The sequence below is a fragment of the Chionomys nivalis genome, chromosome 9, assembly GCF_950005125.1.
Source record: "Chionomys nivalis chromosome 9, mChiNiv1.1, whole genome shotgun sequence".
In the NCBI taxonomy this organism is placed as follows: Eukaryota; Metazoa; Chordata; class Mammalia; order Rodentia; family Cricetidae; genus Chionomys; species Chionomys nivalis.
Window position 1 is genome coordinate 53,461,809 of NC_080094.1, and position 112,805 is coordinate 53,574,613.

The 112,805-nt window shown below is 45.4% G+C and overlaps 4 protein-coding genes and 1 non-coding gene across 9 annotated transcripts; 4 read left to right on the forward strand and 1 right to left on the reverse strand.

Annotated features, from left to right (window-relative positions):
• Positions 1-334: 334 nt before the first annotated feature.
• On the reverse strand, positions 335-21,818 carry Adal (adenosine deaminase like). 4 transcript variants are annotated; one of them, XM_057781680.1, is made up of 11 exons: positions 21,427-21,818; positions 19,895-19,999; positions 19,561-19,691; positions 18,263-18,323; positions 14,205-14,292; positions 11,849-11,930; positions 9,982-10,108; positions 8,141-8,221; positions 6,654-6,792; positions 3,409-3,509; positions 335-2,759 (listed from the first exon to the last, which is right to left on the reverse strand). In XM_057781680.1, exons 2-11 carry the CDS (start codon positions 19,982-19,984, stop codon positions 2,565-2,567), a joined length of 1,095 nt encoding a protein of 364 aa, XP_057637663.1. In that variant the 5' UTR covers positions 19,985-19,999; positions 21,427-21,818; the 3' UTR covers positions 335-2,564. The 4 variants fall into 4 exon arrangements, with proteins under 4 accessions (XP_057637663.1, XP_057637662.1, XP_057637666.1 ...); XM_057781679.1 differs by having other exon boundaries at positions 19,895-20,101; XM_057781683.1 differs by lacking the exon at positions 18,263-18,323 and having other exon boundaries at positions 19,895-20,101.
• Positions 21,710-25,149, forward strand: Lcmt2 (leucine carboxyl methyltransferase 2). The gene has a single exon (XM_057781678.1). It carries the CDS (start codon positions 21,837-21,839, stop codon positions 24,015-24,017), a length of 2,181 nt encoding a protein of 726 aa, XP_057637661.1. The 5' UTR covers positions 21,710-21,836; the 3' UTR covers positions 24,018-25,149.
• Positions 25,150-27,895: 2,746 nt separating this feature from the next.
• Positions 27,896-28,004, forward strand: LOC130882134 (small nucleolar RNA U109). The gene has a single exon (XR_009057773.1). It is a non-coding gene; the product is annotated as a small nucleolar RNA U109 (small nucleolar RNA).
• Positions 28,005-50,611: 22,607 nt separating this feature from the next.
• Positions 50,612-72,216, forward strand: Tgm7 (transglutaminase 7). Its single transcript, XM_057780765.1, has 13 exons — positions 50,612-50,621; positions 57,846-58,028; positions 58,683-58,928; positions 60,560-60,678; positions 63,820-63,948; positions 64,032-64,209; positions 66,429-66,567; positions 66,927-67,030; positions 67,401-67,643; positions 69,146-69,472; positions 69,713-69,873; positions 71,672-71,805; positions 72,057-72,216. The coding sequence occupies exons 1-13, from the start codon at positions 50,612-50,614 to the stop codon at positions 72,214-72,216; spliced, it is 2,133 nt and encodes a 710-aa protein (XP_057636748.1).
• Positions 72,217-79,427: 7,211 nt separating this feature from the next.
• Positions 79,428-112,517, forward strand: Tgm5 (transglutaminase 5). Of its 2 annotated transcripts, XM_057780763.1 has the most exons (13): positions 79,428-79,437; positions 86,052-86,231; positions 86,761-87,006; positions 88,486-88,604; positions 91,899-92,027; positions 92,428-92,605; positions 104,647-104,785; positions 105,405-105,508; positions 105,617-105,856; positions 108,760-109,125; positions 109,625-109,785; positions 111,668-111,801; positions 111,934-112,517. In XM_057780763.1, the coding sequence occupies exons 1-13, from the start codon at positions 79,428-79,430 to the stop codon at positions 112,085-112,087; spliced, it is 2,160 nt and encodes a 719-aa protein (XP_057636746.1). In that variant the 3' UTR covers positions 112,088-112,517. The 2 variants fall into 2 exon arrangements, with proteins under 2 accessions (XP_057636746.1, XP_057636747.1); XM_057780764.1 differs by lacking the exons at positions 79,428-79,437; positions 86,052-86,231; positions 86,761-87,006; positions 88,486-88,604; positions 91,899-92,027 and adding an exon at positions 93,405-93,411 and having other exon boundaries at positions 92,438-92,605.
• The last annotated feature ends 288 nt before the right edge of the window (positions 112,518-112,805 follow it).

Genomic DNA, 112,805 nt, shown 5'->3' on the forward strand with positions numbered 1-112,805 from the left:
CTAAGGGGAGCAAGAGGTTTAGGCCTCTAACCCTTACGTCTATAGCCTTTGTGGAAGAGGCATGCACAGAAATGTGTATTGGTAGAAATGACGTGAACTGCTTTCACCATGTTTCCTTAACACTGTTAACTACTTTCCCATATTTTCTCATTGAATATATTATACACACTAGTTTTGTGTCAATTTTTATTCTGTAACACTTTTTGTTGTTTTTTGAGACAGGGTTTTGCTGTAGCTTTGGAGTCTGCCCTGGAACTAGCTCTGGTAGACCAGGCTGGCCTTGAACTCACAGAAATCCACCTGCCTCTGCCTCCTGAGGGCTGGGATTAAAGGTGTGTGCCACCACTGCTTTATAAAATGACCTACATGGAGGGTGAAGATACAGCTCAGTGGCAAAGTACTTGCCTAGCATGGGCAAGGTCCTGTATTCAATCCCCCAGCACAGTAAAGAAAAGAATGCTGTGGTCTGTGCTGCCCAAGGCCATGTTGATGTCCCAAGTCTGTCCGGCTGCCAGGGACCGCGGTGGTGTCTGCGGTCTGTTACCACCAAAGTCCTTGTAGATGTCCATGATCTGTGCTGACACTGACTACAGGGCGAGGAAGCTGCTTTTGCGTGGAATTGATGACTGCAGACTCAAAGCTGAGAATGAGAGACCTCTTTCCCCCACACTCCAAAAAAGAACCAGTCTAGACAGGAAGCCCCTGAAGAGAACTATAAAATTTGTGATAGGGATTCTGAAGTGTAGCTCTTCACAGCTGGCGGCTTCTGACAGAGGTAGGGTGGGAAAGGACTCGGTTTTCTTTAAGGGGCTGGCCACTGGGAGTTTGATCATGCTCCAGTGAGTAGTACATGGGCAACACAAATTGAACTTGGTATTTTTTTTTCCCTTTTCTTTGGGGGAGGTCAAAAGGGAGGTGGAGTGGACTTAGGAAGACAGGGAGATTAATGGGATCAGGGTACAGTATGTGAAACTCCCAAATAATCAGTAAAAATATGTTGGTGGGAAAATGGTGACATTTTATGGATTTTTTTAAAAATCTGTATAAACCGGGCGGTGGTGGCACACCTTTAATTCCAGCACTTGGGAGGCAGAGGCAGGCGATCTCTGTGAATTTGAGGCCAGCCTGGTCTACAAGAGCTAGTTCCAGGACAGCTAGGACTGTTACACAGGGAAACCCTGTCTCAAAAAAACAAAACAACAACAACAAAAACCCTGTATAAATGGATATAGTTAGAAATGTAAGGTTATAAAACATCTGTGAACTTGAAAGTTCCTCCTTCTACTGTGCACCCTAACAGAAAGACACACAGAAGTCTCACCTTAGTAACTGAATTAAGGGTGCCATCAGGCTTCTCTGTGGTCAGGGAAACAGGCATTCTAAGGAGGAGAGCAAGTCAAGCACTGTCTCAGGGCTTTTAATGCTGTGATAAAACACTATGACCAAAAGCAACGTGAGGAAGAAGGGTTATTTCTTCTTATAATTTGTAGCCCATCGTCCTAGAAAGTGGAGGCAGAAACTGGAACTGGAGCAACGGAAGAGTGCTGCCTACTGGCCTGCTCCTTGTCGCCTGCTCAATTTCCTTTCTTATTCCACCCAGAACCACCTGCCTGGGGTGGTATCACCCTCTGTGGGATGGGCCAACCAACTGATTAAGCACTGATTAGGCCAATCTGGTGGGAGCATTTTCTCAGTTTAGGGTTCTTCTTCCCAAATGACTCTAGCCTGTGTCAAGTTAAAAAACAAACAAAAAAACTAACCAGAACATCTGTTATCTGTTAAAGTTTTCTCTTACCATGCAGAGCCAATCTTAGTTGTCCCTTGTCTTTGGCTAAAGTGGTCGTGGCATATGTGTGTTTATGAAGCCTGTGCCTGTGGGCATGAGGGTATAGGAGATCTAAGAACCCTAGACGCCACAATGCTACTCTTACTAGAAAGATCTTCTCAGCGAGTCCTGGCACTGTAGAAGTCCTGGCAGCTTCCACAATGAAAGCTAAATAGAAGCTGATTTTAAAAGTGAAGCTCCAGCCTTATGTCTTTCTCTTACCTTGAGCCAGCAATTCTTTCCTTTTCTTAAACTGAAGTAATTACTTCAATCCTCTTTATATATTTCTAAAGATATTATAAGAAGGACAAATCCAGATTCTAGCTTTGTCACTACGGGGTCACCTGACAACAAGGCACCCACACGAAGGGCTGTGCTGTGCAATGTGGCCTGGCATCAACTGTCTTAAGAAACAATACCTGAAAGGGTTAGAAGAGGTGGCGAGGGTCTGATTAAAGCTAACAAAACACAGAGGTCTTCCTGAAGACAAACGATCAGTAACGGCAAGAGAGTGCTAACTGAAAAAGAAAGTCACTAGTGGATGAGGGATTTAATGACCCTCCAGTCCTCTAGCAAGCAGCATGGTGGTGAAGCATGCAAGGCCTCAGGGCTCTTACTGATGTCAAAACCCCACATAGACTTGGTCCTGGCTTCAAGGGAAGTAGTGGATAGTTCACTGAGTGGATGCGGCAGTTCTTGGCTACAACATATAGTCGGAAGTAGTTCACCTCACCCCAGCTTAAAAGTGGAACACTTTCGGCTTCAGGTGATTCCACCAACTTCTCAGTTCAGATCTGGTGTTGTCAGAAGCGAAGATGTAGCTGATGGATTCATAAGACAGATCCCACACTTGAGACGGGGTCAAATTAAATGTTTCCGCTGCCAGTTGATATTCTTGAGAAAGGTTTGTCGAAAAGACACCCTTGTCATCAGTCTGCCAATAAACAAGAACAGTTCAACATAAAGAAGTGCCTTGTGAAAACTAACCTTTTTTTTGTTCAGAATCTATTTTCCCATGCTTCTTTCAATAGTCTAAAAAGGAACTTATAAATGCTCATCTGTTTATACTTTAAAAAAGACCAGAGTATTTTAACCCTGGCTGCATATTACAAACAAAGAGCTTTTAAAGCATATCTAAGCCCAGGACTCATTCCAGATTAAAGCAGGGCCTATTGAATGGATACTAGGCACCTGAACTTTTCTTTCTCTCTTTTCTTTCTTTCTGTCTTTCTGTCTGTCTCTCTATCTCTCTCTCTCTCTCTCTCTCTCCCTCCCTCCTTCCTTCCTTCCTTTTTTTTTGAGACAGGTTTCTCTGTGTAACAGTCTTGGCTATCCTAACCTTAAACTCACTTTGTAGACAAGGCTAGCCTATTTTTTTTTTTTTTAAGGTTTCACCAGATACTGCTTTACTGCTTCTGAGAACCAAACCAAACCCCTTATCACCTGAGCCCTTTGCAGCTTCCTCATCCCCCTCTAGCTCCATTGCTGGGCATTTCCTTCAGGAACTCAAGGTAATAAGCAAGATAATAAACATATGACTTCATGTAGCAACTGAGTAGGAGTGAGAATAGAATACTTCTTACACAGATCACAGAAGGATGAGCAATGCTGTACCAGAATCCAAAGTGATGCTGGTCATAAGATGGAACTGTCTGGCTTTTGATGTTTGAGGTCAAACAAAGTTCTAGACGAAAGGGGAAAATCCTTCTATTAAAAGCAAGTAAGTGAACTCATTCAGTAAGCACCAGGAAGACTCTCAGAAAAACTTTGCAAACACTGCTGATTTAATCAGTTTCATTATTCCTCAAAATGTACCGTTTATTACATGTAATAGGAAACTGTAGTTCCCGTTTGGGGTGTAGCTTAGCAGAGGAGTGTCTCATGGGCAAGCCTCTGCACTGTCCTCCACCACTGCATACAAACACAGAGATACGGGGCTGGAGAGATGGCTCGCGGTTAAGAACATGGACTGTTCTTCCGGAGGTCCTGAGTTCAATTCCCAGCAACCACATGGTGGCTCACAACCATCTGTAATGAGATCTGGTGCCCTCTTCTGGGGTGCAGGTATGCACACAGGCAGAACACTGTATACATAATAAATAAATAAATCTAAAAAAAAAAAAAAAAAAAAAAACAAACACAGAGATACTTGTACAGAGTCGCTGTGTCAGCAACTGTACCGGGCAAGGAGTTACTGCTCTCTTCACGGTGATGGGAGGAAGACCACAGCCTGTCACACTCCCTCACAGAGCGTCACATCCACTGCTGTTTGAACACAGGGTCTCACTATGTTTGGCCTGGAACTTATTATGTAGACCAGGATGGCCTTGAACTCACAGAGATCCACCATCCTCTGCCTCCCAAGTGCTGGGATTAAAGAAATGCGCTATCACTCCTAATCTATAACTGATTTTTTTGGGATGTTTTTACAGGAAGAAAATGTCTTTCTTTACGGCTCTACTCTCAGCAAATGGTGTAACAATGACAGCAAAGTAGTCACTCACAGCATATTCACAATCGCGTGTGCAATGGTCAGTCAGGATATAAAAACAGTCACTAACCATATTCACAATTGCGTGTGCAATGGTCACTCAGGATATAAAAACGGTCACTAACCATATTCACAATCGCGTGTGCAATGGTCACTCAGGATATAAAAACAGTCACTAACCATATTCACAATCGCGTGTGCAATGATCAGTCAGGATATAAAAACAGTCACCAACCATATTCACAATTGCGTGTGTAATGGTCAGTCAGGATATAAAAATAGTCACTAACCATATTCACAATCGCATGTGCAATGGTCAATCAGGATATAAAAATAGGTTTACAGCTTCCCTGATTTCTAACATGTCTTAAAATTTTTATTTTATGTGTATGGATGTTTTACCTGTGCTGCTAGTATACTGTTGTGAAATATTAGTTGAAGATGTTTTACATTCATTTATACTGTGGAATATTTGTTTAATGATGTAAAGATATGTTGCATTCTTTTATGTTGCATTTGTTTTACTCTGAAAAGCTGTGTTACTTTGCCTGCCTAAAACACCTGATTGGTCTAATAAAGAGCTAAATGGCCAATAGCAAGGCAGAAGAGAGAAATAGGTGGGGATGACAGGCAGAGAGAATAAAGAGGCGGTAAATCTAGGGAAGAGAGTGTGGAGGAGTGAGGAAAGGAGGAGAGGAGGATGCTGGGGCCAGTCACCTAGCCACAACCCAACCACAGAGTAAGAGGAAAGAAAGATATATAGAATAAAGTAAGGTTAAAAAGCCCAGAGGCAAAATGTAGTTAGAGAATCAGGATAATTTAAGTTAGAAAAGATGGTTAGAAAGAAACAAAGCTGAAGTCAGGCATTCCTAAGTAAGAATAAGTCTCCATTTATTTATTTGGGAGCTGGGTAGCGGGCCCCCAAAGAGTAAACAAACAAAAAGAACTACAGTATGCCCAGAGCCTAAGGAGGGAGGCCAGAAGAGTGTCAGATCCGCTGGAACTGAAGTGAGACACAGTTGTGAGCACCCATATGGTTTCTAGGGATCGCACCCAGGTCCTCTGGAAGAACACCCATTGCTCCTAACTGCTGAGCAATCTCTCTAACCCCACTTCCCTAATTTTTGAGAAAGGTTTTACTGAGTAATCTAGGCCAGTCTCAAACTAGTAATCCTACTGCCTCCGCCTCCCAAAAGGTAGGAATATAGGCCTGTGCCACCAAGTCTGGCTGTAATTCTTTCTTCTTTTTAAGATTTATTTGTTTGTTATGTATATAGTGTTATGCATGCACACAATAAGAGGGCACCAGGTCTCATTACAGATGGTTGAGAGCCAGCATGTGGTTACTGGGAATTAAACTCAGGACCTCTGGAAGAAAAGCCAGTGCTCTTAACTTCTGAGCCATCTCTCCAGCCCTGAAATACTTAATTTTTAAGTAAATGTTACACATCTCCATAACATTAATTTTATTTTTTTAACATCTATTTAGAGAGGGAGAGGGAGAGAGAGAATCAGAGGACCCTGTGAGTCACCCAGACAGAACTCAGGTAGGTCATCATGGTTGGCAGTATACATCTCCATCATTGGACCCATGTGTTAATTTTATTATAATCATCTTCAAAATTCTAAATGATCTTTATTACTTTTATTTGTTTGCTTGCTTATTTTATCTTATTTTATTTTTTTTTCCAAGACAGGATTTCTCTGTGTAGCTTTGGAACCTGTCCTGGAACTAGCTATGTAGACCAGGCTGGCTTCAAACTCACAGAGATCCACTTGCCTCTGCCTCCAGAATACTAGGGATTAAAGGCATACGATATACCACTGTCCAGCCTATGACCTTTATTTATTTATTTGTTTGTTTGTTTATTTATTTATTTGGTTTTTCGAGACAGGGTTTCTCTGTGGTTTTGGAGCCTGTCCTGGAACTAGCTCTTGTAGACCAGGCTGGTCTCGAACTCACAGAGATCCGCCTGCCTCTGCCTCCCGAGTGCTGGGATTAAAGGCGTGCGCCACCACCGCCCGGCGACCTTTATTTCTTAAACAAACAAAACAAAAACAGCAAAAGACTTAGTTCCCAACACTAGGGATTGTAGCAGTCAGTAAAGATGAACACAGCCAGGGTAAGAGACAGACAGAGAGAGAGATCCCTGCCATCATGAAACTTCAAATAAAAGCTAAAACTTTCAGCACGTCAATAAGACCCAGAAAGCATGTACACACTTAATTTGCAAATACCTGCATCTTACTACAGTACTTTCCCACATAAACCTTGTAATCTGGGGCCTGGAGGAAGCAGGGCAAGAGGGTTGTCAGGGCAACATGAAACTGTTTTACCCAGAGGTATCCGGTGTTGCCTCACAAAATCCACATGACCCATGGCGCCTCCCTCGGCGGAGTTGAGGAACGTTCCATGTCCGATTCTGTCAGGAAGCAAATCCAGCAGCATTTGTGTTTCTTTTTTCTTATCTGGAATCTTCAGAAAAGTGATAAGAGGGGATCAATGGCCTCTGCCAGTAACGGAGATATTTTATTCTGCCTTCTGAGTAGCGAACGCCAATGTTTTTAAAAATCAGAATTTCTTAAACCTCCTCAAGCCTCCTCAGCTCTATCAATCTTCTACCGCCTAATAATAATCTCATGAAGTATAAACATAAAGAAGTAAAAACTAGCCAGGCTATGGTGGCATAACCCTTTAATTCCAGCACTCAGAAGGCAAAGGCAGGCTGAGCTCTATGAGTTCAAGTCCAGCCTAGTCTACAGAGTGAGTTCCAGGATAGCCAGGACTATATAGAGAAAACCTGTCATGAAAAATTAAAAAAAAAAAAAAAGTAAAAGCTAAGAAAAATAAATTTCCACAAACAAAACAAACCCCCTTACTTCTGTATGTGTGTGTGTACATGTGTTCACATGTATTAGAAAAAAAGTAGAGAGATATATACACCTAATTTAATACCACCTCTTAGCAGGATTTTACAGCCTTTTCCTTTGATACTATAATCCCTAATACTTGAAATTTCTTCAGGTATAGAAAACTTTCAGTCAAAACAAAATATTTTGAAGACACTGTTCACAATCTGAGGTGGTGGGATAAGGATGAAAATTTAACCACTAGACTGCAAGGCCACACATTCCCCTCCGTGTGCTCGCATTTCTCCTAGATGGACTAGAAGGCAAAGAACCAAAATATTTTTAAATAAACCATTTCATATTCAATGCAGCAAATAAGAAATTAAGATATCTAGCAAGATCTAACCCAAAGCAGAAATAACTGGTCACAATGTAATGGGAACTACAAAAACTTAAAAATAGTAACATTAAAGCAAATCATGCCTTAACATTTTAATTAATATTTAAAAACACTTCTAACTCCCCCTTTTAAAATGTTCTTCTAAACAGCACAGTGACATATGCCTACAACCCTAGCACTTGAGAGGGGGCAGAAGGATCAGAAGTTCAAGGACATCCTCGGCTACAAAGTTAATTCCAGGCCAGTCTGGGTTACATGAGACCCTGTCTCTCAAAAATGAGAGAGAGAGAGAGAGAGAGAGAGAGGGAGGGAGGGAGGGAGGGAGGGAGGGAGGGAGGGAGGGAGGGAGGGAGGGAGGGGAGGAGAAGAGAGAGAGAGAAGAGAGAAAGAAAAAAGAGAGAGAAGAGAGAGAAAAGAAAGAGATAGAGAAAGAGAGAAGGAGAGAAAGAAAAAGAGAAAGAAAACAAAACAAAAATGTTTTCCCCAAAATAAGCCTATTTCTGTAGTTATTTACAAGCAACTTTATTTTTTAAATTATACTCTGCCCTCTCCATTCTATGACAATATTATTTACCTCTGCAAGATGCAAAGCCAACTTCAGACCTGCTCTTTTAGCTTCTAAAAGAGGTTCCAAGAAGTCTTTTGCTTGTCCTATCTTGAAGATAAAAGAAGGGTGCATGAGAATACCAAGCAAACTGAGACATCTGGTGTTCTATCCCAATAAGGGATAAAATGATGGCAGATTGGTTTCATTTGAACCTCTTGCTTATAGCGAGCCTTTAATGTGCTAGACCCTTTAGAGAATACACCATAGAAAGGCTATTCTTGAGTCCAGTACCAGTGAACTCAGGTCAATAAGCAAGTTGTGTATGATAGGCCAAAATTCTTATTTCACATAGATATTTAGTATTATGGGGAACTCATTTGATTTAGGAAGCTATCATGATTAAAAATGACAACAATAGGGCTGGAGAGATGGCTCAGCGGTTAAGAGCATTGCCTGCTCTTCCAAAGGTCCTGAGTTCAATTCCCAGCAACCACATGGTGGCTCATAACCATTTGTAATGAGGTCTGGTGCTCTCTTCTGGCCTTCAGACATACATGCAGACAGAATATTGCATACATAATAAATAAATATTTTTTAAAAAATGACAACAACACACACAAGCACACAAATGTGCAACCACACACGTGTGACACTCTTAACACCCTTATCTATCCATCATACATGATGGAATTAACTTCTGGGCACAAAGCCTGTACTAGTTGTATACTATCTTTAGAAGAATGGACAAGGTGGTCATATCTAATAATATCTATAATTTATTTATATATTTACTTATATCATATAATATATCTATAATGTAATTTTACAGTATTTCTTTCAAGAACCCTTAAGAAATGCTATGCAATACATTTTGCTGATCTAGGCAGAACAGGGCTTCGTTAGGTGTCTGCTGGTATGGGGGCCTTGAGTACCAGCCTCAGGGCTCAGAATGGATGCCTATGGCAGGCGAGGATCTGAGGGTAAAAAAGTTAACTCAAGCACATTATATCTGCATCTGCTTTATTTTTTATGTGATGGGAGAAAGGGGGACGGAGGAGAGGAAGAATAAGGGGAAGAATAAGGAAAAGAAGAAGAATAAGGGACATCTCCATGAGGTTTCTAGTTTTTACAGACATAGTTGGAAAATTCCAAAGATAAAGATACTGATAATATGCATATCAAAATCACAAAAAGGGCAGGTAGAACCTAACAAAACTGTACCCTGGAACAGATGACACCACCCAGGAAAGAGCCAGCATTCAAGGGGAAGTACTGACACCCCAAACCATTAGTTACTCAACGTCCCTGCATCCTGGGTTCACTCATTCTTCTCATCTCACCTCTTTTGTGATAACCAGCTTTGGGGATGCCCAGATTTGTTTGTTAGCAAAGGTGGGGCATGATGCCTTCCTGCTCAGTCCTGTCTTCTATAGAAATTACTATGTGGTCTGTTAGCAGGTAATTCTGGGGCACTGACTCTGTAAATTTGACTGTTAGAACAAAGAGTGAATGTTATCGCTCTAAGGCCTTGTGGTGTGGAGGAATGAAGCAAGGTCAATCCATTGTCCGTGCTGAGGTTACATTTTGAGGTTCTTCAAAATGAGAATGAATCCCATTTTGAAGGGAAGAATCGTGGCTTCACAAGGTTCCCACAGATATGACAGTGACTTTTCCAAAAGACAAGTGTTCCCTCAGCTCTGCAAAATGGGTGCCCCATAAGTTGTCCACTTGTGTATGAATCTGTCAGCTGCACATTTACTGCATGGTCTTGTAGGCTACAACATGCTGGCCCCTAATGTATGATGCTCCAAACTAAGCCTCACCCCACTGACTGATTCTGCAGTGAGAGATAAAATATAATAACTTACAGTAGGGTCTCCACTGAGGTCAAGGCCAAGAACTGTATCCTCAGTAGAGAGGAAGAACTCTTTAGCAAGTTCAACTGTCTCCTTGGCTACCGTTAGGCCACCTCTTCTGTCAATTGCCATCAAATACCTGGAATATAAGATAACACAGTTAATACTAACCTGGCAGGAAGGTCTTATGACAAGAAAATCACAGTTGAAGTCAGGCATGGGTGTATATGTGGCTGTGATCAAAGTGTCTGGAAGGTGGAGGCAGGAAGGTCATGTTGGGCTAAAAAGTCAGTTTAAGGCCAGTCTGGGATGCATGAGACCCATCTCTAAAACAAACAAACAAAACACAACAACAACAAAAACTAAAACAAAAATATTCCACCAATCTAAAATCAACTAAGCCTGGAGAGGGCTACCTATAGTCATATGCCTTTTCCTATGAACTTCGCCGCCTCTCCTTTGACAGTGCTTAGTATAAAACAACTTATAACCACAAAATATCTGAGAATGGATGGAGTTTGAGGCCAGCATGGGCCACAATAGACCATGTCTAGATCTTTTATCAAACAAAATGAAAAAAATAAAATCACCATTTGAAAAACTATGATGCATATAAAAAAGACAATTCTAAATATTGCCATAAAAAGTGGCTGGCTACTTGGAATATAGCTTACTCTGAAAGGCAGTGAGTCTAAACACGACACTGTATACACAGAATGAGACATGAATGTCTAAGTAGTATCAGTATCTAGTCTGTTCCAATTTCCAATAATCTCACCTTTCTGTTTATATCTTTGGGTGTTTTGTTTTTAGTTTTATTCAGGATCTAAATGAAGTCTACGGTTTTTGTCAGGCACTGTATCTTTTATCTCGCATGGTGTGCATGGGTGTGTGCATTATCATTTGTTTTTTTTTTGTTGTTGTTGTTTGTTTTTTTGAGTCAGGGTTTCTCTGTGTAACAGTCCTAGCTGTCTGGAACTTGCTCTTATATACCAGGCTAGCTTCAAAACTCCCAGAGATCCGCCTTCCTCTGCCTCCCAAGTGCTGGGATTAAAGGCATGTGCCACCACTGCCCAGCAGTGTGACCATTTGTAAGGGACGCAAGTACAGGCAGGATATTGGGCATGTGGAGGTCAGAGGGCAATCGGTGTAGGTCCTCAAGCACCTACCTTTTGTCTGAGACAGAGTCTCCCATTGGCCTGGAACATCCCCATGTAGGCCAAAGCTAGCTGAACTGTGAACTTCCAGGGATCTGCCTGTCTTCACCTCCAATCTCACCATCTTCTGGCTTTGTTCAAAGAACTGAATGTAGTAGTAAATCAACGACAAGGACTTGAGCTTCCCTGGACTTACACTCCAGTCAAAGGGCTTGTACACTCCATGACAATACACACTAATGCCAAAGAGGAACATGGTGAGGGGGGACTTGGGGGCCAGGAACATGCCGGACAGACTGGCCGCTCTAAGGAATGACAGCCAAACTGAGAGCTGAATAACGAGAAGGTGGATGTGTAAGGACACGATGGAAGGCAGAAGTGCCAGAGAGTGCAAGGCACTGAGGATAGTCTGAGCCTACTGGAGAGAGACCAAACAGCCAGATCGTGTGGGACTGTGTGGGTGGTTATAGGAAGCCCACTTCAGCACAGCAGCAATGAGAGGCCATACTTGACTTGAGCAAAAATACTAGAATTTAACTGCCAGATGATGAAATTCAGAATTGTATTCTCATCTTAGCGACAGGGTTCTTGATTCTATTTTTTCTATTTTAGGTAAAAATAGATAATAGTTGATTTTTTAAAAAACTCATCACCTTTATGAGACAGTAAAACATCATATTCTGTTTTTTTTAAAGGGTATTATTAATGCACCATCTTCTTACCTAACATCGATATGTAAGTTTTCTTGTTTGCACTGTTTTATGCCTTCAAGTATGGATTCCACGTAAGTCTTCTTTGTCATTCCTGGAAAGAGTGCAGAGCAACATATGTAAAGACATTACCACCTACCTCATCCTTCAGACAGCATCACTCTGTGCTGTGCTAGGGCCTGGCTAAAGGTGAATCATAGCCTTTAGGGAAACTTTTTTAAAAAATATTTTATCTTGTGTGTGCGCATATACACACATGTGTATGAGTACCCAAAGAGGCCAGAAGAGGGCGTCAGACCTCCTGGGGCAGATTACAGATTGTGGTAAACCCACATGATACGGGTATGAGTACCAAACTGGTCCTCTGAAAGAGCAGAAGAGCTCTTAAATGCTGAGCCATCTCTCTGGCCCCAAGGGGAAACTTAAGTATAGCATTCTTTGTCTGTCCATGGACCTGGAGTCTAAACCTAAGACATGTGTGCAAGGCAAATGCTCTACCACTGAGTGGCATTCTTATGCCTGAACGATGTGGCCCAGGCTGCCCCCACTCACGACCCTCACACACCTTCACCTCTTCAGAATTCCTCACCATTACAAGTGCTATCACAACAGGTCACTTCAGCTAACGACTGGACTTCAGCAAAACTGAAAAGACAATGTCTAAAAAGTGAAAAAACCAAAACCAATGTGCTTTATAAAAATGTTCATAAACAAACATGAAAGTAATAAGAAAGAAAATAGAAAACAGACCAAACGACAAGCAATACAAGCCTAACTGAAAATTAATCTTTGTCCTCTTTTTCCACATATGTGCTATGGCATGTTCCTTATACAAAAATAATAACTTTTTAACTTAGAAAACAAGTAATTAGGGCTGGAGAGATGGCTAAGAGGTTAAGAGCACTGGCTATTCTTTCAGAGGTCCTGAGTTCAATTCCCAGCAACCATATGGTGGCTCACAACCATCTATAATGAGATCTGGCGCCCTCTTCTGACCTGCAGGCATACATGCAGACAGAATACTGTATACATAATAAATAAAGAAAAAAAGTAATTAAGAGCCAGTCATGGTGGCGGTACCTTAATCTTGGCATCTGGGGGTCTGAGGTAGAAAGATCTGAAGTTTTAGGGCAGCCTGGTCTACAATGACACTGTTTCAAAATAAACAAATAAATAAATAAAAAGATTTTCTCCTTTAGCAGGATGTTTTTCTTCCACTGGAGGGGAAAAAACAAAAAACAAAACAAAACAAAAAAGCAAACCCCACGTTCCTTTCCTTCAGTCCCGCTCAGGGTGTGCCTCTCATTCATGGCCTCAGAGCTGTCAATCCAAGTTTACAGTGCTCACATCTTCCCTGGGGTGCCTCGTAAGACTGTTCCAGAAAAGTCTCTGTTTTTACTGGTCATCAACACAAAACAGAAGACTCTCCCACATCACAACCTCCCTCTGTCCCTGGGAGTCTGGCCATGTAGGCAAGAGCAGGCAGGGAGTCACTCTTCTCTCACTGCTGCCTTCAGAGTGACACAGGTGGGAGGCACTATGCCTGGCCAGACAGCTCTTATGGAAGTTTCTATGAAATTATTAAACCACATCCAGCTCAACTCTGTCCCCAGAGGGTTGAACACTTTCCAACTTTGTTCTAACCATTCTCTAAGAAGTCAATGAATATCTGACACTTCAGTGACAGAATGGCATTCTATAACCACTTAAGTGACATTATTTCCCAAGTGCAGGAGCAAGAACAGCCTCTATTGGAGACAAGGCAAAGGTGATGTTCTTTGTGTGAATGTGTGTGTGGCTGCAAGTTCAAGAGTGTGTTTGTGTGTATGTGCAAATCTGTGTGGAGGCCAGAGGACAGCCCTAGATATCCTTCTCGGGTGTCATTCACCGTTTTCTGAGGCAGACTCTCACTAGCACAGGGCTTACCTGCAGACTGACTCCATCTGCCCATGGCTGTTAGAAGAGCACTGTGGCCAGCCTTTTATATGGGTTCTGGATCTTGAACTCAGATCCTCATGCTTGCAGAACAAGAACTTTCTAACTAGCTGTCTCCTCACATGCTGTGTCCTTTTCTTGAAGAAAACAAAACCCTAAATGCGATTTCCCCTTCTTTATCAAAGAGTGACCAAGTGGGTTTTCTACTTTTTGTTTAAGAACAACTTAGGAACCATGAGCATCACTGTGGCTCAGGAGTAGGTCACTCGCCTGCAATGTGAGGCACTGGACCTGAAACACCACCACATATATTTTTTAAATGCCATTTTAAGCATCACTAATGTACACAGTGATGGAAGCAAACAGGAACCTTGTGTGATCAGAACCCATAGCCACAGGACAGCACATTCACTCAGAAGGAGTTCAACCCTACCAGTGGCACTGTCTCCTCTGGGTGTGCTCCTCAGCTCCAAGTACTTGACACCATCGTCCGCAAATTCCTTAATGACATCCTTTGTGACCTGGTAATAAAAGCAGTGCACACAGTGTTGGCAGTGCTGGAGGACGGTGTCAAATGCAAGGGCCAAGTGCTTCCATTTAATTTCATTTATTAAATCTGACTGGCAAAGGAAGTAGGGAATCTCTCTCCCAGGTAGTAGGGATGGCCTGCTCTGTCCACCCCTAAGGCAGACCGTGTCAGTTCAGTAGCCGTTCACATGACCCCGTTCCCATGGGAAAACTAAGTCTGCAGATTAGCCATGCTTCTTCCTTTCTTTTCTTTTTTTAATTTTTGAGACAGGTAGTCTAGGTGAGCCTTGAACTCATTTGATTCTCCTGCTTCTGTCTGCCTAGTGGCAAGCCTGGTTTTCTTTCTCCTTGACTTTCTTGTGTTTATAATGGCAGACAAAACAGAGAAACGAGTCAAAGTCATTGGAGTCCCTCAGTGTTTGCATGGCTTTGGGAAATGCAGACAGAGAAGTAAACGGCTCTACTGACGACGATTAGACATTACTCGCGTGTTATCTAAGGTCATGGCTTAGGGTTCTTAGCAAGTTTATGGAAGAATGCCTTGTGTTTTTCACCAAAATCTAGCAGGGCCAACTTTTTCTCTGAGGTACTTGGGAAAATTCCCCTTAGGCAAAGAAAGTGGGTGATAAATAAAGTCAAACTATCTAATATAGTACAAGTCTAACAATCCAAAAATTGCTGAAGGGACATTCTTCCTTTCTGCCATCAATCCTAAGAAACACCAAATTTAGATGGGGAAAGGGGACCAGATTGAAGATCCCACAAATCTGCCCTAGTTGGTCCTTCAGTTGTTAAACTAATCTTAATCTTCTTTGTGTGCACACAAACCTGCAAGGACAGCGTCTTAACAAAAGAACAAGTGTTGGCTGGCTCTGCAGACACCTAACAGGATGGCACTTTGTGAATTCATAGCAATACAATGTCTACACCCACGTTTTTGCCCTCACAAGAGTCAAGAAGAATTTTTTGTTGTTGTTTATTTTTTGTTTTTTTGAGACAGGGCTTCTCTGTGTAGTCCTGGCTTTCATGGAACTTGTTCTACCTCTACCTCCCAAGTGCTAGGTTAAAGGCAGGTGCCACCACCACCCGCCCAAAAAGGAATTTTTAATAATAGAATGGATAGTTCAAGTTCACAATACAGGCTAGAAAATCAGACAGGGCCTGTCCTGCTCAAGGCAACATTATAGCCTTCAAAATCATGTTACTCATAGACAACACAAGATACATTGTTGCCTCACCAGAGTACGAACCTGGAGCTTCCAGCGCTGTTGGCACTGGACCCTCTGGGGACTACTCCCAAGAACACCAACTTGCTGCCACTGCTATAACAAAGTACGGCCTCATCGATGTAGGCTGAGAACTACAACCAGGAAGGGCCAACTAACCCTGTTCCACTGAGACCAATAGAGAAACCAGATGTTGAGAGCCGCTGTGTTAGGGGGCTGGCTCTCTCATCTATTCCCATTCTTGTTCCAGACAGAACACAGTCCAATCAGTTAAATCCTGAACAGGAAAGTATACGGGCTCTGGAAGAGACACTACTCTCACTTCCTGTGTGTGACTTTAGGTAAGCTACATTTCATTTCTCTCTTCTTGCTTTTTTTTGGTGAAGGATGCTGGGAAGAATGCACAGGCACTAAACAAGCAGGGCTCCAGTAAGCTGCAAGCCCAGGCCACTTTTTTTTGTTTGTTTGCTTTGTTTTGTTTTGAGATAAGGTTTCTCTGTGTAGCTTTGGAATCTGTCCTGGAACTGGCTCTGTAGACCAGGCTGGCCTCGAACTCAGACATTCATCTGCCTCTGCCACTCAAATGCTAGGACTAAAGGCATGGGCCATCAGGTCTGGCCTTTGTAGAACCTGACTCTTTCACATCATACATAGGTCATTTTGACTAGAGTTTAAGTGAGCCCTCTGTCTTAGTCAGGGTTTCTATTGCTGTGATAAAACACTGTGACCAAAAGCAACCGGGGAGCTTTCAACTCTCTCCATCACTGACAGAAGTCAGGGCAGGGGCCTGGACGTGGGCAGAAACTGAAGTAGAAGCCATGGAGGGGTGCTGCCCGCTGGCTTACTTCTCAAGGCTTGCTCAGCAGGGGTACATTGTCCAGAGTGCTGAGCCCTGCCATGTGAATCATTAATCAAAAATTGCCCAATCGACTTCCTACAGACCAATCATTATCAACTAAGAGTCCCTCTTTTAGTCAGGTGTGATGGAGCACATCTTTACTCCCAGAACTCAGAAAGCAGAAGCAGGCAGAGCTCTGTGAGGTCAAGGCCAGCCTGGTCTGCACAGTGAGTTCCTGGACTGCCAGGGCTACACAGAGAAACCCTGTCTTGAATAACAAGCAAGTAAGGAACAAATAAGATCCCCTTTCCAGGAATATCTATATGGCTCACTGTCATCACTTGGTGCTCATGCCAGCAGCACTAAACCAAACACACAGAATCTTTATGTCTCATCTGAGAGCTTTCCGCCAACTTTCATTCTGAAACAAGATGATGGTGAAGATAGCATTACTCGACCAATGGTGCAATAAAGCTCATTATTTGCCCTGCAATATCCACAATAAAGTACAACCTGAGTCCTCGTGGTAGACACTACTAGCAATGTTCCGTTATGTGCTGAGCAGCTAATGAGATGACATCCTTTTAAATGCCTAAAATCCCTGTGCATGTCTCCAACACACAGTTTACCCTATTATATAAATCCATCTACTGGCAGGACTCTTTCTCCAATCTCCCATAAGCCCCCAGAAGCAGGGATTCTATCTGTTGTCTCTTCTTATTTGGTATAGTGCTTAGAACATTGTGGGTACACAGTCAACGCTTCCTGAACCAAATTACTAAAGCTAATTCTTCTCTAAAAGGGAATCAACACAATTAGTACACTTATTACAAAAAGAAACTGACTAGTTCAAAGTTTTAATTCTCCAGAACCCAGACTGCATTGTTTTATTTGCCTTTTCTTTCTTCCTTTCCTTCCTTTCTTTCTTTTTTGTACTGTCAAGCAGGTATGGCAGAGATTTCAGGGTCTCTTTTACACTAGGCAAGTCCTCTACAATGAACTACTCATCTATTCGTTTTTCCCTTTTATTTTGTGTGTGAGACAGAAGTAGGAAGGAGGTGTCAGTCTTGCTGTGTAGTCCAGGCTGGCCTTGAATCTGTGATCCTCTTGAGAGCTGAGGTATAAGCATATGTCACATTTTCCTTAATGACCTGGGCATGGTGGTGAACACCTGTAATCCCAGCACTTGAAAATGGAGACAGGAAGATTAGGAGTTAGGAGTGCCAGGATAGCCTCAACTACGGAGAATGTGTGAGGCCAGCCTGGGCTACGTGGGAAAAAAAGCAAAAGCAAAGAGAGAGGAATGAATAGCGTAATCCCATCTAAGGTCGAATATTTCTATTTTTGAAGGTTTATTTTTATTTTATGTGTACAAATGTTTTTCCTGCTTGTATGTCTGTGCACCACGTGTATGTATACAGAGCCACAGGAGCCAGAAAAAGATGTCAGTGAACCTACAGAGGGTTGTGAGGCACAGCATAGGTGCTGGGAATCAAACCTGGGTCCTCTGGAAGAGCAGCCAGTGCTCTTAATCACTGAGCTGTCTCTCTGGCTACCATGTTTCTAATGACATTCCATAAATGGAAGCAGGATCAGGCTTTCCTGTCATTATTATTCCCTACCCAATAGAAGATGCGGAGCTTGGTTCTTTCCCGCATCTTCCTTTTCCTCTTCCTCGTTTCTTTAACAATAACAGACTTCAGGCTAGCTTAGGCCAATGCCTTACAACGATTTTTAAAAGAGTTGTCATTACAAAAAAATTAATCAATGGAAAAAGAAACTGAGAAGGAAAAAAAATAAAACATTTTCATTGGGTCCTAATGAAAGCAAAAGGTCATATGAAATGAGAGACATTCATTGCTTCAAAATTCAACATTCTAAACTCCTTCCGTGTCTCACCATCAGAATATCCTCAGCACTAGTAGTAAGCTGGTGGATAACTTGGAACATCTGGAAACATCTACAAATGAACAAAATGTTTTAATACACTTTAGTCAACAAAAACTTGTTACTCAAGAAAAACTCCCTAAGTGGAATTAATTAGTAAATTTTAGGTTAATAGTAGGTAAATATTTAGATTTACAAAGAACCACAGGATAATCTTTTCAAAAGTTGCAATAATCTAGAAAGTCAACTTAATAGCTAAAAATAAGATATTATTTATTTATATTTTAAAGTATGAAATAATTCCATTCTCTAATCCTCTAGCAAAAGTAAATAGGGAAAAATCCACATTCCATTATTTTCAAATCTAAGAAGCAACTCAATATAGTATAATTTTTTGTTTGTATTTTGTTTTTCAAGACAGGGATTGTCTGTAGCTTTGGAGCTTATCCTGGAACTTGCTCTGTAGACCAGCTGGCCTTGAACTCACAGAAATCCACCTGCCTCTGCCTCCCGAGTGCTGGGATTAAAGTAATGCACCACCATCACCTGGTATCAATATAGTATAATTTCACAAACATAAATTATTTTTTTTTTTAAATATATTTATTTATTTATTATGTGTACAATATTCTGTCTGTGTGTATGTCTGCAGGCCAGAAGAGGGCACCAGACCTCATTCCAGATGGTTGTGAGCCACCATGTGGTTGCTGGGAATTGAACTCAGGACCTTTGGAAGAGCAGGCAATGCTCTTAACCGCTGAGCCATCTCTCCAGCCCCACAAACATAAATTATTACAAATACTATCAGTAGGAGCTGGAGAGATGGCTCAGTAGTTAAGAGCACTGCCTATTCTTCCAAAGGTCCTGAGTTCAATTCCCGGCAACCACATGGTGGCTCACAACCATCTGTAATGAGGTCTGGTGCCCTCTACTGGCCTGCAGGCTTATGTGCAGGCAGAACACTATAAAAAAAATACTATCAGTAGTCTGACAGTCGGAAAAATGTTGTATGTTAGGTTATATTTTCCATGCCAGATGTCTTTTTACTTTTTTATTTTAGGTTTTTCAAGACAGGGTTTCTCTGTGTAACAGCCCTGGCTTTTCTGGAACTTGCTCTGTAGACAAACAGGCTGACCTTGAACTCACAGAGGTCCACCTGCCTCTGCCTCCAGAATGCTGGGATTAAAGGTGTGCGCCATCACTGCCCAGCCAGATATCTATTTATCTAAGTATTAAAATATGATTCTTATCTATTTCGATCTCAAAATACTGAGAAGACAAAGAAATTCCTACAATCTCCCCAAACTTACTCTTCTAAAGTTCTTTTGTTTCCCTTGTCAATCATGGTCATGTGATCATGAACTTTAAGATGTGGCTTCTTGGCTATCAGTTTCTTCATGGTACTGGAACTAATGGAGCCATTCAAGTGGGCATGCAACTCCTAAAACAAGAGAATGCAATCAGTAAAAATGGACCAAGGATCCACTAGATTCCTGGTCCCACACCATGCACTGGTTGTTTGCAGTTTGCCCCTGGCAGACTACTTGATTTCGCTTTACCCTTTCTACAAATTCTACCCACAAAACTTTTGTGGAAAACAACATAAGAGTAGCTGTGCAACAAGAATCTGCTGTTAATTCTTACCACTTTTGGCAATTCCACGTAAAAATCTGTCTTCCGTGGACACTGCTGTTCGTCTGCCTCCATCCTTTTAGGTGGAGGCAAAGATTTCATTCACTCTGACTCTGGCTTGAACGATACAACATAATCAAGTCAGCACTTCTGAGGTCCTGGCCTTCGATGGCTTTACTTACATGTACTTCAGTAAGATTTGCTTATGTTGAATTTCACCTGTATTCACAAATGCAAATCATTTCAGATGTTAACACAGAAACAAAGAAACACCACTGCTATTTTCTTTCACAGACCACCCCTTCCCCGCCCCACTACGCGCGCGCGCGCACACACACACACACACACACACACACACACACACACACGGCTCATCTTAGGGGTTTCTACAGTGGGAAAATGACTAGTAAAGCTATGAACAAAACATAAGAAAAAGTATTAAAACTCCAAGTTAGTCCAAGGTCAGAGCTTCACTTACCTGTTTATTTGTACATGCCTTTAACTTCGTGTTGACTGGGTAATGTCAGGTTAACACACACATGACCTGGACTGTGTTTGAGCCCAGACTGTATTTGGCTCTAGATGGAGGCTCGAACTCACTGTCTCCTGTCCTCTGGGTGGACTAGAGGCCTCCAGTAATAGATCTTGCACTCCCTGAGTCATTCTGTCACAGAAACTGCTCCCCTGAGACCCTAATGAGCTCCTGAGAACCAGAACTCGACATTTTTTCATCAGCTGGTCTCAAACACTCCTCCTCATAGCTGCTACACACCACTGCTCTGAATCAACCATTCTTAAGATCATCCTCATCTCCTTTCCTAATCCAGCCAGGCACAAAATCAATAAATGATAACGTTTCTACACACCTCTGGGAATGCATTCTTACTGGTAACTCCTAGGCATCCAATGCAGGAATTTCATTTTAAATCCCAACTTGAGTTGCTCTCTCTCTCTCTCTCTCTCTCTCTCTCTCTCTCTCTCTCTCTCTCATTTATTTATTCTGTCTGCTTGTATGCCTGCACACCAGAAGAGGGCACCAGATCTCATTATAGATGCTCGTGAGTCACCCGGTGGTTGCTGGGAATTGAACCCAGGACTTCTGGACATCCAGTGCTCTTAACCTGAGTCATCGGCCCAGCCCCCTGAGTTGCTCTATTTAAAAAGGGGGATGGAGGACTCAACATGCCACCAGGAATAATTACATCTCTTTCACAGCTATTTTCAGCAGACATCCTCAACACCACAGAACAATCACAGTATTTTGGAAGTGGTGGAGAGTGCCATTTTATAGCTGAAGAGAGGGTGAATACTTTATTCACTATAGGCCTGGCATAGAGCTGTGAATACATGACAACTAATAGAATGTATGTGTGCAGGGGACTAAATTACCGGGTAATTATCTGTTTGTTTGTTTGTTTCAAATCAGCTTCCATCAGATGGTAATTATCTGTAAAGGTCTCTTTCTTCACTTTCCATCTGGCCTAATTTAAGATTTAAATGACGTCTCCCTTGCAACGAAAACATTCAACAAAGGAGAAACTTACTTCTTTGGGTGGGAGGGCTCAAAACAGGGTTTCTCTGCATAGCCCCAGCTGTCCTAGAACTTGCTCTGTAGACCAGGCTGACCTCGAACTCACAGAGATCCGCCTGCCTCTGCCTCCCGAGTGCTGGGATTACAGGCGTGCGCCACCACCTCCCGGAAAGAAATTATGACTTTCGCGCAAGGAACAATCTATTCTTGCCTGCTAAAGATCCGCGGTGCCGGTCCTTTGCAGGAAGACGGGTCGTCAGCCCCCGATTCGATTAAAAATGTTCTCAAATACGAGGACCTACAGGACTTTTTCCCTTCACGCCGAAATGTCTGTAGAAAAGTGGTGGCCAGCTCCCCACACTCTAGCTGTCATCTGAGCAGAGGACGCTTTCGCGGGAAAACGTAATTCGGAAAAAAAATCAAATGGTCTCTCGCGGTTTTTGGCAAAGCGCGCTCTGCTCGGAAGTGACGCACACCGCACCCGGAAGCGAACGACACCAGCGCGGTGAGTGTTTCGTGTGGAGGACTGCGGAGCGTCTTCGGGTCATGGGCCCGCGAAGCCGCGAGCGCCGGGCGGGAACCGTGCAGAGCACCAACGACAGCAGCGCCCTCAGCAAGCGATCGCTGGCCGCACACGGATACGTGCGCGACGCCTTCGCGGCGCTGCTGGTCCCGGGACCCGTGCGGCGCACGCCGCTGATCCACCGCGGCTATTACGTGCGCGCGCGCGCCGTGCGTCACTGCGTGCGCGCCTTCCTCCAGCGCACTGGATCGCTCCCGGCCCCGACCCGGGCTCAGATTCTGTCTTTGGGTGCAGGTTCCGACTCGCTGTACTTTCGCCTGAAGGCTACGGACCTCCTGGCCCGGACTGCCGTTTGGGAGGTGGACTTCCCGGACGTGTCTCGGAGCAAGGCGGAGAGGATCAGGGAGATCCCGGAGCTGTGCTCGCTGACCGGCCCTTTCCAGCTCGGGGACTCGTCCTCCGCTCTGTGCTTCGAGAGCTCGGACTACCGCATCCTGGGCGCGGACCTGCGTGAGCTCCCGCAGTTAGATGAGGCCCTGGACTGCGCGGGCCTGGACGCCACCGCACCCACGCTGCTCCTGGCCGAGGCGGTGCTCACCTACCTGGAGCCCGTCGAGGCCGCTGCCCTCATCGCCTGGGCCGCGCAGCGTTTTCCCGACGCCCTTTTCGTAATCTATGAGCAGATGAAGCCGCGAGACGCCTTTGGGCAAATCATGCTGCAGCACTTTCGGCGACTGCACTCTCCCCTGCACGGCCTGGAGCTCTTTCCCGACGTGGAGGCCCAGGTACGGCGCTTCCTTCAAGCTGGCTGGACTGCCTGCAGCGCCCTGGACCTGAACGAGTTCTACCGCCGCCTTCTCCCCGCAGACGAGCGTTGGCGGGTCGAGACGCTCGAGCCCTTTGATGAGTTTGAGGAGTGGCATCTGAAGTGTGCCCACTATTTCATCCTGGCAGCATCTAGGGGAGACATGCTATCGGGAACTCCGGTGTTGCCACCCCCAGAGGCATCTTTTTGGGTAGATCCTGCTTTGCCTTCAGGTTTTCTTTCTGCCAGAGCAGTCACTAGTGACCAGCACTTCAGCCTGAAGAGATATGGCCACGCCACTGTCCTCTTGAGCCCTGACATTATTTTCAGTGCAGGAGGCTTTGGAGAAGAAGAGGGACGACACTGCCGAGTGAGCACGTTTCATTTGCTCTGGAGATCCCGTGACTCTGAATGGAAAAGCAGCCAAATAAGTACTTTGGGGACTGGAGGCCAGTGGGATGGACGCCTTTATCACACCATGACAAGGCTTTCAGATACTCAGATTCTGGTTCTTGGAGGGAGACTGTCCCCAGTTACTCCAGCTTCCGGGGCTCTCCAACTGGAATTAAGCAGAAGTGAGGCTGATTGCCCCGAGAGTCAGACTGTAACAGTAACAGAGGCTGCCGTGGAAGAAGGTCCCGTGTTGTCTTGTTGGCGGCATTCAACAACGGAAGTATACCACCGGAATCAAAGATACTTACTTGTGTATGGTGGCCGAAGTGTGGTGGAACCTGTACTAAGTGACTGTCGTTTCCTACATGTAGAGACAATGGCTTGGGTCCCAATCCAAGTAGAAGGAGCAGCCCCCGAGGGTCGGCATTCCCATAGTGCCTGCAGTTGGCAAGGAGGAGCGCTTATCGCCGGAGGTCTTGGGGCTTCTGAAGAGCCATTGAGCTCTGTATTGTTTCTTAGACCAAAGCCCTCTGGATTCCTCTGGGAATCAATAGATATCCAGCCCCCCATTACCCCAAGATACTCTCACACGGCTCATGTATTTCATGGGAAGCTGCTTCTGGTTGGAGGGGTCTGGATTCATTCCTCCTCCGTTCCTGGAGTGACTGTTATTGACTTGACTACAGGGTCGAGCTCTGAGTATCAGCTCGACACGACATCTGTGCCCTGGCCAGTCATGCTGCACAGCCACAGCAGTGTCCTCCTCCCCGAAGAACAGCAGATCCTGCTGACGGGAGGGGGAGGGAACTGCTTTTCCTTCGGCACTTATTTCAACCCCCACACGGTGGCATTAGATCTTTCTTCCTTAAGTACAGGCCAATAAAGACCGACTTTTGATAGGTTCAGGACCCAAGAATGAATATGATTGTAAATATCGCCACATACCCCAACATACACCTTTCTTACCACACTATTGAATGTGAAAACAAGTGTTAAATACCAACAATAAGATGGTACGGAAATCAAACAGTTAAAGGAGTGTCCATGCATCCTAGGGGTCTCAGCTTCACGTGCCCAGTTTATTGGGTTTCTACCGATTTTCAAATCTTAGCCGCTTACAACAACGACAACCCTTAGCCTAAGAAGTTTCTTAGAAGATTGAATATGGATCAGGAATACAGTATTGACCTGTTGCTTTGTCTGTAAAATCGGAAATGAGCACTGTAGTTTAAAGACTTAGTTTGAACACAAGACTGGCTTTAACCATGGAAAGTACGACTTTAAAATCGTGCTTTTCATCACTTTATTTTGCTAATATTTTGCAAGTGGTGATAAACCGGACATTTAATTCCTTAGTCAGTTTTGTACCCGGTATAATGAATGTCCCAGATGTTACTCCGCCTCTCACTGTCAGCCATCACTGTTCTGAGCCTGCAAGCCGCTTAGATTGACAGACGGCATCAGCCAGCTCTCTTCTAGTTTCTGGTTGAGGGGGAGCAGGAAGTGAGCCCCAGTAGTTGTGGCTCTTCCACATTGACACGGTGGTGCTTTCTGTCGCAGTCATAGCTGCTGTCTGTCATCTGCACAGGAAGGCAGACACTGATGCTGCATTGCTTCAGGTCACAGGAATTGTGCCTTTTCCTTAGCCTCTTCAGACCTAGGAGCTGTGTTGGCTCCTTGTCAGAGCCGAGCTGCCTTACCCAGTGTAGTGTACTAGTTACTTTCCTTCCTTTTGCAGTGAAGAAACACCATGAGCAAGGCAGCTTGCAGAAGGAAGGTTTACTTGGGTTTTTTGGTTCCGGAGATAAACGTCCATCCCGGTCTGATGTCTGGATGCAGGGATGCTGAGAAAGCACATCCTCTACCATCAGCGCAGAGCACAACCTGCAGATAGGCCTCAGACAGTCCCCGCTGCCACCTCACCCATCCCACCCCAAGTCCTTTAGCAAAGACGCACCTCATAAACACCCCAAGTAGCGCCACCATCTGGGGACCAAGTGTTCAAATTCATTAGTCTATTGTCATTCAGACCACCACAAGTAGCAATTAGCAACTTGTGACAATCTGAAACCATTAAATATCGGGACTGTAGTATACCTTACGATCTGCAGTCTTTAAACTCCCTTTAGTTATCCCTTAAATGATGGGTAAGTCTGTTTCTATTGGAGAAACTAATGACATTTCTTAAAGTTTGAGACTTAATCTGTCATGTGTGTAACATGAGCTTCATAACTAGGAGGTAGTGTCTTTCTAGAACTGTTATCCATCCTGGATATGGTAGTGTCTTGAGATTCTGTAAGTGTCCAACTTAGTCTTAACTTCTTAGTGAACTCTGGGACATGCAGTCGCTTTTCTCCAATTGTGTTTTGTTGACTTTGCAGATAAAAGGGATGTGAAGGGCAGTTATTGTAAAACTGAGCACGGTTGTAATTTAACATAAACTTTATGCTAAACTAACATGAGACTTTCTAATGGCCCTCTCTGGAAAAGTCTTTGGTTATGGCCAGGCACGAGTCTTGGAATACAGGGCTGCATCTGGCCAGGCTCTCAGAGGTCCAAGTGCTAGATGATTGACAGCAGCGTGATTGGTGCGCTAAGTTTACCATGGCCTGCCTCCAGCTTTCGGGAGCAAGTCAAAGGAGAATGTTATGAAATTAGTGTCCTCAGATGTGCAGGAGATCGTACCAGAGCCCTGGCTATAAACCCACTTCATTCGGCTGGTGTGTCATCATCAATCACTATAAACCCACTTCATTGGGCTGGGGTGTCATCATCAATCACTATAATCTCATTCCTGTGGGTATAAACAGGTACGGGGAGATCAAGAGGATGCCGGTGTGTGCCAGAACCGAAGCAGTGCAGTGGAGCCTAGTCTCCTGAACACTGCCAGGCAGCTCATTATGAGTAATTGGGCTTGGGCTTGTTCCCTCAAGGGAACCAACCTGTGTTTTCTGGAAGTAATTATAAGATTTGGCATGCCTTCCAACGTCAACCCTATTTTTTTTTCAACATGCTTAGCTAAATTATTTATCTCCTAAACTCTTTGTAATTAGCACACTGTGGAGCAGCGCATCTACTACAGTGCCTGGGTATTTCTTTGGTGATCTTTTTCAGACCCTGAAGTCCTCATTTGTTATCCGTGCATTTTGTGGTCACAAACCCAACCCCCAGCATCTCCAGCACATGAGCTTATCCTCAAGCTCATTCCATGAAGAAACCCCAGTTGTAACCAATCTCTCCTTGTATATTTTCTCCTTGTATATTTGTGGAGATTTGATGGATCTGAGAACTAGTTTCTAGGGTGGGTTCCTAATCAGGCATTATCCAGTAATGTCCAGTTTGACATCAAGGCTACAGTAAGCTTGGTGGGTGTGATGGTACACGCCTGTAATCCAGGCAGTTGGGAGATTGAGACGGGTGGATTGTGACAAGTTCTAGACAAGGCAGTTACACACTGAAACCCCAGTCTCAAAACAGACAAACAACAAGTATAAACCTTAGCGTTTTCACAACTCCTTCCCTGGGGGAGATGCGAACAACGTTTTCACCCTCCTCCTAGGGTTCCAATCATAAGTCGAAGTACAAGCCCAAAGACTCCACCTTCGGGCTTACTTACAGAGCACAGGTGACCCAAGGAAATCATCACCTCACTTTCCAGTTAGAGACAGTCTCTTCTCTGTTCGCTGCTGGGTGTGTCAGCCATGAACCTCTGGGGAGTCTTCTGCCTCCGCCTCCCATCCTACTGTCAGGGCCCTGGGACTAGAGCTGTGCACTCCCAGGCCAGGGAGAGTTTTCATCTACTTTGCCCTCTGCACATCTCCCCAAGCCCCAGCCCCAAATCGTTTACAGTCAGCGTCCTTAGCCTGCATCAGGGCTAGACTTCCTGATGTCACTCCTAGCTTTATTTGTTTGTCTGTTTGTGTATGGTGTGTGTGTGTGTGTGTGTGCCCACAGATGGGAGTGCAATAATGTGGGGGCCAGAGAACAACTTGCAACAATCAGTTCTCTCCTACCATGTGGGTTCCAAGGGCAAAATAGGTCATCAGGCTTGGCAGCAAATGCCTTTACCCTCACCTACCACTCCTAGCTTTATGAAGTGGGTCTAATTTCCAGCAGATTCCAGATTCCAGCTGATCCTCAGCCTCCTTTGCTTGACAATGGTCCATGGTTACCCCATGTCCTTTAGAGACTGAATGAGTTAAGTTGGCCACAAACTAATCTGAAACCAGAAACATGCAAATAAAGATGCCCGTGAGCACACGCAGGAGCTTCCCAGAATGCTGTGGTGCTTCACCGGGCATGACCTGCTATGTAACTCAACATAAGTTTAATAGAAGATTTGTCCTTATTTCTATGTGCCAAGTCGTTTGCTACCTAACCGGAAGGTAAAGCTATGAAATAAACCAATAGGAATGGTTTTGAGATATTACACAACACTCTGCTGCTCTCGTTTCTTGGTTTATCCACGTCTTTAGGCTTCCATCAGAGCCGTAATCTTGGATTTATATCTACCACCTCAGAGAAAGCTAGCCAAGATGACCCTTCTTGTTTATAAATAAATTAGAGACTTAATTTATAATAAGAAAGAAATGAGTCAACTCCTTTCTTCCCTCCCTCAAATACCCAATTAAAAAAGTAAAGTCCATCTGGGCAATGGTGGTGCTTCACCTTTGATCCTAGCACTCAGGAGACAGAGGCAGGTGGATCTCTATGAGTTTGAGGCCAGTTTGGTTTACGGAAAGAGTTCCAGGACAACCAAGACTACACAAAGAAACCCTGTCTCTCCATAACATGCTGCATTGATCAAGGAGTTCTCAGGGCTACCAACCTTACAGTAGAGGTTGAGTAGTAGTATATTTCTCCTACATTAAAGGTAAATAAAAATTTTTTTAAAAAAAGAAAGAAACCCTGTCTTGAAAAACCAAAAAAAAAAGGTAGTCTATAACCCAGTTTATAAAATTTACATTTACAAATACAGCTTTTTTGTTACTAGAGCGTAGCCCAATAATTGTGCTAATTTTTTTAAAGATTTATTATTTATTTATTATGTATACAACATTCTGCCTCTATGTATGCCCACACAACAGAAGAGGGCACCAGATCTCATTACAGATGGTTGTGAGCCATCACGTGGTTGCTGGGAATTGAACTCAGGACCTTTGAAAGAGAAAAAAAAAAAAAATTGACCTCTCTTAATCACTGAGCCATCTCTCCAGCTCTGTGCTAAAATTTTAATCACATGAATGGTTATGTGGTTTAGTTAAGCTAAAATCAGTAATGAATTAGTAGTAAATTGTAATGTTTAAAGCAGAGATTATATCTGGGCATGATATATATATAGGGTTTACATGCTATAACCCTAAACTGAGGCAGAAGAATTATAAATTTGAGATCAGTCTGGGAAACTGTGCAGACTTCATTTCAAAACAAAACAATAACAAAGACTCTAGGGCTGGGCATGTAGATCAGTTGGTAGATTGCTTGCCTAGCATGTACAAAGCCTGGATCCTATTTTCAGCACCACGGAAGACCCAGGCATGGTGGCACGCATCCGTAATCCCGGCAATGTAGGCAGTGAAGGTAGAGGCAGATCAGAACTTAAAAGTCAAGCTCTGCTACAGAGTGAATTTGGTCACTATATTTTTTTATTTTCAGGTGGTAATTTCCCCACATTTTCACTCATTTCCCCACATTTCATTTTAAGATAGTGTGCATGTGTATGTATATATGTTTGTGTGGTACGTGCATGCATGTGTATGTGTCTGTGTACAAGTTTGTACACAAGACACAACACATCTGTAGAACGGAGGGGACGACTTGTGGGAGTCAGTTCTTTGTTTTAATTGTGTGGGTCCTGGAGATGCCTTGGGGGCAAGCACATTTATTCAACCGAGTCTTCCTGGAGGCCCTGATCATTTAGATTGTGATTCTCCTCTTTCTTGGAGAAATGACTCTCTTTTTTGTTGTTGTTAGGTTTTCATTCGTTTGTTTAGGCTCCTTTAGGAACCTAAAGCAGGAGGATAGAGAGTTCAGCCCCAGCTTGGACTAGGCTATGTGATCCCTGGTATTCACATGGTAGAGGCTGGGAACCCACTCCCACAGACAGTTGGCCTCCACTTGTGAACTGTGCGTCCATGCCTATTCATGGGCGAGGGATGAAATACAGCTACTCTGGGCAGAAGAGAAGGGAATTACAAACTTGTGCAGCGTGGATGAGCTGGAGTCACTGACAGCCTCAACCAAGCTGGTTTGTGCAGCTTAAAGATCTAACTGAAAAAAACTGAAAACCTCACACTGAGAGCTGAGACCATGGTAGCTGCGAAAGGAGTAGTTTATAATCACGGGGCTTGGAGTCAGACAGACCTGGGTTGGATTCCTACTTGATTCTTGGAGAAATTACTTAATCTCTTTAGTTCACAGTTCCTAACTTTGCCAATGGGACACAATAATAGCACGAATTACAAACTGATGAGAGAATTGTATAAGAGAGTGTGAATACAGTATTCAGTACAATGTGGGGTTAGTCTGCAACCTAGCTCAAGTCCTTTGTTCCCAAAGTGTAATCAGTCAATACAGTACTCAGTGACTGTCTAATATTGTGTTAGGTCTGTGGGGGAAGTATGATCTCTACCCACAAGAACACACGAAGCTCACAAGCTAGCAAAGATCAATGCCCCGAAGTAACAGGAACAGCTGGTATGGACAGATGTTCTTAGAAGAAATCAGAGGTTCAAAAAAATCATTATTGTGTGTATTTGATGTGTATGTGTGTTTGCACGTGTGCATGTGTGTGTTTGATGTGTGTATGTGTGTGTGCGTGCGCGCACACACGTGTGCCACAAGTATGTGGAAGTCAGAAAACAACTTTGGTTCTGGCCTTCCAGTATTAGTTGTGGGGATTGAACTCAGGTCATCAGGCTTGTGCAGCAAGCCCTTTTACCTACTGAATTCATCTTTCCTGCCCAAGATAGAGTCTAATAGAAGCTGCTAAGGACATGAAGATATGGACTAGCACCATAGTTCTGCACAGCCAGTATGTGGCAGGAAACAGAAGTTTCTTAATAAAGGAGAACATCACAAAAGTACTGAAATATCAGGTATGTGGACCAGAAGAGGCCTGGAATCAGGCTAAGGGAAGACACAGAGGGGGATCATAGGCTTTGGTGGAAGAACGAGGGATCCAGTCACAATGTTCACAGAACAAAATGGGATGCCCAAGCCTCAGCAGAAATCAACACAGGACATGCCAGGATCAAACCAGACACGTGATATTCAAGACCAAATAGGAGCCAGAGAACTATATTCCTATGCATGTGAGATTGTGTATGCTCTCTCTATGCTCAAAAGCCATATTAGGAAGACAGCAATGAGTGGAAATGTCTTGAAAGTAAAGAAGTTTGTGAACTAACCAAAGGCACACGGTGACAGACACAAAGGTTACATAGCTAGCAAACAGAGTCCTGGAGCCTGTGTCCTCCATCACCACACCACACTCAGACAGATGCTGGGCAAGGTGAATTCTCAAGAGCTTGGAAAATGCAGGTTAGAAGCCATAGATGTAAGGAGGGAACCATTGTGATCTGGAGACTTCTGTGGTGTGTTAGAAAGGACCGTGCAGGACAGAATGAGGAGAGTCAAAAAAACAGAATAATTTTTTTTTTTTTGATTTTTCGAGACAGGGTTTCTCCGTAGCTTTTGGTTCCTGTCCTGGAACTAGCTCTTCTAGACCAGGCTGGCCTTGAACTCACAGAGATCCGCCTGCCTCTGCCTCCCGAGTGCTGGGATTAAAGGCGTGCGCCACCACCGCCCAGCCAGAATAAAATGTTAAGTAGCAGTGTACGTAACCCAGGCTAAAAGTAACAGCTGAAAGTCGAGCTGTGGCAATGAAGAACAAAGGAAGGAACATATCCCAGGCCCTTGTAATAAGAAAACCATCAAGACTACGCCCAGGACTAAGTGCGTGCTAGCTCCATGCTAGGCACCATCTCACTTGATTATCCCAGCCAGGGTTCTTTTGGTTTGTAATCTTAACTCTGGTATTTTCCCTGTTCTGCATGAGGAAATGCACTGGCATGGAGGTTAAGCATGACCACGTGGCTGCAAGGGAGGAATAACACATCAACTCAGTATGTCTGATAATGGAGTCCAGGGTTTTAACCAGGCTCCTTGACCACAGTGTATCAACAGGAGAGGGTGACTCCTCACTGCTAGGAAGGAGGCTGGAAGGCTCAGAGAGCATGTCAAACATGTGCAATTAGGAAATGGTAATGCTGGCACTGGGCAGATGGCTCAGTGGATAAAGTGCTTGCTTTGCAAGCACTGAGTTCTGAGTTCAAGCTCCAGAAGTCACATCTAAGAAGATGGGTATAGAAGTGTGCCCTCGTCATCCGGGTACTAGGTATGGAGTTGTGCCCTTGTCATTCCAGCACTGGGGGGGGTGTCTTTGGGGTCCACTGGCCAAACAGTCTGGCCTACTTGGCAAGTTCCAGGCTAGTGAGAAACCTTGCCTCAAAAAACAAAAATGTGGTTGACACCGAGGTTGTTCTTTCAGCACCCCCCGCCTCACGATCCCCACACACACGAGAGACAGACATTGCTGTTGACAGAAAGTTAGAAAAGAGAGGTAGTATAAGAGAAAATGACCTTGCAGAAATTAATTTAGCTTGGGATAGTCTGAATACATCAATATAGCATATATAATTTCCAAGAGCTGGGATAGACCTTAATAGTACATGGGAGCTTTTGAAGTCAATGCACAGGAGACAGTAAAATTAATCTTCAATTTTTTTTATAAGCAAGCATTCTTTTTTTTTTTTAAAGATTTTATTTATTTATTATGTATACAACATTCTGCCTCCATGGATGCCTGCAGGCCAGAGGGTGCCAGATCTCATTACAGATGGTTGTGAGCCACCATGTGGTTGCTGGGAATTGAACTCAGGTCCTCCGGAAGAACAGTCACTGCTCTTAACCGCTGAGCCATCTCTCCAGCCCCCAATCTTCAATTTTTTGAAAGATACATTATTTTTGTTAGCTCAAGTTCTCTATTGTGCGATAAGAAAAATCATAGCACACTTTCTCTCCATGATGTCAGAGATCTACCAGATGACCAGGGGATTCGAGAGTCTAAAGCAGAGCAAATGCTGCCAGCTTTCGTGGGAAGGGGCCCTTTGTGAGGCTAGAACTGAGAGGCCTGTGGTTGCTCAGCAGACACCTCCGCTCTCATTCCTCATCTCAAATATAGGGTCAGCAATGCACAGCTCTGTCTCTTCACTGCCACAAATAAACAAGGTGTTTGCTGAGAGGGTCACTGGTGGGAACCGCCTCAGGACAGAAGGTGAACCCCCTAGCCACGGAATGGGGCAATGGTAGGGAAATACAGGCCTGAGGAGCAACCTCTGGAGGCCTCACCAGGGGCTCCTTCTGCAAAAATGAGGAGGGGAGAGCAAAGCCAGGGCAGTGTGAGTCCAAAAAAGATTCATTTCTTCTATGGAGTCGAGTCATCCAGCCTTGGCATGAGTATGTGCCTTGTCTAATTATAACTTGTTACGCCATGTTTGGTTGATGTCCCTAGGAGGATTGCTCTTTTCTGAAGGGAAACAGAAAAATGAATCTGGGGGGAAAGGGAGTCAGGGTAGGGATAGGGAAGGATGGAAGGAGAGGAGAGAGGGGAAACTTTAATCAGGATGTAATATATGAGAGAAGAAAACATAAATGAATTAAAAGTTTTATTTTTTTATTTGTGTGTATGTGTGTCTCTGTGTGCATCCATGTGTGCAGGTTCCCAGAGACTAGAAGAAGATATCAGATCCTCTGGAGCTGGGTATCATTGGCAACTGTGAACCCCCTGATATGGATGCTGGGCACTGAACTTGGGTCCTCTGCAAGAGCAGGAAGCACTCTGAATCTCTGAGCAGCCATTTCTCTAGTCCAACGCATGATTTTTAGATAGTCATAATCACTTGTATTTATTGACTCTGGACCTAGAAGTTGTCTGACTGCTTTTGTGTGACATTTCCTGTAAACCTCACAACACTTTAAAGAGGCACTGTTACCATATCTTCTTTAAAAAAGAGGAAAGTGGGGGCTGGAGAGATGGCTCAGTGGTTAAGAGCATTGCCTGCTCTTCCAAAGGTCCTGAGTTCAATTCCTGGCAACCACATGGTGGCTCACAACCATCTCTAATGAGGTCTGGTGCCCTCTTCTGACCTGCAGACATACACACAGACAGAATATTGTATACATAATAAATAAATATTAAAAAAGGAGGAAAGTGTCAGGTGGTGATTGCACATGCTTTTAATTCCAGCACTGGGAGGCAGAGGTAAGTGGATCTCTGAGCTCAAGGCCAGCCTGGTCTATGGAGTGAGTTCCAGGACATCCAGAACTGTACAGAGGAATCCTGTCTGAAAAAACAGCAGGAGCAGGTGCTAAGGTTTACACAGAAGGTCATTTGTTTGTGAACACAGGTCAATTACAAAGACAGGATTCGAATTCAGGATTGAGAATGCTGCCATCATCCAATAGCAAGACAGCCCCATGGAGCAGGCTTTCATTGGGCCATCAACCAGCTTCCAAGTCATGACACGGAGACCTATTATCAATTATGAACGCTCAGCCTTATCTCATGCTTGTCCCACTAGCTCTTATAACTTAATTTTTAAAAAAGATTCATTAATTATGTACACAGTGTTCTGTCTAAATGTATGCTGCAGGCCAGAAGAGGGCACCAGATCTCATTACAGATGGTTGTGAGCCCCCATGTGGTTGCTGGGAATTGAACTCAGGACCTCTGGAAGAACAATTAGTGCTTTTAACTCTGAGGCATCTCTCCGGCCCTTTATAAGGTAATTTAACTTGTTTCTCTTCATCTATGTTTTGCTTCAGGGCTTTTTTACCCGTACTTCATTCTGTTTACCCTGTTTTTCCTGCTTCCTCCGTATCTGTCTGGCTGTTGGCTGCCTGCCTGGCTCCAGGCATCTCCCTCTCTTTCACTCTCTTTCTCTCTCTTCTCTCTCTACCCTAGATTCCTCCTCCTACTTATTTTCTGTCTGCCAGCCCTTCATATCCCTCCTCCACCTGGCTATTGACCATTCAGTTTTTTATTAGATCAGGTGCCTCAGGCAGACAAAACAACATCTTTACATCGTTAAATGCAGCATAAACAAATGGAACACACCTCTACATGGTTAAAGTGTAATCCACAACAGCTTCTGAGTTGTGGATCCAGCCCAAACACACTAGGTCTTTCTATAAGGGCAGCGGCTGTTACATTTCACAGGCTGGAGGAGTCAAGCAGGCACTCGAGGAGAAGCGCCGCTGGAATGTGCTGCTGGTCAGACTAGCCATACTGGCAGCATCGACCCTGCCCTTGAAAAGCCCAGACTCCTTCAATCCAGCAACCTGAAACCCACTTCTGTTGACTTTGAGAACTAACCTTGCATAACCCTTTATTGCTTCTCCTGCTCTATACAGCCATAAGGTCATGCTACACTAAGATCAAATAATCAAGGCACTGGTTTCTGTTATAACAGTGTCTGTCTCATGGCCATCGGAGAGAACCATTGTTCTTTTGTTCAGAACAGCCACCTAAGGATAAAACTATGGTAGAAATTTGTAGGGTTTCTTGGGGTTGGCGTAACCCTGGGTGCCTTGCCCTTAAAAAATAATGAGGTAGGGTTGGGTGGATAGATGGTTCTGTGCATATATGTGCTCGCTGCCAAGTGTGAGAACCAGAGTTAAGCTCTCCAGACCTAAGAAGATGCTATGTGAACATGGTTCACAATCCCAGTGCTCAGAAGGCAGACAGGGGTTCAACTGAGAGACTCTGCCTCAAGGAATAAAATGGAGGGCCATTAAGGAAGATTCTAGATCACAGTCTCTCCCTTCCATGTGTGTACACACACACACACACACGTACACACACACATCTTCACACATGTGTGCACGTATGCACACACAGAGAGAGACTGAGAGTGAGACTGATGAACTTTAAAGATTTTGAATTGAGAAATGAGTTAGCATGAGAGTTATTCTCATCTGGACATGCCAGATGAGAAATTTTCTATTGTTTTACCAGGCTCCAGACTCCTTGGGCTTCTCTCTTACGTTGATAGCTTCATTTGCTATAGGTCAGAAGTGAAGAACGGGCCCTGGCTTTCAGATCCGGAGGTGACCGTCCACACAGAAGAACTGACATCTGTCTCAGTAGTGAAACTCTGAGAAGCGTTTTACAACTCAAGACAAGAGCATCAGTTTTGGAGGCGTTGAGTAAATTTCCAGCCTGGGACAGAAGCTTTAAGCTTGTTTAATGGCGATAATAGGGTCCAGCACCTGGTTACCACTCGGGCTTGAAGCATTGCTGAAATCGTCCCAGGATGTTCTTAGCACCACATAAATGCCACCCACCATAGTTGTCCGGTTTCCTTTCAGGATGCTGTTGACAAAGTAATGAGATTTCTCATTCCCTTCCCTCTGTCACAAATCTGGACTTTCATGATGGAAAGATGGCTCAACGGTTAAGCACTTGCTGCTCTTCCAGAGTTCGGTTCCTAACATGAGGCTCATAACTGTCCATAACTTTAGCTCCAGGAAGGTTCCCTGACTCACTTGCACTCACATGCCCCCACACATCTACATATAATTAAAAATAATAAAAGCCAATCTTTTAAAATCTCTTGACTTTCTTCCTTTATGGAAGTTCCATTTAACTCATTGATTTGTAATTATTTATGAAGGGTCAGAGGGAAAGAGGGAGGATCAAAACCAGGCCAGGCTGTTTGCAGAAGTTGTGAAGTTCTTTTTCTGCACTCCAGATGACAGGGATAAAGCCATCGCTCACTTGGAGCTCCGGGGAAGTGTTGAAACAGTGGCAGGGCCATGTGGCCCCTTTAAGTGCTGCCCTGGCCTCTTGCCTAGGACAGGGCTTTTGTTAGCCCAGGTCAGCAAACAGCCACACCTTCCCTTAATGATTTTTGCACAGTCTCTTCCGACCAACAGAAACCCCAGCCAGAATAATCATTAACAATGTTGAAAACTGACTCATAATGGTCTCAACCTGATTTCTTGTCAGGCTCTGAATAAACTTTCCATCACCTAGTCTGAACGCTTTTCTTCTGGCTTAAAAGTTGTTCTGGGAGTTGCTTGGGTTCATTCCTCAGGTGAGCCGAACCATCTTCAGACAATAGGCTGGGAATTATCCGACGCTGGTGGAGTCTCAGGGCCTGCGACAAGGATTTAGGACCTGGAGCCGTGGGATGGGAGTCAGGGAAGGAAATTCCACTTGTCTGCCAAGGGAATCAGAAGGAGCTTTGGTCCCAGATAAAAATCACAGAAATACCATGTGCACTATTGTATTTCTTCAGTGAGAGGATATATGTGGCAACCAATAAGATGACCAGAGAGTCATGCGTCTTTTTTCCTATACATCATTTTATTAATTTTTCTTTTCTTATAATCTGAGGATTTCATACATGAATAAACCATATTTGAATAATTTTTATCCTCCTCTCCCCTGTTCAGTTCTTCTTCTGTCCCTTGTCTAAACACCCCTCTGATTTTGTAATCCTTTCTTCTGATTTATTTTTGTCTCATATACACAACTCACTGAGTCTCTTCAGTGTCAATCTTATTTGCATGTATGTGCAGACAACCACTTAGGACTGAGATCACAGCACAACAAACAACAAACAAACAAAATCCTGGTTCTCCCTCTCTCAGCAGTCACCGGCTGCCCAAGGCTCTTTCTCAGGACTGAGGCCTTGTGGAATTTTCCTCCACTCACATCCGGCAGGTGAGCTGGTGTGTTCTCTGCAGGTCTCACGTAGGCAGCCAGATTGTTGCAAGTTCGTGGGAGCAGAATCCTTTGTCCAGAAGACAGGATCATTGCTCAGTGCTGGTCCTCAGTCTTTTAGACTCCCCCCCCATTTCCATGATGTTCTCTGGGCCTTAGATGTGTTACAGATTTCCCACGTGGACCTGGGAGCTCCGGGGTCACTCATCCTCTGCATTTGTAAAGAGTTGTGGATCGCTCTTGTCTCTGCTACAAAGGGAAGCTTCTCTATGAGGGGTGAGAGCTGCACTTAGGGGTACACGCACGAGTACTTCAAAGGCAGCTGGGAGCTATTGCTTTAGTAATGTCATACAGGGAGGTCAGAGAACCATTTCTCTTGGGAAGAAGGGGTAAGACTCTTCAAGGCAGTTGCATGGCAGACAAAAAGACAATATATTCAAGAACCCGGGCCCACCTGTGTGACTGGAGAGAACTCACACAATCCAAGGATAGTGTTTTTCTTAATTTGAAAAATTGGTATGACTTTTTTTTTTTGTCAACTCGACACAAGCTAGGTTCATGTGGGAAGAGGGATCTTCACTTGAGAAAATGTCTCTACCAGGTTGGCTGAAGGCAAGTGTGTAAGGGTATTTTCTTGATTAATGATTAATGTGGGAGAGAGATCAGTCCAGTGTGGGCAGGGCCACCCCTGGGCAAATGGTCCTGGGATATATGAGTAAGGGTGCTGCGCAAGCCATGGAGAGCAAGCTGGTAAGCAGCAGTCCTCCATGGCCTCTGCTTCAGTTTCCACCTCCAGGTCCCACCTTGAGGGCCCGATGGGACTTCCCTTCATGACGGACTAAAGCGGTAAGGCTTTATGTTTATGTTATGTGATTCCATTTGTTTTAGTGTCAAAACCATAAATTCACAGGCAACAGATTAGTGGTTTATTAAGATAAATTTTAGTCAGGTAGTGGTGATGCACACCTTTAATCCCAGCAGTTGGGAGACAGAGACAGGAGTTCTCTGTGAGTTCGAGATCAACCCCAACTAGAGAGTGAGTTTCAGGACAGGCTCCAAAGCTACAGAGAAACCCTGTCTCAAAAAAAAAAAGATAAGTTTTATGTTATGTGTTAGCATAACAAATGTGTCCTCAATCTGGTCACTGCTATGGGCCTATGAGTTCAGTCCCCTGAGACTCCTTGAGGAGCCAGGTAAAACATATTTGAGAATAGTTTTCCTAAAGGAGGTCAGGAGAGTATTTATCAACAAGTCTTGCATGTCAGTGGTTAAGGTTTGTTCATAGGTGTGTGTGTGTCAATTTATTTTACTTTTTTGGGGGGGTTCTTAGGTTGGAACAGGCTCTTCCTATATAGCCCATCCTGACCTTGAATTTTCAATCCCCTTGCCTCCACCTCCGTACAGCAGGGAGTTCAGGAGTGGGCTCTTACACTCCACCAGTATCCTCTCCTTTCTAAGACTGAACTGTGTGAATGCTTAGCAGGCTGGAGTTCTGGAGAAGAGCACGAGATATTCCTGAGGAAAGTGCACCGTCAGGTCACAGCTGTCGTGAGGGCAGGAGAAAGGTCAGACACATCACATCCTCTTCTCCAAATCCTACGGGCACAGATACATAGACTAGGAAGGATGTGGGAAGCAGAGAACAGGAAAGAAGATAAGTGGTTGTCACTCCCTGATGTTCATGTGAGTTCAAGGGCCATTACTTAGCACCTTTTAAAGCAGCTTTGTCTGAAGTCTGTTCTCTTGCCCTTTATCATGATGTCAAGTTGCTCAAATTTTCTTACCTGCAATATACATGTGGTGGTTTGAAAGAAAACAGCCCCCAAAGGGAGTGGCACTATTAGGAGGTGTGGCTTTGCTGGAGTAGGTGGGACCTTGTTGGAGTAAGGGTGTCACTGTGAAGGTGGGCTTAGAGGTTTCATATATGTTCGAGCCATCTAGTGTCTCAGTTCACTTCCTGTTGCTTTTGGATCAGGATGTAGCTCCTTCTCTACTCTCAGAACCTTCTCCAGCACCACATCTGCCTGCCTGCTGCCATGTTCCCCATGATGATAATGGACTGAACCTCTGAAACTGTAAGCAAGCCATCCCATTAAATGCTTTCCTTGTAAGAGTTGCCGTGGACATGGTATCTCTTCACAGCAATAGAAACCCTAACTAAGACACAGCCTAACGTTGAAAACATGGTGTCCTCAAAAACACCTAGCTTTTAAAGCATTTACAACAGAGGTTATTACTGCTTACCCACAATATAGAAGAGTCTGCAGTGGGAAAGAGAAGCCAGAAGTTCAGCCACGAGAAGCTCGCCAATGGAGAGGAAGTTCAGTTGGGAACTCTAGATGAGTTCTTCAGTTTCTCCATTTGGTTTCCGTTTGATAGCCCAAGATGCCACCTTTACTGTATCTCTCAACCAGGACACTCCAGTAATCTCTGCTGAGTGTTGTAAACTCCTGATTATTGACATTTTTACTGTCCATGTGCTGTTTCTATCTATTTACTATTTGTTCTTTAATTTTTTTCTTGCTATATATTCAACAAACTCACTCAAAACCATGATTATCACAGACTGTCGTCTCCACTGTAGAAAACACCACTCAGTTTTCCCTACAGGAAACTTTCTTCTGCTGCATCAAGATGTCTGGGTAATCGACGGCCCCGCTTTGTCTCTATCTGGCAGCTTTCTGCTGCCCCCACTTTTCTCCCAAATCCAGTTTAGAATTGGTTTCCTTTTAAATCTGTTTGCTTTTAATCTCTCCCTCAAGCTAGTTCTAAGGCTCTTGCCCACGAGTCCCTCAGCCCCTGATGGAGTTAACTCTCAGGTTTCTCTACAGTCAGGTACTGAGATGAGATCCTCTGTACAGGGCAGCACACTGTGGCAGAGGCGACCAGCACCTGCTCCATCCTCTAGGGCTTTCTTTAACTCCAGGATCTTTCTGTCTAGCTGGCTACATTGTTGCAAGAGTGAAAGGCTACGAATGTATCTGCAGGCATGATATGACGAAGCTTAACCAAATGGAGAAGATGGCTGAGGGGTTTCTGAAAGAAAATTGTCTCGGCAGTTGACTTTCTGTTGATTTGGCTCTTGTTGGTATAGCATCTTGGAGGCCACCTGGAGTCACGAGGTCATCTGGAGCCATGACAAGACCTTGGGAGATGTAAGTCATAGGAAAACGTTCTGGAACAGGAACAAATTTTGAACTTTTGGTATAGTCAAATGCCAGCCCCTCTTGTTTCCAGAGTCCTTGTATGTGAAAGTCATATATTTGATATTCGCTGCTACTGTTTTGTTTTCTGTTGTATGCACCTGAACTTACTCCCAATCAGTAGAATTGCTGAGCTTAGAAGGCCCTGGAAGACTACTTAGGATCCTGACGCCTTTCTTGCACTGATTTATCTGTGCATTCTCATCTGTAATTCTGTCAAGCTTCCATCATTCCCCTCAATTATCTGCACTTACCTAAAAGTCAGAAGATTGCCCGCTCTTCTGTGTTGACACTAAACCAGAAGTTATCAAGTCAGAAATCCCCAAATCCCTGCCACTGGCCCCTACATCCGGCACTCCCCACCACTTTTCCTCTTACCACACAGAGGAATTGCTTTCCACCCCTCCCTGAGAGGCACCTCTCTCAGGAGGCCTGGATACCCTGCTTCTTATCTTCTTCACAGGTAAAATTCACTAGAATGGTGTATAATTCTATAATTGTTGGCTAACACCACGATCCACACTCCAAAACAGTTGCGTCACCCACTCCCAGGACTCCCCTCACCTTGAGACTGGGCTCCCAGGCTCCTGCTCCATTGTGTGTGTTACCTGGCTGCTCCTTTGGACATTGGAGTTTGAGGTCCGCGGATTATTCCTCCGTTCATTTTTTCCTATCAGCAAGTTGTCATGAGCCACTAGGGAAAGATTCCTCCTTTGGATTCTTTAGGTGCTATCCTTCCTTCAACCAAACTTGAAAGAGTTGTTGATTGGGCTAATTCTTCTTTACATGCCTGAAGTTCTCCTGATATTTATCATCTAGGGAAAAACTCTTTTTTCCTATTTCTTTGGGGAAAATATAGAAGAAATAACAATAAATTGTCTACTGCACCGCATTTTCTCAGAGGCTATTTCTTTTGTTCCAACAAGTGGAATACTTCAGAATTTGAATGAGAAAGTTCTGTCAGAATCGTGCTGACTTGTTCTCACACGTCAGAGATTTAAGACGCTGAAAGACCTGCCCACAAGAAGGACATGGTGCTCAGGTCTAGCGCTATGGCTACAGACCACTTGACCTTCAGCTTTTCTTTGACTTAATCACCTTGTATGAGAAACCCTGAGTGTCTTTTCTTCTATAAAGAGACCCAGTTGACACGGACATTCGGAAAGAAAGAAGAAAAGAGAGAACGAGAAATAGGGAAAGAAAGGAAGGAAAGAAAGGAAGAAAGGAAGGACAGGCGAGCAGGAAGACCCAGGAATTTCATTCACAGAGGGTTGAAACAAAGGCAGGCGGTGGCTAAATCTCTGTGTTCTTTGGTTTCTTTTGATTTTGTAGTTCTGGGGATTGAACCCAGGGCCTCAGATCTGCTAGGCAATTGTTCTATTGCTAAGCTACAATCCAGTACTGAATATTTGTTTTTAGTAGAAAATAAAGGGACAATAAGAAAATCATTTTGTAATGTCTGTTGTTCTTTTGCCATGTGTTGTTTGAGCTCATTAAGAAGCTGACTCTAGAATTGGGGTTTCCTACACCAACATTTAGACCCAAGCATGCTGTCTCCACGGCCCCTTGTCTGGGGATGGGGTGGACCCCTAACTCTGTGACAGGGAGGGAAGAAGAAAAGAAAAACAGACAAGAGTAAAAAACATCATGTCCTTGAAACCAGCTAGAGAATAAACCGTCCAGAAGAGATGACTATTGTTTGTCCTGTGATATAAAAATGCCTACAGTGGGAAAGAGAAGATGGAAATCCACCCACGGAAGGTGTTCATCCAGGCGCTCCAACCTCTAACTGACTGCTTCAACATCCCTGGGCAGTTTCTAGCGGATGTCGCAAGATCTGATTTGATGATGTTATCTCTGTTACTATCTGTCCTTTTGCTTGGAAGTCTCACTGGAGGGGACACTCTGCCTGGGACTCTGTTGATTGGGAACTCCAGCTGGCTGTCATCACAGGGCTTCCCCAGCTGGTTTCTGCTAGGTTTGTAGGCTACGATTTGATGATACGACCTTTCCATGGTTATCTGTTCTCTCCTCTTGACTCAGTCTCAAAAAGATGCTCCCTTTGGGGACCCTCTTTGTCGCTCAAATCTACTGGACGACACAAGTGTGTGATCTGACCCTCTGCTGGCTTCCTTTCCTTGCTGTTTTATTCTTTTATCTTGACTTGTTATTTACTTAGTAAATATACTCATTCACAATGCAAAGTATGACTATCAGAGATCATTCTGAACTATGAAATGTCCCACTGCCTTTTTTTTTTTTCAACTGGTCTCTCTACCTTTTGATGTCCTGAAAATTCCCCTTTGATGATTATTATTTTTTTTTTTAAAGAATGAAAACAAAGTCTGGCAAAAAGAATCAGCGCTTGATTTTGTCTTAATTCATTGTCTTAATTTCCTATGTAGTCCTTAATTCTTTCTATAGCTTTTCTGTCCCACCATCAAACCATCAAAATCTCTTTCACTAGGGTACCAATGGTCTCCATGCCTCAAGCTCATGGATGCATCTTGGATTCTATGACTTGTTTGTTTTGTTGCACTTCATGCCAATAGCATCACTGCTTTCTGAACTGCTCTTCTGTTTCTCTGACTTGGACTAACTTCCCCAGCTTTTCCTCCTGTGTCTGTGGCTTCGCTCAGCCCCCATCGTCTAATCGATGACTTACATACTTGCTCCATTAAAGCTCTGTCCCGGGCAGTCTTCTCACTACACACCCATGCCCTGGTGCTGTCTTTTGACACCAGAGATGACCGGTTTCTTTCACAGAGTCTCCCTCTAAGCACCACGTTCATCAATCCATTAAATGTCTCAGACTAAATCACATATCCTGACCTTAACTCCAACTCCACAAGCCAAAGCAGGGGACCAGGTACCTCAGGACTCATAACTTCTCCCTAATCAGCCATCCAACCAATCACCATGACTTGACAATTTTACTTACAAATGCTTCTAGAATCTCTCACTGAGAATGTCTCTAAAGCTGCCGCCCTGGTCCAAGTCTCCCTGGATTAATTTGGAATCTCCAGAGTATCTCTTCCCCACATTGCTTGCCTTCCCATCCATCCTCCACATTAGTGCCAGGATGATCTTTTTTTTTTTTTTTTTTTTTTTTTTGGTTTTTCGAGACAGGGTTTCTCTGTGGTTTTGGAGCCTGTCCTGGAACTAGCTCTTGTAGACCAGGCTGGTCTCGAACTCACAGAGATCCGCCTGCCTCTGCCTCCCGAGTGCTGGGATTAAAGGCGTGCGCCACCACCGCCCGGCCCAGGATGATCTTTTAAAAACAAACCTCACTTTATGATCCTGCTTAAAACGCTTACTGGGACTGGAGCATTGGCTTGAAGAATAAGAGCCCTGGCTGCTCTTGCAAGGGACCCTGGTTCAGTTCCCAGACCCCCATGACGGCTTATAAACATCCATAACTCCAGCTCCAGAGTATCAGACACCCTCATCTGGTGCTGAAATTCATACTAGTGGGCAACACACACACATAAAATAATATAAACACATCTTTTGAAGTATTTAAAAATCTGTAGGGGTTTCCCATTGCTCTTAGAAAAAAAACCTAAAATGAAATCTGGGGTGTACCTATATCCGTTCAGCTATCTTCCTCTCCCAGGTGCTAACAGGGCCACGGCTTTGTACCCTGGTTTGTTTGTGCATCTGTTTTCTTGGTTACATGAGCATCAATTTCCTATTCTCAGAATCCCCAATCATCTTTCAAAACATTTGCTCCAAGAGGCATCTTATCTCCATCCTCCACCCCCAGAGTTCACTTAGTTTCAAGTCACTCTGTACTTACTCAGTGGGAAGGGAATTAACTGTGAGATACCCATCTCCCTTGGTAGAATGCCAGCTCCCTAAGCAGAGGGATCCCACCTGTTATTTACTGACTCCTTCAGAGCCCAGCCCCTGGGAAGAGTTGATAAAAACAGTGGTTGAATGTATACATGAAAGGCTCTCTGGGGCCTCGTCAGGAACTAGGTCGCTCCAGGAACTCCCAAGCGTAGCAGGGGTTAACCTCTGAGAACAGTGGCGTCACTACTGCTACAAAAGAATCTTTACGATATTTAGTTCTGGGGATATGAGCAGAGGGGTCTCAAACAAGGACACAGTAGTGAGAGCCCCAAGCAGCACTTGACTCTATAGCCCATTGCAGCTCGTAAGTCATCTCTCTTCTCCTGAGGCTGCACACTGCCGTCTTCAATGTTCTGGCTGCGGTTGTCTCTCTCTTTGAGATGTTCTCCAAGGGCATTCGCAAAGACAGAATTCTAGGCAAACCATGTAAACCACGTTTCCCATTCCACGGTCCCAAATACACCTCTCTAACTGGAAGTATCCTTACATGCTTACTTGTATCTGAAGAGCCTGGAACAGCGCCTGGTGCATGACAGGTATGCACTGTTTGCGGAGTCAGTGGACGAAATTCATGGGGAGTAGGAGAATACTTGTCAAGGCAAGCTCATCCGGTTGTTGGTGGCAAAAGAAGGAACTGGGTTCTATCTTAGGATTTAGATGTAAAAACTGGAAAAAAAATTCCTCTACTCTTTCTCCATCGTTTTCAAAGGGCAAAGCAGTACCCTTAGCAGGGTCAACATTTACAATCTCAGTATTGAAAGGATTGAATTTATGATTTACGAGTTGGAGGCCAACCTGGCTACAAAGAGAGTATGCCTTTAAAATCTTCCGGTAGAAGAGACAATAGCAAAGAGGATAATGGGGATGGACCACAGCTATTGTTCTTGGGTTCTTGTAAGTAAAACAAGCTTAAAGACCTAGGGTGGTCCAAACTGACACCAGGGAGGCAAAGACAGGATAGGTATGGGCCTGTACGAGGAAAGAATCTTCTGGAATAGAACCTAAGAGTCAACTACAGGGGAACAGGAGCTCATCTTAGGTAGAGGGTGTGGCTGGTTTCATGTGAATGCTCCTCCTGCTTGCTCTCCAGTCTATATAACTGTAAAGCTCCCAGGATCGTGGACTTGGCTGGGAACCAGCCTACTAGAACCAGCTAACTCATCATTGAAGAGTAGGGTTGAGCTGTTTTGAAAACAAGACGGAGCAGCAAACAAAAGTAAGCAGCTACGGGCCTCTCTGGGACTTCCAGAAGGAACCCTGGGGAATAACTGACTTCTAGCTAGTTCTACAGGAGAAAGATTGGTAGTGTTATAATTCAGATGCACAGAAACTTGGCTCTATTTTGTAGACAGCTCAGCTGGTTTGGGTGAGAACAGCTGAATGAACATATAGAAGCCTGGCGGTCGGAGGGGAAGACAAACTGTATGAATGGAGACTCTTCAGAGCCTGACAGGAAGGACGGTGTTGCTCCAAGAAAGGAAATATGGGTACCTGGGCGCCAGAAATGTGTCTGTGAGGAGCAGGCATCTTAGACCAGCTGGGAGAAGACAAGAGTGATCAGGGAAGGGAATGGCTCGGGAGAGACTCTGAAGCTTAACAGAGATCAGCGAGCTAATGCGAGATAAAATCCAGACTGATGTGGTTAGAGATGCGGTCGGGGTTAGGTAAGGCGGCAGAGCCTGCGGGCTGGGTTACGCTGGACACTGGAGCAGTGCAGTGTTGGGAGCAGGGCTGTTAGTGCACAGGATTGTGTTGAATATGGTATTTTCAATTTCCTGAGAACAATCAATAACAAATAAGGAGGAGACTGGACTCTGGACTACATCAATTCTCCTTGGATAGGAATGTCTTTGAGGGCAGCTAGCAGCAACTCTTGATGTGTGATCTAACAAATATGAATCTCACAACGCAGAGGATCATATATCTTTCTGTTATTCTTTATTTTTATTTATTTATTTACTTATTTGTTTGTTTGTTTGTTTTTCGAGACAGGGTTTCTCTGTGGCTTTGGAGCCTGTCCTGGAACTAGCTCTGTAGACCAGGCTGGTCTCGAACTCACAGAGATCCGCCTGCCTCTGCCTCCCGAGTATTTTTATTTTTTAACTATATATGTGAATAGGGTATGTGCAGTAAGTTTAGGTGCCTGCAGGCATCAGATCTGGAACTGGAGGGACAGGCAGTTGTGAGCCATCTGAACTTGGGTCTTCTGCCAAGCTCAGTATATGCTCTTAACCACCGAGCCATTTCTCCAGTTCCAAATCTGGCCTTTATTCCCAATGGAAGTGCTTAGTGTCCAGATAACACTTCAGGGCTCTGACATTATTTGATGTTGAAAGCAACCCCCTGAACAAGTCATTGGTATCACTTCATTTTGTATGGTAAAGAGAAACTTGGTGAGACTAACATGCTTAAGATCAATTAAGTCCTTTAGCTCAGATAGACAGACCAGAAAAAGATCCTGAACCAGGTTCTCTAACTCACAAACTCCTGCTCCATTCCTCTGGTAACATCACCCTCAAATAGTAGGTTCCACTCAACCAATGGACTTCTATAATAAGATTTACAGAGGTAAGGGATAAATACATTTGGGTTAGTGTGCAGAACTACCGAGGTTGATTGTGAACTTTCTGGATTGGAAGTGACTGGGGACCTTCAAGTGAAGAGACACAGCACAGGTGTCCGGGTGTGGAGCTGGAGAAGGATTTCAGCGTATCTGTGCAAGACAGAGCATGCTGTCTTGTTTTGTGGAAAGTCGAGTGGATTACTTGACCTAGCAGAGAGGAACACTACTAACATCGTGATGGTTCTGTAGTGGAAGGCCCTTTTCATCTGAAAGCTAATTTTTAAAAAACAATCAAATGGGCATTTTTTTAAAAAAGAGTTATTCACTTCTGTGTGTATTATTTTTCCAGACATGCATGTGAATGAACTCAAAGACATGCATGCAGTCAGTACTCAAAGAGGCCAGAAGAGCATACCAGATCAGCTTGGAATTGGAGTTACAGGGGACTGTGAGCCACCATGTGGGTGCTGGGAACAACCCTAGCAAGAAGAGCAGAAGCTCTAACCACTGGGCCACCTCTCCATCCTCCCCCCCCCCCCCCCGCACGTGTTGTCTTACGGGGGAAATGGATAGAGCAAACTGAAAATGACATGAGAAGTTAAAGAGCAGGATTTCAGGGGCTGGGGGTGTGGCTCAGTGGTAGAACACGTACCTAGCATGCATGAGGGTTCAACCTTTAGCACTGAAAACAGAAAACAGGATCTGTACCGCCATGGTTATTGAGCTTAATTTAATTAGTTGATCCCAACTTAATTAAAAAGTAGTTTTCCTATGTAACTGACTATCTAGAGTGCCAGGTAGAGCAGACTGACATGGGAGACACTAGTGCAGGCTGGTGGCCCCTTCTCCTGTCTAAAGGTTGCAAAAGCTGGATTTCCTTCCCCTTCTGCAGGTATAGAGCTCTGACATCTAAACAGAGCAGGAAGATAGCTCTGACTTTGCAGTCTGCGGCTCTCAAGCTTCAGACACCGTCTCTCTTTGCCTACTGAAACACTGGCTGCGTGAAGTGAGTGTTAGTTGCTATGGCCTCTCCTAGGCTGGGTTCAAAACTAGCCCCGGCTGTTAGCACTTTCCTGACCTTGCTCACACTGCACCTCTGGGCTGGAAGGTCTTTCCCACTCCAGGTCTCTTCTCCAAGGTTCTCTCCACCCCTGGCCCAGTGCCACACTACAGTCAGCAGCACCTTCCAGGTGCTCCTCCCAGGACTCCAGCATATTTCCCATCTGCATCCGGCTGAGTCCAGGGTGGTAGGATCTGCGGGCCCTGTAACAGTGGAAATTGAAACATTCGGTCTTATAATGGGACCTCTAGGGTAGAACAAATGGAAATTCTCCAACCAATCCAGACAATGATGCTGCGTTTTCTTTAATTTAGACGCCGAGAAACCTCTTTTCCTCTTTGTCTCAGTGCAAATTTTGTTGTGGTAACTGAACTGCAGAAATTTACAAAAGAGAAAGGTTTATTCAGCTTTCATTTCCAGCAGGGTTGAGGTCTGTGCCTGGTGAGGGTCTTCCTGTGCTGGGCATTAGGCAGAGTCGCGTGGTGGTGCAGAGACTCACATGTTGAAAGAGACACACTCAAACTGAAGAGAGCCATTCAGAGATAACCCATGAGTGCAACTCATTGATTAGGTGACCTCCACGTACATGCACACACACTGTGTGCACACACGATCATGTACACACACATCTAACAATATCTTTACTATGAATTTATAATATTATTACAAAATTATATATAAAAGTTCTATTTTTCTCAAAATATATATTCTTTGTAGTCCTGGAACTCATTCTGTACATCGTGGCTGGTTTTGAACTCACAGAGATCCACCTGCCTCTGCTTCCCAAGTGTTGGGATTAAGGCATGTGTCACCACCAGCACCTGGCTGAAAATATTCTTAAAGTTGGGAGCATCTCTCTCTCTCTCTTTTTTAAAAGACTTATTTTTTTATTTATTATGTATACAGTGTTCTGGCTGCATGTATACCTGAGACCAGAAGAGGGCACCAGATCTCATTACAGATGACTGTGAGTCACCAGATGGTTGCTGGGAATTGAACTCAGGACCTTTGTAAAAGCAGTCAGTGCTTTTAACCACTGAGCCACCTCTCCAGCCCCAGTTGGGAGATCTTAAAGTGGTATATCCCTCAATTCTCAAGACTTGGAAGTTGAGACACAGGGAGTGTGAGTTTGAGGCTAGCCTGGGCTACACAGTGAGTTTCAGAATCCATTTGTACCCCTTCTCCAAGGGAAAAAGAAAAAGATATTCTTGACACCAGTAACTAGTTATTATTTTAAGCCAAAGTAGACCATTTTTGACAAAATAAAGCCTATGGGCACTCAGAAAATACTTGGTAGTGAGAGGTTTTTTAAATTTTTTTGTCTTTGGTTTTTTGAGACAGGGTTTCTGTGTGTAGCTTTGGAGCCTCTCCTGGCAGTCACTCTGTAGACCAGGCTGGCCTTGAACTCACAGAGGTCCACCTGTATCTGGCTCCCGAGTGCTGGGATTAAAGGCGTGTGCCATCATTGCCCGGCTGGTAGTGAATGATTTTAACATGTCTGATTGTGGCTATTCTCTCAATACACTTTACACATTAAAACAGGCAAGGAATGAGCCAGAAAGCTGATTACAATAGGGTGGAGCTTTTCTGTGAGTCACACAGATTAGCCTCTTATACACTTTGGACAGTAATGAGTAAATGTGTGAAGTCTTTGTTTTCTCACAATGCTTGTTCTTTGATCAATTTAAATTACTCCCCAGGAGCGGCTAATGGAGAGTTTGCTTTTTTTAAAACCGTCAGTCTGGTATGTGCATGCAAGCACACACACACGCAGAAATGCATGCACGCACGCACACATGCACATGTACAAGCACACCTACACCACCACACACACATATGCACACACACACAGACCACCTGCCATGGTCTTCTTACCCATTTTCATGCTTGGTTTGAAGTTATTGTTTCCTCTTCTTTTCCTCACTCATTCATCTGATGTGTGGTCGCGTGAACGGGGGGGCCAGTGGGTGCCAGTGGAGGAGGAGGTCAGAGGACAACTTGTGAGAGATGATTATCTTCATGCTTGTGGGTGGGATCTAACTCAGGTTGCGAGGTTTGCCCACAGGGGCTTTACCTACTAAGCTATCTTGATGGCCCCTTATTTACTTGTTTTTAAATTTTCTTAGATTTATTTATGTGGTGCGCATGGGGGACACAGGGTGACCTACAGGAGTTAATCCTATCCTTTTACCACGTGGGTCCTGGGGATTAAACTCAACTCTTACCTCCTGAGCCATCCCATTGACCTAGGCGTCTTAACTAAAGCATTTTAAGTACTGACTGTAGATTTTTCACTCATTGAAATATAAAAAAGAAGATCGTAACTATCGTTGGATATTCTGTTTCTTCTATTCCAACTTTTTAAAATGGGCATATCTGTGTAAACAACTAAAAGACATCATTTTTATATTCTACTCCTATAAGTTAATTATCAGAGACAATTGCTCCCTGTCGCTGGAAATGTCACGAGTTTCACTTTAATCTACTGGGCAATTGGCTGTTTACTGTGCCTTGTTTTTCTTCAGTATGCAAAGTTCAGTCTGAGTCCCTGTGGGCTGCACCATCCCTTTCTGTGACCATCCGTCTTACGTTCCTCGGGCCACTCACTAAGCTTTCCAGTCATTCCTGTCCCAGCACCGACACTAATGGGTGATGCCAGTCTAGAGGGTGCAGAAAGAATGTGATCCTGAGTCCTGGCGTGACAGAAGAGACTGGAGCCTTGCCTTCCATGTCACCTGGCACTCCACAGCTTAACAGAAGGTCCTCAGCAAGCGTTTGAAAGGCTTAAAGCGGGCTTCTTTCCTTAAGCTAGAAGGCACCTGGAACAACGGGAAATTTCAGGGAAGAGATGGGAGGAGGAGGAAGTGGCAGCCACACCCGACTCCATGATGGAAGGACGGGCTCTTAACACTCAGAGAGGCTTCGGGCTTTTAACACTCAGAGAGGCTTCAGGACCAGAACCCTAATGCTGGCCACTTGAAGGGCCTTGACTGACCTCAGGGAGATGGATCCCGGTGAGTATTGGCAATCTCTTGAACTTTTATGAGGTGTTAAGTCTGGGGAGGGAGTAAGCCTGGGAAGGGATGAGTGCAGAGAAGACCGGAGAGACCACACCGGCAGTGGATGGTTCACTGTGTCATCTGTCTCCTTCCTCCTGTTTCTCCACCTGCATTTGGATCTTGGAGCACATATCATACAGTCCTCAATTTTCTTTCCTGAAGCTGTAGACCATCTGGCCTTTAAAACTCAAAGCTGGAATGGCCTTGGGAAGTCCAAGTAGGACATATGGGCATAGTTTATTAATAATAAACATGTTAATCAGCTACCATCTCTTACTGATGGTCATTTATCTTTTAGTATTCATGCTTTCAAACCATGCTGCAGTGGATGCCCCTGTGGGTAGAACTTTGTAGAGATGTTCAGAAGTATTTTATATGCTAAATTTCTAAAACAATAAACGTTGGAGCAAGGGCAATATCCCCTTTATGTGTTGATAGACAGCAGCTGGCTTTAAGTCTGAGCGAGCATATAATCCCACATTCTCTTTATGAGGCATCTAGTTTCCATACGCTCTGAGGTTATTGTTATTTCAAGCATTTTCAATAGGCCGAAGATGAATCTCATTATGGTTTTAGTTAGCATTTTATGATTATGACAAGATGACTCTTTAATATTTATAGCTACTTTTATACATGAGCCAAGAGACTTAATGATTTAACCTGTGCAGCCAACCCAGGAACTGCTTTCTGCTCAATAGTAGCTATGGAAACTACTGGGCTTGGGGAGTAAACAATTAATTAGTCACATAGACAGCCTTAAGCAAAAACATTTCAAGGAGGCAGTAAGGGAAAAAGAGGTGGTCTGAGTCTAGGGAATTGCAGAATATGGATCCTGGGGCTGGTTCTGTATTTTGTTTGTTTGTTTTTGTCTTACTGATCATTTGAGACAGGGTCTTAGTTCAGGCTGACCTCAAATTTACAGTGTATCTAAGGATGAGCTCAAACTCCTGATCTCATTGCTTACACCTCTGAAGTGCTAGGATTTCAGATGCAAACCACCGTCCCCCAGTGGTGCCAGGAACTAAATCTATGGCTTTGTCCATGCTAAGGCAGATGCTCTATCAGCTAAGCCTTATCTGATGCCCCAGCTTCTGCACCCTGTGGTACCTTTGCAGGACGGAATGGAAACGGAGCTGTGGTTTTTCATTGTTGTTTGCCCCCCTTGGGTTCTATAGAGAAGCCTGGTCTAGAGGATGCCTCCCCAGTTCTTCTAGCAGAGCAACTCCTCTTAGGTTTGTCCGTTTCTTTACTCCAAAAACAAAAGCACAAAAAAATGTAGATGGCTGTCCGGAAGGGAAGGACAGGAATTGTTCACCTTCCAGGTGGAGAACTAGGTGCGTTAGTCAAACTATATTTAAATGGCAATAAGTAGGTAGCACCGAGGAAGCCATTTACCCTTACGAATCATCGTTCTACTTATCTGTCACGTGGAGTTGATAATAGCTCATGGGATAGTTTAGGGGTAAACGGAGATAATGCACAGAACACTGGGAGGCCTAACACCTACTATCAACCACAGAGCTACGGACACGGCTGTTGTGTTCTAAAGCAAAGGATTTCAGGAAGGTGGGCGCTGCTCACAGAGCTTAGGATAGGGCTGGGGCTGTCTAGACATGGGCATGGTCCATCTGGAGGACACTGTATGAGAGAGGCAGAGCTCTTTGAGGAACACCTGGGAGGTAAGATGGGAATTGGCTTGACCCACACTTTGGAGGAGTTTGGATTTAAGCTTTTGAGTTATGAGAAATTTTTTTTTTCTCACACTTGAAATATCTACAGAACATTCTGGCAATCTCACCATATAGGAATCATTTCATAAAAGTTTGCAGATTGTGATCTTTCTCATATTTTTTTAAGATTGAAGAATTGAAAAGGGAGGGATGTATGCATCAAAGTCCTCAAATAATAATAATAATAATAATAATAATAATAATAATAATAATGAGTGGGGAAAGAGAGAAAGCCAGCACAAATGCAGCAAAGGCAGAAGAAAGGCACCGGATCCAGCTGGGATTTGATGGCAGGGGCCAATTCTCTCGCTGGCTGTACCACACGTGACTCACCTTTGGTGTCTTTTCATAAAGTGTTACCATCTTGGCAATGAATTCCTCTTCTGGTCCTGATCTTCACCTACACCTGCAGCGGCCCGAGGGAGTCCTGCAAGTCATAGTATTGCAACACGTATTTCTTAGCTGCCATGCCCATAGAGGCCAGTCTCTGGTACCCATGGCTGGTCCCTCGCAGACGCTTCCTATCACCTGTATTTAATTAAGTTCCCATTAGCCTTTGATTGCGATCATTGCAACAGAAATGCCACTGCCTTCTCCACCCTTGGCTTCCCCCCCCTCTGGTCTGAACTAAACGCCACAGCTAAATTAATCTCAAAGTACAGCTTTGGTGAGTCACTCCTGTCCAAAAACCCATCTTTAATCAAAGTAACACTTCCCCAGTACAGAAAAGAAATGTCTGTTTAAAACAAAGGCTTGATAATCCAAAAAACTTGAAGTAATGAAACCTTTCCTATAATTGTCAATACCTTTTGTTTTACTTTTGGCATCTAGAGGATGATTTCTCCTTATTCTTTGATTGTGTGTATGTGTGTGTGTGCGCATTGGTGTGTACATAACACACACATTTGCACTCATGTCTGTGAACGTACAGGCAAGATCTAGTCTGTGATATTGGGTGTTTTTGTTGATCAGTCTTCCCCTAGAATGTTAAGGCAGGCTTACTCACTGCTGACTCAGCTAGCCTGGCTAGCCAGCTTGTTTCAAGGATCCTGTCTCTGAAGGTCTGTGTCTGTGGTATATGATTTTATACTCCCGTTGTTGTATATGAGGCGATCTACTTCCACATGCCTTCAACAAATAGAGTACTGCTAATTATTTCAATATTTTAATAGATCAAATATGGATTTCATTATTGTTTTAGGTTGTATTTAATTGTGATCTGAGTAAGATATTTTTGTTTTGTTTTGCTTTTTTTTTGAGACAGGGTTTCTCTGTGTAGCCCTAGCTATCCTGGAACTCACTCTGAAGACTAAGATGGCCTCAAAACTCAAGAGATCTGCCTGCCTCTGCCTCCCTAGGTGCTGGGATTAAAGGCATGCGCCACCACTGCCCGGCTCTTAATTTTATATAGTCTTAATTTTATAGCCACTTTTATGTTTTGAACTACCGTGACCGCCTTGACTGCCCTTCTGATGCCTCATTCTTGAAGTTCAAGCACACACGCACCCTGTCCATTCAGTAAACATCAGTTAGCACCTGCCCACTGGGGAAGGCAGGAGATGGTGAAGATTAAGGGATAGACTCTGGAGCCAGCCTGCTTAGGCTTGAATTCCAGTTCTGACCAGGACCCTCCTCCGTGTCAGGAACAATACTAACACATCAATACAGAGTATTTGTGAGAATATAAAAGATTTTGGACATGGATGATGGACTGGATTGTAGCAGGAATTCTCTGAAAACAAGCATGATTTTCTAAAATGCTTGGTTCTGGACATGAAGATCCAGGTTCGAGATGACCAAGGTCTCTGCTTTTGTGGCGCTAACTCTAGATGCTATTCAATTCTCTGCAAAAAAACAAAGGTGTTGTGAAGGCAACCCATCATGGGGTGGGGTCTCTTCAGTGGCTAAAGAAAGCCCACGCATGACTGTGATTCTCAAGACCCAAGTGGGGGGATGGAGCCCCGCCTGAGAGCAAGGCTGTCTCAGGTTTTGGTTTCTCTGCGGATTCCTCCTAGGCAGACGACGATTTAAATGTCTCCTCCCACCCCTTTCTAAAGGCTGGTAATATATCCGGATATAATTTCATCCTTTTATGCCCCTGTCATTGAGTTAATCAAGTAAGCGCCAGGCGTCTTGTGTCTGAGGCTCGCCGCTCCTCTTACTAACACCATTACTGCCACTGGGACACATCCAAGTCAGGCCTTGTGGGTGCTGACGTGTTTTCCTAATTGACTCTACTGGATTTCCAGCATTGTTGAGCTTCTTCCTGATTCTCTCAGCTTCCCTTCCTGGCTTCCCTGGAAGCCTTTCCTTTTGTTCTAAGTCATGTCTCCTTGACACGAAAAGCCCTTGGGCGAGCCAACACGTCATTATATTAAGTGGGATGAAAAGAAAGCCCAAGTGTCTGGTGGAGACTGTATCTTTTCACGCACACAGCCTTGGGCTTGAGAGCCGGCAACAGGGCAACATCCCGCCCATCTCTCCTTTGCTTCCCAAACTGGCCTGGGGAAAGGGAGCCAGCTGCGCTCCAGCAGTGTACAGGAAAGTCTGCCTCCGCTCTGCTCTCTCCTGTGCAGCACATGTGAGGGCTCCCCGTGCCCTTCATTCCTCTTCGGGGTACATACGTGAGCTTTCAAGGTGGGCCTCTGGAAGGCACGTTTAGGGTGGAGCACCTTTCCAGCTAACTCAGTGGTCTTGGTGGGACATTTCAGGCCCCTCAAGAATATGAGCTAAACTCAGCTTCCAACAGGATCTAGGTCAGCTGCTTTCAAACTTTTCACTATGACTCATTTACACATAAGTTGTCCTTGCTTTTCTAGAATTCCATGTGTACTTCCTTTAGCCACCCATAAGGCTATACTTTCGGGTTCTGAAGCAGGAGCATGTACCCCCTGTGCACATGCGTGGGTCACCCCCCATCTGCGTCACCAGCGTCTGACGCAGAAGCCCCCAAATGCAGGCACAGGGCGTAGTGTCGACCGTCATCAGTGTCTGACGTGGGCACGTCTTTTCCCCCTTGTGCGCATGTGCTAGGGAGCCTTTAAAAGCTAAACGGGCCATTCCCACGCTCTCTGTACTCCCCCTTCTGTCCACACCGTTTTCACCGAGCTCGTGCACATAATCTTCTTAATAAACTTGTACACGTGGGTTCGTTCGTGTCTCGTGTTCTCTCCTCATTTCTGCCAGACATTTTTACCATGCTTTGTGATATTATCTATCCTGTTTTTCTTCTTTTTAAAAATTTATTTATTTATTAAGTATACAGTATTCTCGGTATTCTGCCTGCATGTATGCCTGCAGGCCAGAAGAGAGCACCAGGTCCCATTACAGATGGTTGTGAGCCACCATGTGATTGCTGGGAACTGAACTCAGGACCTTTGGAAGGGTAGGCAGTGCTCTTAACCACTGAGTCATCTCTCCAGCCCCTATCCCGTTTTTCTTATTGGTCACCTATCTTTTAAAATATATTACATATTATATTTGTGTGTGTCACTTTAATATTAAGCACACATATCAGGGTCAGAGGACAGCTTTTAGGGAGACAGTTTTCTCCCTCCAGTATGTAGGTTCCTGGGATCTTACCTGGATGATCAACAGTCTCGTAAGCCTTTTCATCTTCCTTACAGTTGACTGATAGGTACTTTGAAACCCCATACTAGGTTTCTCCGCTGACGCAGAGGTTTCTCCTCTGACAGCCAAATTGAGCCTAACTAAAAGTAGAGGACCAGGTCTAATTTAAGGGAAGCACTTTTGGGTGATCTGGGGGCGGGGGTGGGGTGGGGAGGGAGTGGGGTTGGGTGGGGTGGGGAATGGAGGGTGATGAGAGGATAAATCACGTGGCAGGTATGTGGACCAAAGCTTAAGTATCCTGTAGCAGCCTTGAGCAGCTCTGGGGGAGGAGCCGCCTCTTGTTGGGCTTTCTGAGAGGGGGTGTGGTTTGGACCGGGAGAGAGGAAGACGGAAGGGGAGCTTCCAGTTAAACATTGACTCCCTAACCTATGCTGCTAAAGTTTCTTCCCAGGGGAAGACATAGCAACATTCACCCCTTCTTCTAAAACTGAAGTCCCAATGGCAAACAGGAAGGGTCCTGACAAAGCGTACTCTGGGGAATCAATGCGTTTATTGGGTTTCCTTACATGGCACAGGGGAGGGGCATTGCAGGGGTCGGGTGTTCCTCCTTGAACGGACTGGACCTGGGAAAGCCTTTACAAACAGGGCCTCGCCCTTGGCTGCGTAAATGGAGCTTGCCGCCAGTCTTCCTTCCCTTAGACCAGGGGGCCGTGTGTAGTGAGGTAGAGGTGCCCAACGGGTGATAAGGAGTGGCTGGAGACCCAGATAAGGGTCATGACCTTCCTCACTGGTCCCGGTGTGTAAACGGTCCACAAAGCCCGCCTGGGGTAATCCTTTCGTCAGCAGGCGCCACTGAATGCCAGTGGATGGTGGTTGTTCAGGCTTAGAGGGTAGCTGCTCACAACCTACTAATAGACTGGACTTGTTAGAGAAAAACCCAATGAATTTTTGTTGATAAATGCAATATGAGCATTGTCAGCAGGAACAGCAAAGCAAATTCAAAGTGAGCTGCATAATGGCTGCTATTTAGAGTAAGTATGAATCAGCAGGCGCTGACTCTGTGCGTGGCGTGGTGCAGAGGTTCTCACACACGCCTCCTTACTGAAGACCCACATAAACCCTATGAAGCAGGAACATGATTGTCTCCCTACTTTTTAGACGAACACACTAATGTCTGGGACTATTAGACGACTTGTTCAAGGTCTCCTAAGCGACTTGCCAAGGTGATGGACCTGGAGCCGAGTCGCTCCAGAAGCTTTATATCCTTGTCTACTGTGCTAGGAGAACCTTACAACCATGTACTAGGTGTGTACCCACAATACCGTCGCATAGACCTGAAACAAAACTGAGAATCAGCACTCGGGAGGCAGAGGCAGGCGGATCTCTGTGAGTTCGAGGCCAGCCTGGTCTACAAGAGCTAGTTCCAGGACAGGAACCAAAAGCTACGGAGAAACCCTGTCTCGAAAATCAAAAAAAAAAAAACAAAACAAAACTGAGAATCAGGAAGTAAGCCCAAGTAATTCCGAGCCCCACTCCCCTACCTGGAATCGGGGACTTGCCTTAGAGCAGGTGACCAGCCTCCAGACAGCTTGACTTCATCCATACACAATTTCAGCGTGTTTTTTTCCTAGACCAGCAGGACGATAGATGAGTGACTTTCCATTCCTGGGATTTGTTTTGCTCTCTGGGACACCAGTCCTCCAGCTCTGATGCCTCTAGGACTGATCGTCTTCCCCATCCCTGGCTAGGAGCTGCTCAGTTGCCCTTGGAGGTTGACATGACATTAGAAGGGAGAGAGACAGAAAGGCTAACGCCAGTCAGGTTTCACAGAAATGATTCCAAGTCTCAGCTGGATAGTGACCTGTCCTCTCTCCCTAAGTGGCAGCCTTGGAGCTCACGTCTGTGGAACGGCAGATCCCCAGGAACAACAAGGACCACCACACTCAGGAGATGGGCTTGACCAAGCTCATCCTGCGCCGTGGCCAGGATTTCAGCTTAACGTTGACTTTCAACCGACCCTTCCAACCCCAGAAGGACCACCTCACCTTTGTGGCTGAGACAGGTGAGTTGGCTCTGCCCTCGGGTTCCTCTGGTTCCCTCAAAACAGAAAGTTAGTAAAGTTTTCCTGGGGGAAGGGCTCTTGCCACCTATCTCTGAGGTGCCCTCTCTTCTCCTCTGGGACCCCGAGGACTCTCACATCGGTACTGTTGGTTCCTATTAACTGTGATCTTTTAGCCACAACAGTCAGCCTATAAGTACACAGGCACAGTCATAAAACTTCACCGACATGACCTCCTTTTAATTCTTATGGAAGACTTTAAGTTGGTACCAGACTCTCATTATACAGATTGGAAATAGAAAAAAATCAGAGGCCCAAAGAACTTAAATGTCAGTAAAGGCCTTAAAGCAAAAGGCTTTAGTGAATGTTGGGAGAAGGTAGGGCATCTGGCAGGCTACAGGGAGTCATATACCACGTTTATTTTACTTTATTTTTATTACTTTTAAATGTGTGTGTGCGCGTGCACGCACATACTGAGAGCCTGGAAGTGGGCATCAGATCCCTGGAGCTGAAGTTACAAGTAATTTTGAGCTGCCTTACTTGAGTTCTGGGAATCAAATTCCAGTATTCACGCTTAACCACTGAGCCATCATGCCTCCAGCCTCATCACATAGAGTTCTGAGCCTTCCCCTGGGGTCTTCTTTCTCTCTTCCTCAGGACCAGAGCCCTCAGAGCTTCTAGGGACCCGAGCCACTTTCTTGCTCACGCAGACCCGGACTGGGAATGTCTGGAGTGCTTCTGACTTCCCTGCTGACAGTAACTCTCTTCAAGTCTCGATTTTCATCCCAGCCAGTGCGGTCATCGGCCACTACACACTGCAGTTGGAGATTTCTCAGGACCAGGGTCCTGGTGTGACTTACCCCCTGGGGAATTTCATCTTGCTTTTCAACCCATGGAGTGCAGGTAGGTCTTGCTCCCAGCTTGTGGTGTTAAGGGGGTGCATTGGGAATGTTCTTTCAGATAGTCATCGCATATCTGTAAGACATATTGCTGTGTGCTGAAACAAAAAAAAAATAACTTCTTCTTTGTGTGTGTGTTCACCTACCGATGTAAAAGTCATCTTGTGGGGTTGGTTCTCTCCTTCCAGCATGTGGGTCCCAGGAATAGACCTTGGGTTACCAGGCTTAGCAGTAAGTGCCTTTACCTACCCAATCTTCTCACCAGTCTTAAATGTTTTTTTTTTCCTTTTGTGAGATGGGGTCTTGTGTTGTCCAAGCTGGTCTTGAATTCATGATCTTCTATCTTAGCCTCCTGAGTATTAGGATTATGGGCATCCACTACTATACTCAGCTGAAAAATTCACTTTTATAAAGTGTTTTGTTTGGTTTTGTTGTTTTGAGATGGGCTCTGATTATGGAGCACTACTGGCCTAGAACTCACTATGTGGACCAGGTTGACTTCAAACTCACAGAGATCCACCTGCCTCTGCCTCCCGAGTGCTGGGATGAAAGTGTGCGGCATCACACCTGGTCCCACAAAAAATTTTTAAAAATGATTTAGTTATTTTTATTTTATGTAACTTGGTATATTGCCTGTATGTTTGTCTGTATGAGGGTATCAGATTCCCAGCCATGTGGCTGCTGGAAATTGCACCCAGGTCCCCTGGAAGAGCAGTCAGTGCTCCCAACCACCGAGCCATCTCTACAACCCCCACAAAGAATTTTTAACGACATGATGAAAATATCCTAGTGATGCTAACTGAGATAATTTAGCAAGTGGAATTCAATTTGAGTCTAACTAATTATGCGTATGCATACAGCAAAAAGACAATGTTGTGGTAGGTATTTCTGAGTAGTGTGTAGAGTGATTTTTTTTCTGTGTTTTCCAAAATAATCTTATAATTTTGTCACAGATATTTTGTCATAGAGTGTGTGGGTTCCCGTGGGTCTGAGAAATGGAGACTCAGAGTCACATTGAGAATGAACTCAGCCTCTGTGCCTGCAGGAGGCTCGGTCTCCGTGAACTGATGGTCCTTGCCTTCATCTCCCAGCATCTTTATTTTTCCTGTATTTACACTTTAGCCAGTAGATTTCCATATCTCAAAACAAACTGGTAGAAGCTTCCGACAATACAATTCCAGGTACCACCGTTTCCCCTGAACCAAGTTTTGCATAGGCTTTGTATCCATGGGAAACTCTCAGTCAAGATTCATATAAAACAACAAAAGTGTTTGTAACTCAAAGGAAGGCGTAAGGTCTTTGTGAAAACTCTGGAGCCAGACCAGGTATAACCCAGCAGGGCTTCATGACTAGTGGAGGTTGCTTGCTATCTCTCTGGCGCCAGGCCACTGGGACATTCTGCCACAAATTTTCATAAGCTATAGTTTTTAATAGCATAGATTTTGTTGCTGGCCTCTGGCGAAGCACGTGGCTGGCTTTCAAGAGGGTCCAGTCTTAATTTCTGTTGTCCTGGTCATCCATTGACTGTCTTCCTGTTTCCAGAAAAACATTGTTACTTTTATGCTGTTTTTAAATTTCCTGCTTATTCTTTGCCTTGTGATTTTCTTTTTCTCTCCATTACCCTTGACTGCTCAGATGATGATGTCTACCTGCCGAGCGAAACACTGCTGCAGGAGTACGTAATGAGTGACTATGGCTTTGTCTACAAGGGTCAAGAAAATTCCATTACCTCCAGGCCTTGGAACTATGGACAGGTAACCCTACCTCCTGGACGTGTGAGCCTGGGATGGGCTCCTTGGGGGCTGTTAGCCAACGAAGGGCACAGTGTGCCCATCCAATGAGAGGGGGAAGCAAAGAAAATATGGCTTTCTTTTCAATGTTTTTGTGCTTTATTAAGAAAAGAGTAGACTGCTCTACAGAGCTAGTTCCAGGACAGGCTCCAAAGCCACAGAGAAACCCTGTCTTTTTTTTTTTTTTAAAAAAAAAAAAGATTTTTATTTATTATGTATATAGGTTTCTTCCTTCATGTATCCTGCAGTACAGAAGAGGACACCAGATCTTATTACAGATGGTTGTGAGCCACCATGTGGTTGCTGGGAATTGAACTCAGGACCTCTGGAAGAGCAGCCAGTGCTCTATTCCTCTGAGCCATCTCTTCAGGCACCGAGAAACCCTGTCTTGAAAAACCAAAAAAAAAAAAAAAAAAAAAAAAAAAAAAGAAAAGAGTAGAAACCGGGTGGTGGTGGCTCGCGCTTTAATCCCAGCACCAGGAGGCAGAGGCAGGTGGATCTCTGTGAGTTCGAGGCCAGCCTGGTCTACAAGAACTAGTTCCAGGACAGGCTCTAAAGCTACAGAGGAACCCTGTCTCGAAAAACAAACAAATAAACAAAACCCTAAAACAAACAAACAAACAAAAGAGTACAGCCTGAGGAAAGTCTGCCCACAACTGTAAGAACCTCCTTTCGTTGACAGAGGCTCCTCATTTTCCCTGGCTGCCCTGACCTGAAATAATTACACAGATACTGTACCTGCTCGGCCTATTAGCTCAGGATTCTTATTAACTAACTCTTACATCTTAAATCAACCCATTTCTATTCATCTGTGTATCACCATGTGACTGTGGCCTATCGGTAAGGTTCTGTCTGGTGTCTGTCTCCTTTGGCGGCTACATGGTGTCTCTCTGACTCTGCCTTCTTTTCCTCTATCTCTGCTTGGAATTCCCACCTTGCTCTGATCTGTGCTGTTGAGGCCCATAGCAGCTTCTTTATTAACTAATGGTAATAATACGCATTCACAGCATACCAAGGGGAATCCCACATCATTTTATGTTCAGTGACCAGCCCTACTAGGGACTAGTTTATGACTAACCTTTCATTCTTCTATAATTTAAAAGCAACAACCCATGTCTCCTATCACTTTACTTGAAAAAAATCGTGTATATGAGCATTTTGCCAGTGTGTATGTCTGTGCACCACGTGTGTGCCTAGCGCCCAAGGAAGCCGGAAGAGGGTGATACATTCCCTGAGTTAGAGGTTGTGAGTTACCATGTGGGTGCTGGAAATCAAACTCAGGTTCCTTGGAAGAGCAGGCAGTACTCCTAACTGTGGGGCCATCTCTCCAGTCTCTCTCCTAATGCTATAATTTTTAAAATTAAATTAATTAATTTTACTTATTCATGTGTGTGCATGTGTATTGGTGCATGCATGCCGTGGCACATACAGGCATGCCAGGGAGTCATTTCCCTCCATCCACCAAGTGACCCTGGAATTAAACTCCTGTCATCCCGTTTTGTGGGAAGCCCTTTCCCCTCTGAACATCATGCCTCTACCAAGCCCACCCTGGTGTGGCTTTTTTTGTTTTTCTTTATGCTTTTTTAGGGCAGGTTCTCACTGACTTGACTTCTCAGGATAGTCTTTAAATTTCCTATGTAGCTCAGACTGGCCTTAAACTTGAAATTCCCCCTGCCTCTGTGCTGCAACAGTACTGGTTTTGTATGAATCACCATGAAAGATACTTTTCATGCCTTGAAACAGTTGGGAAGAATTTTAAAGGAATACTATTTTGAGACTTTTGACAGTTTAAACTTCAGTATCTACAAATAGCACCTCACTGGGAATCAGGCATGCCCCTTCATGAAGCTGGTGTCTAAGGCTTTTCTGCTTAATGGCAGAAGTGAGTTGAGAGAGGGCCTCTGGGCTGCAAGGGCGAGATACCTGCTATTGGCCCTTTACAGAATGGTGTAACCAGTCTCGCTCTAGGCATCTCCATTCCCCATCTCAGCACTGGACTTTTGGGAGGAAATTACAGATAGTGTATGTATCATTTAATCTGAGAACATCACAATATAGTCACAGAGGATAATGATTCTCTCTGAAACAATTAACCACAACTCATGATGGCACTGAAAAAGAGAACAGCAGCTCTCTAGTAATATCAAATATCCAGTAACTGAGTAGCCCCGTTACCGCGTGCAGCGGGTGGGGGTCCGGGGACTTCGGCTGTGGATGGCATCTCCACTCTCAGCCACCAATCATGGCCCATGTGTCCTCTCCCTGTTATTCTAGGGGGTAGGAGATGTTGGGAGCTTTGCTGAGGAAGATCACACTCTCCCGTCCCCCATCGCCTGCAACTTGCGATGTGTTTTGAAACTCAGAGGGAAAATGGTGCACTTGACAGCCAAAGGGGTGACATTTGTCACAAGCACATGTTGTAAGCAAATCTCACGAGCCTACCCTGGCTTTTCCAAAGCCACATTAGCCCTGACTCCAATACCCTCTGCGACCTTCTCCCTCCTCTCAAATGCTGGCGCTATACCATCCATATGGTCTTTTCCTGTTTCTCCAAGTCCAACAGATAGATGATCTAGGTCCTTGGGACCCATCATGTTAAAATACCTCAGGGAAATGTCTCCATGTTCCTCTTTTAAATTTGGGATTTCAAAAACCTTCTCTCTCTCTCTCTCTCTCTCTTTTTTTTTTTTTTTTTTTTTTTGGTTTTTTGAGACAGGGTTTCTCTGTGGCTTTGGAGCCTGTCCTGGAACTAGCTCTTGTAGACCAGGCTGGCCTCGAACTCACAGAGATCCACCTGCCTCTGCCTCCCGAGTGCTGGGATTAAAGGCGTGCGTCACCACCGCCTGGCCTCAAAAACCTTCTCTCCCATTCTCTTAAATCGTTTGCATTTTCTGTCAAGAACTACATAGCTGAGTTTTGTAAAGAGTTCTGATTCCCAACGCATTTCTGACTTGATTTCCATCACTGTAGGGTCTTGTCTTGTGGCTGAACCCCACTGCTCTCCTCTCACAAGCACATCACCCCTGAAAAGCTTGTCATGCCCAAGTTTCTGGACTCCACACATTTTTGCTTTTCTCTGATTTCCCCCTTCAAATGCCTTATAAGTTTGAAGAGGACATCATCGATATCTGCTTTGAGATCCTGAACAAGAGCCTCTACTTTCTGAAGAACCCGTCCAAAGACCACTCGCAGAGGGGCAGCGTGGTGTATGTATGCAGGGTGGTGAGTGCCATGGTAAGAGCCACAGCTTCCCCTGCCCGAGGACAACCCGGGCATCTCCAGGACACCGTGGGAACCTCCCTGTCTGCTCTTTGCAGATCAACAGCAATGACGACAGTGGTGTGCTTCAGGGGAACTGGGGAGAGGATTACTCCCAGGGCATCAGCCCTCTGGAATGGAACGGCAGTGTGGCCATCTTGCGGCAGTGGTCGGCCAGGGGTGGGCAGCCTGTGAAATATGGACAGTGCTGGGTCTTTGCCTGTGTTATGTGCACGGGTGAGTGAGTCTTATCCCCTGACTCTTTCTGGTTCCCCTTCACATCAGGCCATGATAATCCCCACTCTCAGAGTCTGCTGTGGCTCTCGAAGGGCTCAGAGCTTCAGTGGCCCGTGACTAGGAGCTGTGTGCACACATGAGTTCTTAACCTGCACACTGTTAAGTCTCCAGAAGGTGATCTTTGCAGTCACCCCAGAGTTTCTTTGATGAAGAGTGTTAATAGTGGGCACCTGAACTGGGCATGGTGGGGCACACCTCTAATTTGAGAGGTGGAGGCAGTTAGGTCGGGAGTTTCCTTGGTGATATTGGGAATTAGGCTATCCAGCACTAGATGAGATCTTGTCTCAAGAGACAGAAAGACAGACAGACAGACAGACAGACAGAATGGTGGCCATTTGGATAGAGCAACTTGAAGTCCCCACAAAAGGTAGAGCACGTCTTCCCATCTGCTGCAGTGGCCCGAGAGACGGAAGCTGAAGTATAAGTCCACAGTCTTGGATGGCCTTACCTCACAGATAGAGCTCCCCAAGAGACCTGATTTGCAATCAGAGCTTTGCTACCCTGCTGAGTACCCTCAAGGAGAACGGATGCTTAACTCAATGGAGTGCATACTCAGCTGTTTACAGTGCAGTGCCAAATTCTTGGCCCAAGTGTCTGGGAAGCTGAAGAACCGAGGGCACGGAGGTGTTACCTGTCTCCCTCCTGCAAAGTGCTCCTTCTGCTGGGCTGTCTAGTCACACTGCACACTAGGTGTCTGTGAAAGTAACAGGTGGATTCCATTGGAGCAGGGGCTGGGGCATAGGATGAGAACAGGCTTCTGTTTTCGACTCATTGAGGTGAAGCATAGTCCTACAGTTATGTTCAGGGCCCTCAGGTGCAGAGATTTAAATCCGAGTACATAAAATGACCTTGTTCGCTTCCTTATGAGGTGGGGCTGTGGCTACTGTGGCCTCCGGTAGCCCCTGTTCTGCCTTGGCCTGGAAAGTCTCCAGTGGTAGCCAGGTGGGCATGATGGAGATCACCTTGGACCTTCAGATCCTAGGATGAACAGGAAAAGGACTAGATCCATGGCTTGGCCCCTACTCCAAGCCCTTCCATCTTCATAGAGTGTGGTGGCTGACTGGAGACTGTGACTTCTGAGCTGCTTTTGATCACCTGTAGCCCAGGCCTGAGTCCCATGTCCCCCGCAGATGTGTAGAAAGCCTAGGTGCAGTGCTGGAGTAGACAGCTAACTGCCAACCTGTGGCCATTCTGGTGGCTTTTTCAGTGCATCGAGACAGAAGGACTCTTACTCTTTTTACTTTTAAAAACATTGTGACCTTCCCAGCAGCCTCTGTAGACTCTGTCGACCCTGCTAGGAAGAGTAGGTGGGAGAGACCTCTTCTGAACTCACTGGTGGAGGTGAGGACCTAGTCCCAGGACACGCCTGGCTCTTGATTACACCCGACCTTGGGCAGTTAGTTTGTGTGTGTGTGTGTGTGTGTGTGTGTGTGTGTGTGTGTAAGCATGGGATAATGTCTGTTTTGAGTAAATGCGCCTGTGAAATCTTAGCGTTACATACTGTCCTGAGGATCCACAAGAGGGCGCTGCTGGCTTATCAAAGATGGTAAGTGGTTTTTAATCTCTGATGTCTACAATGGAATCTTTCTCTTGTTTTTTTCTTTAGTTGTTAGTATATGTTGCAATGCTGAGGAATGAACTCAGAATCGTGTATGTCCCGGGCAAGCATTTCACCACTGAGCTACATCCCAGCCCTCTAATGTTCTTCTTTCTCTCAACTGTGTCTTTAAGTAGAATGGCAGAATCAGAATTTTAGAACGGAAAACCATCCAGTTTCTTACTTACAAGGAGACTAACCCAGGGAAGTTAAGCCACTTACCTCTGGTCACACACTTTCTCTTTTGAAAATGGCCACACATCCCGCCCCTGCTTTTGGAATTCTCACGCGTTTTAGTGTTTAGTTTCTTTTCTTTTAACCTGGAGAAAAAAAGGCCAGAAATGACAAGCCTATTCTTGTTTTCTTGTTTTAAGTGGCTCACAAATGAGTTCTTCCACTTTATGAATGGATTACCACTGCTGGGCAGGTGGACAGAAGCTTTTCTGGGTGCCGCCCTTTGGGAACAAAAGAATTGCTGAAAAAAAAGTTGCTGAAGGTTAAAGACAATGCATGGAAAGTAATAATTCTGCTTGAAATGACCCTAGTTGTCTCCCCGCTGTAGTAATGAGGTGCTTAGGTGTTCCGACTCGAGTCGTTTCCAATTTCCATTCTGCACACAACACAGACGGGAACTTGACCATCGACACCTACTATGACCGCAGTGCACAGATGCTGCCAACTCAGAAACCAGACAAAATCTGGTAAGAGGTTTTGTCTGCAAGAACTCAGCACTGTCCTGGGTATGGAACAAATTGTGATAGCTGGGACTGAATCAGGCAAGGTCTCTCTATGCAGTCTTGGCTGTCCTGGAACTCTCTATGTAGACAAAGCTGGCCTCCAACTCACAGAGATCTGCCTTTCTTTGCCTCTGAAGTGCTGGGATTAAATGTATGTACCACCCTGGTCAGCTCCTTGATAGCTTTCTTTATTATAATTACTTTCTAATACAAATTAGAGGAAAATAGAATTATAAACGAAGGCATCAAATGCTCTGCATAATGTCTGGTGCCTGAAAAAGGGTCAGGAAAGACAAGCCCTGCCTACTTCCTCCCTTCTGCAGGAACTTCCATGTCTGGAACGAGTGCTGGATGATCCGGAAAGACCTTCCACCAGGGTACAATGGCTGGCAGGTTCTGGACCCCACGCCCCAGCAAACCAGCAGTGGTGCGTGGGGCTCACGTGGCAGGGGCCAGGCTCTCTGGGGGACCAATGAGGATGAGCACCCACATAGCCAGAGAGGTGCAGCAGTTTCTCACTTACCCCCTTTCCAGGACTGTAGTCTAGACAGTGTCAGCTCTCGGGTATAACTTTGCCACTGACAGTGGGGTCCCCTGGAGGAGCAATGAGCTTCTCTGTTCTTCCTGTGAAGTCAGGGAGGTGGCACTGACAACAGCTACACTAATGGGGTGACTTGTGACTGTGAGGGTCAGACAAATCAGCGCACATCGCTGCACTTGGCGAACTGGGGAAGTCCCCAGGTGTGCGGGTGTCATTGCTACCGCCCCTCATCCCGTAATTCCTGCTTCGTCCACAGGGTTGTTCTGCTGTGGTCCGGCCTCTGTGAAAGCCATCAAAGAAGGGGATGTCCACCTTCCCTATGATACCCCTTTTGTGTTTGCGGAGGTGAATGCTGACGAGGTCATTTGGCTTTTTGAGGGTGGCCAGGTCCAGGAAATTCTGGCCCATAATACCAGTTACATCGGGAAGGCCATCAGCACCAAGATGGTAGGGTCAGATGAGCGCCTGGACATCACCACTTCCTACAAGTACCCAGAAGGTGCCTGGGCCTTTGGTTTGCGGGGGAGTGGGTGTCACCCATTGGATGGCCCAGGTTAACACAACACCGCCTCCCCCTTATGACAAACTCCCAGGGGATGATTTTAGGTCCTGGAATAGATTTGCCTAGATTTAACAAATAAGAACATAGGATGTTCAATTAAATTTGAATTCCAGATAAATTAAGACAGACAAATAGATTATTACAAATAAGTCCCAAATGGTACATGTGACATCTTTAGTTTTTTCTATTACATTTATTTACTATGTGTATGTGTGTATATATATGCATGTATGTATGTAGGAACATTGTCCTATAGTGTGTGTGTGTGTGTGTGTGTGTGTCTGAGAACAACTTACAGGAGCTGGCTTTCCCCTTCCCTCACAGGGATATTGAATTCATGTTGTCAAGCCTGACAGCAGATGTCTTTTTCACTAAGCCACTGTGCAGCCCGGTGTGTGACATGTTTCTAATAAAAATAATTCACTACTTATCTAAAATTCAAATTAACTGGGTATAGTTTTTAGTGTACGCATGCTCCAAATGTTGCAAGTAATTTATGAAAAAAGATTATTTGCTCATCTTGAATTCGAATTTAATGGTGGTCCTGCGTTTTATCTATTAACTCTGTCAGGGCCACACGTCTGTCCATCTATGTCCATCGCAGTGGGGGTAGCAGCAAGGGGAGAGATGGATGGACACTCAGGAGGGAGAGGGCTCTGGGCCTGTGGAAGGAAGCAGACATTGCTATCGAGAGCTTTGGTGGACTCTGGCCACCTAAGAACCAAGTCAGGCTCTGATGTGCTGTAGGTGGGTGAACCTGGGCCACCTTCCCTTGCCTCTGTTGCCTTATCAGTGAAATGAGACAACTCTCCTGAAAGGGTTAAATGAGCTAGTGTACAAAACACACTGGGGGCATAGTGAGTGCTTCAGAGGTGTCCACAGTCTGGAGCAATTTTGAGTTTTGAGCCCAGATGTTGAGTTATTCCTAAGGGAAAGAGGTGAAGTTCCATCTAAAAGACTTGAATATGTATTTTAGGAGAGATCATGCAGGCAGGGAAGAGAAGCCTCTGGGTTTGATGATAGTGATGATGATGATGGTGATAGTCATGATGGTGATGAGGGTGGTGATGGTAGTGATAATGGAGATGTTGGTGAGAATCCGGATGGTAACAGTACTGACGGCAAAGAACCACACTGAGTCTTACACTCAGCAGTTACATGACCTAACTTTTCAGCAACCCTGGGCAACCCAGTATCATCCTTGGGTTTCGGTAAGAGAAATGAACACTGAGAGATGAAGAGACTGTGCACTGAGCAGCACCGGCTCCATCTGAGCCATGATACTGCACGCCTCCCTCTGTGTCTCTTCACTGTGTATCACATGGTCAGAGCTTCTGGCTGGCAGCTGAGAGTACAGCCACTTGTCTTCCCAGGAAGGCCATCGGTCCTCTCGGCCCCGCCCCACTGACGCTTTGTTCTGTGTGGGTCTGTTCCGCCAGGATCCTCTGAGGAGCGGTCCGTTTTCATTAAGGCTTCCCGGAAAATGCTGGAACCAAGAAGGGACTCTTCATCCCTCCTGGATCTCCTAGGGTCAGAGGCCTTTAAGGATAAGCCTGTGCAGCTGCAACTCCGCCTGGCTAGGGCACCCATGTGGGGCCAGGACCTGCTGCTCACACTGCATGTCCAGAGGGTGCCCGGCAGAGCCCAAAGTCGGGGCCCCATTGGACTGATGGTCCACTTTTGTGCACAGGCCCTGCTGCATGGGGGCAGCACTCGGGAGCCCTTCTGGAGACACGCGGTGCACTTGAGTGTGGATTTTGAGAAGGGTGAGTCTGTAGCAGGCGTGAGAAGGCACCTTTAGAGAGGGAAGTTTGGGGGCTGTGAACCAGGCTGGCCAGCTCTAGCCAAATCACAGAGGAACCCTCTCCCAGGACACACAGTGTCTTCCCAGCCAGTGCGGTGCTTGGGGCATCATCCTAACATGTCTGACAACAATGACCTCTGAGTGCAGTATTCCTTTATAATCCATCCCTCGGACTCAAGATGATGTCTTTGCCTACATTCAGAGATCCAGTGGCCACTCCTGCTGCCCTACAGCAATTACAGGAGCAAGCTGACAGATGAAAAGCTGATCCACGTGTCTGGCATCGCTGAGGTTGAAGAGACAGGGCGGTTCATTCTGGTCCTGAAAGATTTCTCTCTGGAGCCTCCCCACTTGTCTATTGAGGTGAGGTGTCTGGACAGAGATGGAGACCCAAGGTTCTTAGATGGCCTCCTCATGGGCTTGGAAGGGGGTACCTTATCCTGCCATACATGACGATAGTACAGCATACTACAGTCTCAGAGGCTTTATTCTCGAGCATAGCCAACCGATGGGCGCTGGTGCTCTCCATAAACAAAGGGTGGGGCATGGAGGCATCTCACGGAAGTCACATTTTACAGAGGACGCTGAGGAAGGTACTCTGTCGAGAACAGATGAAGGCATATTACTGTGAAGCTGTATTAAGTAAGGAGATCTCTTCACAAAGGTCGAGATAAAAAGGCAATGATTTGGGATGTTGAGTAGAGAAGACAGATTTAAGACAGACCATATGGTCAAATTCAAAAGGTGACCACTGATAAGATGTGGGAGCCATGGGAAATAGGAACAAGAAATGAATTTCAGACTTCAAGGCCCAGTTCCAGAGAGGTTTGATGGCTGCTACAGAAGAAAAGCATTAAGGAAGCTCCACAGAGGAAGGCACATGTTCTCCCCATCTCCTGTTCACCTGAGTTGTCCTTCCCCGAAGCCTTCTTCCCCACCTTTCCATTCCTCTCCCAAAGACTTTTCCACTGCCTACCCCAAGCCCAGCTCTGTGCCCAGAAGCCTGGCTAACAGCATGCCTGATGCTAGCCAGCAGAACAATGGTTGGATGATTCCATATTGGATCACACATCAGCTGGCACAATTGTGATTTTCACTTGGGCATACTCTCAGGTTGTCAGGCCAGGTGATCCTGGATGCCTTCTGTGTGGGGCAAACGAGTTGCAAGTGTAGACACAAACTTGGTGCTGAGCCAGGAACCTTCTTGTTACCTGAGGAGATCCCGAAACAACATAGCACGTGTCAAGGAGGCTGTGGGTGGTCCCCACGGCTGTAAGACCTGTGTGTGATTAGTGTCCCTGTGCTGGGTTCCAGAGTTATCTTCACCCATTTGACTTTGGTACCCTCTTTGGAGACTTGGTTCTTTTGTTTGAGTTCCAAGTTAGGGTGTGTCCTTCCTCCTCTGGCCAAGCTAGAACATTCTCCCAGTTGTGATCTGGATGGACAGGGCTCGTTTGGGTTCAATGCCCATCACCCAGATGGCAGCGTCCTAGGCTTCAGGGGTAAGGACAGAATCGCTGTCTCCCACTCCAGGCTAGGCTGTGCTACCCTATGACACAAACCTCAAGAGTGAAGCACCGAACACAGATGGGTGGGAAATGAGTATGTCCTGCTGATATCTGAGAAGATACAACAGGATGGGAGAAGGATCCTGGGCTAGGAGCTAAGACCCCTTGGTTAGGTCCTGACTGTCATGAATCCATCATGGCATCTTGGCTTCATCATTCTTCTTTGGTGGAATGGTATCACCGATGGCACATAGGTGGCACACATGACCTTAGTCCTCTGCATGGGTTAGACACTACTAATCAATCATAGCTGACTGGAGTTGTGCTTGGGATACTATTTAACCCGTGGTCAACACTGCTAACTCTCTGGGACCAGTACTCCAATTAAATCCAGCAAGCATCTTCAAACAGACGGTGGGAAGTGAAACTCTATGCCTATTCCTAACAGGTGGCAGCTTGCTAGAGTGTCCTGAGCTTCTAAAGCAGGTCGCCCGCCATATGTGTTACTTTGAGGTAGCCCTGTTTATAGCTGTCTCCACCACTAGGGGCACCTAAGTTCTAAGTAGTCCCTGGTTGTCACGGGAGGAGTTGACTGAGTGGAGTGTGGCAGTGAGGCCAGGGGCCTAGGGCACCTCTCTCTTCTCTCCACACAGGTATTTGAAAGAGCTGAGGTGGGCAAAGCCCTAAACATCTACATTACCCTCACCAACACCCTGATGGTGGCTCTGAATAACTGCACCATGGTTCTGGAGGGAAGCGGCCTCATCAATGGGCAGATAACAAAGGAGTGAGTAGTGCGACCTTTGACCTTTTGCCAATCTTCCTCTGGTGCTGGTCTCTGAGGAGCTGTGCCCCAAGGGACCGCTGGTTCCTTCTCAGTCTCCAGATGTCACCTTCTGGTCCCTACCCCCCTAACCTCAGGAAAGCTGGGAGTTTGGTGGTACAGGGGGGTGCTACTCACTAAGCAAGGTTCCCTGCCCCATTGCCCATCCAAGCAACCAATCCTCCAGGCTCCAACAGGCTGCTTTTGACTTTCAGCCTTGGAACTCTGATGGCCGGACACACCATCCAAATTCATCTGGAGCTCTACCCCATCAAAGCTGGGCCCCACCAGCTACAAGTCCTCATCAGCAGTAGTGAGGTCAAGGAGATCAAAGGTTACAAGGACATCTTCATTGCTGCAGCTCCAGCCTCCTGAGCCTGGCCTTCCTGATGCCCCTTCCCCCTGTACCAGTCTCAACCCCCATTCCCATCCCCAGCGTAGCCTGCTTTCTACTTCTCGAGGTGTTGTCTTTGTTCAACCTCTTCATTGCGGGAAGAAACAATAAAGATGCATTAGCTCCCTCCTGCGCTAAGAAGCCCCTTATTGTTCCTGTTGATCTGACTGCCCACTACGTGGCTGGAGAGGGAGTCCTCTCTGCTCTCCCATCTTCTCTTTCTTCTGTTACGGGCTTCATCCACAAACTAAGTCTGCCAAGATCCTTTCTAATGTCCACTTATATGCCCTTATGTGAGCCTGGAGGCAGAGGTGGGAGAGGGGAGCCTGAGAAGGTATCAAAGGCAGGGCCAATCACCAGCAGCTGCTGGGCAGAATTTCCCTGCTGCTGTCCTGAGAGCTCCCAGCATGGCAGAGAGCCCCTTGTGTGCAGGAAGGTGCTCCGCAAACATGACCATCTTCTATTCCTTCTTGCTACCCTACAACTCCACAGCCTCTTCCTTTTACATCTTTGTTATTTTTAGGACAGAGGGAGTCAGCATTTTGCATTCCCCACTGTAGTTATTAAAATCACCCATGTTTATCCTTGATAATGTGGAAAGAACAGACAAGTAGAAAAGTAGAAACTAAAATCCTTCCCCATCTCAGGGGAGGATCTCTGCTAGCATTTTACAATAGACCTTTCTGGCTCTCTCTAATTCTCCTCTCTCTCTCTCTCTCTCTCTCTCTCTCTCTCTCTCTCTCTCTCTCCACTCTTTGCATGCTATTATCTCCCTAGTAGGCATTTTCATTTCTTTTTTTTTTGGTTTTTTTTTTTTTTTTTTTTTGGTTTTTCGAGACAGGGTTTCTCTGTGGCTTTGGAGCCTGTCCTGGAACTAGCTCTTGTAGACCAGGCTGGTCTCGAACTCACAGAAATCCACCTGCCTCTGCCTCCCAAGTGCTGGGATTAAAGGTGTGCGCCACCACCGCCCGGCAGGCATTTTCATTTCTGAACATCCAGGAATCCGAGCCCTGCCCTCGTTTGCCTCCTCTCACCGACGTCCTCCCCATCCAGTTCCTTTGCTGATTTGCTTGCCTTAGTCATTGTGGTATTTTCTATCTCAGGCTGGCCCCCAGGCCTGTGCCTCCCCAGTCCCGTCCACACCCAACTGCTTGGTGCAAGAGTAGGAGCCTGCATGCCCTGCTCCACCCTTGTGCCAGCTGTACCTGTCCCCAGGAGCATCCCTGGGCATTTCTGTCACCATTTCATGACAGCTGAGTTCATGACGGTTCCTACCCTCTGACTCGTTCAGAAATGTTTTACTTTGCTTCTCTTCCAAATGTCCTCAGTGTGGTTGCTCCTCTCCTGGCGGCATTGCTGATATAGTCAGCCTTCCATCCTGCCATGCGTCCTAGTCATTTCTGTCTTCACGAGCTGCCTCTCAGGTGACTTCCTTCTTCTCACCTAGAAAGTAGCTTTCAAAGTCATACTCCATGGCGTGTTTTGAAGATTTTTTTTTTTGTTTTTCTCTTTTTGTTTGTTTGTTTTTGCAAGCCCTCTGGTTTTTTTTTTTTTTCTTTTTTCTTTTTTTGGATTTTCAAGACAGGGTTTCTCCGTAGCTTTTGGTTCCTGTCCTGGAACTAGCTCTTGTAGACCAGGCTGGCCTCGAACTCAAGCCCTCTGGTTTTGTTTCCTCTCCTTGGTCCCACGAGCTAGATCATCTTGGGTGAGTCATTCCCTAGATCCCAGTAATTGAGGTTCATCCCACTGTGTGGTGTACCCCGAGATTAGAGTCTCCAGAGTTCATCTCCTTACTTCACAGCAACCCAGTGGAGCCAACCAAGGAAGCCAGGCAGGACCCCCGGGGGGAAAGGTGGCAAAAGAAATGCCCAGAGAGTGGAGCAAGGGGTTGGCACATGTCAGGGCAGTAGCACAGCTCTAGACTCTGGTCTTCCTGTCCCTACAAGGTACATAGAGTGTCATACTCGAGACATTTGGACCAAGAGGTTTGGGGTCCATGATACCTGGCAGTGATGTGTCAAACAAACTGAAGTGCTTGCTCTTGATTCCACAGAGAGACCTTAGATGCCCAGGATGTGAAGTGACAATGACAGCACAGGGCACGGTGACGGTCAAATGGGAAAGGGGATTCAGTCGTATTTTGTAAAGTGTGAGGCACCTTCATCCCTTTACTTTCTTGGTGCCTCCATTTCTTAGGGGAGGCAGGGGAGGGGGCAGAAAGCTCCACTTGGATCTTCTGGTTCTGGCAGACCTTTGTGGTGTTTGTGGGACCCTCAGCACCATCTCCCTAGACTGGGGACCAGGGTGTCACACCAGGAGCCACAGACAGGGAGACCAGAACTTTCTTGGGACGTACCAGAGCTTCCTGGCAGAGCTGGAGTCAGCTGCCACATCTCTGTGGGTCTTAGAAAGGTCTGGAGCTTCCCCAGTATCACCCTGCTTGAGCTGGCCTATTCCCTGGCGAGGACAGGTGAGTAATCTACTCAAGTGTCCCTCTCCTAGGTCCAGCCCTGCTTCGGTCCAGATAGGAAAGTAAGATGATGTTCATCGATCTTGCCCAGCTTCTCTGAACAAGGGGCATCCTGTTGTGATCACAGCTACGTCCCTGCCTCCCCATACTTCCCCCACACCCTGTGACTAATGGTCTGCAGGATTCCAATGGAAAGCCAAACCTGTAAGTCGCCTCCTTGGGCTCAGAGCCCAGGTCTTATTCAGACACCAAGGTCCAGGCAGAAGAGTCCCTCTTGGTTTTCTGGTTCCAAATGGGCTTTGTGTTGTAATGGTTCTACTTCCTTCCTTCCTTCCTTCCTTCCTTCCTTCCTTCCTTCCTTCCTTCCTTCCTTCCTTCCTTCTTTCCTTCCTTCCTTCCTTGCTATCTTGTTTTCTTGCTTTCTAGCTTTCTTTCTTTCTTATATTTTTTATTTTTAAAAATTGTATGTGTAAGGGGGTGTTGCCTGCATGTATGTCTGTGTACTGTGTGCGTGCCTAGTGCCTGCAGAGGCCAGAAGAGAGCATCAGCTCTTGGGGAACTGGTGTTACAGAGGGTTGTGAGGCACCATGTGGGTGCTGGGAACCAAACCTGGCTACTCTAGAAGAGCAGCAAGTGCTCCTTAATCGCCCACCTCCCCAGCCTTCCCAGCCTCCCTCTTTTTGTCTTTTGTTGATTTTTTTTTCTTTTTTAGAAGGGCACATAGCAAAATTGATTGAGGAGCAAAGGAGCAGCTCTCTGCAGCAGGGAAGGAGGAGTCTTGGAGAAGAGCTGCTCCGCTTCCACCTCTCTCTCCTGTCTAGTGGCTACCGTACAACAGCCTAGAGTGCCTCCTAACCATGGCCAGTAGCCTGCAGATGCCCTGTCCTCTGTTCCAGGGACTGTAACTGACCAGCAGAAATGAAGATATTCTAAAAAGCACTTGTGCCCCTCCCTTTGGTTATCAGATTTTTGAAACAATGGTTCCAAGGTATTGAACTTTCTCCAGGAATCTTACGCTGGGAGAAAGAAAAGGTAGAATCCTGTCACCAGTCGGTGAGGAAAGAGATTTCACACAGTTCTAACAACCTGCTGGAGAGGCTTGGAGCAGAGACAATGGGACCACGCCTGCCTGGGACTGCTTAGTTATGCATACATACTTACTTTAAGCGTCAACCATCAACCGAGCAAAGCAACAACAATAGACAGCCAAAGTGGAGGGGAAGCGTGGCAGAGCGAGGAGGCAGAGCACAGACTCACCGGTCTCAGCCCTACACAAAGAGCGACTCAGGAATGTTGAAGAAACAGTCTTCCCCAGGGAAGAGCACAGCAATTGGTTATCTAATACCAATCGATGAGTTCTGAAAACATACATGCAAGTTTTGGATACGGCATTAAACATTTAGAGTTACAAAACTCTAGACTTCTGCTGAATTCCAAGGCTAGCCTAGTAGTTCTTTGCGAAGAGTTTTGGGAAAACAAATGTTTTGATTTCCACATCTGTTATATAAGACCAGCAAGAACTCCTGATTCACAGGGGACTGAGAGGTGGCACAACAGTTAAGATCACTTGCTACTATCCCAGAGGACCCAGGTTTAGTTCCCAGCACCCACATGGTGGCTCATAACCAGCTGTAACTCCAGATTCAGGGGACCTGAAACCCTCTTTTGGTCAGCAAAGATGCTTCATACATGTGATACACAGATGTGCCTATAGGCAAAACATTCATGCATATAAAAATGGATATATCTTTGGACTAAACATAGTGGTGTATGTCCTGTCTTTAATTCCAGCTTGGGAGGCAGAGGCAGGAGTATCTCTATGAGTTTGAGGCCAGCCTGGTCTATATAGTAAAGGGTCAGCCAGGGCTAAATAGTGGGGCCTTGTCTCAAGTCAATCAATCAATCAACCAACCAATAAATAAATCAATCTAAAAAAAAACTCCTGATTCATAGAGATGTGAGACTAAGAAGGATAATGCACACAAGAATTTAAAATAATATCTAGCACCAAAAATGGTTGTATTGGTGGTACTAGTGTTTCTATTGTCTACTGTCATGTGATTGACTGGCACTGGTGTTATGATTATGATATGGAGAAGTATTTTGGTTAACAGAGATGACAAGGGAAATAAGCCCCTAACTCCCTGTGTGATAGAGAGTGTTGAGAGGGCTTCCTAGCAGGGTGATGCTCTAACCTGGAGACAAATAGACAGAGAACACTTCAGAAAAAGAGATCATTCAGGAGAGAGAGAGAGAGAGAGAGAGAGAGAGAACACCCACACACAGATGCAAAGGAGTGGTCTCCATCAGTGAACCAAAGGGGTTTGGCATACCTGGGTTCTAGGTGGGAAGAGAAAGATGATTCTCGAAGGCCTTTAGGGTGATGTTGAGAAGTTCGGCTTTTATACACTGTTGGATCCTGAGCGGAGAAACTATGTGCTTGAATTGGCTCTTCAGAAAGATCAATGGTAAGACATAAAGGCCCTGGATGTGGGATAGAGCAAGTTGGGACAAAGGAATATATGGGAAGGGTTAGAGAGTGGAGATAATGTAACTATAATTTCAAAATATGTTGAAAATCAGTAGTGCTGAATTTGAAGAGAAGAGGGTGGGAATTTGGTTAGGAGTTATTTCTAGACAGGCTGGTGTTTCAGGGAAGGTAGAGCTGAGGGACAGAGAGGAAGGGCCAGTTTTAGGTGCTAGTCAGGAATTGAACTGGACTGATGTGCTAAGGAGAAGAGGAGAGATGCCCCCGATTTGACCTTCATTTCCGGAGTGCCGTACCCTCACTCACCAAGACCAGAGACACAGGGAGAAAGGCGGATAAGTTGGGAGGTAGGGGAGAAGGAATCATTTGGGCACACTGGGTGTGGTAAAGTGTCAAAAGGTGGCCAAGAAGAGGGACCTGCAGGCCACAGTTCTGAGGATCACCTAAGTCCATGAGGGGGTTAGTGGAGTGAGAATAGGTGAACCCCCGGGACATCCCTGGAAAGCAACGGCATGGGAGTAAAGGGAGCCTGCAAGTGGCTCTGAGAAGAAAATGACAGACTGGATGGGGTGGTAGATGGATGCGAAGAGAGATGAGAGAGGGGAGGGAGAGCAGGAGAGAGTCAGAGGGTGGAGAGAGGGAGAGGGGAAAGAAAGGAGGGAGAGAGTCAGAGGGTGGAGAGAGGGAGAGGGAAATTTATTAAACAAGAGAGAAGGGCCAGCATGCACACTCAGAATTGCAGAAGGACCCTCAAGATAAGAGCAGGAAAGGGTCCCTGGCCTTCAGAGGGAGTAGATGAGAAGGGTGTCAGGGAGCCTGGGGAGGGAAGTAGGTGGAAGGGGGGCCAAGAGTGGGTGAGGAACAAGGCAGTAGACTGGAGGATTGATGGAACTGTTAGGAAGGGTCAGAGCTGCAGAGTCAATGGGTTAATGGAGTTGAGGATTGGAGGTGAACACAGATGTGTTAGTGTGTTGGGGCACTAGGTGTGCCTTGGTGGTAGGGTGCTGGCTTTGCATGCCCGAGGCCCTGGGTTCATTCCTCAGCACAGCAACAAACCAACAGCCCCAGAGAACTGTATTTGTGCATCTGTACACTATGGAAGCTATCAGAGAGTTGAAACCAAGAGAGAAGAAGATATGAGTTGCTGGGTTCCTTAGAGGACCTAGAAATTGGGGATACAGGAAGAAGTGACTCACATCGGGGGAAGAAAGTGGGTGAATTTCCCAGTCAGTCTTCACACAGGATCCTTCTCCAGTTTTCTCCCTCCCTCCCTCAGCCTGGTCTCTCTTTCTCTCTGGAGAACCTTGGGTATTGCTGGGCAATTGTTCAACCATGAAGCTACATTATCATCTTGCCTTTTTTTTCTTTTCTTTTTCTCTTTCTTTCTTTCTTTTTTTTTTTTTTTTTTGGTTTGTTTTTTGAGATAGGGTTTCTCTGTAGCTTTGGATCCTGCCCTGGAACCAGCTCTTGTAGCCCAGGCTAGCGTCGAACTCACAGAGATCCGCCTGCCTCTGCCTCACGAGTGCTGAGATTAAAGGCGTGCGCCACCTGAAACTGGCATTAAAGACAGTTGTGGATCTCCCATGTAGGTACTGGGACTCAAACCCAGGTCCTTTAGAAGAGTAGCCCCTGTTCTTAACCTCTGGACCTTCTCTCCAGCCCCACATCTGCTCATTTTATTTGAGAATCACTATAGGCCTGGAAGGTCTCACTTAAAACAGTGCCATGGCCAGAAAAATAAAAGTCATATTAAGGATGATCAGTGTAGGTACCATTTGCACTTAAACTCCAGAAAGAGAGGTCTCAAGTGCTAGAACCCACTGAGGCTCTCTTAGTTGTGAGCGATAGTCTGGGACCCCGACAGTCCTTCCTGCAGAAGCACAGTTCCCTCATCCCTGTGGAGGCCCCCATCCGCTCACCAGTTTCTTCTGGCTCCTTTACCACAGCCCTATTGCCTAAGAGCTGTCAACGGCCCAATAGCACAAAGGCCCTGATGGTTCCACAGCCTCCACACCTCCTCTCAGCTGAGCAACACTGCCAAGAAAAACCAGAGGGCAAGTGAGAGAACCAGTTGTGATCTGCCCCGGCAGAGGTGGCAGTGCGGCAGCTGGCCCCACCTCCAGTGTCGAGCCTTGGGATGGAAGGGGAAGCAGGCTCTCCAGGATCTGTTTCCTGAATCTCCAGCCCATCCAGCTGCCTGTGGGGGAGCAGCCCTGGAGCCAGAAGCAACCACCATGGCCCAAGGTAGGGAAATCCCGGGAACGGCTAGAAAATGGGGACAATGAAGACCCAGAGACATCAAGGGCAGGAGGGGGGCTCAGAGGGAGAAAGGAGCAAGTAGAGAGCTGATCTAGGAAGGAAGCCAAGAACCCTCAGGAGCCATTGGTCCCCTGAGGACCAGGAGGCAGGGTGGAGGTGCCATGCTACCATGACTGCCTCCACAATAGGGTGGGATGGGCAGAGCAAGTGATTAGGGCACCGAGATTTCTGTCCTCTGTCACCAGCCAACTTCTTCACACTGGCCAACTTACTTCTCTAGTTTCTGCCTCTCATGCCTGAAAACCAGAAGCGTGTGAACCACAGTCTTGAGGTTCTTTACAGTGTTGAAGTTCTCTGAATCTTCACATCCTCTAACTTCCCAAGTCATCATCGTCATCTTCTGCAGAGAGATGAAACGATTAGATGACACGCCACCTACAAGGACGGGATTTAGCTTGCTCCTCACACATCATATCCCCACCTTTATTTGCTATAAGTAATATAATACGTATTTTACTATTTCCTTAAGTTTTATGTAAAATGTGTATAATTTTTAATTACAAAGGAAGGAAATGAAGATCTAGTTGGACTAAAATCAAGCAATAATTGCAGATAAAACTCTAAGTACCCCAACCTCATCTTGAGTAACCATTGTTTTCAGCCTTTGGTCTAGACATTAGTATTCATAGATTTGCTGAATATAACCAATTGGATCAATATGTGTTGCTATAAATCCAGATCTATAAATACTATCAATCTATAAATATCAACCTAATATTTTTTCACTCACTTCATGTCTTGGAGCTCTCTCCAGGCTAGTAGTGTGTATAGACCTACTTCAATATTTTTCATCTTGTATGGCATTCTACAGTGTATGATTCATTCATCTCGTCCTCTTCTAATGGACATTTAAGTCTTTCCCATTTTACAGATAGACAAGCAATCTTACAGCCAGCATTCTTATGCATGCTTCTGGCTACTCATAAAGGAATGTCTCTCCAGGACAGACATTAAAATCACTTATTTTCTAAGTTCTTCAACCATCCCCTTGCTAGTTCCCTCATTCTCTCCTTACTTCAAGAAAAAACACTCTAACTGAAAATGAATATCCTATTTGAATATAGTTAAGTGAAACACCATTATCTCAAAAAAGGAAATGGCCATGAAAAGGAAAGCTAAGCATGGTGCTTGGTTGCAGAAGCATCCATGTGTCATAGGAAGAGACTGACACAACCCATGGTGTCTCTGGAGGATAGGATATATTTGAAGTGCTTCCTGTCAGGCAGGTGTTGTCCCACCTGTTGGGTAGCCTTAGTCACGCACAGACCTGAGCCAGTCCGTGCTCTCTGCCCAGTCAACTGGTCTCCTAAAGGATGTGCTGCTTCTTTTTGTTTTTTGAGACAGGGTTTCTCTGTGTATCCAGGCTGGTCTTGAACTCACAGAGATCCGCCTGCCTCTGCCTAAGGCAAATGCCACTACCACCCTCCTTTTTTTTTTATTATTAGGAAAAAGTCAAGTTCTTTCTCGAGTGGCAGGGCTGGAATGTCCTTTCTGAACATGAGTGAGAGCCAGCAATGGATAGCAGCTGTTGGGTAGAGAAAGAGCTCCTGATTGGAGTCACAAATCTGAGTTTAACATGAGACAAAATCCTCCATCTATCAGAAGGTCTGTTCTTCATCCCCTAGGTGTAGATGACATGATATTTCATCTCTCCAAGGTTGTGATAAAAGTTAAATAGTATGATCTCAATAAAGTGCTGAGAGAATCTAGAACTTGAAATAAATGCAAGTGATTTTGCATAAGATAGAGAACTCTTCGAATAGCAAACATCTTGCGCTTCTTTAAAAACAATAACAACAGCAGGGCGGTGGTGGCGCACGCCTTTAATCCCAGCACTCGGGAGGCAGAGGCAGGCGGATCTCTGTGAGTTCGAGGCCAGCCTGGTCTAGAAGAGCTAGTTCCAGGACAGGAACCAAAAGCTACGGAGAAACCCTGTCTCGAAAATCAAAAAAAAAAAAAAAACCAATACACAGCTCACTAATGAAAAAGATGTGTTAACAGTAAACAAATAGCCTCAGAAGATAGAAGATAGAAGTAAACAAATAGCCTCAGAAGATAGAAGGTCGAAGATAAAGAGGGGATGGATGTAGTGGCACGTGTCTGTAATACTAGCAAATTGGGAGACTGAGGTACGAAGGAGCATGTGAGTTCCAAGCTAGCCTCATGGGTTTCAGGTGAACCTGCGTGATTGTGATCCTGTGTGACTGTGGTCTGACTCCTTAAAACAAAAGATAAATATTTATTGTTTATACCTTTACACAGTTTATTTGAGTCACATTTATTTCTAGCATTTTATTGAACATAATAAAGGCCATCTATTTAAAGTATACAGTTAGGTGTATTCATACAGTTTTGAAAGCGTCACTACTATCTAGTCCCAAAACACGCTCATCACCTCAAAAACAAGCAGTCAGAGCCAGGTGCAGTGGTGCACACCCTTAATCCCAGCATTCGGGAAGCAGAGACAGGAGCATCCCTGTGAGTTTGAAGCCAGCCTGGTCTACAGAGTGAATTTCAAGACAACTAGGGCTATGTAGCTATGTGAAGAAGAAGAGGAAGAGGAGGAGGAAGAGGAGAAGAAGAAGCATTCAGCATCCTTTCCACCTTTCTCTAGTCCCTGGCAATGCCAAATCTACTTTCAATCTCTATGGACTTGACTATTCTGGATATTTCATAGAAATGGCATCATATAAGATGTGTCCTCTTGCATCTGACTCCTTTTACTAATTTTTCAAGGTCCATTTGTGTTGTAATGTGCTCAGTTTATACAAGTCCATTATTTTTACATGCTACATCTTTTCTGTTCATCAGCTGGTAGGTACTTGTGCCATTTGGACTTTTAAGTTATTTCTGTATAATGTTGTATCAGCATCCCACATATGGGCTTGGTGTGAGTATACACATTCACTGTTTGGTGGTGTACCATAAGCGGTTGAATCCCATGATAACTCTGTGTTCAATATTCTTTAGTGTTCTCCAAAGTGCTGAACCATTTTATAAACTCACCAGCAAGGTCCGAGTGCCCCATAGTGCTGCACCCTACCAACACTTGCTAGTGTCTGTTTTCTTATAGCATCCTCATGGGTGTGAAGAAACAGTTCATGTGTATTTACCTGATGACCTGAGCATCCTTCCATGAGCTTATTGTCTTTTCCTTGTCCTGTTTAGAGAAAGACCTGTTCAAATCCCCATGTTGTGGGAGACATGTCATGATGAGCACGTAGGAGTCATAGGACAGTCTTGTGGGGTTGGTTCTTGCCTTCTACCACACGGGTCCCAGGGAGTGAACTTGGCTTTCAGACTTATGCAACAAGTGCTTTACCTACCTACTACTGAGCCATCTCAGTAGCTCCAGTTACCCAGTTTTTCATTTAGCTCCTTGTTTTTTGTGTTGTAGGGTTAATCCATCCATCCATCTGGTTACAAATACCTTATTAGATATATGATTTACAAATACATCCTCACATTCTTTGGATTATATTTCCATATTCTTCATCATGTTCTTGAAGCAGAAATGCCATTTTGATGAGGCCCAATTTACTTGAGTTTCCCCACTGATTCTACTTCTCCTGTCGTATCTAAGAGACCACTGTCTATTTCAAGATGAGGAATGTGTACCTACCTGTTTTCTTCTGTGTTTTACAGTTTTAGCTCTCATATTCAAATCTTTGATCCATTTTGAGTTAATTTTTGCATATCATGTGAAGTAGGCAACCAACTTCTTTCTTTTTTATTAACTTCTTAGTATTTATTTTACATGTATCTGTACTTTGCCTGCATATTTGTATGTTCACCATTTAAGTGGAATTTTCTTGTTCTGGCTGCCCGTTCCCAAATACCCAGCAGCCACTTCCCAAATTACCACACCAAAGCTTACATTAATTAATCCCTACACTTGGGAGCCAGAGGCAAGAGATGGTAGGAGATGCACTGTAGATGTACCAAATGACGTGTGCAGTTCGGGTTTTGGTCAGTATTGTGTTGAATCTGGAGCCGTTAGAATAGTTGTGTTGTTAATTGTCATTGGAATGATACCATCCTTTAACCCATGAATATGGGACAGCTTCCATTATTTGACTGAATTTCTTTAAGCGATATTTTGTGGTAAGAGTTTTTAATTCTGTTGTGAATGTGTTACTAATTACTTTAGTCTCTTGCTACTATAAATGGAATTACTTTTACATTTTTCTCAGATTATTCATTGTGGTATATGAAAAATACAGTTGGATTTGTATATTGGTATTGCATCCATCCTGACATCTTTTTGTGGTTGTTAATTCTAATTTGAGAGTGTTATTATTCTTATGTCATGTGTGACTAAAGATGACTTTGCTTATTTCCAATCTGAATGGCTTTGATCTCTTTTCCTTGCCAATGGCCCTGGCTAGATCTTCTAGTACACTCTGCCTTTAGTTGCTTGCGAGACAAGCGCGGGCAAGAACACACGTCTTTGTTTTGCTCCTTATCTTAATAGGGAAGCATCCAGTGTCTCACTATTAAACAGGATTAGCTGTGGATTTTTACAGACAGCATCTATCATGATAAGGGACTCCTTAGTCTGTTGAATATTTTTTTTAACATGAAAGGGTGTTAGACTGTGCCAAATGATTTGGTTAATTTATTTTTTTAACCAAAGCACGGCCAAAATAAAGCAGGTAGGTTTCTGTCCTTCTCAACTTACGTCGAGTGTTGGAACTTAGACAAAAAGTAGCTAAGAGCTGGGTGTGGTGGTACATGCCTTGTATCCCAGAACTCCAGAGACTGAGTCTGCAAACAGCCTGAGCTACAGAAAGAGACACAACAAGAAATAACAAAGAATGTCTGGGTTCCTGTGCTGAGGCAGAGAAGAGTAAGACCCGAGGTGAATGCATTGACACAGATGAGCGTGTGAGCAGGACACAAGCGTTAACTGGTCAGTGCTCATGAGCAGTTAAGATTAAGAGTGATTCAGTTCAAGGCTGTAGAGCAGCAGGAGATGGGAAGAAGGGTGGCCAGCTGGGGCCGGTTTCATGAGGGAGGGCAGTCTCGGGGAATGGGTAGGTGTAGCAAGTCTTTCCCTGTACCACCAACTCCCAGATAAGGACATGGAGACTCACTGTTAACTGTGAAAGCTTGGCCTTCGTGTAGGCTTGTCCCATTAGCTCTCATAGCTCAAGCCATTTATTTTAATCTATATTTTTGTCACGTGGCACATTACCTCATTTCTACATCTGGCTGGCGACCCTGCCTTCTTCTTCCCAGAGTTCCCTCTGCCTAGAAGTCCCACCTATACCTCCTGCCTAGCTATCAGTCATTCAGATTTTGTTATGCCAATCACAGCAGTACGTTTTCACAAGTGTACAAAGATCCCACAACAGGTAGACTTTGGCCAAGTAATGAGAGATAATTTGGTTTGTTCTCTGTTGCTCTGATAAATCACTGATCAAAAGCAATTTAGGGGAGGACAGGTTTTGTTTGACTTAGTGAATTATAGTCCTTCCCTGAGGAAAGGCAAGGCAAGACTGCCAGTGAGGCTGGCGCTGAAGCAGAGGCCATGGAGGAGTCTGCTTGCCACCTGGCTTCCCCTGGCTTGCTCAGCCTGCTTTTTTATACCACCTAGGACCGTCTGCCAAGAGATGGTACCATCCATGGTGGACTGGGCCCTTCTGCCTCAATCATCAATCAAGAAAATGCCCCCACAGACATGTCCACAGGCCAATATGATGGAGGCAATTCCTCAATTAAGATTTCCTCTTCCTAGGTATGTCTAGGTTTGTGTCAAGTTGAAAAACTATGACAGGAGTGTTCTGAATTGAGCCTATAGCAGAAACCAAACCTGCAGATGGACTGCCTGGAATAAAGGATGATGCTGGGGTTGGTGGGAAATGAGAATGCTCTCAGAAGTTAACGCTGCATAGGGAGGGCCATATGTCAGTAAATGAGTGTTCTGCGTACCAAGTACCATAGACTGTAGACAGTCACGAAGGATGAGACAAGGAGAGTAGAAAATTATAGGCACTTAGAAAGGAATAATCAGCCAGGCAGTGGCGGTGCATGCCTTTAACCCCAGCACTCGGGAGACAGAGACAGGATCTCTGTGAGTTCAAGGCCACACTAGTCTACAGAGTGAGTTTTAGGACAGCCAGGCTATACGGAGAAACCCTGTCTCAAGAGACTAAGAAAACAAAACAAAAACAGAAATAACTCAAATAAATCAGGATGTATCTGAAGGCAGGCTAGGCTGAAGGGGGCCTCCAACCTGGAGAGATCTGTACAAGAAGACAGTCAGAAAAACCATGTATCTCCAGAAGTGCACAGGGAAGGAGGTGATAGAGGGGAGAGGAAGTAGGGGAGGAAGGAAAGAGGAATGTGGGTGCGTGGTATCTCATCTAATCCTTAAATCAGATTTACGGTGTTACAGACTCCATTCAACCAGCACGGAAACTCAAGTGCAATCGCCAAACTACTTCCTTGAGTTTACACAGCTGGAAAGTGATGAACAAAACTGGACTAGGCTTTACAGCCCTGGTTTTTGTCTGTCTCAGGCTGCCCCTTTACAGGGCTAGAGGTGGCCCTCACAGACCTCCAGAGCTCCCGGAACAACGTGCGCCACCGCACGGAGGAGATCAGTGTTGACCGCCTTATTGTCCGCCGTGGCCAGGCCTTCAGCATCACCCTGTACTTTAAGAACCGGGGCTTCCAACCAGGCATGGACAATATCACCTTTGTGACTGAGACTGGTGAGGAACTGGCCCACAGTATGTGTGTGTGTGGGTATAGGGTATGATGTGTGTGGTAATGTGTAAAGTGGAGCATGTGTGTGTGTGTATGTACATGTGAAGTGGAGCAGTATATGTGTGGTACAAGTATGTATATATGTATGTACATGTGAAGGAAAGTATGTGTGTGTGTGTAATGTGGAGCATGTGTGTATATGTATATGTGAAGGATGAAGGGGAGCAATGTGTGCGCTATATGTGTGTGTATGTGTATGTGAAATAGAGCATGTGTATATTGTGTGGTATGTGTGTATGTATGTATTGTGATATGGAGCATTGCATGTGGATGTATGGTACATATGTGTGTATGCATGTATTGCATGGCACATGTGTATGTATGTGTGATGTAGAGTGGAACATGTGTGTATGTATGCGTGGTACATGTATACATGTATGTGTGAAGTGGAGCATGTGTGTGCATGCATGTTCACTGAGCAGAATCTTAGAGGAATGAAAGACCACCTAAGGAGCCTTACTTATTCTCTCCTAGGACCCTTGCCAGACCTGGCCAAAGGGACACGGGCGGTGTTTAGCCTCACAGGCAGCGGTGGCCCAAGCCCCTGGATTGCTTCCCTGGAGGCCAATAGAGCCACCTCCCTGGACGTGAGCCTGTGCGCTCCTCCCATGGCAGCCGTGGGGCGATACCTCCTGAAAATTCGCATTGACTCCTACCAGGGTCCTGTCACGGCCTACCAGCTCGGGGAGCTCATCCTGCTCTTCAATCCCTGGTGCCCAGGTGAGGCGGGCACCCACTCAGGATTCTTTACTTCTGTCAGTCACTCAGGATCCTTTACTTCTGTCAGAGGTCCCGGCTCAAAGGTTTCCAATCCCTGCTCCCTGGTCACCACAAGTCCTTGAACCCCTTGAAATTAGTACCTGACCTCCAACAACCAAGGTAGAGAGACCTTGGTGTTTATTTACTTATTTGGGATTTTGAAATTATGTCTGAACTTAAATAGAAAACTACCATTAAGTTTAATCATCATTAACATCTACCTTCATGATCTGCTTTTAAGTTAGTCTGGACTTTTTCATTTAAAAAGTAATAGATGCACAGTTTTCAGTCTTTGAGGAAAGAAGCAAACGATAAAAGTGAAAAAGTGAGGGGCAGAGGGAGAAGAGAAGAAGGGGCAGGGAGGGAAAAGTGCTGGACAGCATGAGAGCTGCCGATCACCGAGACGGCATAAGAGCTGCCAATCGCTGAGTTCCATTTTCTCAGTGGAAACCTTACTACTGCTCTGTGTTCTCTTACAGAGTTATCTTATTCTTGAATATGCACCCATTTGTATATAGCTACATGTTGTTGATTCTGTGGCATATATCAGAGTGTGATTTTACACACCGGTCTCCAATTTACATTTCTTTCTGAAATACACACCTGTGCCAGTAGTTGGGAGGCGGAAGCAAGAGGATCACTGTTAGTTTGAGGCCAGACTGGACCACATAGTGAGTTCCATATAGACTTAGCTACTGGATGAGACCTGCATGAGCAGTCACTATAGGAAAAGCTTCAGATTCCTCTAACCATATACAATCTGTTATTAACAGACGTTAGTTCATGCTTTACTCATCACTTAACAATGTGTTTGAACTTTCATGTCCCATGTAGAGGTCCATGAACATCCATAGAGTTTGCCACCTTATGTTAACACTGTACCGAAATCCATGCTGGGGACACCCTGAAGCTGTAAGCCAGTCCTCTCAAACGGCTCCTTGGTCATCTCTACCACAAACACAGTGCTCAGATGAGCAGTTTACAGTCTGGAACTTTGTGCACCACTGGAAAGCCTTAGCTGAGATCCCAAGAGCGAGGATGATAAGGTCACTGCCAACCTCACACTCTGATTTGCTCTTTTGAAACTGGACTAGTTGGGTGAAGCAGAAAGCTCCAACTAGGGAGCTGCTCGACTCTGTGTGCAAATTTTAGAACTGTAATTAAACTTGGCTTGCAAAGCAGCTTCCACTCTGAGCTCATTTCCTCGACTTTAACATGGGCACAAGCACCTGGGTAACTTTATAATAACATATACTCACCATAGGTAAATGTATATTCTTTTACGTCATGTTCATATTGAGCGGTTTTGAGAGTGTGGTGTCCCAAGACTCAGTGCCCTTCAGAAGGAATCTAGGTACTCTCTCCAGATCTTAGATTCTATACAACTGTGGGGCTAGGAATGGCCAGGGTGACTTCTGTTTTGTTTCCTTTGACTCCCAGGGGATGCAGTCTACTTGGAGAGTGAGCCCCAGAGACAGGAGTATGTTATGAACGATTATGGCTTCATCTACCAAGGGAGCAAGAGTTGGATCCGCCCATGTCCCTGGAACTATGGGCAGGTGAGTCCCAGACCATACGAGCCCCAAACTCATATGGAAAGGGAAGCCCAAACTGCTGGTGCTACCTAAAGAGCTTGTGCGAAGCATCTTAGGTTGCTAGGGAAGCAGCCATGGGAAGGAGGAGGGAGTGTTCTCTGCTGGTCACATCTGACTTGAATGGGATTTAAGGGAAAGAGCAGCTAAAGGCAGCCCAGCCACAGATTTGACTGAGGATGGGAGGGGGCACACAGTCACAATGGAAATATTTGCACCTGACATTTTGCGCTTTAAGCTGGGTTTGCAGTGAGGTCTCACCTTACTCTCTCACTTCATCCTGACAACCCCTGGTGCTGAACCTTGACATCAGATCTGTCACACTGACACATACACAGAACGTATGTGCCCCTGGACAGCTCTCCTAGAAACAACGATGTATCTTCCCTGACTCCATGCCAATGCATTTTCATTTGCTTGTTTGTTTTGACAATAGGCTTTTTCTTTATAAGCAATATATAGTTGTCTGAAAAAAGCTTTGCAAAGATGTGTGTGATGGCGCATGCCTGGAGTACCAGTGATTGAGAAGCTGAGGCAAGAGGATTTGAAGTTTGAAGTCAGCCTGGACTACAAAGAAAAACCTTCCGGGAAATAGAGCTGAGATTGCATCTCAGTTGGTAGAATATTTACTTGACATGTACAAAGCTCTGGGTTGGATCCCCAGCGCCACATAAACAGAGCATTTTGGATACCCCTATAATCCCAGAACTCAAAAGGTAGAGGCAGGAGGATCAAAAGTGCAGGGTCATCCTTGGCTACATACACTAGGCTACAGGAGATCCTGGCTGAAAAACAGCCAAACCAAATAAATAAATAAATAAAAAGGATTACAAAACCTTTGCAAAAAGAAAAATTCAGAAAATGGACGCCCAGAACAGGAAGGTTAAACTGTAAGCACTGCTACCAGCTTGATTCCCCTTGTTTTCTACTCGTCGCCTAATGGCCTTGTATGTAAAACATCTAAACTCATTGCAATGCATGAAAACCTTTGTCTATCTGAAAACCTTCCTCTTGGTCAAAGTTTAGCCCCAGAGGGTGCTCCTGGAAGTTCAAGATTAGGAGTGCTGTTGGGAGAGAAGCTTCTCTAAGATGAACTCAGTGTTAGGAGCACTGGGGGAGGGAGAAGATCAGCCTTTGGCCACTCAGAAGAGGCGACATCCAGGACAATATGGGAGTCCTTAGGGAGCCCTGGATCACTTGGATAAAATCTCCTTACCAGGTCTTATCCAAATAGAACTCCAAATGCACATGACCTTTTAGGCTCACTCACGGCCAAGGTAGCTGCAGCCCAGAGAAAATAGAGCAGTCTCAACTGGTTCCAGCTTCTCACTCAGTGTGAGTATTTAGAGGTGTTGTCATCAGTGAGAAGCAGAAGTGGGTGTTGCTGTTCTGGGGGCTCTGGCTCCCTCCCTTTCTGGTACTCCAGTAAGCACATATCATATGACTCTCTGTTCAGTACCGGGCAGAGCTGAGTGTTAGAGATACGGAGAGAAAGGGAGCACTGTCCCCGCGGGACACATAAACAGTGCTTATCATACAGCTGGATTGTGAGCCTGAGAGACAGGGCAGAGAGTTCTGGGAACCCGGAGGAAGGCTCATGGTTTGGCAAGAAATCCCAATGCCTCCTAGGAGATAAGGTGCTGTGTTTGAGCTGCGTTAGTGAAGGCCAAGGGCAGGCATGCGCAAAGATAGACGGGCCAGGAAGTTTCCATTATTGCAGAGACTACAGGGAATTCAGCGTAGCTGGAGCAAAACACCATGGATGGGAGTCTGTCAAGGTGAGAGGCTGGAGAAGCAGAAGGGTCCTGTTGTATGACAGTGTTGATGGGGAGATGAGAACAAGCCTTTGTCTTGTCTCAGACGGGGAACCAAAGTGTAGATACCACCAGAGTCTAACTCAGTAGACCAAGGGGTTACTTATGAGTGATTGATTACTTATAGAAGCAGACATGACTAAAAGACCACAGTATTACCAAAAGTCCACACCAGTATGGGTGACAGCTCACAAAAGCTGGAAACTGGAGCTTGCTGCACAACCTGCAGGTAGCTGGACAGGTTAGAGTCTTTCCAGGTAGCTTTGTTGGTCTGAACCTCTTCCAGGCAGTTTGACTAATCTGTCTCTTTCTAGGCAGTTCAGCTGGTAGAAGAGTATCTATGGGTAGTCCCTATTTCTGATATAGGCTTGGGGAGGGAGGGACCATTGACTAATCTGTCTCTTTCTAGGCAGTTCAGCTGGTAGAAGAGTGTCTATGGGTAGTCCCTATTTCTGATATAGGCTTGGGGAGGGAGGGACCAATGAATCTGCTCAGTTTCAGGGACTTCCTGAAACATTTGAGTGGTTTACTTTCTAAGCTTCTCTTTGGGGTCTAATGTTTCTCTTCCCATTTAACATCCTGTGTGATATCAAGCTTCCTTTTGTGATGGAAGGTTAAGGTTTTAATCTCAGAAGAAACAGCTATACAACAGAGCCAGATCTGAGAGGGATTTGAAGGGCATCTCAAGGAGATTTTGGCCTTGATTCTTTAAGCTATAGGGCCCTTTGAACATTGTAAACTAGAAAGTGACTTCCCTAAATCAAGTAGGCCAGGGAAGTCTAATTCTACTTATTGACAATTGTTCCATGAGAATAAGTGGGTTCATTATATTCATTTGACAGAGATATGTGGAGTCTCTATGTCCCAAGCTCCAACCCAGGGTCGAGTCTTATAAAGAGAACTGGATTGACAGATCGTACACTCAGGCAGGAAAGACAGGCCTCAAATCCACTGTATGACAACCAGAGGGGACACAACCACGGTGGGGGAAAGGGTTCCAGAGCTCACATGTGATTGGTCAGTCCAGAGTCCCACAGCTTTGAGTTTCATGCTGCCAATGATAAGTTGGGTCATTATGTAATTGTGGAGGGAAAGGGAACGTGGCTTTACTAAGAACATCTTAGAGGCCCCAGGATTGTGGAGATGGAAGAGAAAGAGGCAGAAATAGACTTTCCAAAAGTGAGGCAAATTCATTGGGGGGAAAAAAACCTCAGTAGCAACAGTCACTTCAAATGAATATTGAGACATTCAGCTTGCAGGACAAATGTGCCAAGTGGGTTGTGATACCATAGCTTTGAAACCATGCGCCTTCCTGGGAGGCTGCTTCGATTGACAGCTACCTTGCAAATGGATTGTGTTCCACACGCACACTCTGCTGGGGAGCCGAGTGGTATAGGCTGTATATTTCTTTATTTGTCCACACACACCTTTCCCTTATCCCCTGCAGTTTGAAGAGAATGTCATAGACATCTGCCTGGAGCTGCTCGAGAAGAGTCTGAACTTCCAGATTGACCCATCCACAGACTGTGCCCTGCGGGGAAGCCCCGTCTACACTAGCAGAGTTGTGTGCGCCATGGTAAGGTGTCCCTGCAATAGGAGAATGAGGAGTTCAGAAGCAGGGACTCTCTGAGAACAAAACCGTTTTGAATGAGACTGACGGCAGGTTATGGGAAATGAGTTATCTCAACTAAACCCTGAAATAGCTGGTGTGGGCCATTGCCTCTATTAACCCAAATTACATGTTTTGTTTTGGGGGGAAAGCTGAACGTCAATGAGTTTGAGAATGATCTCGTTGCTTCTGGATTTCCAATGTGTTCTTACTCTGCTCAGAGACAAGCTCCTGCTTTGCAGAGCATTGAAATGGAATGGTGGATTGATATGTCTCAGCCTGGTGGTCCTTCCTGTCAGCACCCCCCACATCACGTCCCGGGGAGGGACACGTGTTTCTAATGCTTCCGTACATGGCTTCTCTTCAGATAAACAGCAATGATGACAATGGGGTGCTCAACGGTAACTGGAGTGAGAATTACGTGGACGGTGTCAACCCTGCAGAGTGGACAGGCAGCGTGGCCATCCTCAAGCAGTGGCATGCCATGGGCTGCCAACCGGTGCGCTACGGGCAGTGCTGGGTCTTTGCCGCCGTCATGTGCACAGGTAAGAGACGACCCAGGCCCTAGCGGACGCTAGAGCAGCTGTGTCAGAGCTCTCACAGTTCCCACCAAGGGACGTTTGGAAGACAGTTGTTTCCTGTAGAAAGATCTCGTCACTGACCTCACCAGTCTGAGCTTATACCAGACACTGGTTCTAAAGTAGAAATCACACACATCAAAACTTGCCCTGCCCTCTGACCTCATGCAGCCTAACAACACGTTTCCACAAGAATGAGAGGCTTGAGATGAAACACTAAATGATTATATAGCACAAAAACCAAATTGGGTCATTTCTGGCTTAATGAAGACATGCACACAGACAAAAATGAGCCCCTGACCTTTAGGGCTGGAGTAATAAGGCAACCCAAGTAGAATGACCTCAATTTTGGTGTTGCCATACACTCAGAGGAAATTAGGGGATCTGATTTGGAAAAGGGAGTTAGGGAATGGAAAAGAAATAGAAGGCCATTTTTTAGAAAGGAACTGGAGATCACAGTGACAGAAGAGAAACCTAGAAGAATAAGGTAAAGAAGGAAGATTGTCTTGTGTGTGGCAAGAGGGAAAAGTAGAGATAGAAGGGGAGGAAATTTTAGAAGAAGTTAACATCTGGGCCGGGCGGTGGTGGCGCACGCCTTTAATCCCAACACTCGGGAGGCAGAGGCAGGCGGATCTCTGTGACTTCGAGGCCATCGTGGTCTACAAAGCAGGTCCTAGGGCAGCCAGAGCTAGGGCTGTTAATCAGAGAAACCTTTCTCAAAAGGACAAAAGGAAAAAGAAAAGAAAGAAAGAAAAGAGAGAGAGAGATTGGAGGTGCTGGTGAGGGTGGTGAGCGGAGGCCTCCGCCTTGCCCATGGCCACTCTCTTGTTCTTATCCCCACCCTCGCTCTGCCCACTCTCAGCCTCTTGCTATGCATGCCCATGTCTCTGAGTTGGTCTCAGTCAGTTAGTCATCATTTCTGTCAGCTAGAGAGCTAGGCCAGGTCAGACTTTTACTCACAGGACTCCAGTAGGATGCAGGGAGACCAGAGTTGCCAGTAACTTGGTGTTTACTGAAGGTTTGGGCCTTCTGTGTAGACATTCCCTGGGACAGGCATGCATGCTAAGGCCAGAGAGGCCAATGAATGCAGCACCAGGCCTCAGTCCAAGGGCATGAGGAGATCTTTGTCAACGCTGACAGAGCGTGACAGTATCTTTAGGGTGGGCGGCTGCTGAAGCCCTTTCTTAGTGCCTGCCTCTTCTGCTGCTTCAGATCCTGATCTTCAGTTGGATGCTTTGATGGCCCAGTGATAAGACATAAATAATTCAACAGCTTTGGTGCTAAAAGATGAGGAAATTAGGGTGACGTGGGGGATCTGAATCATCCAGAAGGCAGATGCAAGACAAGGCAGAAAACTGGACAGGGTAACTTAAAACTCCAATCCCAGCACTTAGGATGAGGCAGGAGGATCATTGTGTATTCAAGTTCAGCCTGGGCTGTATAAGGAGTTCTAGGCCGCCCTGGACTACAGATCGAGTGAGTCCGCCACCCCCAACACACACACAAGATGGAAGGGCAGAACGGATCTTGTGTGAGATAAAGGGGGAGCCTTCCAGTGTGGAAAAACTGAGTTCGCGTGCAGAGGGTGAGAGCTGGCTCTGGGAGTGGCTGTCTGGAGTCGGTGATGGAAGAGGTGGAGACAGCGGATGGAGATTAAGCAATGACAGCAGGGCAATTAAAATGTTTGTAAGAATCGTGGCCCTTCGGTGACCTTGAAATACAGAGTTAGGCAATGATCAAATGTGGCCCTCTCCAGCTATAGCCGAATTAGCTTTCCCCCAAAGGGCCACCTTGTCATACATTAGTACATATGCAGTCTGAAGAGACTGTTCCCTCAACAACACACAGTGGAGTCCTGTGCTAGGTGCTGTCTTCCATCTATTCTCTTGGCTACAAAGATGGAAAAGACCTAGTCACTTTTGTTCCTCACCAAAGTGAAAGATAAAGGTTGAGCCAATCTAATTATGCCGACACAGCTACCACTCACATCTTAAACAATTATACCATTATTATTCCATGGTTGTTATAGTGATAACAGGTATTTCCTTTGTGCCAGGCACTGTGTTAAAACCTTGGCAAAGGAGAGTAACAGAGAAGCATGCGGACTCTGGAAGCAGACTCCTTGGGGTTTCTGCAGTCCAAGACCCCCAAAGGTGCCCGAAACTCTGCTAATCCCAAAGCCATCTTTGTATACTGTGTGTTTTCTTATAAATATTTACCAATGGTAAAGTTTAGGCACGGGAAGTCATTGATAATGATAACTAAAATAACTCTGGATGGTTAGAATATTATACTATCATAAAATTTCCAGTACTCTTCCTCTTGAACTTTGGGCAATTATTAAATAAAATGTGGGCTGCTTGAACCTAGCACTGCAGTAGCGCAGCAGGTGATCTGGTAACCTAGAAGTGACTGACAGGCAGGTGGTGTATATAGCATGGACACTCTGTACGGAGGGATGGTTCATGCTGTGGGCAGGACAGCTGAGAACCCATCATATGCTCAAAACAATACAGGATTTCAAACCTTCAAAAAGAAAGGTTTATTTCTGCAGTTTCCATTTAATAATTTTGTTTTGTGACTGACTGGAAGTAACTGGGAATACAGAAATTGAAATAGATATTATTGAATATATATTCACATATGTATTATACATGATATATATATATATATATATATATATATATATATATAATTGAACCATGAGTATAAGTACTAACACTGCTATCAACTCTCTGAGTAACCTGTGCTAAGTCACTTATGACTCAGTTTACCCAGATATGTGGTGCAGAAATTAGTGGTTCTGAGACCTAAGCTTATACTCCATTGATGCTATTTTAGAAATTAGATAATAAGACATTCTCTAAGGAATTATGCAAATTATTGCATGAGAGTCCCAGAAAGGCTTCATGTTTAATCCATTGCATCTATCCTTTCCATTGACCAGTGTTATTTATTTTGTTCCTTTTAGTTTCTGATCTGTGTATATTTGAAGTGCGGAGTATACCATGTACTTAACTATAGTCATGCTCCTTACCACCCCTGTCCTTCCTTCCTGCTGCCCCTTCCTCTTCTCAGACAGTCAGCCTTCTGTTTTCCTGCTGTGTGCTGGTGGGTTTACATATGTGTGTGCTTGTGTGCACTCGCACATGTGAGTGTCTGTGCTGAGCTCAGAGAAAGCTACGATATTTGTCTTCCTGGAGCTAGCTTATTTCCAGTTCTGTCCATTTGCCCCAAAACGCCAGTTCTTTATCTGCCAAGGGTTACTGAAAGGACCGTGGAAGTCCACCACGAACAGTGACTAGCTAGAGAATGTTCAGTCTTAGCTAGGAGTGTCTCGGTTGATCCCCCAAAAGACTTAGGGTTTTTTTTTTCTCCATCTTTTCCATCTGCCAAATGAAATGGAGTGTCCAAGCTCGACTCCCCTTCCAGTGTGCAGGCATGCTAGCAGCTGCCCTTTGCCCAGCAGCCTTTGTGCTTCCCACTCAACACTGGACACCTTGCAATGTTTCCAATTCTCCCCACCACCTGTGAAGTAGACATCACTGCAGCTTGTGACCACACAACTCGTGAATGAGAAAACAAAACTTTCTTTTGTTTAGATTGAGACAGGGTGTCTTTATGTGGCGCTGGCTGTCTTGGAACTTGCTATGGACACCGGGCTGGCCTCGACCTCAAGGAGATATGCCTGTCTCTGCCTCTCAAGTGCTGAGATTAAAAGTGTGCACCACCACGCCAGGCCTAAAAATTCATTTTTAAGCTGGGATGTGGCTCCTCGGTAGAATCTTAGTGTAGCATCTTAGTGTAAGCTTGATTGACAGTACCAAAGAAGAGTATACTCTCCCACCTACAGCCCTCTGCCCAGGGTTGTCTTTCTGACTGTCAAACATGATGACTTTAATTGCCTGTAGAAAGTTTACAAAAGGAGGCTTTGTTTTCCTCAAAGGTAAATATATATAGTGTACAGGGAGTTTTCTTTGGCATCTGTTTGTAGGTAGTTACTTGGTAATTAAAAGAGAAGTTCCTGGCTCTCCCTTCTGAGCTCAGGGCCAGCTCCAGAGAGCTCTAGGGCATTGGATTCTCGCTCAGATTGGAACCTTCAGCCCTTGAGTGGGGTCTGGAAAATAGCCTGGATGCTTTGCACTGTAGTAGGGGACCAGAAGGGACAATGGGGTCCCCCAGAAGCCAAGTGGTTACATGTCTCCATACTATGCCTGCTAGTGGATAGATATGTTTTGTTTTGTGCTGTTATTGTTTTTTGAGACTCACTCTGTAGCCCAGGCATTCCTCGAGCTCCTTCTCCCTCAGCCTCCCAAGTGCTAGGATTACATAGATGTCGCCGTGCTTAGCTCCAGCAGGCTTTCTTTCTGCGGTGACGATGAAATGTCCCAGAATTAAATCACTTAGAGTTTTGCACTACTTGTCCAAATAGCACAAACTCGTGAACTGTACATTTGACAAAAGGTGCTCGGTAGGATCTGAGTTATGCCTTAAGACAGCTGCTTGAGAAAAATCCAAAAAAAAAAAAAAAAATCCAAGCATCCTGGAAATAGCCTTCCCCTCCTTTTCCCATACCCATATGAACTTGGAGTGGACAGGGCAGCAGTGGCACGGGCAGAAAGGCACTGATGTGGAACTGGTCTGTGGAGCTCATCCCTTCCTATAGAAAATGGAGCCCTAAGCCTTGATAGCCTTATTGAGAAGTTGAGTCAGGAACTGATGGGAGACATTTGGGCTGGGTCCTCCCCTCTCCAACCACAGCAACCCTGCCTGTATGTCTTTCATTGACTGGTTTCCACCTTGAGAAGATTTGTAGTAGTGTCTTCTATTTAAAGCTTTTTAAGATGTGCTCTAACTTAATCGTGCATGGATCTCTATGAAGTATCTCATCGTTAATTTTAATACAGCTCGCTTCTATTCTTTCTGCTGAGCTCTGGGTCTCCAAGAAGGAGCCTCATCCAAGGGTCTGATGCTTTATTTTTCCCCAACCTTTCCTTAGATCTCAGTCCAAACTTGCACAATGCCCTGGCTGGACCATTTATCTACCACTATTTTCCATTGATTTACGAGCATGGAGATTGTATGGAATGTTCCTTCATAGGGTTCTTGGTTAACATATGACACCTATTTGGAAAGAGGTCTAGCACACAGCTTTACACCAGCACTAGCTGTCGTAATTGGCATACTGCTTTAAGCTTTGTTTCTTAGGCTCCAGTGGTTTGGCTGAGTCTGGTTTAAAGATCTCTCCACTCTTTTCCCAAACATCAGTCCCATATCCTCTCCATCACTCTCCCCTGTAGTGGGAGCTGCGGGCTGTGTTCCTGCCGCCCCAGCTCCTGGTAGCCTGGTTAGCTTATGCCCCAAAATAACGACACACAAACTGTATTCTTTTAAACACTGCTTGGCCCATTATGTCTAGCCTCTTCTTGGCTAACTCTCATATCCCGATCAACCCATCTCTAATAATCTTACTAGGAAAGATTCAGCATGTCTGACCTGGCGGCTTGCTTCATCGCATCTGCCCCAGAGAGGAGAGCTATCGAGTCTGAGCTCACTTCCTCTTCCTCCCAGCATTCTGTTTACTCCACCCACCTATGTTCTAACCTATGAGGGCCAAGCAGTTTCTTTATTTTTTTTAACCAATGACCTTCCTCCATCATTCTCCAACTTTACACTTCCTCTCTTTCTTGAAATATTTAGGGTTGCAAGTGATCACAACCATCACTTTTCAGTAATATCAAAATTGGTCTGCTTCCATCTAAAAACGACCTGTTACTTCTCTTCTTTTATCCAATAACTCACTTCCATTGAGTACCTACCCTCAAAACAGGGATGTGTTTGACATGTACCTACCCTCAAAACATGGATATGTTTGACATGTACCTACCCACAACACACCAATGTGTTTGACATGTACCTACCTACAACACACGAATGTGTTTGACAAGTACTACCCACAACACACAAATGTGTTTGACATGTACCTACACACAAATGTGTTTGACATGTACCTACCCACAAAACATGAATGTGTTTGACATGTACCTACCCACAACACACGAATGTGTCTGACATGTACCTACCCTCAAAACACGGATGTATCTGACATGTGGCACTGGAATGGGAAATGCTCTCACAAGAGATGTATTATGATCCATGTGCATTTCTTTCTTAAAACATTTTAGATTTTATTTTATGTGTGTGTTGCCTGCATGTGTGTTTGTGCACCGTGAGCATGCCTAGTGCCTGCAGAAGTCTAAAGGGTGTCAGCTTCCTTGGAACTGGAGTTACGATGATTGTGAGCCACTATACGGGTGCTGGGAACTGAACCCAGATCCTATGCAGGAGCAGCAAGTGTTCGTAACCACTGAGCTGTCTTCCCAGACCCCGTCCATGTTCAACTTTTATTCAATATGGTTTTTGTGTCCCATGTTGTATTCTGCTTTAGAAATGCCAGTGGACCTTTTCTTCTATTTCTATTTCCCTTCATTGTGTTCATGTTTTCTCTTTCTTTCTGTTTGCTTCATAGTTTTTAATCCACCCTGGCCATTGAATTTTAGTGTTCAACTGAACGTTGTTTTATCTAATAAAGGTCTTTGCTGTGGTGCACCAATAAGGTTTTGCATATTAATTTGAGCCTTTGGAGGTTTGCTTTTAGCTTTGCTTTGATGGGTCCTGAACAGTCTTTAGGTCTTTAGTTTTAGCTCATGCTACTTGGTCATGACCCTTCTGAGCATGCTCCTAAACACCCTGTGTAATGTGAGGCCTCTATTCTGTTGCTTCTTCTGGCCTTCTGGAACTTTGTTCCCATACTGAAGGGACTCCTCTGCAGAACTTGAGAGAGCTCCCTTCAGCTCTGTTTCTCTTCTGTCCTATGCTACTCTACAAGGTATAGCCCCCTTCTCTTCCCTGAGTTCTTGAGTTCATGTTCTGTTTTCCCATAAATAGTGTCCACATGTGTTTCTTGAACAGCAGATGGATCTTAATGATCATGATTTAGTTTGAAATTGCTCATCTTCCTATCAAAAAATAGAAGTGGGGGCTGGAGAGGTGGCTCAGGTTTAAGAGCACTTGCTGCTCTTGCAGGGTTTCCTTCTTAGCCCCGCATGTCAGGTCATAATCATTTGTAACTCCGGTTCCAGGGGATCCAGAGTGTTCTTCTGACCCCCTTGGGTACCAGGCACACGCATGCCACAATACATACATGCAGGTAAACAGTGACACACATAAAACTTTTTAAAAATTAAGTTCTTAGATATGAAAAAAAAATTATGTGGGAAGCTGGAGCAATGGTGCCAACGTTAAAAATGCTTCCTGTACAGCCCTGAGGACCAGAGCGTGCTTCCCAGTGCCCACATTAGAACCCAGATGTGCCCTGTGTACTGCTGGAACCCCGGATTTGAGCAAGATTAAGAGAGGAGGGTCACTGGGGGCTTGCTAGCTTTCAGTCTCGCTGAGAAAACATGATCTCAGGGGTCAGGGAGAAACCCTACCTCAGAACAGGCAGAGAGTGACAGAAGAGGACACCTGACACCCTTTCTAGCCTCCACATGTGTACAGGTGTGCATATGGTAACACATGAACCTACACCTACACGCATACAGACATACACCACACATTCAAGTAAGTAAACAAGAAAATAGAAAAGTTGGCATTTTGGTAGGGCATGACTCTAATATAAGGCTAGAAGGCTATAGTATTAACATAAAAATTGGATTACATGCCTGTACGTGTAACAGATACCATGAAGAGTTAAACACACTGTAGTCTCAGCTACTCAAGAGGCTAACACAGAAGGATCACTTGAGCCCAGGAGTTGGCAACCAGTCAGGAGACAGACTCGGTGATAACAAAGCAAACAATGAAACAAACAAAAGCCCCAGCTACGCAACAAAATGCCAAAATGTTACCCAAGAGTCTAGTATAAATAAGGAAACAAACATGATTTTCTTCTGTTACCATTATCTGTGGAAGAGAATAGTTGAACCATGACCTTATGATACTGCTGTCTTAAAAGCCAAAGCGTTGCCATCATGGTGTTTATAAAGGACAGTTGACTATATGAGAGGGGGATCTGGGAGTCATATTTTTTTTTTTTGGTTTTTTTTTTTTTTTCGAGACAAAGTTTCTCTGTAGCTTTGGATCCTATCCTGGAACTAGCTCTTGTAGACCAGGCTGGCCTCAAACTCACAGAGATCCGTCTGCCTCTGCCTCCCAAGTGCTGGGATTAAAGGCGTGTGCCACCATCGCCCGGTTGGGAGTCATATTTTTATCATTTGGAAACTGAAAGCATCCAGACAGAAATGAAAAGGTGGCAGAGATTGTCACATTTAAATGTAATCACTTTGACTGCGTAGAAGCGTTGTTTGTAGCTCTCAGTATCAGGCATGGAGTGTGCTCTAATATACTTTGGGAACTCTGAAGTCCCTTCCTAACTAAAACTCTATCTTTGCCCAATTGCCGTTGTCTGAGTATGAAGACATGTGTGCGTATGCACACAAAATAACCACATAGGTCTCTCTTTCATGAGATTCAAACCCCACAAATTTGTCAGTGGAAGAGTCTCCTGAATGTCATGTCAGATTGAGAGTTGCCAGAACTGATAGTCAGTAGACAACCTTGTTCTCAAGCTGAAGGCAATTTATTTAACAGGAAGTGAATGAGTCTGTTCTCTTCCCGGCACTGTGCTAGGAATGAAGAAAGACAAGTGAAGTATCTGATGGAAGCCTCGCTTTGAGGTTACTTGTAATCTGGCCAACGAGATAAGATAAAGATGTCAAATTACAGAGCACTTAATCTAGTGCTAAAGCGTGTAGGTGATTGGAACTGTGTTGACAGAGTAAGTAGGAGGCTAACGTGACCTAGAGCAGTCCGAGAAACTTCAAAGGCGAAGGTACATTGAGATCACAGGTGGCTAGGATGCCCGTCAAGTGGCAAGGGCGGAGCTCGTAGTTAGAGCAAGGAAGGGATTAGAGAACCATGAGCCGAGTCCTGACCCGACTCCTCTTCCTGACCTCACCTCTCCAGCTCGGGTGTGTCGCCTTGCATGTCATGCTCTATGTAAGCAACCCTTCTGGCCAGTGTAGTGGCTCCCAGCTATAATCAGCAGTTAGGAGGCTGAGGCAGGAGAATATCTAGAGGTGAAAGGCCAGCCTGGGTTATAAAGTGAGATTATGCTGAAGCTTAGTGGTAGAACACTTGTGTAGAATGGGTAAATCCCCAGGTTCAATCCCTAGCCCACAGGAAGAGGAAGAAGTCCTTGCCCAGGAGGAGGACAGCCCTGGGTTTGTCTCCAGCGTGACTGGATTTGGTGACAGGTACCTGTGAGCCTAAGGCCAGTCTAAAGAGTCTAAACTAAAATCCGTAGGCAATAAAAGATGCAGACTGAAGTGTGAGCCTTTCTTAGATGACAGCAGCATGCGTGCTAAGCCTTTACAAACATTTGGTATTTAACTCAAGGAGAGGAAGGGAAACTATTTGCGTCCCTCTCTGGCTTCATTCTGTCCTGCTGCAATAATGTAGCCCTCCTCAGTCCTCTCACAGGCCCTGATAAGTCAAGCAAGAGTAGATCAGTATAAATCCACCACTGTGCTCTAGAGCCTGGCGAGTTTGGTGCCCAGGGTCTACACAGCCATTATGACAGTGTGTGCTGAAGTCAGAAATCATTAGAGCAGGCATCATCCACCCATCCACCCATCCATCCATCCACCCATCCATCCATCCATCCATCCATCCATCCATCCATCCATGCAGCAAGTATCCGCACGTTAGGCCTTGCCCTGTGTTATTAATGGCTGTGCAATAGTAAAGATGAGTAACATACTCTTTGCCCTTAGGAAGGCAGACTCATAAACAAACAATTACGAACCACGGGTTAGGGTGGGAAAAGGCCTATCAGGCCACAGCTATCAGGAGTCGGCGCCAGCGCTGACACTTTGAGGGGCCCTGGTCAGAGTGGAAAAGGGAGGAGGCTGCTCTCTGCCTGCTGCCCTGCCTTGGCAAGCTCTCTTGCTGCTGTGAGTGGCATCTGCCTTCCTGACCACACTTTTAGCATAAGTGTGCCCACACAGAGCTCCGTGCTTGCCACATTTCTATCTCATGTTCTTCTCTGAAGGTGTCCTGTGTAACCCCCACCTTCTACACACTTATCGGGACTGCCCACTGCTTGCCCTGGTTTATTTTGGCTGTGTTCAGATATGCCACTTAAGGGAGAATTCAAGACTTCCTTTTGGGCTTCTCTCCTCCCCAAACAAGGTCACCTCCAGGGGTGTCCCCCTTCTCTGACTAGAGAGACATGTGTCAGACTACTAAGGAGCCTAGCCAGGACTGCTGGCTCAGACCTGTAATCTCAGCTACTTCAGAGGCTGAAGCAGGGAGATCACAGGTTCAAGGCTTGCCTGGGCTACAGTGTGAGTTCAAGGTTAACTTAACTTGACACTTGAGTAACTTAACAAGATACTGCCTCAAGATTTAAAACAGAAGCCAGGCTGTAGCTCCTGATAAAATATTCGCCTAACAAAAGCGAGACCCTGAGTTCAGTCTTCAGTACCACAAAACATAAGAAGATTGGGGTTAGGGAGGGAATGGGAACTGGGATTGGTATGTAAAATGAAAAAAGATAGTTTGTTTTTTTAAAAAAATAATAATAAAAAAGAAGGTTTGGGTTGGTGACACATATCCATAAACTCAAGGCTAGCCTGGGCTATGTGATGAGATCCTGTCTAAAGAAAGAAAATGTAAACTAAAAACCATTTTTAAATTAAATATTCAGACTTTAAAAATATTTGTTTTTTTCTTAGTCATTGGCTTCTTAGAGTCAGTCCCAAGGAATAAGAAAGGATTGATCTGCAGATACATCCATTACCATTATTTATAATAGGAAAAATACTGGAAGTCCGCTAAATTTCGGAGAATAAGCACCACTAGAAATATAATATAGAAACGCGGCGGATATAAAATAGCATGGGAGGGTGTGTGAGATGGGAGGAACACTTGATTGTTTGAGCTCAGCTTGCTACCGATGGGTAGGCTTCACTGAACACAAGCCTGGCAGTGAAGCCACAGTTTGAATGAGAGCCTGTGTCTGGCGAGCTGTGTGACTTCTGGTCGAGGTTGCTCATCGTTCTTAGTCTCTGTCATTAGAATAATAATAATAATAATAATAATAATAATAATAATAATAATAATAGCAGATCCTAACCAGAGCTCTCTTGAGAACAGTGGAGCTGAAACAGGCAGCCCAGAGCCTTGCTGCTGGATATTAACAATTACTAGTCTTGAGCTAGGCAGGTCAATACCGCTGGGCACCAGGGGACAGCTGTCCTCGGAGTGAATTAGTGGTGAGCTGGGAGCTGGGATGAGGGGTCCCTCACTTGAAAGAGCACAGAATGGGGGTTGCAGCAGAAAACAAGAAAAGAAGTTAGCTGGCCAAGGAAACGGACATCCCTGGGGAATAAAGACAACATTCTCCCTCTTTCCAGGAATTCTTTTTACCAGGGACACACTCACTTTTCTAAGCTTGTGTCACAAGCTGTCCTCCTTTCCTAGAGAGCTTTCTGACAGAGTATCACCAAGAACAAAGGGAATTCCAAGCTGCAGAAACCTTTGCTTGACGATCCGATGGTCTCAGCAATAATCCAAACAATAGGAAGAAGCAGAATCCCAGTCTTTTGTTTGAAGATGGGAGACTTGAGGCCAGGCCAGCAGTGAGGCTGAGTCAAGTCTCCAAGACTTGCCAACAGAGAGGTGTGGCTGCCCCACCCTGCTGGCACACACAGCAGATAGGACAAGTTGCTAGACTCTCCAGCTCCAGCAAAGCCTGTCAGATCAGCCTAACATAACCTTTGCAACAGTCATCCCATGAGCTAAGGACATGGGAAGAGAGATGGAACTGCCCTCAGTGCAGCGTCCCAGATGGTCCCTGTCTGCTCCTGCAGATTCCAGATGGATGCTTTCGCTAGATCCAGGATCTACAGCACACTACAGGTGCTTTCTCTGTCTTTCTGCAGTGATGAGGTGCCTGGGGATCCCCACCCGTGTGATCACCAACTTTGACTCTGGCCACGACACGGATCGGAACCTGATCATCGATGAGTATTATGATAACACAGGCAGGATTTTGGAGAATATGAAGAAGGATACCGTTTGGTGAGAGACAACCTCTCAGCCTATTTCTTGAGCCACAGATCTGAGCCAAAAGCACAAGCAGGAAATAGGGCAGGACTGTGCTCAGCCTATGCCCCCACATCCTCCTGCTTCCCTGGGCTGAGAGACAGCAGAATAGAAAGCAACTAAGGGTTTAGAATCCTCATATCATCAATGCTGTTAGATGGGAGTTGAGGTCCCCCTTGTCCTCCTTCTTCTCATAGCCTAAGGGTCTGACCACACTTCTGGTCATGACAAAGCTAAGGCTGTCTCTGTGGGACACACACAGAGAGAGACAGACAGAGAGATAGAGATAGAGAGAGAGAGAGACGGAGACAGAGGAAAGGAGCCACGAGGCACCCTGTGAGAGATCCTAGAGGAATTGTAACTTTAGTAAACTGGAAGTCTTCACTGTTCACACAGTCAGCAGAGAGATGCTCTGCAGACAAAGGCTCACAGGAGGAAGATCTGTCCTTCTCCCCCCCCCAAGACACCTAAGCCCTGCGAGTCTGTCTTTCTGAAGCCAGTTTACCTGCTTATCCTTGTCGGTCTAGAAAGGAAGCAAGCAGGATAGCCCCGTCTTAGGTGTATTTAACACCGACTCCCCTGGCCTCTTCCTTAGGAATTTCCACGTGTGGAATGAGTGCTGGATGGCACGGAAGGACCTGCCTCCTGGATACGGAGGCTGGCAAGTGCTGGATGCGACACCGCAGGAAACCAGCAATGGTGAGGCTCTCTAGACAGGAGTCAGGACCCACCCTCACAGACCTGCCCCAGCCCCTGTCTTGTCCACCGCATACTATCTACCAGAACCTTCCTCCCCATTTTCTTCAGGTCTCTACTGCTGTGGCCCTGCTTCTGTCAAAGCCATCAAAGAGGGGGAAGTGGATCTAAACTATGACACACCGTTTGCGTTTTCTATGGTGAATGCTGACTGCATGTCTTGGCTTGTCTATGGAGGGAAGGAGCAGAAACTTCACCGGGACACGGCCACTGTTGGGAACTTTATCAGTACTAAGAGCATCCAGAGTGATGAGCGGGATGACGTCACAGAAAGCTACAAGTATGAAGAAGGTACCGTCGAGCAGCCTCCCTGAGAGCCTGAGTTCAGGGTACCATCCCCTGCCGTAACCTGGGGAGTCAGAGGCCATGACGCAGGGCAAGACCCAGGTTTGCCTCCTTAGTCATTCAGTTGCACGGATCCTGTCAGGGTGTTCCCACTGCCTTACTTCTATCCACCATCACCTCATGTCCCACAGGCCAGAGACCTCCCTCCAGTATATTCATATCTACAATATGTTCTAGACCGACAAGTCAGTCATGTGTAGACATCTGCCAACACAACATGAGTTCTCCCAGCTTCTCAAAGCTCGGCCTTCTACCGAAGATGGTGGTCAACTTAGTAAACTATTGGTAGAATTCGTTCTCATACTCACATGGGACCAGCAGGACCAGAAGGTGATACCGAGGTGATAGTCCTGTCAGGGGCTTCTTGTCCAAGCCAGTAAGGCCAAAGGAGAGACCATGTTACCAGGTGGGAACTCCTGGAACAGCTACCTGCCAGATGAACTTCTGGGAAGTCAAGCAAAGTACACATCTCTGAGGACCAGAGTCGGGGTCTTCGCTGCTCACTCACTGACACATTTTGAAGCCAGGAAGTGTAACACCTTTTACTTTGCTTTTGGTTTTTTTTGTTTGTTTGGTCTTTTTTTTTTTTTTTATTTTCAAGACCGGATTTTTCTGTATCTTTGGGGCCTGTACTGGAACTCACTCTATAGACCAGGCTGGCCTTGAACTCACAGAGATCTGCCTGCTTCTGCCTCCTGAGTGCTGGGATTAAAGGAGTGCTTTGATAGGAATTCCATTGACTACATAGATCATTCTGGGTTATATGGACATTGTTGACCACTTACTTCATTTTTACTATTTCACGGTTGTAGCAAACAAATCAAGGTACAAACAGGGTTTATTTTACATTAACTGGATTTTTTTCAAATGAATTGGGAATTCTATTCATACAGGAACAAACAATGGTGAATCTTCATGTGTCCAGGGGCATGAAGCATCCAGGGGTGGGGTAGATGGCAGGTTACAGTCACACACCATTGACCATAGGGCCCGAGAGGACAGACACGCATTCTGCCGCTCTCTAGGAGAAGGCCCTTATAAAAGAGAGTGGAGGGGGGAAATGATTTCCAGAAATTAGCAGGACTTCCAGCCACAGTGGCCTTTCCTCTGATGCCACCAACCCCTGGGATCTCAGGGTACAACTCCCAAAGCTGGAGGCTAAGGAAGGAACAAGGAAGGACAAGGGTATCTGGGTAAGTATGAGAGGCCAGAGCCTGACTGATAGCCTGCTGGGACAGTGGCCTTCCAGGGCCACACACAGCAGGGGTGAATGGCAGTATGGCCCTGGACATGTGACTAGTCTAATGAGCCCATGAGGTACAGTACAAATCCATCAGACTGAGGGACTGGAATGGAGAAGGAGTGGATTCTGTGAAGGGAACTCAGTACCATGAGCTGGGCTAGCTTGGGCATCTGGGAGGTGTTTCTCAGAGGCCAGGAGCCTGGAACCTGCCCTTCCATCAGCAAGCCCATCAGAGGTAACTGTTTATAATCAGAACTTGGGGAGAACATGGCTCTTCCTGAACTCCCTGAGTCCCAGGTGCAGAACAGTGGAAAACCCAGGAAAGACCATGGGAAAGGAGGCAGGGAGTTGGACAGTGTCAACTGGGTATTCTTGTCTTCTGAAGGGAAGTAGGGTGGTGATGGAGGCTGTTCATGTTCATGTAGCCATTATGTGGGTTGCCTGACTTGTAATAGGCACTAGCAGCTATTTCTGTGACTTTGGCCTCAACTACAGGAGCAAAGGGGATGTTGGAGCCTTAGACTGGAGGTACCATGGGTCAAGGTTAGGGTGGTAACAGGGGTTTTACGCATCCATGACTCCATTCATCATGGGAGAAACTGGATATAACTCAAGTAAAAGTGGTGGATAGTCAGGGGTACATTCCATTGATTACCAGTATGGGGGACGGCATAGGCCCTGCTGGGCATGTTAAAGTACCCATAGGCTCCATTTGGGGTCTTTACCTCTGGAGACTTAAGATGCCACCTGAGTATCTACTCTCCAAACTCAATGGCATGTCACATTCTAGAGGTCGACATATAGGAAGGAGAGACTTCCAGCTGCTTCCTGCTTCATCGCTATTCTCTTAATGAAGTCTCCATGGAACACTGGCTGCTTGATCTCATGGTCCTTCATCACCAAGGACTGCCTTCATCACAAAGGATTTCCTTCTTCCCATTAGACAGAAAGATTACCATTAAGGGATAAGGCAGATGGTGCCTTTTTTGGTCCCTTTGAAGGCCTCTTGCATGTTGTTCATGTCATTAAATGTAAGAGCCACACGATCAGAGGACATTAGGATGGTCCTAGTGTTGTTGATGGTCATTCCCATGACTTCTGAGTGAATCTGGTTGAACTCCACAGTCTCTGAAGGGGTTTTAGTATGGGCTTTTTTAAATAATACTGTTCTTCCAGCCTATAACATGAGATACCTTCCCACTTTTTTCTACTATCTTTAATTTCTTTCATCAATATTTTATAATTTTCATTATAGAGATCTTTTACCTATTTTATTAAATTTATTCCTAAGTATTGCTATTTCTTGAAAGGCTAAATAAAAATTAGATTGCTTTCTTAATTTCTGTTCTGATAATTCACTATTGATTTTGTAAAGATTTGTTTTATGTTTATTTATGTGTATGTATGTGCATGTGTGGGTGTGTACTCTCAAAGGCCAGAAGAAAGCATTCGATCCCTTAGAGCTGGAGCTACAGGTGGTTGTGCTCCACTGATTTTGCACCTTGTAGTTTTGTTGGTGCAGGTGCTGAGGGTAGAATGTTCAGCTAAGTCTTACCTCCTGGATCAGCCTGGCCATGCTGATACTGTATCCTATCTACCCTTATAGGTTCCCTTCAAGAGAGACAGGTGTTTCTAAAGGCTCTACAGAAGCTAAAGACTGGAAGGTCTCCAGGACCCCATCAAGGAGACTCAAATTCCTTCAGCTCCACGTCACGAAGGCAAGATAGTCCTAGGAGCCTGGATACACCTTCCCTTCGACCCAGCGATGTCATCCAGGTCTCTCTGAAGTTTGAGCTGCTTGACCCACCCAACATGGGCCAAGACATAAACTTTGTCCTGTTGGCTGTCAACCTGTCACCTCATTTCAAGGATCTCAAGCTCAATTTGAGTGCCCAGTCTCTGTTGCACGATGGCAGTCCCCTGGCCCCATTCTGGCAGGATGTCGCATTCATTACACTGTTCCCTGAAGAAGGTACATGCATAGTTCTCCTGCCCCCTTTCTCTTCTCTCTTTTCCTTCTTCTCTCTCCCTCCTTCCTTCCTCCTGCTGACCCCTGAGGAAAGCAGCCCACCTGTTGGTGAAACCCTGAGCTTTGGAGTCATCTAGACTCTGGACCTATGAATGATTCTGGGCAACTTATATTGGCTTTGGGGGGAGTTGGTTGAGACAGGGTTTCTCTTTGTGGTTCTGGAAGTCGGAATTCCCTCTGTAGACCAGACTGGCCTCAAACTCTCAGAGATCCACTTGCTTCTGCCTCCCGAGTGCTGGGATTAAAGGTGTGCACCCCTACCGCCGAGTTTATACTGCCTTTCTTAACTGCAGTTTTCCCATCTGAAAGGTTAGTTTCTGCTTCAGCAAAACTGGGTATACCCTGGTTTCCTCTTCTCCATAGAAGAACCATCAGATCCAACTGTGGCCCAGCTGGCTTTCTCAGCCATGCTTACCTCTTCCTTCTTGTCTTCTCTCCCTAGAAAAGACCTACCCTTGCAAAATCCTGTACTCCCAGTACAGCCAGTATCTGTCAACGGACAAGCTAATACGCATCAGCGCCCTGGGTGAAGAGAAAAGCAGTCCTGAGAAAATCCTGGTGAACAAGATCATCACCCTGACTTTCCCGGGCATCATGATTAATGTAGGCAAAAGGGGCCCCTAAAATGGTCTTGGGGAGCCAGGCGGTGGTGGCGCATGCCTTTAATCCCAGCACTCGGGAGGCAGAGGCAGGCGGATCTCTGTGAGTTCAATGCCAGCCTGGTCTACAAGAGCTAGTTCCAGGACAGGAACCAAAAAGTTATGGAGAAACCCTGTCTCGAAAAATCAAAAAAAAAAAAAAAATGGTCTTGGGGCAGCCAGGCCTGTTCGGGAGGACATCCCTTCTTTGCTTATTCTGGGACCCCGAGAAGGGAGCAGCATATTGAGGGGTCTTCATTTCCTGGTACTATTAGAAGCCTTTTGTGTGTGTCTTAGTTAGGTTTCTACTGCTGTGGAGAGAAACCATGACCACGGCAACTCTTACAAAGGACCACATTTAACTGAGTGGCTTACAGTTTAGAGGTTCAGTCCATCATCATCACGGTGGGACATGGCGGTGTGCAGGCAGACATGGTGCTGGAGTGGTAGCAGAGATTTCTGCATCTTGCTCAGGCAACAAGAAGTGGTCTGTCTCACTGGGCATGACTCAAGTACATATGAGACCTCAAAGCCTGTCCCCGCAGTGACACCCTTCCTCCAACAAGGCCATACCTACTCCAGCAAAGCCACACCTCCTAACAGTGCCTCTCCCTTTGAGCTTATTGGGGTCCATTACAGTTAAACTACTACAGTGTGGCTCCTTGAGTTCAGGCCATAGACTCAGAGAGTCTTTCTTGCGCTGCTTCCTGTGTTGACCTTCCAGGGGCAAACACGACAGCAGTCCAGACGCCAGTGGCTCAGTGAAGGGAAGAAGAGTCCACCTCAAGGCCAGATCAGGTTTGAGTTGATATTTTCTGGCTGTGTGTCCTTGAGCAAATCCACTGGGCTTCTGCTGTCTGAAGTGCTGAAAGAGGAAAGTAGATGACAGGGCCTCTGGCGTTCTGTGGCCTTTCTGAGAGGAAAAGAGATTGGGGGTTCTTTTTCTGCAGGGCTGTCTCCAGGGTCTAACCCATCTCCTGGATCCCCACCAAGAGAGGCTATGAGTCCCTACTGACAGCACTTCAAAGTCTCCAGCAGACGTAACCAACATCTTAGCGAAGGAGCAATACATTTTGAGAGAAGCAAGAAAAGATGGGAGGGGCCTTGAGTTTCTAGGGGTAGCAAATTACGAGAAGGCATAAATATATGGGAACCCAAGGGAAGAAGGGCATGGGGGGCAATCGTGTCATGGAGATTCCTCAGTGCTATCTCCGGGCTGATGAGGAACTTGTCTAGTGTGCTTCCCTGTTGCTGGAGTCAGACACTGGCCAACACCAACCTGGGGAAGAAAGGATGTACTGGTCATTGAGAGAAATCAGGGAAGGAACTCACATTGAATGAGGAACCAAGAAGGGGTGTTGCTTACTGGCTTGCCACCCATGGCTTGCTCATCTTGCTTTCTTATACAACCAGGAGCACCTGCCCAAGAATGGTAGGTACCTCTCACAGTGAGCTAAACCCTCCCACATCGACCAAGAAAATGCCACCACAGACTTGCCCACAGGCCAATATGATAAAAGCAACTCCTGAAATCTCTAGTTTTCATCAAATTGACAAAAACCCAACCAGCACAGAGATCAATGTCTCAGTGATGAACTTTGACCTTCCGGGCAAAAGGAAGGAGAAGGGAGACACCTTTGTAAATGTATACGTTTAGGATAGAAATCAGAAAGCATTTTTTGTTCCTTCTTATTGCTTCAACTCAAAATAATCCCGAAGTCAGAGTGGTGCATTTGGGGGATGGTGCATTCTGACAGCTACAAGAGGAAACAGCGTTGATCCTTAACATTCGGTGAACTGGCGGGTGACGACTAACTGCCTCTTTCCGGTCCGGGGTCTCTGTTTAGGTGCTAGGAGCAGCCTTTGTGGATCAGCCACTCACCGTCCAGGTGGTCTTTTCAAACCCACTCTCAGAGCCAGTCGAGGACTGTGTGCTGACCTTGGAAGGAAGCGGTCTCTTTAAGAAGCAGCAGCGGGTTCTGTAAGTGCAGGAGTACCCAGGCTTCCCTCCCATGGCATCCTGTTGCCCGTGGGTGGACTCAGGGCAGGGGAGAGCAGGGTGCAAGAAGCCAGGAGGAAAGGGTTTCCTGACATTCTCTGTTCTCTGTTGCAGCATCGGAGTCCTCAAACCCCATCACAAAGCCAGCATCACTCTGAAGACGGTGCCTTTCAAGAGTGGCCAAAGGCAGATCCAAGCTAATCTGAGGAGCAATAAGTTTAAAGACATCAAGGGTTACAAGAACGTGTACGTTGACACCGGTGTATAAACCCTGAGATGGGGCTGGAGAGACAGCTCAGCAAGGAGAGCATGGCTGCTTTTGCAAAGAACTCAGATTAGATTTCCCAGCCCTCACATGGTGACTCAGTATCATCTGTGACCCCAGCTGCAGGGACCCAACCAAAACGCATGCAGAAAAAAAAACTCATACACATGCAGTAAAGATAAATAAATGTAACTTTTTTTTCTTTTTTCTTTTTCTTTTCTTTTCTTTCTTTTTTTTTTTTTTTTGGTTTTTCGAGACAGGGTTTCTCTGTAGCTTTGGAGCCTGTCCTGGAACTCACTCTGTAAACCAGGCTGGCCTCGAACTCACAGAGATCCGCCTGCCTCTGCCTCCCAAGTGCTGGAATTAAAGGCATGGGCCACCACCGCCCAGTTTAAATGTAAATTTTTTAAAGAAAAATAAAACAAACTCTGAGCTATGTCAGTCGCATGGATTTTAAACTCAAGGCTTCACAGACTCTGATGTCAGCAGCGATGGAGATACCAGATATGGCAACTGCTGGTCTGTTTACAAAATTGGCCAGGACTCTCTAGTACCCAGGGACTCTATGGCATCCTACAGAAGTGTGATTTGGCGCAGAGGTCAAAGGAAGACAGGCTTTAGCAGCTCACTGTCGCTTTGTCGGTGTGATGACCAAACAGTATCAACAAGCTTTGTTCCTTGCGGTCATCTGCTCCACCTTGAGTAATCATCACTTTCTCTG

What these genes read in the sequence shown, in the direction of transcription:
- Adal (XM_057781680.1), bottom strand. Translation starts at nt 19,984, where the DNA reads ATGAAATCTTTGCCTCCACCTAAAAGGATGGAGGCAGACGAACAGCAG. An exon ending in ACGTGGAATTGCCAAAAGTG is followed by an intron (nt 19,692 to 19,894) that starts GTAAGAATTAAC and finishes CTCTTGTTTTAG; the next exon opens with GAGTTGCATGCCCACTTGAA. An exon ending in ACCTCAGTGGAGACCCTACT is followed by an intron (nt 8,222 to 9,981) that starts GTAAGTTATTAT and finishes TTTATCTTCAAG; the next exon opens with ATAGGACAAGCAAAAGACTT.
- Lcmt2 (XM_057781678.1), top strand. Translation starts at nt 21,837, where the DNA reads ATGGTCTCTCGCGGTTTTTGGCAAAGCGCGCTCTGCTCGGAAGTGACG.
- Tgm7 (XM_057780765.1), top strand. An exon ending in TGCCTGTGTTATGTGCACGG is followed by an intron (nt 64,210 to 66,428) that starts GTGAGTGAGTCT and finishes TCCCCGCTGTAG; the next exon opens with TAATGAGGTGCTTAGGTGTT. An exon ending in CTCCCCACTTGTCTATTGAG is followed by an intron (nt 69,874 to 71,671) that starts GTGAGGTGTCTG and finishes CTCTCCACACAG; the next exon opens with GTATTTGAAAGAGCTGAGGT.
- Tgm5 (XM_057780763.1), top strand. An exon ending in GCAGAGTTGTGTGCGCCATG is followed by an intron (nt 92,028 to 92,427) that starts GTAAGGTGTCCC and finishes GCTTCTCTTCAG; the next exon opens with ATAAACAGCAATGATGACAA. An exon ending in AAGCTACAAGTATGAAGAAG is followed by an intron (nt 105,857 to 108,759) that starts GTACCGTCGAGC and finishes CTACCCTTATAG; the next exon opens with GTTCCCTTCAAGAGAGACAG.